Consider the following 144179-nt stretch of genomic DNA (forward strand, 5'->3'; position numbering starts at 1 on the left):
TATATATATTATATATATATAATATATATATATATATATATATATATATATATATTCATGTTAGGAAAAGAGATATATAAGTCACTGAGATATACATAGAAAGGTTTACCAGGTTTCCCTGGTAAATGGCTTACTCATCCTCGGAGCGGTTGCAATCAGCCGCCTGATCGCTCCACTATTAGTGATTCAAAGGATATTATCATCCAGGTAGCGGAAGCATTCATCAAACAGGAACCAATGCACTAGAACATTTCAGAAGTCGTCAACTCATAGAAACAGGGTGTTAATAAACGCCAGAATCTGTCAGAATGTTCGAAAGATCCTAGAGAGCATAAAATACTACAGATCACTACTGCAGGTGGTAGGATTTCCTAGAGCGTAGGAGGTTTAAGAAGTACCAATAGTGGTCGGAAAGTTCTACAGACTCAAAAAACCGGAATTTTATGTAGACCCTAGAATTCAAAGATGATTACTCACTTACTCCTGTTTGAAATGTGTAACTTCCTAACGTTAATGACACCAGATGTTCCCAGAGCACTCAGTCTTCTAAAGCTTAGACCTAGCGCTGTTGTAAAACAAAAGCCTGTAATTCCAATCATCTGCATTATTTTAAAATACTGACAAAATCATGATTCAAAATGCTTCAGTGGCCTAAGAACTGACTCTGAACCTCCTAAAGCTAAGTTACTGAGAAACCTATATATTCCGGTAACATATAGAGAAAAGAATGTTCTGTACGTTAGAGGCTTCCATAGTTCATCGTTCAAGATACAGTAGACTCATAGATCTCTGAAAGCTCCTGATATTGGAAAATGTAAGCGGTAAAAATGTTAGATTATGACAGCTACCACAAGAGAGATTCCATATGTCATAAAATAAAGAGTAATGGCTTTCAGGAGATCCGGTGGAGCTTATACTAATAATATTTGTAGCCAATATTTCTAGAAGTTGACATAAAATATGTTATGTATTCATTAATAAAAAAACTATCTAGAATGTGTGTTACTTTTAGCGAAATATGAGTAGCTAAATCAGTATAGGATTTTCACGCCATAGTTTTTTTCAGCAGTGGTTTAGTGAGCCCTATCAATTTTAGGAGATGAGCTACTTGCTGCTTGTACGTGTAAAACTACCACCTATTATAAACTGTTAAGAAAACATTCATGAACCTAATGGTCTGCATGTCAGATGGTCTTATTATTTTTTACTGCAAGCCTTTTTAATTTGCCGTTATCCAAAATATGTAAATTTTGGTGCTCCAACAACAATATTTTTTTATATCTAAATATGAATTTTGTTTACTTAATAAATAGTGACCATAAAGATAGCTGTACAATGATGAACATTAAACTGATAAATTTGTATTTCATTATGATAACCAAACGTAAAATCTTTACTACTACCGTCTATGTTACGAGTATATTTGTTATCCATGAAGTCTAGACAGGATGTGGGAAGTTCTAAGAAGCCGAACCCCAAGTACTATTCTTTGAATGTCATCAGCACATGTGGGATTGCCAACTCACTAATTCGGTACGTAATCTCTGACTATCAGAGTGCCATAGCTTAATGTGAGTAGCATACTCTTCTATCTGGCACTGTTACCTGGCTATCTATTTACTAAGTGTCGGACGAGTATGAAGTAATTATGTTAAATGATTTTAACTTAAATGATATTTACAAGGAAAATAATTAATTATATTTTTTTAGTTATTAAACATTTCCCGGTAGTTTGTGAGTATACAGGGGTGACACATTTCTCTATTCTACTTTTTTTTAAATACTAAAATTACTAAACGTAAAGATAGCTGACTAAAAGTTAGTTTTTTTTTTTCATTTCTTACAAATAAGACCTAAAATGTAACTATTGCTTAAATGCAATTAATCATCTATTTGATTCCCATTAATAAATTAGGGTGTAAGTAAATAAGAAAATGAACCAGCATCGTGCTGCTTTTAAAATGTATTTCATATCTGTATTTAGGCTTTTGTCTCATAAATATGTGTATGGATGGACTCACTTCTTTGTGGAAACATCCTCCGCGACACACCTTTCCCATCCTCCCATCTTCTCAGTCCTCACCCGTATCGTTCTTCCCACGGCCTCCGTCCATCATGCGTATGTCGCCTAGAGTGTTCTTGCACCCTATCCTCCGCGACACACCTTTCCCATTCTCCCAGTCCTCACCCGTCTCGTTCTTCCCACGGCCTCCGTCCATCATGCGTATGTGGCCTAGAGTGTTCTTGCACCCTATCCTCCGCGACACACCTTTCCATCCTCCCAGTCATCACCCGTATCGTTCTTCCCACGGCCTCCGTCCATCATGCGTATGTGGCCTAGAGTGTTCTTGCACCCTATTCTCCGCGACGCACCTTTCCATCCTCCCAGTCCACACCCGTCTCGTTCTCCCCACGGCCTGCGTCCAATGAAAGTGATAATAAAGAATGATACTACACGATAAATGGCATTTGAAATTGTTTGACTGGTTCTAGAAAAATTTAAAAAATTTTTAATTCTAGAGGTAATAAAAAGTACGGTGTAATTTTTTTTATTATTTTGGGTCGTCCATTCAAGCTTTACTGTGGGATTAGTTTTCCCGTCAACAATGAGTAACGGGATCCAGATAAAACAAGTTCGCCTCAGCTATCGTGCCACGACATGTTCGACGCTTGACGGGTTGCGGCATGAACGATAACTCGCGCATGTGCTCCAACGCAAACTCGTCAGACGGATCGGCCAGCAGAGGAGCAAGAGGTCAGTCTACAGTCTACACAATCCGATCACCACGATAAGACCCACGGTGCGCTGAGATCTTAACCTCACTCCTGCCGACTTGTTCGTGAGATACGGACATATCGAATACTTCTTACTATTGGTAATATATTACTTCAATTACTATACTTATCATAATTCACCTTTCGTTCATATTCTGTATCGTTTTTATATGTTTTGCCAAACAAAATTAACTTATAACGTATTATTCTTGGTATTCTTTTACATTACTTACTATCTTACTTAACGTGTGTTCGTGCAATACGGACCTAACCTTTAAATTTTGTATTAGTGGTTCTTTACTTTACTTACTATCTTACTTAATCTATGTCCATGCAATACGGACCTAACCTTTAAATTTGGTATTAGTGGTTCTTTACTTTACTTACTATCTTACTTAACCTATGTTCGTGCAATACGGACCTAACCTTTAAATTGTGTGCTAGTAGTTCTTTACTTTACTTACTATCTTACTTAACCTATGTTTGTGCAATACGGACCTAACCTTTAAATTGTGTGCTAGTAGTTCTTTACTTTACTTACTATCTTACTTAACCTATGTTCGTGCAATACGGAACTAACCTTTAAATTGTGTGCTAGAAGTTCTTTACTTTACTTACTATCTTACTTAACCTATGTTCTTTCAATACGGAACTAACCATTAAATTGTGTGCTAGTAGTTCTTTACTTTACTTACTATCTTACTTAATCTATGTTCATGCAATACGGACCTAACCTTTAAATTTGGTATTAGTGGTTCTTTACTTTACTTACTATCTTACTTAACCTGTGTACGTGCAATACGGACCTAACATTTAAATATTTGCTTTGCGTCTATTATTACTTTTCTTACTTAATCTTTGTTCATACTATTTTACATAACATATAGTGTGTTGCGGTTGAGATAGCTTTGATTTAGACAGAGATTAGGTAGTTACGCTTTTGTGTAAAATCCTTTTCTTTAATTGATGATAGTAAATATATTACACAACGGCACCATTTTATTTCAATTTCTCCATTTTTTTCAAGGTCAGTTGGGTAATTATGATTTACTAAATGCTTGAAATTTACCACCACCTTATGTGATAGCAACACATCTAAATCCCACTGACATACATAATCCATAAGAATAAAATTTAGACCCCGGGATCGAATCCCCGCTTGATTGGGCTCATCTAGGGTATGCGATACGTGTCATTCTTAACAGTAAATGGTTGTGTTGAGAAAAGACACGTCACAAACTTTATAAACAAGCAATACCGTTGTACGGGTGGATGTAATTTATTTTAGGGGTGAGGTGAAAATATGCCTGGCTCTGAATATATAGTGTAGGATTGACTCTAAAATTGTATTTGTCAATTCCAGAAGGAACTTTCTCAGATGTCAATACGAAATATTCCATTATTATATTACATAAAATTTTATTTGTCAGGTATTATAGGAAACCTTTCTCTACATGATAGTAAGATGTTTTTATTATTGCCCTTTATGATCATAAAAATAGAGAAATCAAATACAATTTGCATCTCATTTCATAAAAATCAACTGTCCTTTAATTGCATTGCCAAATTAAGTAGTTCTTATTAAAATATGCATTTTTTAATATTACCAATTTATGGAAAGTATAAAACATTTCTCCAGTAGTTAAATCATCAACAGAAATTGAAAGATTATAAGGACATAAGAACCTGTACATTTTATATGATCCAATGACAAAATCTAAAATCTATTGCAGAGTTTACAAATGAACTGTACTAATATAAATAACGTAAATTAGTTTTTTTTTGTATATTGTGCAGAACAACTGGTTTTCTTACTTTTTATACTGTTTGGTATTAGATATTATATCATAAAGAAATATAAATAGTATTTTTTTAATTTTTACAACCCATTACCCACTTGGTGTTTAATTATTCTATTACAAAAATACTATACTCAGTAACAATATTACTAAACACATGTAGGTTTTTCAAATAGGAGTTATAAGCCTAAACATTGTATTGAATCTATAATTTATTAATAATAATAATTTATTATAATTTAAATTACAATATCTAATGCTGACCATTATACTAATTGTGTAGAATTAAACATAGATATATGCGCTAGCCAACTACGCATAGCCGCATATTAAAAGAGAAACAGCTATGACAGTTACCGTTCACTTCTTGCAGTAAAACCTTAATCCTGTACAAGCTTACGTGTAGTACTAAGCTTCTTAACATAAAACTTCGGTATATTTCCTTGGTATCATTACAGTAGCTTAAATACTACACCTGGTTTATTTCAATGAAGAACTCGCACATGCTGTAGTTGGAGAGGTTGCATACGAAGTTTGTTTTAATATGTTTAGAATATGGCTAATTCATTGTAATAATATATATTGTAATGAGATATATATATATATATATATATATATATATATATTTATATATATATATATTGAATGAATAAATATACATAATATATTCCTTTTTCAATTATTGCTAGACGCATTTTTTGTTTAATTTTATGTAATTTTTAAATTGAACACAGTGAATTTATACCCGAAATTTTAATTGGAAGATGAATAAGGTCTCCAAACGACTACTTTATTTAGCTTTATTTTACATTCATCAGTGCTTTCCCTAAATGAAACCACATTTTTATTATATCGAAACTACAAATTAAAATGTGTTCCCAAAGTTTAAGTATGGCTTACTCAAAAAAAATGGCACCATAGTTGCTACACATCCTAATCTCAGATAAGGAACACACGTGAAAAGTGTTTTCTTTTTTTCCCCGGTCTCAATTGACAACTATGCACATAAACCTACATGAATCTGCACAAAACAATTCCAGACTAATCAAGACTCTTTGCTGCAAGGAAGATCTACTGCTATGCTCGTTTGACCATGAGATTTTATAGGGAATTATTCAGTACTAAAGAACTGAGTACCAATAAACCAAATTTAAACTGGTAGTAGTTAATGATACGGTCTATTATATAAGGTAGGTAACGAATGATATGCGAATCAAGCCATGTTTATAAGGGTAACCGATTACCAATCCTGTATTTGAAAGCAGTCTGGTTACAATGCAGCAGATGAAATAATTCATTTTCTATTTATTTATTTTTATTTATGTTAAGATAATTCTTCATTTAATCACAAACGGTTTCCTAAAATATTACACTTTTAAGACATTGCTTTATTGTAAAACAAAGTAAGACATTTTAAGAAGGACGACAGTTTAAATTTGTCCATTTTGACGAAAATAAACGCCCAATATTGCAATAAATATGTTCAGAGCATTTGTACACTGGTGTTGTGTAAGCAGAACGCCGTAGCGGCACCTACTAGACACTCCGTATTCGCAAAATAACTGAGTCAAGCAGCGTCAGTTTTTTACTGAGATTGGATCGCGAAGCAAATCCTACCTTGCGAGCAGTCTACTACGTATCATCGGTGGTTGTTCAGAGGTAAATTTTAGTGTTAGAAGAGGCTTATTCTTAACTTTCCTTAGTAGAATAAAACATTATTTCAACATTTTTGTACAATGATCTCTACGAATAGTTTACCAAGCAAATGTAGAAAAACAAAAGTTCATTTTTAGTTTTACATTTATGTGGTACATATACTACATTTCCTGCAAATTGATAAAGGATAAGTCTGAGCATAGTGGTAAAATTTTAGTTAAATAGGTATATTTTTGTTGGGTTTTTATGTAAAATCTTCTATTTTTCTAAATAAAAAAAAGATTTTCAAAACAAATTAAGGAAATGGATCAAAATTAGACAAATCAACAAGCTTATTATTACTATCACCTTGTAGTTGTAGAAAATTGTGATGTTTAAAATAGAAATTGTATAGCTCATTTATAATTCAATGCACAAAAATAAAGACTTGTTCCTTCGCGAATATGGTGAAGATTGTACAATTGCACACTTCACTCTCCTTCTTTTGCTCATCGAACTCATAAATAATATTTAGGCCTAACCTAATAATATTTATGTGTTTTCTGTAACCTACCGATTGCAATTTATTATAGTAACATGTCATTCAAATAAATATATGGATAAAAGGCTATTACATTAATTATAATGTACACCTAACGTAAGTAGATCAGAGGATGTTTTCAGTATATTTCCGAACCTTCATACAGTTGGCTGCATGCTCGATTGTCGCAGTTGTATAAAAAAAAAAGAAAAATATATATACCTCGTTTTTCGTAATCTTTGCAATAGCTAAATCGTAAGTCACTTGCATGTACTCTTGATTTAGCTCTTGCATGGCTGCCATGCATTGCTGCATAGTTGCCAAAACTACTGCATTGCTTGTTGTTGAGTGATTAATCGGTGTTAAATATGTAATAATTTGTCGTGGATTATTATCACTCTCTACGTTGCGGTTAAATCCAGTCCACGTAGGGGTATTTAACAATCCTAAAGCATGACTTAACATCCAAATTCTGTCGAATCGATTGTAAAAAACTCTTATGCATGATTATATGAATCTCTTCTTCGCTTTCAGTTTGAATGTTACTCATTTTTTTGAGTTTTTTAGCGCACTGTGGTAACTCGAAATCGATGGTCTCAAAAGATTGTCGTCTAGGCCTGTCACGTTTACATCCTTCATTATCTTCTTTTTCCTCTTCTTCTTCCTCTTCTACTTTATCGTCTTTGGGGTTAATATTTTGGTACATTATTCCAACATTATCATGATGAGTGTCTTTCCCAATCTTGGTATCAACAAATCGGTCATAATTGTCGACCTGCCGGTCATACCTGCCACAAGATTTTCTTCTTTATTAATTACCTCAGGACATATTTCGGTACGTGAAACTGATTAAAATGTTGCCTCTATTTCTAACTCCTCGACAGCGTTGTAACTTATACAATGACCGTAACGATTTATTATACAGGGTGAGGCAGACCACCCGTACAGTACGTATAGCGGCCAAACCAAACGAGGTAGATTATTCGTAACAACTTAAACCCCCCTATTTCCACCCCAAAGAATTTGGAGAAATTATTTTGAAATCTCTAAAACTCCCCAAAAGGGTAGTTTTTGGGGGGCAGGGGTGGTTTTTGGAAAATTTTCAAATGTAAAGGTATGTTGAGTTATACCTCATTTTAAAGGTATTTTTTTACTGATTATTTTGATGCAAAAAATTTTGAACCTATCTTGCCGCTTATGTACAGGGTACACCAAAACGTTAAAAAATCAGGGGTTTGTGGGTAAATTTATTGTAACTACCTGCACAAATGTCGAGAGACGATATTTTTATTTCAAAACTAACGATGAGACGGCTTATCGAAAAATATCATCAAATGCCACCCTACCCCAAAATTTACACATTTTAAAAATACATAGAATTTTGAAATAATTAACAGCCCCAATCTAAAAAAACTCAAATAGAAACCTAGGTTGTGTTGTACATCATTAGAAAGGGCTTTAAAAAATAAACATTTTCTACACTTAAAGTTTGTCTCTTTCTCCAATGGTTTCAAAACTGTGGTACAAAAATAGATTTTTTAATAACTTTACTCAATGTATTTATTATAAAAATTAGTGCAATGTGCAAGTAAAAAAAGTTCCAACAGTAAACTGGTCTCTTATGTTTATGATTGAAAAAAATACTGTACCCAATTTTTAAAAGTCTTTTAAAATTTAAAAAGGTATTGGAACACCGTAAACTACAATGTCTTATGATAAGTGCTGAGTTCTCTCATGAAACAGGAAAATTACCCAGTTATTAAATTAGTAAATTTTGAATTATAAAAAGTTTTACACTTAAATTACACAAAATGTATAGGAGAAAACCTGTTGTTATTTAATCATTGATGTGAGTGCCATGGAAGGAAAGAGTATCCTGTCATTATTAAAAAAGATAAACACTTCAAACTGGTTTTGAAAACAAATCTACCATGTTACAGCAGCATCATGGTAAATTATGAATATGACAATTATCAATTATCAAACTAAAACTAACAATAACCTAGTAACTGACCTCATGAAGAGTTAAAACCGGTGCTCAAACTGCAACCCATTGTTTTCCAGACAGAGTTCAATCCTTGAGGTGAAGCTATCTACAGCTCTCAATATCTCTTCTCTACTGATCGTGTTTATAGCCTCCCTTATCCACCACATCATGTCCTCTCTAGTTGTTGGTCTTGATTTATACAGTAGGTCTTTTAGTCTACCCCACAAGTAAAATTCCATACACGTTAAATCAGGAGATCTCGCTGGGTAGTTCACAGGGCCGCCTATTCCAATCCATCTGTCATGGTATTGCTCGTTTAGAATCAATCGAGAATCTTCGGCGTAGTGTGCTGGTGCCCCATCGTGCATAAACCACATACGTTGTAAGACTTTCTCAGGGATTTCAATTAGAAAGTTGATATAAACTACTCGGTCTAGGCGATCGTCAAAGAAGAATGGCCCTACAATTTTGTCACCGATAATACCGCACCAGGTATTTAGGGTCCAGTACCTTTGGTTGTCCACTTCTTGCATCCAGTGTGGGTTTTCAAACACCCAGTATCTCATATTGTGGCGGTTCACTTCTCGATTACTCCTAAACGTAACCCTCGTCACACCACAGAATGTTACGGTGAAAGTTTTGATTTTGTTGTAGTTTTTCTCGAGCCCACAAACAAAAGTTCATTCTATGAAGGTAGTCATCTCCATGGAGTACTTGATGTAATGACATCCTATATGGGTGCATTTTATGATCGTGAACAATTCTTAAAACAGATCTTTGACTCATACCAGAATCAAGAACTACTCTTCGTGTAGAATCATGCGGATTCAGTTTAAAGGCTGCCAAAACTTCGGGTGCCCTATCACTTCTCACGGGTCTAGCGAGTTCCTTTCCTTTGTTGTGGTCAGGTTGAACATGACCTGTTTCACGAACTCGACTAGCAAGTCTTTGAAAAACGTTCCTGGAGTGATGTTCGCGGTCTGGGTAACGTTGGACATAAAGAAGAGCGGCAGCTGAGTAAATTTGGAAACATCCCTCTAATACCATAAGCATCTGGAATCCCTCTTCATTTGAGAATGGCATATTAGAACAAACAAAACTTACACTACGTACTTAAAAAAAAAAAAAAACTAATATCTACCTCATACCACGTGGTCACAAGAACAACTGAATAGGGAGACAATAATAACAGAGATTAGATAAGAGACCAAGGAATTGGTTCCAAAATTCTTACAGGGGCAACTCGTGTATTTGGGATTATTAAAACATGAACACCACGATTAGATTGCTTTTGAAACATGTTACACTGATAGAAATCCTGTTTTTATTACGTTATTTAAAAACAAATTAAACTTAAAAGTCCAACTTTTTTTCCATTTTTTCATTGGGTTTTGATATTAAAATTCAAACTAACTTAGTAAAATTATTAAAAGATCTATTTTTGTACTACAGTTTTGAAACCATTGGAGATAGAGACAAACTTTAAATGTAGAAAATGTTTATTTTTTAAAGACCTTTCTAATGATGTACAACACAACCTAGGTTGCTATTTGAGTTTTTTTAGATTGGGGCTGTTAAGTATTTCAAAATACTATGTATTTTTAAAATGTGTAAATTTTGGGGTAGGGTGGCATTTGATGATATTTTTCGATAAGCCGTCTCATCGTTAGTTTTGAATAAAAATATCGTCTCTCTACATTTGTGCAGGTAGTTGCAATAAATTTACCCACAAACCCCTGATTTTTTAACGTTTTGGTGTACCCTGTACATAAGCGGCAAGATAGGTTCAAAATTTTTGCATCAAAATAATCAGTAAAACAATACCTTTAAAATGAGGTATAACTCAACATATCTTTACATTTGAAAATTTTCCAAAAACCACCCCTACCCCCCAAAAACTACACTTTTGGGGAGTTTTAGAGATTTCAAAATAATTTCTCCAAATTCTTTGGGGTGGAAATAGAGGGGTTTAAGTTGTTACGAATAATCTACCTAGTTTGGTTTGGCCGCTATACGTACTGTACGGGTGGTCTGCCTCACCCTGTATAGATAATCTTACGACTGCTTGTAAGAATTTTTAACGCCATGCCTAAGCAAATGTGTTTAGAGTTCTTCATGTTTCTATTGTGGGTCATATATATATAACGTCCTGTGACAGGGACTGTACGTGACGTTGAAAACTGTTGCAATTCCGCCGTTTACGTCTTGATCATCCAAGAATTTATAAAAAAATTCGGAAATCATAGGTGGTGTTAAACACTCACCTTTTGACACAAGCGTTGACTGGTTCAATTATTGGGTAATTTTTTTATGCCCATAGTTTCCTCTCGTAAAATGGCAGCAGCTTCTCTTAAAATATCTTGGTCTTTAAAGTGCGCAAATAATGAATAATCAATTATTGTTGAAATACCCATTGGAAATATCCAACAACTTTTTTTTGCTGTATATCAAAATTTGAATGTTATCGACAAATTTCTTGCGAAGTTTTTCTTCCAAATAAGATGCGTTAAATATTGATGCTGCGTCTGAACTTTCACTTAATTCTTTAAATATTTCATGATACTCTTTCATGATAACTCAGAAAATTACAACTTCCTCGATTTATCACATTTTCTTCAACTAAATGACATATTTCTTTGTAAATCATTTCATGAACTTCTCGGGAGATGTGCCATGCAGTACGAACAGGACTTTTCACGAGTGATCTTTTTTGATTCCTAAAACTTTGCAAACAAATTTCATGGTAATATACTTCAGATGAGAGACAATTTTCTATTTTTTTTTTAAAGATTCTTGGTAAATTGTAGTATCTGGCTTAAAGTTTAATAGGATAATCTTTTTTAATTGATTCTTCTCTGAAGACTGTAACGGGCCAATTTTATATCGAAATGATTTCTTTTTTGTTACAAAAAAACACAAATTTGAGTTTGCATAAGCTAAAGTATCGGAAGTTCAGTATCGGAAGCTACAGTATTAGAAAATTGAACAATCGATGATTTTGCTGAATCTGAAGATGACCCTTCCTCCAACGAAGGTTCAGCTTCAGCGTCGATTTCTTTTTCTGTTTCTTTTGTCTCACTAATGTTTGCATTGTTTTCAAGGGAATCATGTACACGTATATCCTCAATTATTGAACTACCAGCTGATGTAAATGGCTGTTCAATTGAAGACAAAGACTTTTTGGACTGTGATAGAACCTTTTTTCAACATCTGTCGTCAAATACTGCCTTTTTAATGCTGTAAATGTCATATAAAAACTACTATGGTATGCTGAATCATAAATTTCGTCCGGGAAAATAATGTCTTCATATTTTAGTTTGTGGAATTTTCTGAACCTCAAAATCCTTTTACATTTTCATATAGCATCTTCTGAAAACAGCAATAATTTGTCAATTTTTACTGAGTCATAAAAAACACACTTCTATTCTGGTTTTTCACTCGAAATTCTAACAGATATATTAAATAAATAATAAAGAAATCAACAAAAAAAGAAATCAACACTACGTATTGTTTTGTTTTCATTATATTTACGAAAAACTAGGTAACTTGTTTTTAATAAAACTGCCACAATCGAGCATGCAGCCAACTGTATGAAGGTTCGGGAATATACTGAAAACATAAGGGTGGGGATACAATTTGGCCCTCTCAGGTATAAAACCTGAATTATTCGAATGCTAGTAACAATACAAGACAATATTATAGGCTAGAATGAGTACAATAGTAATCCATAGGGGAAAAAAGGAAGATAGCTTTAAGCGGTCTATGCATACATCTGACCGGATAGTAGCTAAGATTTTCTTTTCTACTAAAATATGTCCGCTATATAGACGTCTTCCACGATCAATATAAGTTTTTACGACCCTAATAAATAAAATATATCAATGGCAGATCTCATCATTTACTTTCAAAATTTTATTTTTTTGAGCACTTTCAAAATCGTCTGCCGCAATGAAATCTGAGGGATAATGGTCTACCATTGTTATTTTCCGATAGTAATAATAATATATTTTTAAATTACAAAACGGCAGACGTCATAAAATACTTATGTAATTGGCCAAAAATTGATACCTGTCTTACCTGAGCGCCCGCCAAGTCGGCCACCTGGAGCTTAGTGGCTCCCCATCTCATGTACAGTGCGTATAGGGGCCTCACTGTACAAAAACCCAGGTCTCATCAAATACATACAGGTAGCCGACCACTAGCTCTTAGACTAGTTTTTTTAAAGAGTAAAAGAATATGAGGGAAAGCGTTTCTGTGGGTACTTAGATTGGCGGAGGTTAAGTCAGAATAAACTACCCGTCATTCCAAGATAAAGTGATTGAATCAGTGACTGCTACACCCACTTCTTACAGTGGCTATATTATAAGTTCTCAAAAATAAGTTTAAGCTTAGTAAATGGTGTGTTAAGTTTTTTGTAAATACGAGTGAGAAAATTACAGCATATATTTATCATTAATATTAGTTACGTATCAACTTTGAAATATGGTAAAATGTAATAGGTAAATTTGGAAAATTCTAAATACATATATTTATATATCGTTTAGGCAAGAATTATTTATGACTCAAAGAACGTCTATTTGATGTCTAGTATTAGTAACAAAATGTAATCAGAACAAATTATACTTTTTCCTGCGATAAAAAATTGCAAACATAAAAGTTATTTTAAAATGTGTAAACCATACCATGTATGTAGTTATAATGAATGTATTTTATTTAAATAATAATATTATGATGACACAACATAAATTTAAAATACAAAAATATAATTTAAAGTAAGAAAATAGTTCTTTCCTGAAATATTTGTTTAACCTTTTCTTAATAACCTTGTCCTACTCTTATTCTACACTAATATACTTAAGGAATGCAATTTTCACTAAGAAAGAAATGTGAGATAAACTTGTAGCATCTGATCCCAGAGGAAATCATTCACTGCCAGCTCCTTATGTTACAGCAATGATTTACACCTCTACTTGTTCCTTAATACCATCCATTATATTTACGTGTAGTTTAAGAAAAACCAACATATTAAAGGAAATATAAAGAGGTGTTTTTATATGTAACTATAAGAGTTTTAGTATTTATACAAACATATCATATTTTGATTTTATTAATATTGTTGGTAATTTTTTAACAAAGGGTAAAGAGTAGAAAGACATTATGTAACTAGATTTACTTTCCCTAAGTACGTGAAGAGGATATGGTTTTATTCTTTTATTATATACTATAATTTCTAGACTAATAACGGTTTGAATTAGTTTTGCCTTCAACATTGTTTAATAACGGACTTAATAATATAATCTTTTATTTTAGTTGTTTTATATTATAGTGCAAATTTAAACATACAGTTTAGAATATTTAAGATTACAAATCATGGTTTCAAGACAAGCATGAATGGTTACGGTAAGCAGGTAGGCGTGATTAATGTTCGTGACAACAGAGTTGCAAGGGGACTGACGTTCGGTCTGATGTTTGGGACACAAATCAATTCGTCACTTACTATAGTCAAGGAACAAATAGTCAATTGCCATTGTTTAGCACTCATCGTGGTTTTTATTGAAATTGACATATAAATGTATTCTAAGAAAGAAAATTGATCATCAGCCGTTCTAGTTTTGGTGGCGCTTGAAATGGAGAGTGTTAAAAGACCTAGTTACCAAACAAAAATTCTTTCCTGTTTTAAACTTTTTCTCAGCCCGATACACTTATAAATGAAGGAAAGAAATATAAATAATAGTGTTGTGACCGACATACAACATAAAGATATTTAAGTAGCCACTTTAAATTTCTGTATTTGGTAGCTGTTTTATACATTTTCTTGCGAGTCCGATGGATTATAGTAAATTGATCAAGTTAAATAAAGTACTAGCTGAGAAATATATTTATGTAATATTTTTAACCCTTTTAAATACCGTTTCATTAATATTTTTACATTACAGTTACCTCCGTCAAAACTCCCTGGTTCTCTTAAGGCTATTTCTGTTTATATAGAGCTTGGACACATTTCATACCTGTTAGCACAACTAACTTGAACATAGAACAAAATAGCATCAGTAAATACATTTTATATGGATTAGTACTACCGGCTAACACGGTTGTTGTAAAGGATTATGCATCTATGAAATAAAAAATATTATTTTTTAGGATGTAATGGAATACCCTCAGCTTTGCAGCTTTCGAAGGCTTAGCAAATGTAAGGACACTTCTAGTTCGAAGGAAAGTAATTACAACGTCTATGTTGAATTTGCCTTGTTGCTGAAATCAAGTAAATATGACAAAAAGTGTTTATGTATGGGCAATTTTAATGTACTGAAGATAGATATTTTTGTGATCTAGTTCATATTGTCTTGTTTCCTTGATGGAGAATATGTATATATACACAGATCTCAAAATAAAACTTTGGTCATAAAGTATCTAAATTAAACCATTGTAGTTTAATTCCGGTCTAAGATATTTCTGGTGACATACTAAAGTTTGCTTTGTTGTTCTGATCAAGAATAAATATAAATAAGACGAGACTTAACGCCTACTTTGGTATAAAGTAACAACTATTTAAAGTGGTATAACCGATTTGAAATGTACAGTAAAAGGTAGATAGTAGCTTTCTGATATCTGCATAACAGTGCTGACCAACCACTGCATAATTAAATGCGCTAAAACGTGCAGTTAAAATTAAATTTATACAAAAACCTTTAACCTCCTTATCTGTATATTTTCTTAATCTGAGCACAACAGTGGTTTTAGACAAGGTTGAAATAAGTAGTGCTGTTACCATCAAGTTTACTCAATGCTTACAAAACTATAAATTTAAAACACACACACACACACACACACACACACACACACACACACAAAACACACAGATGTCATTACATTAAGATTAACCGACATTATACTATGGTAAACATAAAAACATATCTAAGGATCAGTGGCGTTTGGTCAATAATTTTAGAAGTACGGAGCCCATTAAAACCATGGAGACAATAATTTTTTAGAACTTGTCTGAAATTTTAAGAGTCCAAAGCTATAGACAATACAACATGTGTTACTGTGAATCTTTCCTCTAACCTTCTTGAATACAATAATCTTAACATTAATCAAGTTGCGAGTCTATTAGAGATTGAAGAAGTAGAAAACGGCATATCACTAATCTTATTTTTAAGCTCTTGAAAGAAATATGGTAGTTAATACCTAAAAACTAACATTAATAATTAAAATAGTCTTAGAAAAAGCTATATTTTCATTTTTATTAATTCTAGCGAACGGTAATTGTACCAATATATAAAAATTTGAATCTCAAATATATGGAGCAGTACGAGATCCATACGCGTAATATAGGCTATAGGTGGCTCTACATTTAGCACAAATTTTTGAAAAGGCTACAAGATCTTAATTTATTTAAAATATAAATCATAATAATTTGTTTTTTGCAAACAACAGTTTAGATTCCGACAGGGCACTAACACCGAATATGTGATAGCGGAGCTCTTTAGTGAGCTTATTTAAATACGAAAGGAAATAAAAAAGTATCTGGTTTGTCATACCTTTAGTACAACTGATTTTTTGTATCTAATACAACAATTTACAATAACCTTCCTTCTTCTTCGTCAATTCGGGTGTGACGTTTTTGTGTTCTTAGCTTTTGTTAGGTTACATCGCTTGGACTCATTCTCTCTAGTAGTTCACCAGGTATTACTCATTTAGTGGCAGCCCCTTATCATCTTTATACTATATTCCCATTATTAGAATAATGTAATAACATCATATCCATTATCTTTACTATCAGTTCTACATACGTAAAATGCCACTCTGGTTTTTATAAATAAAAGCAAGTGTTTAAATATTATAATAATTACTAATCAATTGAGCAGTGTAATAGATTCCTGTTATTTTATCTCAACATTATTATGTTATTTTATCCTGTTAATTTCTTTCTTTGTGTGTTAATATTTCCTTATCATATTTGGACACGTTATAGTACATTGTTGAAGGAGGAGACGTTTAAGAAGTCATAATGATTATAACTACACTGCCGACCCCACTTTAAAATACTAGACGCCTCCCTTAATTGAGGAAATTGTATCTCTGCTGGTACTAAACATTAATTTATTAAGATAATAGTACTAAGTGGATGGGGATGTATTGTACCAGTTAAACGTAAATGTCTAATTTCCCAGTTATAACTGTTAAAAAATGCTTCAACTCTCATGCATTTAAAATAAATATGGCAGCTATGTTATCGAGTGCATTGAAAATTTACGCATATAATAATTTGACGAGTATCAACAATTTAGTTTGTTTGGGTTATTGTAATATTTTTTTGAGCAAGACATTTTTATAAATAGTTTATAATTTAACTTACGGATATTGCTTCATTAACCAAGAGAAGCTAAAGCATACATTTACTATAACTGTTCGTTTCCCGCCTGTATGTATTTATTTGTTTTATATTTTTTATATTTGCGCCAAACGACGCACAATTATTTCTCTCGTAATCCCAAAGCAAGATAAAAATTTATATCATTATTATATTGCGTTTAAGTAATGTGGACTGTTGAAGTCTTTAATGCTTAAGTGTTTATGGCCTAACCTTTAGAAAGAAGATAATACACTTGTTTTAATATATTATTATTTTATGAGTTCTAACACTTATAACTCGTTATTTTTATGCATCACTAGACCAAGTGCCATTTCTTAATTTGAGATAGAGGCGCATTCTGGTGGGTAATAATGTACTCTACTGTACAAAAAATACTCACTCACTTCCTAGCAACAGTGATCATAATAAATAACAATAGACCATAGGCCAAACCTTAAATACAGCATTACGCAATTTGCATAAGTAGACCAAAAGTAAAACAAATCAATAGATAATTTTGCATCAGTAGACCAAGCGCTATTAGCTGGAGTTTGGTCTTGTTATGCAAAACTCAGCTGGGTCTTAGTTGTCGCTTGGTCTGTTAGATGCTTGTGGTTGTTGGTAACAAAAGCAAACGGCTGTTTTTCCTTAAGCTAGTTATTTCTCCTATTATTTGTTTTACTGAAGTTTCTAAGTGAAATTATACATTGATTCAGGAGGGACCGTAGTTATTTTAAATCCAGAACAAGAAGTATTGTACAACTAGCAAGGGGGAATGCTAAACTTTCCAAGGTAGGCATGTCTCAAACCTTGAAAGTTATGTTTAGATTTTAGCATTTTGGCTGGTCGTAAAATTTTTTTTAATTTAAACGATTACACTGAATTTTACCTTGTAAATAAACGAACCAATGCGTGTAAAGTTCTTCATTCAGTCCAAATAAATGCATAACGATCTTATTGTCTGTACCTTTTGCCCTGAGATGTAGTATTTTCATCTTTAGCCTAGGGCTAAATCAGGGGCAACATAAACAGTCCGAATTAATTAGAATCTTCATTAATAATAAAATCACTGTAAACTTTAAATCAGTCCAGAAATTAACCTTTCCCAATCATTAGTTTTAAATAGAGTAATTTGTAAAACTTTTCTACTCTATTCTGTCACTTCAAACCTTCTAGTCGCTTTAATACGCTTGTTATTAATCAGGTACAGAGAGAAACCATCTAATCGGCTACCTTGTTGTTAAATATTTAAGTATTATCATTAATCCTCACCTGTTCACCCTAACATAAACATTGGCAAAGGCCTAAACTAACGCACTATTTTGTATTGCAGGAGGACAAATTAATTCAGAAAGACAATGCGGTCCATAAAACTAGCTCTACCACAAATAAAAGTCCACCTGCAGATACAAGCTTAACTGAAAAGGAAAGTTTCCCTAAAGAAGCGAGCCTATCTAAAAGTCAAAGTCCTTCTGAAATTGTGAGCCTACCTGAAAACGAAAGTCCACGTAGCCTACATGAAAATGAAAATACGTCTGAAGATGTAAGCCTATATTAAAATGAACGTCCAGTTTCAAATGCAAGTTCGCCTAAAGATGGTAGTCCAACTGAAAATGCTGGTGCGCCTGCTAATACAAGCCTATTTGAAAATGTGTGTGATAGTAATCCAAGAGTTATTATCCCTGTATCCGTAGACATCAGTGCTCAGGCTCTGTGGAGATTTTATCGGCAGATATCTTTATGGTCAATTGTATTTGTGATAACCTGAATAGCAGCAATGAGTATTGCACAGAGTTAGTTCCTGTTCATATTCAGTCACATCCATCTAACTGTACATCTTCTTTGTCATGGTCAACGCCACTGTTTCAGTCGCCTACAGAAGAATCTAGTTAATTTTCTCCTACATTAAATTTTTACATCACAACACCAAACGTTTCTGTGAATCAAGAGCAAGATAATGGCGTTACTAATCTGTCATCTGTAAAAGAAAATAATGTATCCCACTCATTAGCTATTGACAATGAAGAGCCTGTTGAAATTTCGGCTGATGACCAAACTGATGATTCTGAAGATCGGACATGGCCATGATATCGATCTCGATGCTTATCTGGCCAGTACAAATATTTGACGACCTAAAAAAGTTCGGAAAAGAAAGTATCCAGACCAAAATTGTCAAAAAAGAATGAAAAACTGTATAAGAAACAAAGAATATGTTGTCTAACGTGGAAAATTGTATGGAGAGAAAGTATTTCGCCAATATTTATGCAAGTGTAATTGTTTTGCTAGATTTGGTGAAGAAAATCTAAAACAAGAATTTAAGAAGTTTTATTCTGGTGATCCTCATGATGTCCAACGAGCATTAATAGGTGCTATGGTTAAAGAAGTTGATATTAAAAGAAAAAGCGTGAAAGACCCAAGTTACAAGAAGAATAGTGGAATTTATTTAGTGTGTAATGTGGTAGTTTCCAAAAGTTTCTTCATGCAATCTTTTAGAATGTCAAGCTGAAAAATAAACACGGCTTTAAAGACACTTAAACGACCCGAGGGGGTAAGAGATTTTCGTGGCATTACAGGAGGACACAACAAAATTTTAGTATGTCGAGTTTAGCAAGTCATTGAACGTATAATGAAATTTCCCAAGTAAAAATCTCACTATAGCAGAAGTTGTACAGAACGAGAGTTTTTAAATCCAGGCACGACGCTTCTAAAAATTTACGAGATTTATAAGGCAGAAGAGGTAGAAAATCCAGTATCACTTTCTTTTTACAAACATATTTTTCTTACTAAATTTAATTTAAAGCGTAAAACGCTGAAAAAGGATACGTGCAGTGGATGTGATCGCCTGGATGTTCTTACAAACAACTGTGTTGATGAGAGTGACCGTAATAATTTAAAAAAGAAAAAAATGCTCATTTAGAATCATCAGAAGGTGCCCAAACAGCAAGAAAAACAGATATGGAAGCTGCATCAAAAAACCCGGACCTTGAAACGATATGTTTTGGTCTGCAAACAACGCTTCCAAGGTTACCTACAAATGTTGTTTATTACAAACGACAGTTCTGCGTTTACAATTTAGTTATACGTAGTAGCAAACAAACAAATTACACTATTTTGTTTAAGTAGAAGGTGAGGCTGGTCGTGGATCACAGGAGGTTGGAAGTGGTCTTCGAAAATACATCTTGGAATCGGTATGTAGAGGAGTAAAACATTTGATACTCTGGTCTGATTCATGTGATGGCCGAAATATGAATATTAAAATTGCTTTGATCTTAAAATCTTTCTAGGATCAACACCCCACACTGGAAATGGTAACAATGAAGTACCTCTATCCAGGACACAGCTTTTTACCAAATGTCAGTGACTTTGGGGATATAGAGTCTGCCCTTAAATTCCAACAACGGCTGTATACTCCAGAAGACTACATGAGAGTAATGGAAAAATGTAAAAAGGAGAAACCTTTGATTGTCCATCGAATTAATTCTTCTAACTTTTTTGGAACCTCAATGATGGAAGACAGGATAACTAACCGCAAAAAAGATGTGAACATATTACCAGTGAGCTGGCTCAAAACTTCAGTTATACTGATTGAAAAAAACTAAGCCTTACAGCATTTTTATGAAAACCTCATTGGAAGGAGAGGCTGTAGACGTTAACATACAGAAAAAAACCAACAGTACAGCGTGGGCGTCCTACTAATAATAACAGTTTTAAAGAGCTTTGTTTCCCGCTTGGCCTAATGGAAAACTCTCTAGAAACACTAAATGATTTAAAGTCCCTAATGAAGTTCATTCCTAATGATGCAAGAGCTGTTTACCGAATCCTCTTTGCAAACTCTGCAGTTGAAGATGACATCGAAGGCTTCAACGGTCCTTTAGACTTCGAAATAGAAGAACAATAATGGACATCTTTCGTGGTTACTGTTACATTGTTCTACTATTTTTTATTCAAATTATAAAAAACTGAAAATAACGTTTCAGGGTGATTTAATTTAACTAAAAACATACAGCATTTTGTGTTTTGGTCTAAAATATATAATATAAAGCTAAAACACTTATTTTATTTACCTTTCCATAAAGGAATTGTTGGTTGGTTTAGTTTTGTAAAACTGCATTAAGACAGAAATCAGTTAAGCAAAACTAGACCAAGCGACGTTTTTATTTATTTGCTTGATTATTAATATAATAAACGGATTAATACCTGTACCTAATAAAACCAAACATTTACACGTTAGAAAAAACTACAAATCATGTAAGTGGCAGCCTTGATTTATGAGAATAGTTTAAACTTTAACATTGATTTCTGAAATTTTGGATTTTGGCGCTTGGTCTAGTGATGCATAACACCGTCCGAACTCATATTTTCATATATAAATACTTGCTCCACATATATATGGAGGACGTACTTTTTTGGTTCAATCTATACTTATTTAAATAAAGTTAAGCCAAGTATGCAAATTTAATAAATACAAAAAAAAGTCTCTTGATAGCTATTTGGCTTTTGGATGATATGCTAATTTGGTTATTTAAACGCATATATGACAAAAGTTGCCAAACACAAAAAATTTTATTGTAAAAAATAATTGCCCTGTGATGTACTGGTGCAAAGCTCACCCGGCAAGTGATAGATCTAGGTTCGAGTCACGGCGGAGCAAGTACTTTTTATGATTCAATATTTGTTAAAAATTACATAATATAAATATACACACATAAACCACTATTCTGTCTTTTGGTACTATGACAATTATGTCTGCTTTGACATTTTTCACCTTAATTTCTTTTTGTTTTCTAACTATTGTCTATTTGGTAAGATTACTCAGTAGTTAAAAATCCCACATTTACATCCAATTTTAATTTTTCTACTATCTCATTGATAAATCAATGATTACACACCATTTTAACTATTTAAAAACAGCAAAAACCCAAATTTACATTTGAGATTAAAGCTAAAATATCCTTTTATTATTTTTTTCATGTAAAGAGAATTTACCAAAAATATACTCCAATTTGTACGTTACGGAATGTGTTAAACATCAATTGTTTAAATATTGGCTAATTATACATTTTTGGTATTCACAAACAAAATTAATATTCATTGAATGATTTGAAGTAGACTAACTTCCCCTCAATTAACATACATATTTTCATTTTAGTATAGCAGAATAATTAATAACAATTACAGTATAACGAAATTTTCAGACTCAATAAGAATTTACATTTTATAAAATAAGTGAAATGTGACCACTTAGTCCTGTAAGCTTGTAGGTGAGTTGGATCAATAGGCATTTTGTTTAATGAATAGTTTTCACTTAATATTAGCGCACATTATAATGCAAAATGCAGTATATAACATATTTCTGATACTTCAGTTCTGAAGTAAAATTTCATTTATAATACTCTTTCTAACTGGGTTCTGTAAAAAGATAACACTATAAAATCATATAAGTCATCTTGAAATTATACTTAAACACTTAATTACTTTGCAGCTTAACTACTCTCGCTCACTTGTTTAGTCATTGAATTTAACACTAAAGTTTCAACAGCAAACTTGTATCCGGAAATTCCGCTATTCAAAGTAATGTTATTGTAGTTACGAGGATCACCAGGGATGCTGTTGTTGACATTATCAGCTTCAAGACCCCCTTTGATTTGCGATAATTGTCTCTTTGATCAACTAAATAGGTCAAACTAATCACTAATACTGTCATATAATAAAATAATATGATGTAACAGATTTGTATGTCTTTAATTTTATTATTGCTTCATATTCTTTATAATTATCAAACTGAATAGAAACGGTTACTTAGATATTTGTTCAGTCATATATTATGAGAAGCTCGTAAGACATATTTAGCAGGAGATTTAAGTAACATAAGTTTAAATAAAATTTCCGATATATTTGATTAATATTGAAATAGATTTTGTATGAAATGAAACGTTCAATAACTTTCTGTTATAAACTCTTTTGTATTTATGCACAAGGAAACTTTTTGTTAAAACAGTACAAATTCTGTCTCTAACTTCAATATTCAGTTTAAGAAATAACAAGTTTATGTTCTTAATACGAAGCAGGAAGTAAAACAAAAACGTCTTTTAACTAAGTAAATTGAAGGGTATAAAATAACATTCAGTTTTTAATTTTTTAAACAATGGCACTTAAAATTATTTTAATACCGAACTGCTCAAAATGTAAAAGGAATCCACGGTGTTAAAATAGATATAATTAAACAAAAAGCATTAAAAATGTTTAATTTTGTAACAAATTTCAAAACATATTAGAATGAAAAAACAATACCTATTTTATTTCAAAAATAAGTAGGTATTCTTTAATTTTTTTTCAACATTATTCATCTTAATATATGCTTTGTTCTTATTTATTTTAAACTGCCGAGAAAAAATGTATATACTTTGTTCTACGATGAAATAAAATCTAACCTAATATAAACTATTTCGTGTCCAATTTGTTACAACAAAAATATCCTACAAAGAGAGCCAATGATGATTTCAATGTTTTTTCATGTTAGGATATATGATATACAATGATACTCCCTTCATGTTATTTCATTATATATACTGAGACTTTAAATTATTGACCCATTACTAAATATACGGTTGACCAAAAACATTTAAATCAAGATGTGGCTACCCAGTATTACTCGTGAAATTTCGTCATGTTTTCCTTTGTAATTTAAAAATGCTTTGAGTAAAGTGCTTTAGTAAATTGGTTATAACGAAGATGTAACAAGTGCAACATTGGTTTACAAAAATGTGTTTAATCTAAACAAAATTTTACAGAGTTATTACGTAAACAATATTTAAAATTGTGAATTGTACCTCCAGCATTACAATTTAGATTAAAAAAGATGGTACTCCTATACCTATGTAATTTAGAATTATGTCTCAAGCGGTGAATGGGTGAATCCTTGTAAGAAAGTCTATACATAGTTCTACTTAGCTGGATCTATAAACAGTAGCCAAATTAAATAAACATACAGTTATAATAATTGAACAAAATTTATTATTTTTGTCGTTGAAACTTTCTGAACAATAAAGTTACTTGACTGTAAAATTAAATTTAAATTATTGCTAAGCAACCTTTTTTGAAATTGACATAGGTTAAGTTAATAGTTAATTTATTACGCTTACACCTTTCTCTCTTAATAAATAGTGGTAACTTAAAGTTTTTGTTTTCCTTCAATCTGTATATTTAAATTGATAAGCTTATTTATATAGCATTTGATTTTCAATTAGTACCTTAAATTTATATGTATCGTAACATTTGTTTCATGATTGCAAATGCCGAAAGATTTAAATATAAATTGAACCTGAATGAACAACTACCTTACTGAAAAACAAGTCTATATTATTTTAACACATATACATTTTCTACACTAATGAAAATTTTTACACCTTTGATGTATTTTATATGGCATATTATAATAAAATTATAACTCTTCCTTATTTCTTATTTGAATACCATATGGGGAGATATTAAAGCCTCATCATGCTCTGACAATGATTGCAATAATGATATTATTTGTTAAACTGCCGAGAACAAATGTTTATACTTTGTTCTACGATGAAATAACTAAAACCAAAACTACAGAATATTTATATTCAAAACTTTAAAAATGTTGTACATTTATTATAACTTCGTTCTGAATTATTAAATTTTTATTTAGATCTACATATATAAGTAATATGTTTAACAAAACCACCTATAGAATTGAAAATCACTCTTTGATATTGATATATATTTATATAGCCTAAAAAACAAATTTAATTTTGGGCTATTACAGCATTATATATTCTAAAGTTCTAATAGTATATGTATACTATTGTTGTAAAAGCCTAAAAATATTCATATATGTACAGACATACATAATATTTTTATTTACAAACAAATTAACAAGTAACATGACAATACATTTATAATTCAAATAGCACAACAAATATGTTAGAAGCAATATATTGACTGATACAGTTAATACTAAATCAAGAAATAATATGGAATCTGTGTGAAATAATATCTCATACGTAAATACGAGGCTTAATTTCATAACATTCAATAATCACGACAACATTTAACTATAAAAATAAGGTCAAGATTATTGTTACAGTGCCTACTTTTCGGTAACATCTTTACGAGACTTTTTATATTTATTGCAATTTTTCTAAAAATGTGTTTTATACCGCCCACTCTTGAATGGAAAATTTACAATAAATTTAGCTAGACTTTCTTAGAAAGCTGATTACTAAAAAGAGCACAATCTTATATAACTGAAGAAATTGTAGAATATAAAATGTACAGATCACATTGTGCGCAATTTTGTTTTGGTATTTTTTTAATGTTTTTCTCAACATTGTTATTTATATAATTTGAACACGTTTACTATTGAAAAATAATACTTTTCACACTCAATCTAAAAAAATATCCAACTTAAAAAGTGTGACAGAAGTATACGTATGTATGTAAAGGGTGGAGCGCGGTAATTTGCTTTTTTGCACTGCAGGCTGTGGCGGCACTGTTGGTCGAAGAGAGGGGAGAGTGGGCGTGGCTTAAAGTGGCTGACGGGAGATTTGTATTCCTCCGCGTTCCAGTTGCCATCATGCAGTGGACACGAGAGGAGAGGTCGTTTTGTGTTGAAGCGTATTTTTCAAATGCCCACTCGATCATTGCAGTGCAGCGTGCTTTTCGGTTACGATTCGCTGTTCCCCCACGCGGACGTGTTCCTGGTCGGCAATCAATTGTAAATTGGGTAACTGCATTCAGAACAGCAGGGAATGTGTCATGTGTAAGAAGGGGACCTCAGAGAAGGATTAAAACACCGGAAAACATCGATAGAGTTAGAGCAGCAGTACTGCAATCTCAAAAACGCTCTGCTCGGAAGCAATCACTTGCTCTTGGCATTTCAAGACGTTCTCTCCACCGGATTCTTCATGATGAACTGAGATTTCACCCGTATAAAATGTGCGTGGTCCATCAATTGTCAGCACGGGACTATTTGACACGGCGTACTTCTTGTGAAGACATGCTTGCAACTATACCGCGTGACGCAATTGTGTTCTTTTCTGATGAGGCACATTTTCACCTCAGTGGGTGTGTCAACAAGCTAAACATGCGCTACTGGAGTGAAACAAACCCCAGAGAAGTCCACCAGATACCTCTGCATTCGGACCGCGTCACTGTGTGGTGCGCCGTATCAAGAGTAGGCATCATTGGCCCTTACTTTTTTCAGAATAACCGTCGTGCCATAACTGTGAACTCCGAACGGTACTTGACTATGATACAGGATTTTTTCAGCCGGCTCTTGAGGCAATGCAATTAGAGGACACATGGTTCCAACAGGATGGTGCCACTGCACACACAGCTAGGGTTACCATGAATTGTTTGAGGCAAATGTTTCCTGGACGGCTTATCTCTTTGAGGGGTGATGTGAACTGGCCGGCAGGCTCACCAGACTTAGCCCCATGCGATTTTTTCCTTTGGGGTTACCTGAAGTCGAAGGTGTATATCAACCGTCCCAACACCTTGGAAGACCTAAGGAACAATATTGAGGCTGAAATTGGCAGAATACCAGTCGACATGCTTTTAGAGTTAATGAAAACTTGCAAACGTATGCAGCAGTGTGTGGATGCCGAAGGTCGACATTTGCCAGATACATTATTTAAAACCATGTAATTTAAAAATTCCCTTACTGTTCAATATAATTAAAATAAAAAATAATTTTTTCTAAGGTTCATAATTTTTTTATTTCATTTCCAAATCAGCATATTACCACGCTCCACCCTGTATATATGTATGTATGTATGTATATGTATGTAAGTATATGTATGATTTATAGAAAATTAATACATTTTGTATATTTAGGTAGTTTTCGAAGTTTAAGCCGTGTTAGTGGCAAAGCATAACATACAGTATAAGCCGTGTTAGTGGCAAAGCATAACATACAGTATCAGTAATGATATATCTTTTTGACTGGACATTGTTGTATTAGGTCTGCAATATGTATGTAACCAGAACAGTGCTGAAAAGGCAAAACCACACTCTGGATCATGAAAAGTCATTTTAACTTATTGCTTTGTCCTATTGTATTTAAGTGCAGTTTTAGTTGTCCTAAGACGGTAATACTTCTCTTTGCTATTGTATTCTTCTTGTTTGTGACAATTTATATGTTTGAATCAGTTTTGGAGGCACATTAAGTGAATAGAAATTATTTTGGTGTCATAAACAGATTATGGTCCTATTATTTTGATGTATTTTCAATAATTTAATTATTTGTGAAAAATGTTATACATGACTCTGACATGCCATCTGATAAATGATTTTTAATTTGAAGGTGTTTTTTAAGTAGCAATAAAAAGCTTAAGCGGAACAATAAATGTATTACACGAATTTGTAACCAGAATCAATGATAGGCTTAGTACTAGCATAGTAGCATTTTGTGTATTTAGATATTTAGGCTTTCAACCTACAATATTATTGTAGAAACAAGGGTACAGAAGTGGGAGACTACTTACTGAATGATGAAAAGTTAATTTTCACTTGTTAACCGGGCCCATTTGAGTGCGGTGTTAATATATAATGGTGCAAATGGGGCGAGACAACTTTGCTGGGGACTCCGACTTGTTTGTGACAACGTTACGCTACCCAGTAATTGTTGGTCGTATTTTAAGTAGCTTAATGAAGTACAAATTTGTATTGAACAATTTCATTGAGCCATTACTAACTTCACAGTAAAGTAGTTTTTGTATATATTGTATATTGTATCATTATTAAGTACACCAAATAAGTATTTCATAAATGATTTTAATCTTTAAGTGAGATATTGCGTATTTTTAACACACTACTGAGTCACTTGCGTGGTGAAAAAACTGACTAACTTTAAGCCTAGAGACTTTTATTCACAGGGTCCTTATCTCACACTAGAGACATTTATTTTGTAATCCAATTTTTCTATCTGAGAAATAATTTATAATTATAAAATTTGTATCCAAATTCATAAAATTGCATTTCACTAAACAAGATAAAAGGTAAGAAAAAAACATCAGTAGAGAAAACCCTTAACCTTTACAAGCATATTGTAGGGTCTGAATAGTACTAAACTTACCACGATCCATATATTGAAGGGTCACATCCTGTAAGACTGATCTTCTTCCTTAAGGGGAACCAGACCTTCTTTTCAATAAAGTTCCTGTCTAATAATGGCCACAAGTCTCAAGGCGAATTCCTGTGCTTTAAAACGAGATATGTATGGAGTGTCTTTCTGAAGAAACTAGTAAGCTTTGGTACACTATCTTGGACTAAGGGAATCGCTTATGCTTACAATTACTACAGGAGCTGCGTAAGTTGTTTTATTGAATTCTACAGTTTCCAAAAATGATTCAGATTTTACATTGAATAAATATTGCCAGCATATGCTTGTTATACATTCAAAAATAAAGACATTCACTTAAAATTAGGTTGATTACTGATAAGCTTTGGTATACTGTCTTAGACTAAAAGAATAAGACTTAAGCATACTATTACTATAGAATTTGCATGAGTTTTAGCTGCCACCCCATCCGATAAAAATAAATTTTAAAATCCGTATTATAAATAACATCACCTTCTAAGCTTTTATTTCCTCACCAAAGTGTACTTCTTTGTCCTTTTTGTCTCCTGTTTAATTGCTAGAAACGTAAAAAGTTGGTAAGCAATAAATATCTGACACAACATTTTCTTACAATAGGAATTTATTGTTTTGGTTATTGTTCATATCGGTAATATGTACAGTCAACAAGGTAACACGAAAATATCAAACCAAATTGGCGTCTATACAGTAAAAATGTCATGTAGGAAAAATATACATTTGTCGGGTACGACGTGACAGCAACATTGTGTTGTATTTACATGGTGTGAGTGAGCAAGGCGTTACCGCGACACTAGCGCCGCCACCGGTAACATCAACAAGCAGCTGGACCACGTGTTCAGCGACCCTGAAACAATCAATATGCACATAATGGACTGATATACTGGGAGCTGGTAGTTGGATCGAATTTAAGAGTTAAGGGAGAGATATAGTAGGAAGTAAGTCTGTTAAAAATATAAACATATGCTATTATAAAAATGTTTTAACTTTATAAGCTAAAAATTATAAAATTATTAGGAATTATGCTAGTATTTACAACATCTGCCGTTTTTGTATAATGTATATAGTGGAAATAACGCGTTCACATATTTCAAATATCTCTTTCCATCCAAAAGTGTTAACTGTCAATGTCGACAAAATCTTAATATAAAATAAATATAAGGCACGTTTTATATATCTTAATATAAATCAGAGTTCAATATAGTATTATTATAAATGTTTAACAAAGAAATAAAAAATACGTCCTTCCCTGCTCAATCAGACATGTTATAGTATTACTTAGATCGTGTTAACTACCATTGCGTCTAATAAATAATATATTGAATTTTAAAGGAATTAAAACAAAAAGTTACTACAACTTATAATATTTATTAATTTATATATATATATATATATATATATATATATATATATATATATATATATATATATATATATATATTATATGCAATAATAGTACTGGAATTATTAGTAAGTTTTCTATCAAAATTCAGCTGGATTAAAAATATTTGAAAATGATAACCACATTAAAGATTGGTTTAATTTGATGAGCAATTAACTGCATGAGTGCTGCAGTATTTTGTATCCTTTGTCAATAAATTAGAATATTAGCAGTACTTTTAATAAAATGAGTTATAGGCCTAATGTATATTATGCATAATTTAACTCAGTTCATTTGGTAATAAAAACTGCAACATCTGAAGCTACGCTGGGAAACCATATAAACTCATGTTTGAACATTTTTCAATCTCTGGAATCATAAACTACTGGGAACTAAACAATTTTATTCAGCGAAACATGTCCAAGGCAAGTGATGGGAACAGTTTTCAAAAGGCCTTTTTTGTTAAATGAATGTATTGTAGGGAAGTTATAGCATGACCGGTGGGATGCGCGTGAGGAGTGGAGGAGGTGAGCGCGTGGGGGCACAATCTAGAGTAGGGGAGTGAATACGGTGCTACTACCCCTACTGAGGGTTTTCGGCTCCCGGCTCATAGTGGTGGCGGGAGCCGAATATTGTAGTGTTTGCCAACATTTCTAGACCCTTATGTTCTTACCACGGTGGTCTTTTATGATGAGCAATTTAGTATAGGAGACCTTGAGAATATTTGAACATTTCTAGACTATTTTGTAGTTACGGCGACGGACTTTTATGATGGGGAATTCAATACAGGAAATCATGGAAATATAGGGACCGGATGTACGTGATCTTAACAATGACTATGTTCTGCCGAAATTGTGTTCATAGCTCACCCTTCTTAATGAGTTCGCAGTAGAGATACCTGGTGGTAAGAAAGGGTTCTCATAAATTAGGAAGGGGTAGGAATTTATATTATTCTTGATCTCCAACGACGACAACAGTTCAGAATTGTAATTGTTACGCTTTGTTAGCCATTAAAATTCAATTTATCATATACTAACCGTGTAAGCTTCAGGATTTACGATAGTAGATACAATTATACACTACAAAATTTTCAACTGACATAGCCTAGCTGCTAAATTAAAAATTAATATAAAACTGATTAAACTAATTTGTCAATATACACAGTAGAATAAGAAAAAACTCAGTTTTATCTACCAACTTGTATCAAGTTAATTTAATGATGTATACTTAAAATAACAATAACGCCAACGATCCACACGCAATAGTTAACATAACAAAAACCCCGTTGTCGATGAAAATTATTTATTGTTCTTCGAACTACACCCAAATCAAAATTGTTCAGATCACTTTTAGTATGTTTGCGTTTTCTTACTTTGTTGGGCGTACTAAAATAATTGCCAATTGGACTTATTTTTTTTTCTCCTTCAAAATTCGTCTCAGCGTACGTTCAGAAATTCCAGTTGCCTCTACGACACGCTGTTGAACTTTCTTCAAATTTATAAGTGTGTTGGTTTCTGCTTCCCGTTTCATAAAATGGTAAACATTTGCAATCACTTCTCTTGTTTGGCCGTGTATAACCTTTCTACCTCCAATTTTACTTTTTACATTACGATCCATCACAAACTCTTTACTTAAAACGTAATGAGCACAACGCAATTAATTCACTAATTGTATTACAACTCGTGAATTGGCACAAGCGAATGTTTTTTGGGCGGCACGTATAGAAGACTGGTGACCGAAGTTCACAAGGCTAAATACGGCAACAGACTGAGCCGCTCCACCCCCCACCACTTTAGTTCCGTCTTTGCCTACGGCGCATCTCGAAGTCACCGGTCATGCTATAACTTCTCTACAATATTAATAAATAAAAATGTTTACATATAGGGCTAAAGTATACACCATTTCTGTAGTGGGATGTAGTGAAGCTAAGGAAGAAATGTTAAAAATTATAAAAGAGACGAAAATTATATATATATATATATATATATAGTCTTATTCAAAATCTTTTTTAAATAAAAACGTTATAGATTCTTTGATCAAAGTTAGTGTTTTTTAAAATAGAAGGATTGTAAAGGAAATAAATTTTGTAACTTCACAGGTTCCGAAGAAGTCACCTCTAAGTCAATCACAAAGTCAACTGCCCTGCCAGATTTATTAGTAAAAATCATTGGATATTCATTTACAATTTTTAACAATTCTTCCTTGGCTTTACTTAATCCCACTACATATATGGTGTATACTTTTTTCCTCTATGTAAATATTTTTATTTACTTAAATTAATTTGTTTAACAAAAAAGGCCTTTAAAAAACTTTTCCTATCACTTACTTAGGACACGTGACACCTGAACCATATCGTTTAGTTCCCAGATTTGTTCAAATATGAGTTTATATATTTACCCTGCGTTGCTTCAGATATTGCAATATTTATTACCTATTGGAACTCAGTTAAATTCTTGTCCTACTTAGTTTGATCATTTGCAAATAAAACTATAACATTATTTTTAAAGTTTGATGCTATCTTCCACTACTTATAGGCACAAACGGGGTGGTAAACTGGTGTTTTAAGGTTGTCAAACAGAAAATTTTTACGTTCCACACTACGAAAATACTGCGGATTGTTACTTACAAATGTTTGACAATATCAAATGCTCTTAAATAAAATCTTGTTTTTGCTGTTATCAACAATAGAAGAAAAAGTTCTTACTACAGCAATATTATTATTAATACATTTCTGATTCCTTTGCATGACCTTTACAAGGGCCTAAACAAGTCAACATAAAGTTTGTCCATAAGCCTGTATGGCAATCCAGGTACTAGCTTACCTAATATGCGCATCCTGTTTTTTGCTAATGCACACGCTTCACAATTTTCTACTCTCATTTTTATTTCTGTCGCCGGACTAGGATGATAAAATAATTCAACTCAGTTAGCTTGTAAATAATTATTTAAGGACCATAGAACGTATTATACATTTTTGCTTGTATTCTTTGATTTTTGGGAAATATTTACTATATCGAGAATTTTTATACATCTTGCAAAATAACAACGTAAAACAGACAATCAGAATCAGATAAATCAGAACATTATAGTGGCGCCTTGTAATGTAATCTTAATTATAAAGCATTTATAATTATTGTATTAAACCTTTTTAATGTTCAATGAAATATTAAGTACTCTAGTAAGGTATATAAAATTTGTATGTAGTTTTTTGTGTGCATAAATTATATTTTCATATCCATTATAATTGGAAAACCATTGGGAACTATATTTTTACTTCTAAAACGTGCGGATATACATTAAATGCACTTTATATCAAGACGTTTTCATTGTTTTTAAAATTTTAATTATTGAAATTATTCTTTAGCTAAATCCTAATTCAAATATGTCGTAATTAATTTAAATTATGGTAGAAGATAAAAACGGTTTATTTTAATAAGCAAATTTTGAAATTTATGCCCATATTTTATTATAACACTTGTAAGACACACTAATATTTGCTGACCTAATGAGGAATCTCGACTGCCGAGGACGGATGCCAGCCTCGGCCTCTCCTCGGACAGTACGACCTTGGTCTCGGTGGCGTAGGCTTGGTAGACATCAGCGATACAGCGCACTTCCAGCTTTCCACCACTCCCCGGCACCACGTTCACATCTACCTCGAACTCCAGGTCTGCGATTGTCATTGATTTTGAGTCTTCGTCAAATCCATTCCTCCAGATTATGTGTCGTATACTTTTGGGAAGCGCCTGGAAAAATGTACTGTTATTACAAATCTAGTTAGTATATTCTATTCAATTCTTTAACATGTACATTTTTCAGTACAATTCAATCTTCAGTAGTATCAGCAGTTCACATGAATAAATAATAAGGACGTAGTATGTCTTATTTATACCTCAGCAAAGTTTAATATATTATAGCGTATTATAAAAAAGACAATTACATGATTAATAATTTTTAGGGATACAGTTTAACTTTGATTTCCATATGATTAGATTTAGACAGATGTGGGGTGTTTTTGAATTGTGCTCTAAACTTTATTTAGTTACTTTGATGATAGTATAAAAACATTCAGTTAATTATTATTGTTCCTAAAATGTTTTTCTATTATTGTCACTAAATGAAGTACTACTAGGGAACTGGAATAAACTCTGAATCCAAAATAAATTGGTATCATCAGTTTTTAAAAGAAAAAAAAAAAATAATACAGCAAAATACTAAACTCAATTGTTCTGAGGAAGAACAATAATTCACCCAATGGGTTCACTTATACCTCTACAGTATTGCTAATTGCAGGATAATGTGGGGTAAGACAATAACATTCGACTAAAGTTTAGTATATAAACTTGTGCATGAGACAGAAGAAGTCTCTTTCAAACGGACTGTAATGTACGGTGAATGCATTTCTTTCCTTGCTATTATATCTCTGCGATTCCTTATTTCGATTGATTATAACTCGATTACGCTTTAAATGTCTTGTCCTACTCTCCAATGTTTGAGTAAGATTTGGGCTATATCATTTACGTCGTCACCACCACACTCAAACTTCTCTTTCGTTATAGTTGTTTGCATTGGCCCTACCTCCAATAAATACATCGATCCTTAATACTTCCTAAATTGCTAATGTCATTCTACGATTACAACGTAAAGGAAAGACTATTCTACCTAATGCGTTTCCGTTTCATTTTCCACGTTGTCTCACACACAATGAAACTACTTTGCCGTTATATTTGGCGTTGCTTTGTTCCCACTTCATAACAAATGATTACTCTTTAGGCATTTTACAGATCTCACGTCTTTTATTCACACCAATGTAGAGCAGATTGCTAGATCCGTCATAACATATTTGATTTAAACAATCTTTCATGTGATTAAATAATAATTTAATAAAGTGTAACTGTTATTAAAATATATGAACTTCCATGTTTGTTTTAATAATAAATAAATTGGTACTAGACGTAGGTAACGAATATAAATTTATTACAGTTAATTGCAATAGGAATCATTAATATTGAAATAATTTAAATGTTAGCACTGAACCCTCTGTATTTTTATTTAGAATAAAGTATAAATAAAGTGAATATGTGAATATGGGTAACGTATGATTTAAATTGTCATTACAGTTTCCAGATATGGTTCCACAGGTACACTGTTCCGAACTAACCTGTTATCCACACCATGATGTCTCTATCGTTCCTAAGTTTAGTGTAAAGTTCCAAATGTTGCATGTAAGCCCTCTTTGGTGTGTTCAGTAGTGTTTCCTAGCGAAAATTATATTAAAATCCATTAATGAAAGCTTAAAATAAGGTAAAATTAAGTATTATATATAATTAACAGCCCCAAGAATATTTTATTCCTTGAATGATTTTTCCTTACAGTTAAACCTTCACAGGTACAGAAAAAGCTGATAGCCGGGTGGCCAACACTCTTGCATATCCAGAAGCGGTACATCACTAATCACAAATTTCGGGAAATTTGTTTAAAACCGATACACGATAGGTATAGTTTATCGAGAAAATGAGTGAAAGTTACCTTTTTCATGGTGATAGGACTAAGATAATAAGCCTATCTAGCTATATCCACTCTATCTCGACACAAGCCAGCCTCTACCTCTTAACCTTACTCATTATTAATATCCTATCTGGAAATAACCGCAGCGGTATTGTTAAAATTAAATATAAACATATTTTTAAGAAGCAACTCTAAAATGTTTTGTAAACTGATTATTATATGGATGAATAAATAACTAAAAAGTAAATACTCGAAATGCTGTTATTACAAAGCAGATGAAAACTATATATTGTGTTAAAATAAAAGATAATGAAAATAAAAATAAAGGATGATAAATAATTCCAAGTCATTATTAAATTTCCTCGCTCATTGAACATTGAACTATACTGTTGGAATGAACATTACTGAATGTAACTTGAAATGATTAGTAGTAAAATCTAAGTGTACCTTGTGGCCGTTGACTACCCAGGTAATGTTGGCGGGAGGACTGCTAGGGGGGGCTGTACAGTTACCCTTGAGAGTGTCTCCCACCGAGTATCTCAACTTCTCTAGCAATATGCGTGGTTCTCCCTCCAGGTTATCTGAAAATTGTTGAGAAAAAAATTAACATGGATATTCTACACGTTTTTACTTTTATCTTTGTTGATATAACAACCGGTGAAAAGAATAGTTTATTTCTTATATTTTTTTGCTTGAACTATTGTGACTTACCTCTTTATTTTTAATTAATACGATTAAAATAGTACATTCCTAGAAAGATTTATTAGATACTTGTCTGGTAAACAAGCTTGACTTAAAGAATAAAGGGTATTAGAGACACTAACTATTATGATCCCTAATGAACTGCAGCAAACAATATGTAGTTTATGCTTCCACATTTAGACCATTAAAAATGTACTAAAGTGAATGCATTTAAGTGTCCTGCAGATTATAATATACCGTTTCTGCTGAAACTATAGTGAAACTTTAGTAATAGTTGTCCAGGATTCTAGACAACAATCCAATATACCTGTGTAAAATTTGTTTGATAATATTTGACGTTGATTTTGAACAGTGTTATAGTAGTCACTAATTGGTTGTTTTAACCTTTTATTGTGTCCATGGAACATTATTAACACAGAGGACATTAAATTTATCCCGTTATTTTTGTACGTTAGAGTACAATTGGACCAACGTCTTAATGGTTTTGCTCACAACTTAACAGTTTCATGACCTCCAGGCTAATTATTATTTTCCTTTACTAAAGACCTGTTATGATGTTCAGATGATGTTATCGTTCATAAGAAAACATGTTGTTAACAATATTCTCTCCCCGGATGGGCTTGAAGGTTAAAGTTGACCTATGAATTATACGAGAAAGGTTTAAGTAGCATTCTTGCTAAATGATTACTGTCTTGTTATGCAATAATCATAGAAATACGGTACTATTTTACTTGCAGCAATACAGTACGTAATATTGTATTCATCTCTAACCAATGTAATCGAATATTTACCTTTGCTATTATATAAAATGTTATATTAACCAATTTGAATAATGAGAATCAAAACATTATGTTTAGCGAGAGCCATGAAATTAGTGATAATGAGATAAATAAAATAAATCAACTAGACTTTGTCATTAGTTTAATTCATGTTATGCACTGATTACAATTGAGAGTAATTAATTTAATTGACTCTCTTAATTAATTGTTTATTCATTAATATATATTTCCATACCACATAATTTAGGTTTATTATTATGATAATTTTTTATACAACCATATGCAACCAGACGAAATGTGTGTGTGTATTCGAAGTACATTTATTTTGTGACAAAAGCATACTATTTTCTATTCCCGATTGTGAGTGGTTAATGTCATGACTTAAAGTTAAAGTACGTAAATCAATTATGTCACTGTCAATTTCAAACTCTCAAACGATTCGTTGGCGTTTTCGATTCTATAATAACATTAGAATAACCTATGAAACCATGATATGACGTTTCATTTAAAATACAAACTGTGGATAGGGCAGTTTTAATCAATATGTGGAGACTCAATTAGATATTGTTGGTAAATTAACAATCTTTTAGTTGCATTATACTACTTTGTTGTCATTTACACCTTCTTGTAAACAGGCCCAACACACATACTCGTATATGACAATATAGCTCAATGTGAATGTTTTGTATTGAATATTATCATGCATAAGTATGCATTAGTAGGTATACCACATATTGCAATATTGAGAGCAGAAAACGTACGTTTCCAGAAAAAGTGTGAAGTTTATCATGTAACGGAATTTTCACTACTTGTCTATTTTTCATTATCACCTGTTTTCGTTTCTAAACGTTGTATAGTGGATTTTTAATACATTGAGAATCGAAATATATCTTTATATTTAAATGTCCGCTGTAGTGAATCGACCTTGAGGTTTCACATTATAACGGCAAATATAACCGATTTGCGTTTATAACAACAAACGCTTCTATGTTAATTTTTCCTCAAAGCATGAGATATGTCTTTGTTTTTTTTTAGTAGTGTTTGCTTTACAAGATATGTCTACCTATTTTGACTGAAGTTTTGTATTAAACAATCCATTTCTGTTTTACTGCTCAGATAAATATGATGTGTCTGGAATTTGATCAGGATCTGCTTTTCTGAAATATGTGTGGTACGCGTTTATTTATAACGCTAATTGTAAAAGTAATTCTATTTTTACGTATTAGTCTGTAGATTTTGACACGGTACCACTGTCACAATATAGTATCTAAATTTAGATACGTAGATAATAAATGAAAATTGACTTTTGACGTAAATTAAGAATGTATGTTTATTTGTTGTGTTCAGTTTTTACATATAAAATATGTACCAGTATTATTTTTGTATTTAAAATTTGTTTAGCAATATTTTAAATACGTTAAATGTAAATAACTTTAAAAACTAATATAGCACGTCACACGCATTCACGTATGAACCATTCCCCGTTTCAAATCGTATACTTCAAATCGGTTTACTTGTACGTTTGGTATACAATCCACTATATCTTGGGAGTATTTGGGAGTATTTCCTGAAGAGATGAAATTTCCTCTGTTGATGTCCTATTGTAAGATGTGATTTCCCAAAAATTATCGATTTTCTCCATTGTAACTTCCACAACCCCCTTTTAAAATTTCTTTTACGAAGTCTGCATTGCTACGATGATAATAGAATAAATGTTTAAAACTTCCAACATAATAGTTCCAACATAATTTGTATGTTGTACTCTTATTAAGGATTTTTATCCTCGGTATTTTATAATTTGTGTATATACCATACAATAGTGTGAACATAGTAATTAAAGGATAACTGTATATTTATTACGTATAACAAAATCTCTGTGCTAGTTTAAAAATGGCATAATTCTTTGTTAAGAAAACAACGAACACAACTTTAATTTTAACAATTAATTAATTTTTTACAGATTATGGTAAATTTATTTCCCAGAAGTCCTTAAAGGGGATTAATTAACCAGATAATGGACCCTATAGGATGCAGAAGAGTAAATGATAGGTAAGACTAATTAAGTAAGAGATTCTGAAACAGATCATAGCGGCGCCAAGCTAATTAGACTGCAGTCTAATTGGCACTGTGCAAACAAGTAAGGAAGGTTTATTGGTATATTATTCTAACAATTCTATTCTTTTAGTTAATACTTTTCACAGTCAATCGTATGATTCCATGTGTTTATAAAATTTATTTTAACATAAACTAAATGCATTTATTTTAACAAGTCTTAAGGAATCCGTCGCAGGTAATCAATAGGGTCAAATCATTTATAAACCAGTACCTACCTTGGTTTTTTAAAGTTAATTTTGAGGAGACATAATGTTTGCCTGAGCGTTACCGAAGCCTATCACTCTGAGCAACTGTCTAGCTGTCTGTCTGCATGGGAAAAAACCGAACTTGAGATTTGAACATTTTTATGAAGCTACATTTTTATTTAAGCAACATAAAGTTCAATGAGAGTGCATACCACTCCATATGATTTGGCTGAGTGTTAGCTGAACATTTTTAATTGGTCTTATAAATCGTTCATGGCAACTTTAACATAGTTGTCTACTAAATGCTTTAAATAAACTGAGTATGAACATCGAATAAATATAATAACTATGCATATAACTTCTGTGAAGCCTTTTACATGTTCATATTCCTTGTTTAAGAGAAACACAAATGGAACTAACCCACTACAAAAACATAAAAGTGGTTGGTACGCTAATCTTATTTTATTTACAGTGTTTATTCTCAACATAGCAAGACTTTACACATTATATATATATATATATATATATATATATATATATGTGTGTGTGTGTGTGTGTGTGTGTGTGTGTGTGTGTGTGTGTGTGTGTGTGTGTGTGTGTGTGTGTGTGTGTGTGTGTGTGTGTGTGTGTGTTTATTATTCACACAGGTTTCACAAAAGTTTTATACACCAACTATGTTATAATGATTTAAGCACTAGACACTAAGTTATTCACTATTGACAAATGAAATTGTCCCTTATTCTTAACGTGACGAGAGGGATACAGTATTTCAAACTGATAGGTGAGCTATTGATTCTTGTAAGTACATAAAAGCGAAGTGCTTAAAATATTTTTAGTTAAGATATGTTTTTGAAATATTTTTACGCTACATATTTAAACTTAAAGGCTATTTGGTCCGTAAAAATACGTGTAAAAACTCACAAAAGAATTATAAATAATATTAAAATGTTAAAAAGCATATGTATACAAAAAGAATCCCACGTGATGTTATTAAATGAAACCTAATTGTAAATTACATTACGGTAAATTTGTTTTCATACTGTTCTAATTATCAAATTAAATTAATTATCTACCAACGAAATAAAACAGCATACTCATCATTAAATAGAATTACCGAAAATACTTTCCCGATGGCATTTGTTCAGCTAATTTACTAACACAAACTACTTTGCATTACGGAATTGTAATGCAATGCATTTAATTATACAAGTGGAATGTATTTAATTAAACTAAATGAGGACAAATTCACCATCTGTGTAACTTGATTGTGCATGCAGTGATTTACACGTTTAATTGTCAACAAATATTTTGTTATTAATAAACATTTCAGAACTTTAATTAAAAATTTTTGTTTCAGCAGTTTATAAAATATTATTTGACATTTTATAAATATTTATTAATCTAAAAATATTAAATATTTACTAATGTGTATATTCCAGTCGTAAAAAATTACAATTTTCATATATTTTAATATTACTTTCATGGTTTATCTACATTTCATAATTGGGTGAGCGTTAGTGAAACTTGTCACTCGAGGCGTTGGAAAGTTTCAATTTCTACCTGTAAATCTGTCTGTCAGTCCTCACGATATTTCGAAAACGAAAACAAACTGTAGACTAATTTTAGATAGTGCTTTTATAGACTCAATACGGGTTTGATTATGGTGTATGTCATTTCGTTGGATTAGGGTAAAAGTTAGCGTATACATTTACATTGATGTTATGGATAACTATGATAGCAACGATAAATTTGGATAATAAATAAATTTTTGTACACATGTGTTCAAATATAATATATTTTATCGTGTGACATTTTTATTCACAGCGTAAATAATATATAAGTGGAAACTTATGTAAAAGGCTTGAGTCAAAAATTGCTTTCAGCACAATTTTTCGTTATAGTGCCCTTATTTATCACAGTAAAATGGAATATTTAATTATCGTTATTATTTATTATTTGAACTTGGTTATTGAACAAAGTTTCGTCTGCAGACATAAAATTGTGCATAAGATAATATTTCTAGTAGATAAGAATAAGTTCAATGATGGGGAATGTATGTTCGTGGGAGTCAGAAATCAGTAGGTAGACACAACTCTGCTATTATCTGTTATTGAAACGTTGAGTTTTTTTCTGTAGGATTGTCTTTAATCTATCTGTAGACCATAACTCTGACTTTTTTCATCTAATTTATACACGTGGGCCGGATTAAATTCATGTTCTCGCAAAGTACTTGTACGTCTAGCAGTCATTACCTACTATACATGTCATAGAGTTGGAAATTTATATTGTACTTTATTAAATAACATAAATCATATATGTAATTAATATGTGATAAAAAGAGCTTCGAGAAATTTTTAGAGAGAGCCTACCAATTTCCTTTCGTCCCACATCAAACTATAAAAAATAAAGCATATTTAAAGTCTCACGATGTTGAAAATGTTGAAATGTAATCATAGACTTCAATTGAGCCCACTTAATCCAAAGCTGCGCTGCTCCACTGCTGTGATCTAATATCAGGATCAGTATCAACTTCTACATATCATAGAACAGTTAATAATATGAAGGATTCAAATCTAGATAGCAGACTGATATTGAATAAGTAACCTAATATCCATCAGTGTTATCCCCACAAATTCGGAGAAAAGAGGGGGAACGTTGACATTATTGTACAAACCTTGCTGTAGGCCAGCTGTAAACGGTTTCAGAAATAAAAGCAGTTCTAATAAATTTATTTGTTTAATGAAAAGTTTTTGCCTGTTTTGATGCAATAATCCCCTTTCACTTACGATATTAGTTCAACATACTATGAATTCTTTCATAGGGACGATTCTAGCGATAACTGTTTTAAGTAAATTCACACTTCTACCATCCATAATCAGATCATATATTTGAACAATTATATATAATTATACATTAGTAATAACGAAGAAAGTACCGGGAGATTTTTAATTTAAAGTTTATACCGTTTTCTGTGCTATATTTATCATATTTTTACTTGTTAAAATATCAATTGATAATTAATTTATGAATGGATTTTATACCGATTTTTATCGTTAAGAAAATAGGTACCCATAAGAGCTGTCTCTTTAGAGCTCAACCACATTAATATATTGATATGAAGCATCATCAAGGTCGATATTGGCTATATAAAAATAAATTTCATGCAAGTCTATAGGTCAGTTTGTCTTAGAAGTATTGGGCAGACAGGCAAGTCCCTCAAGTAAGCTTCTCTAAAGGTCAGACAACTATATTTAATATAACCTTAACTGTGGTATACTCACGTATGACGTGCATGTTCGTAGATACGACTCTAGTGTGGAAGTTGGGAGCGTCAGCTGACACCTCGCAGCGGTACCTGCCTGAAAGAGCCTTCTGAACATCCCTTAGTACCACTTTCGTAGGGCCTGACGCACTTATCTGGACATATTCATCGATTGTTACAAATCACTTCATGTGTACTTCAAACTTTATTAGACATAGTCATTTCCTATATTAATGCCTCTATAAGGCAGTTATTTTTAATAATAACATCATTTATATTTGTGAAATAACTAAGTAATTTATTACACATTCCAGTGGTAATTTATTTATAGAACAATTAATGGAAATAATACACATTATTTCTTCAAAACGTTTATAGTAAAGAATATATTCCAGAATTTTAAGTAAACAGCAATAATTCTGAGGTAACTTATAGCGATTTTGGAAGTGTCAATCTTAATATTCAATCCTGTTTTATTACTCCAGGAACGGCTTTCTGTATTTTTTTTTATTGGTGAAAGCCATTAAATTTAGCAAAGATATGTTCCTTATCATCTGAATGGTACGTTATGGTCACCAAAAGGTTAAAGATAACACATTTTGTTAAGATATTGTTAGTTATTAAATTACAAAATTAAATCAAATAAAGAACAGAGTTCTTAAAGCTAACTGAGTAATTGCTGGAGCAAGTTATTTTTACCTAAAATCCGAAATGGGCAATTATAACGAAGGATCATTAAACCAGGAAAATAACGAGATCAGTAGGTGTACCAGCAGATCGTCTTTCTATAACAGAGTGAGTGTTCCGAACAAATTAAAAGACTATTTTTGTGGTTTTATTGTATCCAAAGATTTACTTATATGTTTATTATTTTTGAATTCCCTTAATCTTTTCTTTTAAATAAACGTGCCACTAGTAGTGCATCTGCGACTTTCTCAAAGACATCTAACATATTAAACTATTATTGATCAATGACAAACATAATTAGTTAAATTTCTTATCAGCTTAATAAATCGAGACATAAATTATTGTTTACGAAATTCGCCTCGGCTCTGACTGTGGTTACCTTTAGAACTGTTAATTTGTAATAGGGCTGTTCAAATCTATTTGAAATCATCTCACTGTGGCATCCTGTCATTAATGAATCTTTTTGTTATTAACGAAATGTTAGTGACCTCACAGAAGACGATATATAAATGATACTGTTCCAAGGATAAATAAGTCCATAACAAAGGATATTATTATACTTATGAATATCAAACCTGACTAAAAGCCTGGCGGATAAATCGGATAAGATGATTGCTCTTTAAATTTCCCATCGTAGTATTTTATAAAAACTGAAACATTATGTTGCCACAATAACTGTCTGTTGTTTTCCATTTAATACTTTTTTAATGTATCAGTTTATCATCTTTAACATTAGTTTTAAAGGTAAACTTCAATTTATCTTAAATTTTCTTTGTTCTATTTTAAACAAATGTTTTGTTGATTTTATTAACTGATGATGCCCTAACCGGTGAAAGCGTTTTTTGAATAAAAAGTTTATGGAAGTATATACAATGTGTCCACTATTATTACCTGTATGTGTTCTTATGGTATACAATTCAATTCTGTATACACAATTAAGCGTTTACTAAAATTAAATAAAAATTAATGATATCGTTATAAACATGGAAATTACGCGATAATGGAGTAAGAAGAACAATTATTTCACTGTATTTGATTAATTAGCTGTTAGTGCCCACTTACATGTTACGTGAAAACTTGTACTTAATATTTACTGAAATCACCAGAGATTCATTAATATTCAAAAATGGTTACCGGGAAGGTCTTATTATACGTGTAAGTAGTACATTGCTTGGTAAACCCAGGCAGGTTTTTGAGTTGTTTAAATCATTTAAGTTCTATGATCATTCATTAATATGTTATTAACGGTGACTAAATAGTACTAGAATAATGAGTGCAACATCTTATTACTCCTAAACAATCCAATTCAATTAAACTTTCGTTATATCTAAGTAACTGTATTGTCATACTTGTCATGTCACAAATCTAGAAAAAAGGTAAATAGTCTTGTTACTCAGGAACTTTAATTTAGATTACGATGTGAAAACCATAACTTTATTTTATTTTCGTAGCGCAATTTTAATAACTGAACAATATTTTTAGATGTTTTGTTTAAAATATTACTCTATCTGATAATATCTGGAGTGGTACAGTGCCATAAGGTGGGTAGTTTCAATATGCAACTGCAAGATAACATAATTACACAGAAGATTACTGTTCGTTTTAAACTATCTAAAGAAAAAAAAATGATTTTACTAGATTTCATGATCAGTGGAGTAATCGAGCCGTCCCCTATTATAATATTAACATAATAAGATGTAATTGTCATGAAACAAAAATATGATATCAATTCCAAAAGTTAATTTTCCATTGTTTTTAAACTTCCAAACCATGAAGTGGTTTAATAAATTTTAATATAATACTTTCTAGCCGATGTGTAAAATATTAATTTGGTTTTTGTTCATAATTTAGTAATAATATAAATAATACAAATATAATTCAGAATATGTTAGGTTCTTATATTTTGTAAGTTCTTAGTTTCATTTTGTACGTAAATTTTGGCTTTGATAACACGAATATTATTATTTTTGTGCTGTGTGTGTGTGTGTGTGTGTGTGTGTGTGTGTGTGTGTGTGTGTGTGTGTGTGTGTGTGTGTGTGTGTGTGTGTGTGTGTGTGTGTGTGTGTGTGTGTGTGTGTGTGTGTGTGTGTGTGTGTGTGTGTGTGTGTGTGTGTGTGTGTGTGGTCTGACTACATAGTTATTGCCTCGGATATCGCTGGCCGCTCTCTGCCTGCACTGTCTCGGTTCTGCTCGACGCCACTCGGATGTCTGACTGTCCCGCCCGGACCAGAGCGTTTCTCAGCCTCCCTACTCACACTTCTATACCGCTTTCTATCTCCCCACAGTAATTTTCGTAAGGCAGCGCACGTTATTACACATTCTCTGTATTGCCATACTGATTAATTTTGTTTAATAGTCGATTCCTTTCTTATCGACACGTCTAGTGGGAAGTATCCCCTATGTTTCTGTACATAAGTGTCGATGAAGTTCATATTCTTTTAATATGCTTTTATATAATATGTGTTTTATAATGCCCCTAATATCCCTTTTTTCCTTACTCACACTTATCTGTCCTGTGGCTCGTTACAGTCATGTCATTGTCATGGGCGACCTGAGCTCGGACTTGACTGGACCTCCTACTTATGCCCTAAAATTATTGACTGCTATACTGTAATATTGTAACCTACCTCTACTGCCACTTCAATCTACTCACCAAACCACTACAACCGACACTTAGCTGGATGTTATTGCTGTCTCTGACCTGGCCTATATTGTTCTCCATGGACAATTTTCTGTCCCTGGACTTTCAAAACATGATCTCATATTTACGCCTATATTCAGCAAACATCTAAATTTTATCCAAAACTCATCACTTATGGAAAATTCAGGGCCTTAAATTATGCTTTTTTTCGCTGATGCTGCTGGTCTGTGCCCTGACATGATGTTCCCAATGATGTGAATGAAATGGTAATCAAATTTAACTCTTTTTAAATAAATGTATTCGATATACATGCCCCAATCGTCACAAAACTAATCCATAAATCCCCTACCACAACACTGGACAAATAATAACATTGCAAATAATATACCATTACATATGTCTCAAGAATTATATTTAACAGGAGATCAGAAATGTTAAAATTGGGTTTAATCCTTGCAATTTGTCCTGGCAACAGTCCATGATGTCTCATGATGTCTTTGTGGAACGGAGTTGAGAATATAGGTATTGGGAAATCAGATGTCAACAGCCTTGTGTCCATTGATCTTAATATGATAAATGATAATTTTTAAACATTTCAGGAGATCAATCTGCAGGTAAAGATTACGCAGGTGAGCTTAGAGTTGCTCCTCGGGAAGCACTGTACTGCGAGACTGAGGCAGACGTACTGGATGCTTTTTCGAGGATGACCAGCAATGGCGCGTGGGCTGATAATATGGCTTTACGCTTCCTGTAAAATACGTTGCCAATCACACTGCCTAATAAAGTACGAATTCGAAATTCCTTATTGAATTCTTCTCTTTCCATATGTTTAGAAAGTTGCTGTAGTTCGCTCATTTAATAAAACCTATAATCCTTAAACTGCTTCTGATCTACGCCTAATAAGTATTCTATAATGTATGTAAAAATACCGCGAATCATTATTTCACCAAATGTTTTCTTCTTTATTGAAACTCATGGATGATAACCGATTGACAATGGATAATAATACACAATTTTAATACGCTTTAACGTTTCCAATGCCTTTGACGGCGTACACCATTTCCTTCTCCTCATAAAAAAAGTTTTGTTTTCCGATGTTTGTATTACCTGGGTCGAGTCTCACCTCACTGAACGTTGGAAATGTTGGATGGAAGGTTATTAAATGATTGACTGAAAGAATTTACGATAGGAGTTCCAAAAAGCTCTTTTTTGACTCCTTCTATTCTCACTTTACAGAAACGATAACACATCAATCTAAAGTCGTTGAAATATTAATCTTTACGCTTATGATTAAAAAGATACGTTCACTGTTTAATTGACAAACGTTACATTTCTGTATCACTATTAAACTAGGATGAAGATGTGATTACCTTTTGTGATAAACAATATGGACTGAAATTGACTGAAAATAAGACACAAGCAATGGTAATAGGCAACTCGAGACTAATTAACTGTATTAACATTCTTACCACACTGAAACTAAAACTTAATAATCGTGAACTAAATTAAATAAATAAAGTTAAGAATCAAGGACTGACCAAGAATACAAGCTTAAATGGGCTGTAAATATTATGTAACAAAGTACATGCTGGCAGTTTAAAGAAGTTTGATTTGTATTCGCAAGTGCTGGTTATGACAAATCTTAATTACTGTGAAGGTGTGATCGGTGGTTTAACTACTAAGAAGTCGGACAGACTGCAACGTGCTCAGAATTATTGCAATATATATATACAGGGTGAGTTTTAAGTCTCTTCCCTCCCTATATTTTTTTTTTAAACCGTATAAGTTAGGAGGTTTTAAACTCCGTACATATTCGTTAGACCTAAACATCTTGTTTTTCATGAGTTCATTGACTCTCAACCTCCAATGGGGGACGGTCCACGAGGAGTAAGCCGAGATTCTTAAATGTAAGCATAGGTTGATATGCACATCAAATTAAAGGTCTTTGTAAGTAGAAATACAATGCCGCAAACCGGACCTCAAAAGGTTCATCTAATGAAAATTACAGGGTTTTAAAATGTACAAAATATTAATGTGCTATTATCTGCGTTTTATCGCGCAACTTTTTAAAAGTTTCATTTCAAAACAATTTTTCTATTGCTGTTTATTCTTCAAAAAGAAACTTTATTTTGTTTTGTTTAATGATTTTAAGGGATCACTGGAAGTCCGAGATCTAGGTGTTAACTAAAGGATTTAATAAGAAGTCGATCATGTGTTGTGTCGCCTTGTAAGTATTTTATTTAAAGAATTGTTGTCTTACAAAAGGTTTTAGACCCATTTATTTTTTATTTCAACAGCGATTCCGGTTCTAATATTTGTACGATTCCGATACTAGTAGGTTGTTACTTACCCATTTTTATTGTAGTAGATGCTCAAACTGATTGCCTGATTACTTCCTGACAGTAGTATAGTCTGTTAACAAATTCACTCCTTACACACGGGTTAGGATTACCTTCCTGCAGGCCTCAGTAATTCTGTTCCGAAGATCTTCCACACATGCGACTCGTGTACAATAAATCACAGACTTCAAGTGTCCCCACAAAAAAAATCCAGTGTGTTCAATTCAGGGGACCGTGCCGGCCATTCTATTGCCCCGCGTCGTCCTATCCACTTCTCACGAACATGTACATTAAGGTAACCACGAACATTAACATCGTAGTGTGGAGGAGCACCGTCCTGCTGGAACCTTACTTCTTCTCGATTAAAAACTCCCCACCATTAGTGCGAATTGTATTTTCTATTAATGGAATGAATATTATTTTGGAGCATATGTAAATAAACTTTCTCCATTTAAATTTCCGTCAATAAACAGTGGTCCAATCAACGTGGTTACCAAAGAGATCTGCCCAAACATTTACTTTCTGGGGATACTGGGTATGATGTTCTCTGTGAAAATGGGGATTAGAGTTATCCCAGTATCGGCAGTTGTGCCTATTCACTAAAACCATTTACGTAAAATGTACTCTCATCACTAAAGCATATATTATTTACGGTTGTTGGATTTGCTATAATTAGTCTATCCATAGTTTCACAGAACTGCAATCTTCTGTCCGGGTCATCTTCATTTAATGCGTGATGTAGCATAATTTTTGTAGGGATGAAATTTGTGCTTCTTCAGGGTAGTTAATGCTTTGCGTTGTGATACCCCGATATTGTCTGCTATTTTGTCTCGAAGAGGTTTGAGGATTTTCCACAACTGTACAAAGAAACCTCAAAAATCAACTTCTTCTGACAAAGGAGGACGGCCTGAAACGTTTTCCATCAGTAACGCTACCAGTCTCTCTAAATTTTGTTATTAACTGCCTTAAATTAGGTTCTGCTAACAGGTCTTTCTGGATGGTTTTCATTAAATCGTCTCATTGTTTCGTGGTAATTATTTCCCAGAAGCGGCAAAAATAAACACCATGTCAACTTTTTGTTGAAGAGTGCGAGACATGTTTCTAACTTTAACAGCACTAAAAACTAACAAGGTCAGTAGCACACTGCAACTAACAAGGTCAGATACTTAATGGCCCAAGTAACTGAAACCAAACATAACAAGTCTCTGGGAATACCCAGATAACAAACAACTTTCACTTTTACAACGACACAGGGACTATGTCAAAAGATTACATTTAAAAATTCAGACCACAAGATTCTGTACAAAATTATTATTAAACAAAATTACGAATTATCCTTTTTTAATTCAGATTGTAGCACACCGTTTCCAGCGTTAAAACGACACAATCACATGACCGACTTCTTATTAAATCCTTTAGTTTAACTCCTAGATCTCGGACTTCCAGTGATCCCTTAAAATCATTAAACACAAACAAAATAAAGTTTCTTTTGAACAATAAACAGCAATAGGAAAAATTGTTTTGAAATGAACTTTTAAAAAGTTGCGCGATAAAACGCAGATAAAAGCACATTACTATTTTGTACATTTTAACACCCTGTAATTTTTATTAGGATGAACCTTTTGAGGTCCGGTTTGCGGCATTGTATTCTACTTACAGATACCTTTAATTTGATGTGCATATCAACCTATGCTCACATTTAAGAATCTCGGCTTACTCCTCGTGGACCGTCCCCCATAGGAGGTGGAGAGTCAATGAACCCATGAAAAACAAGATATTTAGGTCTAACGAATATGTACGGAGTTTAAAACCTCCTAACTTATACGGTTTAAAAAAAAATAGGGGGGAAGGGACTTAAAAACTCCACCCTGTTTAAATATATATATATATATATATATATATATATATATATTAAATCTAAGTCGTTATGAGCACGATTTACAATGTTTTAGCAGTAATCTTAAAGAAATATCACTCCGTAATCTTAAATAACTATACCAATTTCATATGCTTCTACATGCAATATTATAAAAACTAAAACTAGTATTTATCTGTCTGATCACTTCAATGTTATCTGTAGTATTAGTGAACAACCCACAAGAATGTGAGCCACGTACAATCAAACCAAATTCATAGATCACACATTTTAATAGACCATTTACTGTTCAGGTTTTCCGCCTTTGAAACGCTTTCCCTTACGATAATATAAGTATTGAGAGGCGTGCATGCTTCGGGACAAATGTCAGGGATTTGCTACTGGGAGGAATGTGGGGGTGAAGGGTGGTGTTGCTTGCGGCGTGTGTGAGAAGGAAAGTATGTAAGAGGGCTTCAATATGTTTTTGTTCTTTATTTTCTCTTTTAAATTGTTACGTTTATTTCTTAATTTTTATTAATAATTACATTTTGAAATTCAAAAGTTAATTTGTGAGCAGTTTCGTTTACATGTTATTATAAATTATGGTACATTAACGGTATTCAATTAATGTTAATTTTCTGTATGTTTATAAAGTTGATTCGTAGAGAGAGTTTGACTTCGCCTCTTTATTAAAGTTATTTTTTATTTTATTATAACTATAGCATTTGATACCAATATTTCACTATATTTGAATATATATTTTATATTCGATAACTGCTATAAGTAAAAAAATACAATATATCAGTAATAAAATAACATTATTTACTAAAGAAGTCCTCCAAAAACTGATTTTTGTATAAGTTTCCATGTTTTGCTTCATTTTGTTTGTGCATATTAAATATTAGCATTGTATGTGTGGGTAATGAATACGTACATCTACATTGACTCCTGGGAGAGGAAACACTCGAGTGTGTGGCAGCTCCTTGGGAACATATCGGAAGAACTCCTGTCTACCCTTGTACCACTTGACCGTATAGAGCGGGTCGCCCTCTAGGTCGTACTTGCAGGTTAGGGTGGCCGAGGAGCCGGGTGGCACAGCGAGGGGCGCTCTGATCTCCACATCCCGCAGACCTCCAACCCCTGTAATGGAGAGTGCTTAATTATTATATTGCATTATATTAAATTTACCCTGACTTTAATTATTTCTTCTTATACATTTAATTATTCATTATGTCAGTATACTAGAATTTTAAAAGTTTTCATCGTTATAAATGTTACAGAAATTTACCAAAATAATAAAGGCAATTTATACGAAATGTACTGTGTTTTCAAATCATCCATCGTCGATAAAAACCTTAACTAAGGGATAACTATTATGTTATATATAAATCTTATTCATTTTATTCCATGTAAACGTTTTAAAATTTAGGTTTGATGTAAGTACATACATTAAACTAAATTTAAGAACGTACAAAATCTCCAATACTTATTTAACGTAGAATCCGTTTTGGATGAGAGTAAATTTTTAGTGTGAAGTTTACTAAAATTGTAAGTAATATTTAGAACTTTAGCAGTCTATAAGTTAGGAATATGCCACACCACGTTTCGCGTAAGAGGCGTTGTTGAGACCTTATGCAAACCGTCAGGGCTTTAACTCATTTTATTAGGCAAAAAGCGTTGTTATATAACATTTTAAATGTCATATGATTGTACTTGGGTTACTTCATCGAACGTTGTATGTATAGAAATGAAGCTTCATGAAAGTTTCAAGATTATCAGTTCATTCTCGTGATTATCGTGCGGACAGACACACAAATTGAGAGATAGGAATAAAAGTTATCCAACCCCATGAATGATAACATTGACTCTTCGAGGGGTATCCATATTATGCCATTAACGTAGGCTACATATACATTTGAATCATTTTTATATACGTTTTAAAATAATCTACTATTTCAGTTTAACAAGTTCACTAATCTTTGAAATGTAAATATTAGTTTTATAGTAGTTACATATCCCATTATATATTAATATCTCATGGATTTATATGTCCATCCGAATGCTTCATACATCACAAATCGCTGTGTATCTTCACAACTGCCATTTTACATGTAATATCCCAAGTTATAAAATGACATATTGTAGATACAATTTAATACAAATATGTTTTTAATCCCTTAAAATATCGGACTTTACAATAAAAAAATAAATTTAGTGATCACTATAATTATACTCTACTTATATAAGGAAGAGTTCCCATCAAAAGTGTATTACAATTTCCCGAGTGTATATGTGATGTAATGAAATATGATTATAGATAAAACCTATGAGGGATGTATTGTAGGTGTATAAAATTATGCATAGAAGAAATTAAATTTTTACCTCTAAAGCTATCCCTGAAATAGGAAATTGGGATTGAGTGATCACTTTAGTATCATTGAAATACAACAGGACATGTAAGAATATGTACTCGTATATTATTTCAACGTGTTAAAGTTGAATAACGAATAGCAATCTTTAGGAAAAATGGAACTCTTTACAGCAACGAGTCACGTTTTACTGCTGTTTCTATATAAGCTCCCATCAGAGGATTGTAGGACGAGGAGAACAACGGTAATGGCGCGATCAGCCATCTCAGATTGTAACGGCCCCAAGCACAATAAAAGCCATTTATAACGGATTCCCGGTGGAAATACTTGTGAATACAACTCCAACCTAGAACTCTCTTCTTCTTTAAGGAGCTGAAATCATTCTCCCACGCAATAGAGCAGTTATGTTAATAGAAGTCCTTAAAATAAGTTATAGCATCTGTTGAGAATGGAACACTTGTGATTTTCAAGACTCAAATATTGTACATGAAAAGTTAATTATATTTGTCTAGGATTATATTTTAATGTATTCGCACATACAGTATCAAATAATATATTATATCACATGAGGTAATAAGGTATGCCTTTAAAAATAATGTGTACCTAAATACCACTTATGCAATTATGATACTAAAATTTAATGTGCTTTTATACACATAGCACTAATAATCATCAACAAGAGGTTGGCATGGTTACTTTATATTTAATAATTAAATTAATAATTTATTATATTTGTATACAAAATCCTTAATTTGCATTGTATTCAAATACATTTATCGATTTTAAAGTCAATTTAATAGTTTAAATCCACGGTTACCAATATTGAGCCAGGTCTGAGACTAATATCGTAAAAGGATAGAGTGGGAAGAGCAACAGTATAGGAAATAACTGCCAGTCATTCATGTCAGTGATGCTATTAATAGCTTTGGACGTAACCCAGGACCCCTGACAGAACGCGTTCTAAATATGGAATAGATCATAACGAATTAATGTGAGAGAGAATCTTTACATTTCGACATAATATTTTCTAGATAGAACCTAATCAAATAATTTTTGTCGAATAACTATATTTTAGATATTTTTGATAATTGGTAAACAATAATCATCAATTTAAAACTACACGTCTTTAAGAAATTATAATGAACTGAGGCCTAATAAAATAAAATTATACTTTATCTGAGGTGATAAAAATTTTAATTCAATCAACTATTTCCTTTTATACATCCTTATATTAGTCAGTTACTTCAAGGTACTTGGAAGAGCGTAGACATTTGATTTATGCTATTAAGTGCATTGATATAATATGTCACACCTATTAGTTAACTCTGTATGTTACATGAAGAGTAAAACAGATACAACTTTTACAATTCCAAGTCAATTTAAATTGTACGGGCTGAGTTTGCGCGATATTTCAATAACTTTTGCTAATCAAAGTGTTTTCTCATATTTATAAATAAAATACTTAGTGGGAAGTAACTTAATTACAAGTGGCTATATCCAAATTATATTTCAACTAATTTAAGTCTGGTGCAAAAACACTATTCTGTCACACTACCATGCAGCTTTAGGATTTCATCGAGGTTTGTTTTACATTTTCCTTTCATTGTCTTAAAATGCGCTTTTCGTACCATCCTCATCGTTTTATTTAAATTATAGCTGTTATAATTGCTTGAATATAACTTATTTTTGTGAATCTTTGTCTTTAGCAAGCAAACTAATAAATGCAGTAACTGACTATGTAACTAACTCTCAGGGAAATTGTCAAAAGCCATCAATACAAATTAAACTTACTACATAATGCAATGATAACAAGACATAATTACAATGAATAAAACCTTTTGAAATATTTATGAATCTTAACCTCAAGTGGTATTAACCAAAGTAGACCATTAATCTATAAAAATATTGACATATATCACAAAATAAAAGTTCGATAACTGCCTACTATTAAGAATACATTAATAGTTTTTCATCTCAATAAAATATAAATTATAATATATAGCACAATACACACATGAGACGTCTAGTATCAGTTCAAAACCATGAGCGTAATATGAAATAAAACAACATTGAGTTTGAGGCCTTTAATTTAGTACCAATGCAATAAAATTTGTCGCATTTTGAAAAACACCGTGTTTGTTATGTTTAATTTGCAATCCTTTATTTCTTAGGACTTTTATAAATGCATAAAAGTAGATATACTCAAGTTCTTCTAGCTTTGAAGATGATGACAGATTATTATGGCACTAAAAGTGAACACTTCCTTAAAAGTGTTGGTCATATGACAGTATCCCCACAATCACTAACATAGACTAAAACATTGTTATGAATAAATCAAAACATTTGTTTCTTTTCTTATTTCATGAAAGGCAGACAAAGCTATATTACTTAGATAGTTGTTATGGCCCAAAGGTGACAATGCAATTATGCATTATTTTGACAATCCCTAACTGCTACGACGTAAATACTAAACAGTGATAATTGCAGGACTAAAAGCGCGAGCTGCAAAATCTGTTCATACAATTTTATAAAATTACTTTACTTCAGTACTTTAAACCGTTTTAAAGTTGGCTTAAAAAAGTAAAATATGCAATGTATTTGTTAAAACAGTCCCCGCAAAATATATTACACTACCAATTCAAAATTAAACCAATCTGACTCTGTGTTACACCAAACCTCTCTCACAGCTGGTCCAATATATAAATTCCTGTGCTCGATATCATTGTCCACGTGTTAGCGACTAAAATATTTAAATTGTAAAAAAGTATTACCACGGTTTTTTTTCCAAAAGGTATATATAGTGTCCTCGTTTTATTTAACACTTATTATAAACTAATATTTACCTATGGCTTAAAAGTTTACTATTAAATGTCAGAGACGTCATAGGCATATTCTTTTTAATAAGCATTACAGTACATATAACTGGAAGACACACCCAATCTCTTGACCTATTTTAGAATAATTTGATTTAAACTAAAAAAAGCTGTGTTTGTGTGTCTTGAATTCGGTGAGTGAAAGAGTTTTTATCAATCAAATAACTAAAATTTATGTGCAATATTCCATCATATTTAATTAAATATCTCCTCAAATTTATAATTTATAGGTATCTCTGATGTCAAAAACATGGAAAGGTACGTTTAAAGCTTTTTCGTCGCCAAATTTCTTTTGATTTCTTCAGAAGAACATGGCTCCAGATACCAGGAGTAAAGTGTGAGCCAGTGTCAGATACCGGTCGCTGCAATATTCCAATTGAATCAACTCATTCTAATATACCTACGTTATGTGTAGACAAATCCCTTGCTCCACCGTGCTTAAAGATCGTGTCAGAAACACTGTAGTGCACTCATTTGTGCACCTAGTGAGATAAGGTGTCATAATGCCAATTCATCTACTTTAGATGTCTCTGATGTCTAAATTATATAGTTCGTTTAGAGTTTTTTCGCCACCGACTTTCTTTATTTCTGTTCAGACGAAAATGACTGAAAACACCAGACGCTGCAATTAAATGAACGTGAACAGCAGCTAAATATAGCGTTCAAAATAGAATAATCGTAATTCATTATTTCGGAAAAAAATCCTAGTTCCTAGTAAAATTTAGTTTTTCAAGGCGTAGAGAACATAAAACTAACATTTTGCATTCTTTTACCCCGATAGCAGGTTTATCAAGAAAACCCTTTTTCTACTAAGAACTTGTCTAATTTTATCAAGCTATGAAGATGTAAATTTTGAGAAAAATCCCAAGTATAGTTATTTTAGGGCTTACACCTATACTGATGTTTTACTTCATGCAATTTCTTTTATTCTTATTTATGTTAGGCACAATGTGGGTGGTAAATTTTAATGTCGGAATTATCATTGCTTTTTATCAAATTTATAACATTGCTAGTGAGTGATGCCAATCTGTTCGTATATAGAAATATAGTAATAATCACAATTCCTATTCAGTATTAATGTGTAAATTTAAAATGTATTAATACTTTATTGTTGAAGCTCCATTGCATATAGGATAAATGTTTGTAAACGATAGCTGTAAACTTCGTAAAATGACAACTAACACTGTACGCACACTCACAAAAAATCTGAAATAACTGAGAACTGACAATGTGATTTCCCGTAACAGGAATTAAGTCCCGATTTAGGACTTTGTCTGTTGTTGATAACAACCTGAAATGATAAGGAGGGAAAACCCAGGTCATTTTGTCTAACATTAGAAAGTGACAGCATCCATGAATGTTTTACAATAGTAAACATCCAAGTTCCTCTTAAATAAATTAGTTGAAACATTTAAAAATTTTAAACTGGATAATATCAATACTTAAGTTCTACCATTGTTCTTTGTTGGTGAAATAGTTAACTTACCACTTAATCTTTGAATTAAAATTTTTTTGTTCTTTTTTGTAAATACTAAATCAGTGAAACCATTGTTTAGTAGAGTGAAACGCCGCCTACCGCAACAGAATACGACGATCCAGTCAGAAATGGCAGCGCATAATGTACTTCACAATGTGTACCTAAAGGAACCCGCTATTTTTGATTGGATAAACCTTTTGAGATGCGGTTTGCGGCATTCAACTCTACTAAGTGAGCTCTTTCAAATGAGGTATCACTCGACCCATGCTTTAATTTAAGATTTCCATGTTTTCCTCTGTGGGCCGTCCCCCCATGGTAGGCATGTCATGGTAATAGCAAGGAAAAATAGTTTACAAAGCCATATGACACTGTGCAAAGTTTATAGATGTTATCTGCTATGGTTTGTAAAATATTAAGCCGTACCCAGACTTTTCAAACACCTTGTATTCATCATATATAGTTAATATTATACATACATTATACATAGTCATAGGCAATGGGCAGACACTGTTAGGTAATGTTTGTTTGTTTCATAAGGCAGAAACGGATAACTTAATTTCGTTACCGTGGTTTTGGTAGATCATATTGCATGCGTGATTTGTGAAATTAAAATGTTAAAAAATTATACAGAAATGGTTTAAACGACAGAGATTGAGTCTATAGGTGACCTGTTGTGCTCATGTACTAAGAACCATACTGATGGGCCGATCTTCTGAGGAATGAAGGTTCCCGTTGAATTTCTAGCAAACGTTGGTTATCGATTACGTCAGTGGGTCTGAACGGACTACTATTGTTGAATCAAGACTAAAGCCAACACACAAAAATGGACCCATTCTCTCTCTGATTGGTTCTTTAAAACCAGACGACGTATACAATAAATTTGTGAATGAGTATATAGTGGGTTCCAGGAAATAAGTGTACCTATATTATTAGTCAAAGAATATATTGGTAATATCGATTATATGTAAACTGCTTCATTGTGTAATCGTTATTGTATTAAAAGTTATAAATGAGTTATTCTTCAATGAACTTTATAAATTATCGTATAATTAATTTAGTGATAAACAACCCATATTTCTTACAATATTTGAGTACTAACAAAAAATAGACTCTGGAAAAAAACTAGAAAATATATATTACAAAGTTATTTTATATTTTTATGAAAGTATTATAAATATAGTTTAGTGTTTCATGATTTTATGGTATTTTACAAATAGTTTAATATATTGTTGTAGGATATCTTGTTTTTAAATACCAGTTTTTAATGCTTTTGTATTTAAGTCTTTAGAATCATTTTATAGGATATACTCAACTCATGAACCGCCCGAAGTAAATCTCACAGTAATATATAATGAAACACTTTGTATGTGAAATAAGTTATCTAAAAGGTATTGCATAGCTCATGGATATTCTTTGCGCTATGAATTGAATAGCTGTTTTACATGTTACTATTAAATAGATCAGATTATTTTCATGTGATAGAATTTGGCTCTAACTAGAACTCAAATGTATAACTAGAGACAAATTTGGGCTTCACTGCAGTGTCTAAGAATGAAAATAATGATTACGGTATCAATTTGTGATATTTTGTTTAATATATTATACTTTAATTTAATTTTTTCGCTTTATGAATGTTAAGACAAAATATAATTATATATATATATTCGATATATGTATTAGCATTAAAATTTTAGCTGTTTTTAATATTTTCATCTATCCATTTTGGACTTTATAGAAATTAAAAAAGACCTATTGAAATTACATTAAAAATAATTAATATTACAAAATCAAACTCTATATTTCTCTAAAATGGTGTTGCATTTTGCATGATTGTATTAAAATATATTTATAAAATAAACAACTAGTTTAGCAATTTTAAACTCCAATGTCAATGCTTTTCCATTAAGTGTCACCTCGGGAATGGCTGTGAGCTAATCAAATCTCTAAAATTAGTTCCGGTTGGCTGTTTTTGCATCCCGCGTCAAATTTAGTAGCGTGGCCAGTTTTGGATCTGAGCCGGAGAGAAGTCGGACGGAAGTCTTCCTTCATGCTGCAAATACTTGGAACTGTTCCATAGTTTTTACCACACAAACAAGCTCAACATGGCTACCGTATTTCATGTAGTCCAGAGTAACTAACTATCTAGAATGCAAAAAATTGGTGATGTGTATTTGGGGTTTTCTTGACATTCACATTTCATTAAAAGATGGAAGAATGGAAAATATGTTTTATCCTATTGTGTTTACTTAATATGCTTCTTATAAAATTAAAATTTAGTAAGTTAGTGGTTATGGATATCAATTATATGCTGCAAAAATAACCACAAATGAAGTAATTACTAAAACCCGTATTTTTCAAGTAAGGGACCTCGGTGATGTATGAATTTGTAATTTACAGTTATTTTTACAAACTTCATTGTTTACATGTTTTTATGGTTTAATACATTCAAATAATAATTGCGTAATAGTGTATATGTTACATCATAAACTATTGCAAAAACGAGTAACATATTTTAAACATCTTTTATGCAATGACATTTTAAATTTTAATAAAATAAAAAAGGTTACTTCCGATTTACTAAGAATAATTAAATCTCGTATTGCAAAATATTGAACAGCTAAAACATACTAATAAAAACCGCTTTTGATGAATATTTGTTTAAAGAAAATTTCAAGAAGGCATATAGCTTAATCAAAAAAAATTCGGAAATGCCCGACTATATTTTATGTATAAAAATTAAATACGCTTTTTCATGTAAATAGATTGCATTTCTTCCTGCAATAAACTTGTAAATACGTGAAAAAAAATTGCGTACATAAGACAAGAGTGCTTTTTGGTTTTTTTTTTGTCATCCGACATATTTTTGAAACATGCAATATGAAAATACAATTACATACTGACTCTTAAACTGGCTATAATACTCACATGTAAATAAATTCATCTAGTATTTCAGATGTTACGAGAGATATTGTAAAACGTTCAATTATTGTACAGTTAAATCCTTCTAATTACAAACATTTTAGTTTTGATTCCCCTGGTTTTTCTATAGAATATTTAATGTTACACACTATAAAGGTCTTTATATGTTCAATGCATTGGTGAACTACAAACTTAATTATCTTTCCTAATTTAAAATAGTTGAAACATTTTATTGTCATGATATATAAATATACAGTATGTGTGCGTGCGTGCGTTGCGTGTGTGTGTGTGTGTTTGTGGTGTTAACCCTTTGAGTGCCACAGCGTTTTGCTATATGGTATGCATAAAATGCCGAGCGAAAATGCCTGATTCTGCCAGGGTCTGGTTAAAAATTCATAACAAATGTATTTTATTGGTAAAATGTCTTGGGTTTTTGTTATTGTTTAGATAAATATATTTTCTTTATACATATAATACATTGATCACTTATTTAAACGTTTTTATATAAATAAAAAAAGTCATTAACAAAAACTTTATGAGCAAAAAACATTTAGTTTTTTATTTTGGACATAACTTGGTGTTATTGAAATATTTTATTTTTTCACTTTTAGTTATTCTATCTTATACTCCATTTAATTCTGTACAAAAATACATATAAAACATTTTTTTATACTTATATATGAATAAATATGAAAATATTAAACCACTACAAAAAACTAGAAATTTTCTAACACTAACCTAAACACTCTGTGTATTGTCTACACTGATAATGCTTAAATCTAATGCCTGTAATACTAGGTCTTCATTGTCAGCAATGTTTTTACGACTCATTTTTTATATAATATCACTGAACAAACAAAAAAAAACATTAAAAACTATACAAACGTATTTAGTAAAGTACTAGATGCTTACGATCGCCGTAACTCGCGGCCGTCATTGTTCTACTTACACACAGACAAGAAACAACATACACAAACGAAATAATTTGAAGATACTAACACTACAACCCATTTACACTTAAAATTTTTCAATATCATTTGTGAAATAAACAGCAGCAAACAAAACTCATGACGGCTCGTCCGCGTAGCGGCCGATTTTAAACGCGACTGACGCGCTCACTTTACAACCTCCGTAAAAATCTGAATCTAACCAAAATTAAACAAAACCTACATAAAAAGTTACGTTGAAGCCTTTGGAATGCGTATGTATAGTCATTGAGCCAATTTAGGTAAATACTATATAAAAATATAAGCGTTATTGCAGAAGTCGCTAACAGCGATTCTGGCATTTCTTGCATATAATGCGGGATTCGCTGACAGCGATGCTCCGGCACTCAAAGGGTTAAATATGATTATATAATGTACATAATTTTAGTTCGTCGAAAGCTACACAGCTTTTGTATAAATTATTTTCATGCCAAACAACTACTGCTTGGTTATTCTAATAAAATATGTACACTTTTGAGGTTTTTATTCTTATTTTATAGATGACTTTAAACTTTTTACAAGTAGGTCTGCCACGTGTATCGTAACAGGCTACACTGAGATTCAATGCAAAATTTCAAATATACAAGTGATTTCATTATTTTAAGGTAGATTGAGAGAGATCGTTTATAAGGTATAACATAATTGAAGTGCGTTGCGATAGTTATTTCTGTTTTATATATATATTTATGTATATATATATACATGTTACATGTTATATATGTTATAACATGTTATATATATGTAACATGTTATGACTTCGTAGAGTGTATTGAGTTTGTTAGTAAAGGTATTTGTTCTGCTATATTCTCGTTGCCATTACGTTAAATCATAATACCAATTGCAATTACATTTCCTAAGGCTCAGCCAAATAACTTGTATCATCATCGAATTTATTGTTGCTTATACAAACATGAAGCTATATAAACAATTTTAACTCTATAGGTACATATATAGAGTATGCTCGTTTGCAAAATATCATGCAGGAACAGACATACAGATAGCAGATGCACAAGAATTGAAATTCATCCCGCTCCTCAAGTTAAAGGTTTTGAAAACCCCCACTTTTATTTACATAAATTAGTATCAATGGCAATAACCTTATTTAATTTCAATAAACATTTAATCACAAAAAGTACTTGCTCTGACGGAACTGGAACCCGGATCTCTCACCCGGGTGAATGTTACTACCTTTACACCACAGAGCCCTTACTTTTTACGATTCAATTTTTTCATATTTGGCCGTATTCTGCCCTTGCCGGATGAGAGATCCGGGTTCGAGTCTGGCGGGAGCAAGTACTTTTTGTGATTCAATGTTTATTGAAATTATAATAAGGCTATTGCCATTTATACACGTTTAATGTAAATAAAGTCATTTGACAGGTTAATGGTCTTCCGATATATGTTAGTTTGGTTTATTTAAACGCTAATGTGACAGATATGGTCAAATACCAAATAGTTAAATGTAAAAAGTGAGGGCTCTGTAGTGTAATGGTAGCACTTTCACCCGGCAAGTGAGAGATCCAGGTTCGAGTCCCGGCGGAGTATGTACATTTCGCGATTCAATGTTTATTGAGATTATATATATATATATAAACAATAGGAGAAAATGACTTCATTAAAAATGCTTTCATATTTTAACTATACTGTCGTTTTCAAAAAAGGTACAAACAATTTTGTTTTTATATACACTTTTTGTACCTTTTTGAAAACGACAATATGGTCGAAATATTAAAGGATTTATATGAAGTCTTTTTCTGCTATTGTTTAAAGAAGCCACTGAGCATTTTATTTTCTGCATATATATATTATATATATATATATATATATATATATATATATATATATATATATATATCCAGATTAAACAATTTACAATATTATTAGCACAAATATATGAACCTAAAATTTGTTTCTAATATATAGTCTAAGTTTTTCTTAGAATATATATTTAATAGTATTTCAATTAAGCCTACTTTTAATATTTTTATTTCCAGTGGTCAATGAAGCTTATTTCAGCATATATTTAATTATGACTACCAATATTGCATATAGATTAGAGTTTATTAGTACGCTAAATCTGTAATGTTATTTTGAAACAAAACTTATCACACAGATATATTTAATTTTGTTATAGTAGGCCTATTTTTAGTATTAAGTATAATTAATTTATATATAATATTAATTATATAAATATAATTATAGTATTATTTATTAATTAATTGTCCTTGAAATACTTCATTTATTATATACTCCTTTCTTAAATTCGAAACCGCCATTTGGAGGCCTTATTACAATATAGATAAATGTATAAATATGATCATTATTTTAAACTGATCCAGATATATACTGAAGCATTCGATATTGTATATGTATTTATTATATTCGATGAGATTAAAATTTCAAACCTGTAAGAAGGCCAGCCATTTGGTGCTTATGTATTGACACTACACAAAGATAGTTTTTAACACACCTACCAACATTTGAACTGTTGTGTCACTAGAGCCACTTTATACTAATACTTCAGCTAACAAGAGGACGGTGATGCACAGTGAGAAATAATAAATGTAACTCCGGGTTTGCGTATTCATTTTGGTATTAATAACTCTGGAGTGTGTCCAAAGTCCATTCAGTGAAAGCGCGGACATTTCCGGGAGAAGCAGAACCGTGTCGGATAGGCTCTATATCCGTCAGGAGAGTAGAACCGTGAGCGGGTCGACCACCGCCTTAGTTATTAGCCTGTATATCAGTCTGATATATACGTTCTTTCAGAACTGTAATTGGATATAATTGGACCTCATGTTGGAATTTTCGGAATTATTTTCCTAGAATTTAAAACGTTTTACTATTCATAACCAAACAGGTAAGATATAAAAAATGGTAATTGATGGCGATAGTTATCATTCACACATATATCATATCTAATTTGTAATTTCCTTTTTTTAACGATAATGTTGTGCCAAATTTATGATAAAAACTCCAAGTTGGAAGTAAGGTATAACGATGGAGAACATATCAGAAGCGTACAGAGTAATGCATACCGAATCCGAATTTGAAACGTATGATTGTACAGTATGTATAGTACACATCGGAACACATATTTTGGCTATAGATTTAGAACACCAAGAAATTTCTAGAAGACACCAAATTATTTTACTGACAAGATGGATTGCAATAAAAATGAATTATCTTTTGTAATTTTACCCTTAACACGTATAGAAAAAAATAGTCTACAACCGAAGGAATTCTTTTTAAACAGCCTATACTGCACCTGTGTGAAATAATCAAGTTAAATTTGTTACGAGGGATGGGATAATTCCTTATAGAGGTCGTTCTTTGTTGATAAAAAAATCAAGCGATCAATAAAAAAATAGCTAAGACTTGTTTTATTTCAAAATAACTTACCATACAGGAAAAGGTTGATTTTGTAAGTCCATGGTATGTGACTCATTGCTGTAAATTTACGCAAGCAAAAAATAAATGCACATTTAAGTGATTTGCGATTCTAGCGTTAAGCATGAATTTAATACAAGGTAGGAGAACGCCATACCACGTGTAATATAACAGCCTTTGGCTCATTTTATTCTTGAGATGTAATGCGCACAGACAAAACGTTGCAGAAAAAGTTTATAATCGTTAGAACAAAGTAAACCACCAATTGTAGTCTTAAATAGCGCATAATCCAATCTCTTGGATTTAAGTTAGGAAGTCATAACTCTCTTTCTAATATTTAAAAAGAGTGTTTAAAATATATATATATATATATATATATATATATATATATATATATATATATATATAATTAGTTACGGAAAGGCTAGAAAGCTCTTAATTTAAGTTCACAAATCCAATTCATATAACAATTAAAACTCTACTATGATCCTAGGAACATTTTCAGTATTACAATACTATCATATTTTAAATGAAATGAAATTAATAACATATGCATAATACCCTTGGGGGTACGAATATTGAAATGAAAAAAAATTACAGCCTTTTCTTTTTATGAGAGAATTGTATTTTATCAGCTAATGCAAATTATATATTGATATTAAGCTGATAATTAAAAGAAATATGAACAACTTTTTTATCATGTAGTCAGAGGTATCCTTGAAATAAACTTTATGCAGATCCAATTAGTTTAAATTTATGTATTTTTAACGAACAGGGTATGTCATCACGCCAATCAATTTACGAGACCAATGTTGTTAACTGTGGAACAATATGATAAAAATGTTTCATAATGAAAATATACTTACATACTTATTAAAAATACAGGATTTGTCATTAAATTACTTTTGTTTTGTATTCGTACGAACTCTTTGAAAATTTATATCTCTCATTTTTGTAGAAGGGGGATTTCGCTTGAGATGTGGACAAATCATGGAATTCAATCTCCCGCCGATACCCGATTGTGTTGAGCACTTTGGACTGTGTGGGGCATGAAACACAATGTCAGTCTATTACCTGCAATGTCTCGGAGAGATTGAGAACTGCGGTCAAGAAGGGCAGGTCCTTTCTATACGTATCTCAGTCTAGCTTGAAGCATTTTGTGATTTGTAGATATAACGCAAAACAAGATCATGATGATGAATAATAGCTAGAAACAAGATTTATTGCAACCTTATAGTGTTATAAGTTCTAAATCATAATAAAAGCAATTAACTTTATGTTATTCCGTCAAAAAAACATTTTTCTATTAATATAAAAGGAATGTAGGAATGTATGTAAAGTAATCTCGGACCAGTAGAAAAATCTATCCAACAATTTCTTACTTGTTTAAAATTATCATACATGTGTTATGAACTATAAAATGTAGGTAGTTAACTTTTTATTAGCTCGTCAAAGTAATAGTTTTCATATGAATATAAATTCATCACTTTAATCTTTTTATACACACGTCAAACATCATAAAAATAAGATATGCACAGATGTATGTTAAGTTTCTATCAAACATTTAAATGTTCATAAGGTAATAAAACATCATTAAAACTAGTATTATTTCTTCCCTTCGAAAATCTGTGGTCTATAATTAAGTATAAAACTGATACTGGATTTTCCTTTCCAATGCAATTAGACAAATATTCAAGATCAGTAAGGGCGGTAAGAAAGTCACAGATAAAATCACAGTTTCCACTCTTTCTAGAAAAACCAAAAAGTACTTCGGAACCACAACTGCTTTGTTCTGTAGTGGTGTCATTCTTGTATCTTTTTTATGACAACCCAGGTTCGGTTAACGTGAAATATATGTCCTAGATAAAGTACTGTACTGAATACAAAAAAAACTTGAAAAAAAACGTCTTATCCTTAAAGATGGGTGAATACGTTTATCCCTTCATGATAGCGTTGAAGGTGACAGTATGATGTGCAATATCTGGAAAACTTCATCAAAAAGTAGTTTTTTTTTCTAATGATTAATAATTAAAGTAGGGGCAAGAGGTAATATTCTCTAAAATTGTAATTATTGACAAGTGGTTTGTTTCTTTTATAAAATATGAATATTTTCAAATTTGGAATTGTGTGTTAGCAGAGTATTTACATTTACCTCTTCTAATAAAGAATATATATATTTGAGGAATTATTATTATCTTGAAATTTGCAGTTCGTGTTACATGGAGTGATTATGTAAAGCACAACACAAATTATCTGCCAGTGTTTGTAATGAAGTAAAAACAAGCAAGCACAGGAAACAGGTGTTTGTGTCTTAAAGCAGGCAGAAAGTTCCTTTTATCTATAATTATTTTTGTAAAACATAATAATGAAATATACAAATAGTTAAATATTTCCAAAATAGAAGGGTAAAGTGAGGTGACAGGGAGTCATGATTGGAATAGTACATGTGCTATCTGAGGGCAACAGAAGCTACTATCGCGCGAACAAACGATGCGCGGTTAACGTTAGTTTGATGTTTCCAGCGTGTCGCTTATCACGCAATGTAGCGCTCTCGTTTACTGTACATTGGTTTGAAACCAGCACCTGCTATTTCAGTTGAATGGTTGAACGCGTTTGCAATGCTTTGTTAGTTACTCTCTACTTCTAACTGCTGTGTCAGTAATATTGGATTATATCTTAAATAAATTGTTTTTATGTACATGCACAAGTTATTTTGTAACTTTTTTAGACAATTCTGAATAATGTAAGGATGAAATGAAGTATGGTATACATTACCTGAAAGACATTTTACACTTCTATTAAAATATGTTAACAATCCAAAAGTTTGGATTATACTGTACCCTGTTTTCTTGTTTTTAACCACGGAAAACTCATTGGTTACGATTTTAATGTTAGAGAGCATTATCTGAAGGAATTAAACTAAAATTTATCCTACAATACATTAAGTCTTAAATGTGAGAATTAAGAAGCATATAAAATCACGCAGCAACTTTTGCTTTTAAAGTTTTAAATGATTTCAATTGATGCAAAAACGAATGACTACACATTATTCAAGAACATTAATGTAACGATATGTTTAAGCGTAAGTTGTGTTGTTGATGTTAATACTCAGCGAAAAGATGCGATAAATGGTAACAACTATTAGGTCGTCTCGATAGAACACTTTAATAACTGTAACGAATTTGTATTTCAGCTATTGAAGGAGTTATTAAAAATAGTTCAACATAAAGCGCTGTAGACTAATATCTGCTTTAGGGCCTTATACTTGTTTATAAACTCTGAATAATATTAGCCAACATGAAAGCTTCAGTAAAATTCATTGTTATATTTAGAAATAACTTCAGAACATTATGAACTCAGTTATGCAAGCCAACGGTTTGTGTTTATTACTGGTTATTTTACTCTAATCATAACCTAACACATTCTGTTACAGTTTGTATGTGTTTCATTACACTAATGTTCCCTTTGACGCATATTAATAAATTGATTTCTTAATACTCAATATTATTATAAACATGTTTGTGAGATTTACCGAGTAAGCTTACTCTGTGTGTATCGGTACGGAATTCTCAAATCTGCAATGCGTCAGCTCAAACTTTGTATGATTTGCAAACACGTTTTTATACGTTTTCCTGTTGTTCAGAAAAGGTTTTATCGGAAACCCTTTTGGCGCTTGCATTTAATTTTTCAAAGAAAAAAAAACAAAGGCATATTCTGTTCTCCATATTAATGGAATGGGAATTTGTCAAACCTTCTACAAGAAATACCTTTAAAAAAGTTTTTTGAAATGATACCTGAATGTGTATTTTCTTCTGTTAAATTAGGTTTACAACTTAAGATCAACCCTAAATTTTTTTTTACAATTTTTCAACCCAATTTTTATTTATGTAAGTAGTCTCAAATTTGGATTAGATAACTTTAGGTTTTAAGATTTAGCTATGTATTCAATGCAGCTCTGAAGAAATGCAAAAGCAACTAGAGATTTAAACCTTCGTCTTGCAAAAATAGAGCCATAATCACACTGTCTTGAGACTCCAGATTACCATTGCAAATCACTAGTGTTAAATATATAATATAATATAAAAATATTAATCGAATATTTATTGTTTTTTGTAATAGTAATAACAAATCTCTTATCGATAGTGAAAACTCAGAAAACAGATTTTCAATTTTAATCTAAAAATAAAGGAAGCATTATATTTAAGTTATAATGAGTGCAAACTATACCTCAAAATAAAGTTTAACTAAATCATTTATTAAAACTGTCGAAATAAATTAATAATAATATTTTAATAACTAGATAATTTAACGTTAATAAAAATATTTGCAATACGAAGCAAAACATGTTATACTATAGGTACTATTTGTAATTCTTGAATGCTATATTGATGAGCAAACCGCTTACCCGAGATATTGTAATACTAAACACTTTTTTGTATGTCACGCATTTTTATGAAAGAGTTAGCTCTATCTTTTTAATATCCTGAAATTATAAATGATCAGAATTTGCATTAGACCAATCTCAAAATGAAAACTGTGCCAATTAACCTAATGATTTGACACTCAAGAGACACCAAACCGTATTTCTGTTATTTATTATGATTTAATAAGTAGATGATAATTATTATAACAATAATATAATAATTGTAAGTAATGTATTAATAAATCAATTAGGTGAATAATTATGTTATTTTCCCGCATTTTGTCTTTGTGTTGGATTATATTTTTAATTTGATATAACAGTAATAAATAAACCAAGCTTTATTTCTTCAAAACAGATTTAGTATTTTGTTCAGATAAACTTTAATAGTGATTATTCCACCTCAGCAATTTACATATTACCCCTTCAGTGATACGCATTATAGTGAGCGAGTACGTTACCATGAAATGGTTGAAGTTGACTTCGTGTTATCTCTGTTCGGCAGATTGTGCTATCGCACAAACAACCTTCAATTTGTGTCAGTTTGTGTTTCAGCGGTGTACATTACTGGTACAGAGCACTCCCGCCGTACGTAAGGGTTGTTTGATATCATCAACACAAAGGTTAATGGAAACCTGTTCCACTAACTGGCTCATTATATTTTGAGCACGTCTAGTTATTTCTAAACCGCTTTAAGAAAAGTTGTGTTTTTAACCACGCAACTAAGGAGGGTAAACACCCTAACACTGCAGTCATCCTAAATCTCTTACATGGAGTCCGGTCTTTGTTCATATTGGAAGCTTTTTTTGACAATGAGTAAAAAATACTAAACTTATATATACATTCTAGCTCATAAGTTTTACTCGTCGAATTTAGTTTTAGAAACAATGAATATAATTTATAAATGTTATATTTTATTGCATGTTGTCATGAAAAGAATGAGAACCGCGAAAACATTTTTTACCATGATGTTTACTTTAATCACGTTTTAGCAGTAAAAAATGTAAGACAATTAACAATATAAATTATTTTTCTTAATTTTATGCAAAAAAATGATATATATATATATATATATATATATATATATATATATATATATATATATAGGTACTCAATATTTCATTCGGAATATAAATTTATATATCTCCAATATATTTCGTAAAAAACGCACAAGTTACAACATTTTCAAAATTTAAGCGAAGTATTTCTTTTATCTATCTTGGTTTAAGTATAAAATAATTAAAAAACTACATTTTAAAATGTACCTTACAAAAAATTTACAATCTATGTAACTAAAGTTATAAGGATTAAATTCTTTAGAGGAAAATAGGAAATTAAAGAACTACATAAACGCAAGTTTTTAGTAAAAATCTGAAAACTTGTCATTCATTTTTGAAAGTCATTAATTTTAGAACGGTAAGTTTATTTGTGAAATGCTATAAGAAAATGTCATGTCTACAAACAAGCAAGGAGGATAAAACTTATTTAAATCATACGCTAGATACTAGCTAGATACGATTGTTTCGTTGTGTATGAAATGTGCCGAATATGTATTTCTGAGTCTATGTACAATATTAATTTCTTAAAATTGCAAAGCTTTTTATTAAATATGGTTGTTTTAAGTTTGTTCTGAACTATGGATGGTTTAGGATACTTTGAGAATAGTGAGTGGTTTGTAAAATATGTATATTTTACATAAATACAACACTACAATGCAAGGATTCAAATCTACCACCTTTCATGTCTGTAGGATCCCTGGTATATAAGGATAAGTTTGCACAAGCATTTTAAATTTAAAACGTAGCTACTAACTTTCCTCGCACTAAACCGAATTTACAACATAGTACGTTACATGTCAAAAAGTAATATAAGGAGTACGTCACTAATCACACCAGGACCTGACAGGTACGTATAAGAACCGTGTAGTTGTCAGTCTGCCTATGCGATAACCCTTGTTGGGCTTGGATTTCGGTACATGGGTTCTTCTTGTTCCAAGAAAGACCTTTATTGAGTTTTGGTCAAATAGTCAAAATTAAAGTTAAAAATTAAATTCTCATATTAGCATGTTAGGTTATGGGTAACCATAAGCGTAAAGAGAAATTTAGAAATCAAATAATTTGTAAACTTTTAATAAAAATGTGATGGATTTAACTTTTGAATTTGTTGGAAAGACTTCGATGGATTCTTTTATACTCCACTGTGTCCGTTATCTTCCTTTTTTGTCATATTATTACTAAAAATTATATGTTATTAACATAGCCTTAAAACATTAAATATTCCCTAAGACCTATATGAATCTATTTTACACACTCGTAACTATTTTAGTATGATACACTTTGCATTCCCATTCTAACGCGGGGCTATTATGGGTGGCGGAAGGTTCTCTCTCTATCAAGTTAGAGGTTTACGACCATATTGTTCCTCAGCTCGGAGGCCCCGTCAAAATGGCTTTCGCCGTTTTCCCGGTCAGCTCGTCAGGCCTCTACGTGTGCCTACTGTATAGTGCAGTTATAAAATTTAATCCTTATCCAGGCATGACTAGAAATTCCTGCAAACTTTCATCCAAATCAAAGACTAAATAAAACTTTATTTATATGCGAAGTTATTACATCACATATCGTTTGGCTCTTAACAAAGAGATAAGGAGGTTTCGTCTTTCTATACATAATTCATTATTTACAAAGGTGCTCTATTAATCCTGATTTTACAATTGCGTTACTATATAAAATTACCCTTTCAATAAAAATGATAAGTCCAATATTTTGGTTTGGTTTTAAAACTTAAGGAAAATATTACGTAAAACTCGTGTATAAATAATAATGATGTAATTCTTAATCGATACATAAAATACAACTTGAATAAAAATTAAGACAAACCCCTAATGAAACAAACTATTCAAAGGCACTCTACCGCATGTAAAGTTAAAAGGTCAAATATTAAGTAAAACAACTTTAAACTTAACTAATACCACTGTGTCATAGATAGCACTAAATAATAGTATTAATAAGCACTCACGGATTTTTCTAAATGTCACGAACATTCATAAGTTTAAAATAAATGTTTTTAAGGATTTTTTGAAGTTTATTTAACTATGATTGTATAATATTTAATTATTATCTTAAACATAACCAGACCTGTTTTTAATAAAGAAATAATTAGGCCTAAATTCATACAATCAAACTAAATATAAAAAATAAAAATATAAAATAGTTCTGATCTGATATGGACTGGTATATGGTATGTAATCTGGTTCATTGTAAATCTATTTTATAATTAAATACCTGCAGTCACAAAATGTACAAAAATGTCTGTTTCTCTATTAATATACTATTGGCATACATTTACATTTAATTGTTATAAATTAATATAAATCAATCTTATGATTTTTCCTTGGATAATGGTAAAATGTACAGCAATATTACCTCCATTAGCTTGATTACTAACAAATTTAATATAGTTCTGTAAACCATAAATTTTGCAAACAAACAAAAGTTCCGAATGTGTAGATGGTAGGAAGTGAATGGGAGGAAATGAATGGGGTACTTTACCGCTGAAAAGAGAAATGTGGGCTGTTCTTGCATACGGTTCAATATATTAACGTGTGCTCTAAATTTTGACCTAATCCTCAAATTGTGCTATAGCCCTCTTAATTTTAATATTTAAAAACCCGTTAATATAATGCAGGAACAACTAGGTAAATCAACAGAAAATTCCGTCTTCAAACAATATTATTTTTGTATAATAATCCTTAAACTTTGGAGGAAAAATCTAGATTAAAAATTATAGTATTATTTGCTGAGCTTAGGCGAAGCATATCTGTCGTGTGAGAGGACGGGTAATTTAAATCTGCCTTTATATCAGTCTACATATCCGTCCACACAACATCTTGAAAACGAACTGACATGTGTTTGAAATTTGCAAGAAAATTTTATATAATGAATACTGAGTTACACGATGTCTCGAATGGTTCCATGTGAATTGGCTAAGCTTTAACTAAAGTTTTTACATGGGCCTTCTCGTATGATTGATACAAGATAATAGCGGAATAAAAAGGGTTGTACACATGATGTATACAATCATATGACATTTTACCAATTAGAAAAGTTTATTCGTAGAATACAAAGAAAATATTATAGACAGGAGTCATTATTGAAATTCTGTGATCGTATTAATTTGTATTCAGCGCACTCCGACAATGTAGTAACTTTAATTTCTTACCGGAACTTTGTGTTGAACACTACATAAAATCTAAGTTGTAGAAGAAAACTTTTAATGATTCGTGTGGCAAAATATATCTAGACAAATTTAATATTTACACTTAAGTTTGCATGAAAATTGATTTTTGGAAACGCAATATAATGGTGCATGTCCAGCCATGGCACTTGGCTGATCGTCAATGATGCCTATTATTTACTAGTCTGACACAAATTCTCGTTTTCTGTATGATTGCATGCATGCATATTTATCCGCATGACATCTATTAAATTAAATAAGCTATATAGACACTTAGCAAAGCCTATTACGGCATACGGGGACTTGGCGTATTCTTACTTTGTAACATAAATCGTAAAAAGTTTGAAAACAGTTTCTTTGCACACCTATTAATATTTATTGAGAACCTTGCAGTATTAAGTGTTATAAAGTGTTTTACGAGTTATATTAAACTAGTTCCTAAAATTGTGTTTAAATTTTAACATTGATGTTAACTTGCGTTTTAGTTAGAAATGGCATTTACATTAAAAGAAATTTTATTCATAATTATACCTTCAGCTGGCTGCGGTTTTACTTTCAGTCTCTAATATATTGTGTACAAGAAAAACATACACTCCCACCCAAACATTCATGTGAATTACAGGACGGTAATATACCCATACCTCTATTAAGTATAATAACTAACATAACAACATATAAATAAATTACTAACAATAAATAAATAACTAATTAACGTATATAATCCAACATGATAATAAATAACTATAAAGACATAACATAACAATAACGTAACAATAACTAAATGAATTTATGATATAATTTTTGTAATAGTCAATAAAATAAATAATTACATAAATATCCAACAAACATAAGTAACTAATGACCAATACATATCTAAAATCAAAACCTGCCAACAAACTCCAAAAATCCAATAAATAAATATCAACAATTATACCTCATATATACGTACAATAACCACCAGAATAACATATAAATAAGTTACTAACAAAAAATAAATAACTAATTAATGTATATAATCCAACATGATAATAAATGACTATAAAGACAACACAACAATAATGTAACAATTAATTACATGAATTTATGATATAGTTTTTGTAATAGTCAATAAAATAAATAATTAAATAAATATCCAACAAACATAAGTAACTAATGACCAATACATATCTAAAATCAAAACCTGCCAACAAACTCCAAAAATCCAATAAATAAGCATCACCAATTATACCTCATATCCATTATCAACTATTAATGTATGAACCGCAATTCTTGCAATAAATTTATCTGTCTCTATTGGTGTCATCACATCAAACCTAAGCTAACTATATATTCCAAGGCCTTCATTTTAAATTTAGGTTTCCTCTCATACAATATGTTGTCGCCACACTCAAGTACGAAACAACAGTATGTTTATATAGTTAAGTTTAAGTATATTTATAGCCAAGACAAAGTATATAGTGTTGCTTTATACAAGAAATGTCTTTTGGTCTTCGAAATTGCTTCATTCTTTGCAAACTTTAATGACTAATAATGTTGATTTGTTCGATTTAAATTTAATCCTGACTGCTTCTGAATCTTTTACGTTTATTATATGAGTGAAAAATAAGAAAATCAAGATTTTGCCTCACAACAATTGCCAATTCTCCTCTTTCGGGTAGTTGTTGGAAATTCGTATTGGCCAGAATAGAATTTGTTTAAAAACCCTCACACAACAGTTGTAACTCCTCCAATTTTGTATTGGTGAAATTAATCAATTGGTTTGTTAATCACCACCTCCGAGCAGCTGCAGTGCTGGTGCGTGATGTGCGCTGGTGATTTCCGAGTGGGCAGAAGTGGTGCTAGCAGTTTCCACGCGGCAACACAGTCAGCAGACATTGGCGAGGATGTATCTCCAGCCGAAGATGGCTTATAGGACGTAGCTGATTCAGTTGATATTTCACTTGCCTCTAAATATATTTCTCGGCCCTTATCAGACGCCCAACCACCAGCTAGGCTAGTATCATCTTACCATGTATACGGTGATGCATACTATGACGGGTGAACCAGCGTCTAACGATGGAATTGAAATCTAGAAGTTGAACTCTCTTGTATCTGATGCACAGCTCTTTAAAGAACGATTCCACGAGGGCAGCTTCTGGTTCACCGGATGGTCTGTGTACAGGTAGTGGCTAAGAGGCACGGTCGAGACAACAACACGATCCAAGCTGAGGCGGGCGGTGATGCGCTGCTCCAAGAGCCTTAAATGTTGTCACCAGCCGCACTGTCGTTCGCCCTCTCAACCAAGACGCTGCAGCTCTCTGTATTAGGTGGGTCGCTATAACCGATTTCGCAACTTTAGTGATCAATATTGGAATTATTCCTACTTTAGAAACCAACTGGGCATAGCCCGTAGACGTTTTCGAAATATGAATAGGCCTATATTTATACCAGGAACTCTAAGTATATTCATTTAAAATTTAATAGCAATCAGTGGAATAGGTCACGCGTGAAAGTAGAAACAAAGTCCATTTAGCATATACGATGACATCATTAAGATAAATTACTCAATGATTGACGATCCTCGATGTAACTTTCATTTACCTAACAATTACTTCTAGCTACATTAGATTCGTTGTGCATATACTGGTATACTGTAGTGCTATAGTAGTAACATACGATATATTTTATTGAAATGATTAAAAACACCAACATTTCATTCGGAAAACTACTAAAAAATACTACCAGTGTGGCTGGTAAATATAACAAAATTCATCAAGTTAGTTAGTTTAAAAGTTGAAAATTACAAATTAATAATATAATTAAGAAAGAATGCTACAGTACATGCGATGAATAAAAGAAGGTACATATTATTAATTTAACAAATCAAATTTGGTTTTACGTCATAATCTGTAAAAAAGTATTATTAAAAAACTAAAAAATCAATACAATAATTATTGTATAAAAGTACATGTATAACTCATACGTGTTACGTTTGTGGGCTCAAATGCTTCCTGGACTGTTAATAGAAAAAGGATTGTTATCCAAGAGTTAGAAAATTATAGTATGGTCTATCTAGTTTATATTTGCATGTATCCAATAGTGGTATGACATATAGATTTTATTCGTGATGTAATGTGTTCATTTTAATAAGGTAAAAACTTATAAATAGAAAGTAAGCAACATTGCAATGAAAAACGTTTTAGCGGTGGATATTCTATGAGAAGAAACGTGGCAAGAAACGTTGCTGTTGGCCAAATAAAGGGTAACACGTACGCGTTAATCATGTTATCATTTTATGATGTTCAATTTATCCTCGTTAATTAAGAAACCAGAAAAGATAATATACATATTATGTTCATATACTTTTTATTTTATCACTGAGTTTATTTCAATCATTAGTAATAATGTTGTAACAATTGTTATGGCTAGACAGTGTTTGTGTGCTAATACTAAACCATTCCAACTCATAAAAAATTAAAGCAAATAAAAATTTTGTATGTGAGTTTAAATTATTAATCCTAACGAAAATAAAAATTAAGTTGATAAACTATTTATTTAGATAAACATTAGCGTAGCCTATCACTGGAAAAAAACATTTGTGTCCGTTTGTCAGCATTGTACATCTCAAAATTCTATAGCCAACATCGAGCTAGCTTACATAGATATTATGGGCGATGATGGAGACGAGAAAATCAGAAGTTATATGTCATTTTACATGTTACATAATAACATGCATAGCTTAGTATAATGAGCTTTAAACTTGAAATTGTGTTTGCAATCTCAGGAGAACCTGTTACACGACACATGACATGCGGTACTCCTATCTGTAAAACTAGTGACTGTGTTAAAATAATTGCAATACAGAGTAGAATATATAAAGTGAAATGTTTTTTTAAATAATCTTTTTGTGGAAGTATTATTTTTGATTGATGGTGGGACAAGAATTATAAATAAGAAAAATATCCTCATTTTATAGAATTTTGGTTACCATAAGTTATAATTTGTTTCTTGTCAAAAAAGTAACTTTAATACAAACTTTCATAACTGTCATAACATTTCTGAGTATTTTATCTGCTCATATTTTAGTAGAAATTATTAAAAAGTACAAAAATCGTCTTATTTCATATTAATGGAATTAGTAATATCAGATCAAAATTTGACACAATTTCCTGCCTTTTTCTTCAATATTTCGTGTATGTCGTAAAATGTTTAAAATATTTTCCGCTTACTAGGTACCTAAAACGTAACTCGCGAGGTCACGTAATTACAGAATTTGTATCCGTATTTATAAAATACTTATTAATAATTTCCTATTTATAAATAGTTAGGATAACATATCTTACTGTATATTTTCATAAAGCATATGTTATTAAAGTGATTTAAAAAATTGTATAATTAATTATAATTAAATATCATAAACGATTATTTATCAAATACGTCTACAAAATATTTTTAAAAATTTAATTTTTTTAAGATCAAACATATTTTTCGTTTCTAATGTGAAACCTGAATTGAAATAATTATTCTAACAGATTTATAACGTTTAAAATATAATTTGTTTTTCTTTTATAACATAGTTTTAAAATTTTTGTAATAGTACTAATAATAATAATTATAATAAAATTCTTGAGCAATAAAACATAAAAGCAAGAGTCTTTAGTTAGTTTAGACGTATATGTAATCTATACATTTTATGTATGTGATAGGGTTCCAAGATAGTGGATTAATAACATCTTTAACAGCATTAAACAGAAAATCAGTTTATATGAACAAATAAGATATCATGATTTATGTGTACGTTCTCCTATCATAATGACGTAATAATGTATGACAGTACTTAATTACCTGTAGATATATTCGTAAAAATGGTAACAGATTACGTTTTAAAAAGTGTTAAAGATGGGATATTGTTATAATTGAGCTTTTCTATTACAATTTGTCTCTAAAATTAAGAATCAGCGACTAATGTTTTCCGTATATCTTGCTATTTATTGAGCCAAATCACTTACTTGAAAACATAAAATTAGTTGTTTTAATTTATATTTGTAATTTATAATAATACTAAGTAACTATTAATTGTTTTGCCTCTTGTTTGATTTAGTTTAAAACTAAGAGGTTATCCATATTTTACAGCCTTCAAAAACATTAAATAATTTTCTCTATCAAAATATTAATCAGTGAAGAATTCTACGCTCTTAAAGACAACTAATTTAGCCACTCCCTTCCATATATTGCGGCCTTTCTATTAAGACACTTTAATTGTATCCAAGCAATGATTCTGATGATAACGCATATGAGATAAAATATAAATTTTATTTTTTACTCCCTCGCAAAAAACAATCAATGTAATGAGTATTTAACTCTGTTGATTTCAACTAGGAATCTGCCTAATATTTAGCCTAGAAAAATTATTAGGAAGAGATTTTTTCAAGTAATGTCACTGATGAGTTAGCAATGGAAAAAGTTGTCTTCAAAATGTATAAATTTAGGCGACTGTTGAGATAAACTTCTTTAAGTGTCACCGAACTTAGGGCTGTAATTATTTTTGTATTAACTAAGGTAGGAGATAAATTCTTACCATGAGTCTATTATTTTATCTATAGTATCGGTTACTACCAGAATTTTATGTACGTATAAATTATAACGCTAATATATCTCGTTGCAAACGAAAATTTGATTATTGCCTTTTAATACTATCACTATTAATAATTATTTGAATAGTATTACTGTACTATTCATTACATGTACTTAACAGTATTACATAAGTATACCCACAATATTTGTACGTATATATTGTATATGTTTGGACACAACATTGTAAAAGTATCACGGAATAAATGCACGAAGTTCAATTGGCAACAAAATAACATCAATTGATACAAGCAATATTGGATGTTTATGTAAAACAATATTTCATATGGATACATAAAATTTCGCCTATTCAATCATATTTTCTGGTAAGACCGAAATTTAATCCAGCTTTTACAGAAACAGAGTCAAAAGCATCGTCCTCGTGAATAGAAACTGTCTATGTAGTACTTTACTGGTTCAAAGGGCGATTACATTAATACTAGAAACTAACCTACCTCTTGCACCGTTTTTCAAGAAAATATGTTTTTAACTTCAAAAGCAACTAAAACATGACTATATAATATCATTTTTAAATCTTCCCGTTTGATGAGTTTAAAAGTGTATATTAGTATTTTTGAAGAGAATGTCCTTTTTGTTAATGTTCTATAAAGAAAACAGGAAATTGAAAGTCTCTGTTGGTCTTTTCAGTAATAAAGATAATAACAAAAATCATAATCACAACATTACAAATCATAATCAATAGATAACAATCACTACGTATCAAAACGTATAACTTGGTACAATTCTCAGGTTTAAATTATTAGGCCACCGATGTTATAGCAAAGAGGTTTTTTGAACGAATTGCAATGTTTTAACTATACAAGGAGAGAAGAGTAATGTTGTGAATAAAAAATATATTTAACATAAAGACATACATAAACTGCGAAAAATACAAAGAATATTAGGATAGAAGTAAATTACTCGTGGCAAAGCAATAATAGCAGAATTATGCAATTTATTTGGAATTAAAAAGGGACATAGTTTTAATTTTACACCATAAACCTATTCCTAGTTTTTAAAAATGTGATGATAAGATTTTCTGAAACTTTGTGCAGATATCTTTTTATTAAATGTTATATTTATCACTGTCTACCTGTTTAATATTTTTAGATGTTTAATTTGTTTTTAGACTCTTACATGTATAAAATTTGATTAATTCTCTCTGGCGTTTCATTATAAAAACAAAATTAGGAAAGAAAAGTAATTGTTATGTTAATTTATGTATTTTGCATAACTACTCAAATAAACTTTTAATAATATTGCAAAGAGGTTAGACAACTCATTAACGTCTTCAGTATATGCAACATGAAAATCATTATATACTGATGTTACGATAATAAGTATATGGTACAGCTTATTAGCAAACCGTATTGCGTCTAATAAAGACACTTTTCCACCCATTTTCTTTACTTTTGGAATACATTTTTCACCTAATTTCTCGTAAAAATTTAGTAACTTAATATAGTTAATACAGTACTGTCGACTTATATATTTAAAGAAAGATGATTTTAAAACTGAATCCATCTCAGTAAAAATCGACAGGTTTCTGGAAATTTGCATGGACTAAATTAACTTCTGCCCATGCAGACCCTGTTAAACAATGTCATTCGACTGCTATACCGAATGACTTTAATGCCGGAGTAGTTAATATAGCACACATTAAAGCAATGAGTTTGGATGCTTTATAGAAAAGATACAATTTATATTGGTCCATTGTCTTATACACAAGTGTGACATCATGAAACCACCACGATGTATAACGTCACAACAAACATTCCAACAGCGAAGGTATCTTTCATTGTTACACCCATCCCTCATCATAACGCTTAGCTGATAACTTTTGCTGACTGTTCGCTCCCATCCTATCCCGCCAAGGATAATTTTCAGCTGAGCCACCCGAGTGGAAAATATTGACGCTATAACTTACTGAAACAACAACTTAGGCCTGCCTAGGTAACTGGTTGGTAGCGGACACAATGTTTCAGACTTTTGTTATGGGTTTGATTTAATACCTGGATATTACATACCCTTGGGTAAAAACTTCAAAAAGAAAATAAAATAAAAAAAGATTGTTTTACGAATATTACCAACAAAGGTAAGTTTAAATAATATTATAATCAGTTATTAAATATCGCTAAGCCTAGAATTTCCAACAGTTTTATCACCTCAAAGGAAGTCTACAGATAAGTAATTAAGGCTGCAAAGCGTAAGACGTTAATAAACAACTAAAACTCTAAAATATTAATTCCAAAACTTTTATTCATTATAAAGGACAGAGTAAAAATAAGAATCCAATGTTAATCCACACACACCATCTCTTTTTGAAAATATTATCACATTTTTTGTAGGAGAAAAAGTACATATTTTTATTTATAACGGTATCTATCTATATATTGGTATTTTCTATGTAGATGTGGCTGTTGGATTGACAGCGCACCTTTGTTAAATCCCAAAAAGGACAGTATAATGCGACGCAGTGGCTTCAATGATATTAGTTCCTGGCAACGAGGTGAAAGTGCATCTGCGATCCAAAACTTGACTAGAAAATATTCCATTGATCTTTGTCTGTATGGTTTCTTTAACAATGTTGCAACCCTATTTTAAAAACTCGGAAATGTTAATTTTTCGTTTGAAAGTGGATAATATTCAAATGCCAAAAGACACGCCAAGATAATTATATGTTAGAAGAGAGGTGATACAATAATTTGATTCCAAGGCATGTGTGCTTAAGAATACAATTTTTGAGACATACATATTCATGCTTATAATTCTTTATAATCAATCTGCAATCAAATTATTCCTAAATAAGCTCCATTTATTTTACAGGGCGCAGACTGCATCAGGATACCAATGTTGTATGTCACCAACTCTAAGATATCAGAAAACATTCAATTCCTAAGAATTAACATTTAAAGGTTCAGACCTTGGAGACATGTGGACATAGTCGTCGGAGATCTATAACTAGAACTTGCAGATTCTTATGAATTACCAGTATTAGTGGTTGCTTATTACAACCTAATGTACCTTAACATGTCATAATTCAAAGTTTCTGGGAGGATGTTTAAATTTTAATTTCCAAATATGCTTTGTTCTGCAGAAGAATAGCACAAGACCTTTTAATAAAAAAGTACAGATATTTTTACCAAATTTGACCTTCTGACATTTCCTTCCCTTTACATGTACGAAACTATCCTGTGCTGTTGGTAACTGTGATTTGACACGGTGCAGGACATCCATGAATACAACACTACAAGGCGGATATGTATACAAGCGTTGATATTCGTGACGCACAAGCTTTTGAGCTTTCCGAGCTAAACGTATAAACAAGCGACCATTGCAGCTACGTTTTTAAAAAAAGGAACTATTTTTTAGTAAAAACTAAGGCACCTATGATAACTAGGTATGAGTCATGACGATTCCTTTCCATGGGATTCTGAGCCTTGCAAGTTGTTGGCTTGATGAATCATTAAATGTTTTAATTAACTTTTTAACTTATATCACTATTTGTAAAACAATACTTTGAAGCATCCTATACACTATTATATTGTTATGTGACAATACAGAATTTATTACTATTTGTATATGTTTTTCAAATGGCTTTCAAAAGTATTAAAATTTTTGAATAATTGTTATTTACATGTTTTTAAAATTATCAATTTACTTAGTTTTACTATTAGCGTCTTTGTTAATAAGTAACAATATATAGGCTAGCGTACTGAATATCGGAAACCTTTCATTTACAAGGTCATGTGGGTGGCTGTTAACGAGATACGATAATGGATTTCTCTATTAATAAATACTCGATATAGGTGTAGTGAAACAACAGCTCATTTTCCACGGCAGGTGTCACGATGATGTGTGAAAATAAGCATTTCACGTCATATTTGTATGGACATGTTACGTTTTCCAACAATTTTGTTGTTAATCCAACAAAATATGTTGAATATTTGCTCTGTGTTTATTACATTGATAGCATATAAATAGATATAATGTAAGATTCCCCTGTATTGAAAAAGATAAATATAAAAATAAAGAGTTTACTGTATACAAAATGCATTTTATCTATGAACCGAAGTAAAAGAAATGTTATTTTAACCTCTGATAATAGAGACACTTCCTAAAATATAAATTTCGAAATTAAATGCTAATCCCAATATTTTACTGTACTAAATGGAAAAATCAAGCATTCACGTTTAACAAGTTGTGACAGCTTTTTTTCAAAATGCCACTATTATAAATTTTGTGTATTCATATTTTAGTTTGCTTAATTACTGCTCTTTCGAACAATACAAGTCCCACGTTATATAAAAAAATAGTAAATTACTACTTCTGTCTGTATAGTTACTGGCTTTTCTGCACCGTAAATCTATTTGTGTAAACGAATACGTGTGGCTTTTATTTCTTAGTTAACTTACTGGTATAAAAAAATTGATACAAACTTACATTTTAGTGTAAGTTGCGTAGATAAAACTACTGAAACATTCTATGATTCCCTGAATAGTAAATACTCATCAGCTGGTGGTGTAAAAACATACGTGCAAATATTTAAATGGTTTACATTTACTGGGTGATTTTTTTCCATGTATCTTGTCATAAGCGATGATGTTACGTTAAAGTTTCTTCTGTAAAATGATCATTTCAATGTTTAATTAATATGCATGTCATTATTAAAAAAATGGATGCTGCATGGAAATCTGTAAAATCTGGATGTCAACTAGATATTCAATATTTAATGAGGGTTAGGACACGTTTATTAGAATCGCTAAGGTCATATTGCTTAAATCGATACAACAGTGAATAACTTGGTAAATATTTCAAATATTGCTTTAGTTCTGAATCTCTTACGTTTTAAATCTATAGGTATTAAAAACTAACGTCGGAATACCCTGAGAAACGTTAATTTAACTTCATTAATTTTACCCGTAGATCATCTTCGGTATTGGTGAAAAATACATTGTCCTAAAACCTGTCCTTATCAGGTAAAATTACCTTCTATTATTACTCACTGTTATTATTCAAAACATTACAAATAACAAGAACAATACTTTAAATATTGTAACCATACTTAAAATGTATGGGGGAATAGCAGTGCAATTGATTTAAATTGTGTTATAAGATATTAGAGTCAGAAACAAATGAACATGTCATATAAATGAGAATATATATAAACACTGCAACTTCTTAAGTTTAGAGATAATATATAAAACCTAACCTTTAATTATATTTTTACGAAATAATTACCTTTAGTGTTTCACTGGTAATGTAATAAGCCGCCAAAGGAGTTTTTTTAATATTAAGTATTAAACTTAAGTTATAAAAAAGGTATTATAACCCATCGTGGTATATGAGTCATCACTGATAAACCTTTAATAACCGGTTCTATAGTATTTTAATGTACATAATAAAACATCGAATTCTTATACAAATTAACTCTTTAAACATTAACATATAATATTATAATAAAGCATGGTTAAAAACCATTTAATTATCAGTAATCAGAGAAATAACTTGAAGTTGAATCGTCGTTAATATACATAATGTTTAAATTGAAAACGGTAAATGCTGCCAGAAGATTAATTTGCACAGATGTCTATTTGCGGCTACATGAAGCATGTTATAAAGTACTTACCTCTAATAAGTACTATAGTTAATTAAAACTAAATCCACAACACAATATTATGTTTAATTTGCTGTCAGAGTTATTACATTTCAAAAATGAAGTAGTTTATTATGTTTGCATTTACATATATTACTTACCTGTACTCATACAATTCCTTCCTTCAACTGAGAATATTTTGACATTAAATTCACGATCTCATAAGAGAACAATAGTATAACCTCAACATACTATAACAAGCTATATAATTATATAATTATTATACTGAATACCCTTTAGACAGATTTGGACTTAACAATAGGAAGGCATGCAAAATTAAATAATATAGTGTTCATATTCTATAGATCATAAGTTATTCAGTGTATTCTGAAGCCATTAAAACAGTTTAATGTGGCTAGGAAACCAGGCAGAACAAAAACTTAATTAAGATATTTATAGATACACAGATTGCTCTATAATATCTGGATGAAATAGATAATATGTTACGAAAATAAGGAGCGTTGTAGATGACAGTGTTATACCGCTAGGAAATCATTCAGTACCCAAACACAATAAAAAAACCAAATAAAAACTATGCTTTGAGACAGCAATCACTCAACCTGAAATAGTAACAGCTAACCATAACAAGATCGTTATCTTTGACAAAAATAGAATAATGATAGTGAAAAATAAGTCAGAACATCCAGTAATCGAGAATTGTCCAATTTGTTTTAAGTTAGCAAAGTCTCATACTAAATTAAGTGATTAAATCATATGCTGTCCACACTCTGTTATAGAATACGAAGTAATTGTATAATGATAGTAGAAAGAGTTCGGTGCTACTTCAAAACCAGGCAGAACAAATACACTAGCCAAGAAATCTCCATGTGGGTTCAGAAAACAAATGATCAGACGAGAAATAATCTTAAGCATTTGATATAAAAGAGTTTAAGTTGACGGAGCAGTTTGACGACTCTGTGATATTACTCGGAATACACCATTAGTTCCCACAAATTTTGAAAATAAATGCTCAATAAACCTAATACGAGTACAAATGACTAGCCATAAATTGTCAATAACAAGAGCGTTGTAGTCCATAACGAATATATTAATATGCTGTTAAGATTTGAGTAAAAGCCAAAAAGTAACCAAGAAACATAAATGAGGTTTTGAGAAAAGAAATACTGTCTAAACTGAAGACGAATAATCATAAATTCGCCGTAGCAAGACCTTTGTAGTTAAGAAAGCAAACTGTTTGATGCTGCTGAGATATCAGTCAGAACACATGAACAATATCAAAGAAAAATAAATGTAGTTTCGAGAAAATAAATGCTCAGTCTGAGCTGGAGACGACTAATCATAAATTGTCAATAACAAGAGCGTTGTAGTTGACAGCATAAACTGTTTGTTGCTGTTAAGATATAAGCATTTCACTTTCAAACTAGTCACTGTCCTCTGAAAATATTAACAAATCGTATGATAGCTTCAAATTTGGTTGAGGAATAAACAATACTAATAATGGGTAATAAACATTATAACATATTTTGACGTCATAGAATGCTCAATTTTTTTCAAACAACATGATTTACAATATCTGCCATTCTATTGTGCGATAATGAACATAATATATAAATTATAAATAATAAATTAAAGTGACTCCTCATCGTCAAAACAAACCTTCTACTTATGTTCTTGCAATATATTAAATTAAATATTATATTATCATTTTCCAAATATTCTAATTTTCCATATATACGTAAAACGTAAAATTCATTTTTAAATTGAAAATTCTCAGACTAAACTCTAAAGTTAACCATAAGTTGTCAATAAGAATAAATGTTATCTATGGCGGCACGAAGATTGTAGTATTACTGAGATATCAGTCGAATGACGCAAAAATCTCCGAAAAATATGCTGATTTTTATAACCCTGCTTACTGTATTGTTTAGAGAACACCAATTTTGTTGTAGAAGCATGATCTCTGACCATTTTTTATCCGGGTTTTAATTCTGTATCCCCTTTTTATTTAAACTTCAATCAATTTTTTTTATATTTTGTAGCCAGTCCCCACAATTAAAATCCAAAGATAAAGAATTTTTTAACATGAACCCATTTTAAATCTATTTCTTTCGGCATTTTAAACGTGCGTAATAACGTTTGCAAAAATACTTATTATAAATTATTACGCAATATTTTAAAGACCATCAAATTGCATATTAAATATCCTTTCACATCATCTCTAAATATCCATACAGATACGTACAACATACAGAATCAAGAGTTGACATTTACATTTTACATACATAACCCTAAGAATATGTTATCGGAATATATGAAAAGACCTTCGAATAATATTAGAGTATATTAGCGAGACTAACTATTCGATTCATGATTTTAACTAAAAACTTCACAAATAGGATGCGAAAATTTTTAGCAATATGAAAGTTATTATAAAATCCATAATATTCTTATATCTAAATTTTTTTTAGGTTCTGTCTCTAGTCATGTGAATTATTTAATAAAGACTATCTGAAGAGATTGGCTGAAATTTCCACTTAAACTTAATTGGAAGGTCAGTTTTTTAAAGTTATAATTCATTTAATTTTCCTGTTTAGTTAAAATTTAAATATCAGCCTATTTTAGTTTTATTTATGTTCTCAATAGCCGTCAATTTGACTTTTAAAACTTATTAAAGCAAATTTACTCTCTGATTATTACCGCAAACTTTACATTAGGTTATGGCATACTTGTGAATTAGAATAACACTTTCACGCTTATCGTATTTGAGCTATTGATGTTAACGTTGTAGCAAATATTGTATAGCGTGAGTTTATGGACTTCCATGAATATTAAATGGCCGTGTAAGTTTAGATTATTTGAATTTACAGGTAAGATATATTTAAACATTATTACTGCTGACATTTTAAAACAAATGTTAAAGAAGGTTGAACTTGTTTCGATCTGACCTACTTAATTAAGCCACCAACAGTCTGCGCAACCACTTAAAGAAGTTATTCATAATTTATGTTTGATCAAGCATTAAAAAAAATATTTAAAGTTACATTGGAAGGGTTTTTACGTGATCTAGTTAAGCAGTATCGAACACTAAATATGTGACAGTAACAACTAGTCATTCAATAATTAGATACTATTTTAGGTTTTTTAATTTTGTGATACTAACTTACCACTTCCTATCTGAAATTATGTTTAGTGAGTTTTAATATAATAATATTTTAATGTGGTTTCAGAACATATCATTATCAAAGTTAACATCTCTGTGGTTAACTAATTAAACCAATTAGCGTGTACTAATGAGGTGATGCGGAATACCAAACACATATACTAAATTGTAGTAATTGCAGTATTTACTGGGTAAGAAACTATTATATCTTCAACATATTAGTCAATACAGTTATTTAAATAATTCATAATTTAAATAAGGAAAGAAAAGGTTATAACTAGGTATATGTTCGTTACTCGTAAATTTAGTGAACAATGGTGGGCCTTATTTAAGATTCAGAACAAGATAATTTAGTTTACATTTCTTCTGTTAAATATTAAGGACAACTTTACTTTGAACGCGTATACATACAATTTTGAATAGAACTCTTATAAACATTTAAATAAACGTAACACATAGTATTATTTATCAATTCTAATCTCTTCTCGTGCAGATCTTTAGGGTTTGTAACATGTAAATATATAACAAGCAGTGTTTGATTTTACATTCCATACCCGATATTTGATGAAGTGATAATAAAACAGATAATGTAAGTCGTTAAGTTATGTGAATTTTGATGTTTACACGTTCAACTACTAGATTTGTTCAAAACTGTAATATTAGGGACTATGTATTATTATTTAAATGGTGTTACATAAATAAATAAATAAATATGCACAGTTAATACGTATTCAGTAAATGAAATATTCCTTTATGTACAAGAATATATGCATTCGCAACTTTTATTTTAAACTATATACAGTGTTTTAGTAGCACGTGTTTATATATACCTCTTATCAATGTCTCATGTTATTACCAACATTTAATAATGTATAAAAACACGTAGTTAACATTTGGACTACAACGAAGATATTTAAGATAATGAAGATACCTGCGAAGACAGTAGCAACCATCAACAGTATCCTGGGGAAGATTATTCTTATCTCCATTGCTCACCAAGGTGATGACCCAAAGCACGTGCTTTAACTATCACATTCAATATATCTGTGTATCGGCTGAGGACTGCGGGAGAGGAAGGCATGAAAGGATCGCATTACAGCCAAGTAGGTTCACAAGAGTGAAATGAATCACATATTCGCTGTCGGGACCACGGGGAACTTGTCGTGAGCCCGAGTGAGGGTAAATCTGCGGCAGAGGTGACGACGTGGCGGACGCACGCAGACTGACTGTCGCGGTACGGGATGTACCGTCATGCGCACTCATCGCCCACGGCCCCCGCGCCTCCTGCTCATTATTTATATCAACCCCGGAAGTGGTCATTATCATTAGAGAACCGCTGCCTACAGCTTATCCTCTCCACTCACACGTGCGCTTGTTTAAGTAGTGTACACCCGAGAGCTTATTTTACAGCCTTTGTCGCTGTGATGAAATATTCTAGCACAATTTACTGCTAGAGACTCGCTCACAAACAGACATACTTGTGTTATATGAATGAAATCGCTTAGACAGTCCTTTAAAGGTTAGAGCTGTTACATCCAATGGCAAGAACATGCTTTTGCTAGTTAATACGAATAAATTAATTAGAAGGATATTTCACAAAGATATTTGATAAGACATCCGATACCTAAGACCAGTTAAATAATTTACAAGATGCTCATATTTGTGTTGATAATCTCGGTTGCTCGAAAATTGTGCCCATGTACATATGTGTATGTTCCTGGCTGTCCTTCTGCTCGCAGTATAAATTAGAGATCTTTTATCTGTTGAAGTAATTTTAATTTTTCAATTTCATAGAACTGATGGAAGTAGAACTATGATAAAATAACATGGAATGCATACAGGTCCTGTAAACACGTTCAGCTATTGAATGGTAATAACTAGTTAAGATCTCAAATTTTAATTTTAGCTTTTGATTACATGGAGCCTATTTCAAATCGCACATTTATGCGCTGTGCATTGACGAAGACTATCACTTGAGAGACTGGAAAAATCCATTTACTTCTGCCTCTTTCTATGTGTCTGCCCGTAGGTCCACACGATGTCTCTAAAACGAAATGACCTATATACTTGATATTGTAAACGAAATTGTACTTATATACTAGCAATACTGAATTTGATGATTATGCATGTCTCTCCATGGATTTGACTGAGCTTTAACAAATATTGTGAAATTTAGCTTATGCTAACAATGTTTGCGAACGAGAAAATTGCTAAATAAATAAAATTATAGTCATTGCAATTCAACAGACAACAATAAGTTCTGTTGTAGTGCATGTCCACCCTTGAAGTTTGTGTGAGGTTTTGGAAAATGAATGAAACATTTAATATACCGATTCTTTTTCTAGTTTTTTGTTGAGTGAATGTAAAAATGTCTCTTCTGTATGATGTATGTCTGGCTCTAATACTGTAGGACATCTATAAAATTAAATGTTGCTAAATGTTGTTGTTAAATGTTGCTTGAAATATTGCATGCAAACTCAAAAAATCCTGTTACGTAAAATACGCAAATATAATGTTGTAAATATCGTTAAAATAAACTTTTATGGATTTGTGTTAGTATATATGTTAACGATTTATGTGATAAAACATATGATAAAAATGTTTGCAAAATGCTGCATTTGTAAGATGTTAATAAATTCTAAATATTTTAAAAGTAGTACAACTAAAAAAGAATAGATATCCTATTAAAGGTAAAGTTGATTTCGCTACAACAAACGTCATTTATCAACTAACCTGTAGATTCTGTCCCAAAGATTATAATGAAAAACCCCCACTCCATTGAGAATGACCAATCATCGGTTTGATCACAATGGCCAATTATGGTGTTTCGGCCTATAAGGAATTTACCATTTAGAGCCATATCCAACAAAAATACTAATCTGATAATTTTAAGAAATTTTGAAATCGTAAATCAATTAGTTGTAATATCAAGGCAACCAGATGGGTTGAACCTAAGGTGGTTCTCTTTATCTTCTTATAAACATTTTTAGTTCTATGTAAACATTTACAAATATTCTACATACAGCTAATTGGATTCATTTGTTTATGGTATTTAATTGTTAAAATTATTTTGTTTGAATGTTTTGTTTGGGTTTGGTTAGATTGTTACTTTAAATCAGTGCGTTTCTGACGAAGGATTCTGGGAACTTAATAATTAACACGAAAACAGGTTTTTTTGTTTTATTTTAAGTTTGAACACTTGGAAAAGTATATATATATATATATATATATATATATATATATCTCGATATATGTGCATATATAAAAACGTATTCATTATAGTATAAGAACTGTTATTAGTATAGTATAAGACTGGAGACCTGTATGAGAGGAAAATGTAAAAAATGTCATATTTAAGGATATAATTCTAAATGAGTGTTTAGCCTTTAAAGAGTGGCGCTGTTAAAGTTTTGTTCTCAAGCCACTAAACAGTGCTGATCAGAATGTCAAAAGACATTCTCAAACATCGCCTTCTCCTTCGTGTACTAACTAGACCTATGGATTGAATAAATCTTTCCTACCTTAGCTACGTTATACGTATAGACAATATGGGCTAATAAGTATAGGTTATATGTAATATAGTTTAGAATTAAGAGAATTATAACATTTCAATATGTGTCTGTGGATATAAAACCAATTAAAATGTAAATCAAGTTCTATTCTAAAATGGAAATCTCAATAACGAACGAAGTTTATATAAAAAATAGGACGGATCGGAAATTATGAGACTTTAAAAAACAGTACAGTACTATACAGCAGTCCAATTATTCACAGTTCACATTCCCTTGAAGATTTTACAGCGCTTTTTCTACATTAAAGGAGTATAATGAGGGCTGTACGGCCTAGGAGGCCGACTAACAAACACGAGAGTAATAGCGGCGGCGTCAGCAGTAAGCAATAACAGCTGTGAGGGGGAGTTATTGCTGCGTTGTCGTTTAATATCTTCTTGTAGCGCTGCTCTGCTGGAAACTCAATTTTGTAAGTGACTCAAGAAAACCTGTTGCTTCGGTTTAGCTTCCTTTTATATTTTTGGCTGCTAAAACTTTCTTAACTGTAATATTTGTAAGTGGGAAAAAATGTATTGTGCACATTTTATTACAACTATTTTCCTAATAGACTACACAGTTTTTTGTAGGTTATTGCTTCATCTAAAAAATAAAAATGGTTCTACTTATTTCTTTATAATTTAATATATATATATATATATATATATATATATATATATATATATATATATTATATATTTATATTATATATTTTATATTTATATGTGTGCGTGTGTAAAATACAATCCTCCTTCACTTCTATATATAATACATATAACTAAATACAAATTTAGTTTATTGTAGTTTATTTGAAATACTTAGTATAGGACACTGAAAATTGAAAAAAGTATTTGATAATATTCATTTAATCAGCTATTATTTCATCATATTTTATAACATTTCATATGTACACAGAGTTAGATCATTCAAAAGTTCATAACTATGATTTCATAAATATTTTTGTCAATTCCTAAATAAGAAACTATATATTTTAGGTTAAATATTAATATAGGCTAAATCTTGTCTAAATCTTTAAGGTATATTTATAGATTGTGAATCTCTAAACCTCAACTATTTAACGATGTAAAACTAAACAATGAACAAACATTAAATTATCAAACAAACCTAGTACACATTAAAAAGTAATTCAGAATTTAAGTATTAATAAATATTTTAGTTGTATGCACGATTTCAAGGCTATAGATAGTTTCATTATCAAGATGTCTTCTAAGCAGATAAATAACAATCGTATGACTTTTTAATTCTGGCAGAAGATAGTGGAATTGTGCCAGCCTACTGAATAATAGACTTCCACGACGCGGAATAAAACCTAATGGATGGAACTATTCTTGACAATTATGTTCTTGAAAAAATACATAACTACACAGAAAAGAAACGTTTATACCCTCCGGTATTAATCATAGTCTTTAATGACAAAAGTTAAATTCCTAGTTGAACATGGAGTTAAGGGTAGTTAGGGTAGTTCTTTAAGTTCTGTATGTATAAAATACGAAACTCCATGGAATATTACAAGTATAATAGAGTTCTTTTTAAATATATGGTAATGTTAGACAGACAGACATATATTAAATTTGGCCAGTCCCATCAAGTGATAGGCTTCGCTAAAAATTAGGAAATATTGACAAAAGTTTAACAAGCTATGTTTATAAAAAATGGTCAATGGATAAATCTGTAGCCAATTAACAAATGCTCTTCAAATACATAACATGCGCATAAGTATATAAAAATTTACTATTTCCAATAAACAGGGATTGTAGTGAACGCTGGTGTAATACCGATGTTCCTTGAGGCTAACCAAATAGTGATTCGGTCAAAGCTGTTTTATTCCCACTTGTATTACAAGTTAAGTTTACGCCAAACCACGCGTCGCTTAACAGGCTTCGCTGAGGTTTGCGATTTTCAAATCTACAGCTCATTACATTCTTGAGATGTCTTGCAGACATATAGACAGACATATAAGAGTGAAAAGAAGCTTAAATTCTGTGTATACCAGAGTATTCTGTTAGCCTGCTGAGTGATATACTTTGAAAATTAAGTTGCATTTAGAATTTAAATTCCAAGAATAAAATTTATCTCAAGATAGACAGACAGACAGAGAGACATGTATGCAGAAAGACTGAAACTAGTTTTTCCCAATCATTTAAGAAATGGGCTTCATTCATTTCAGCTAATGTATCTGGTACTAAATGCTTTCCGGTAAAGTTGGTATTTTCACAATACAGCACTGAGCTTGTTAATAATGGGTGGCAAGTAAATTAGACTTTTGTATCACTCTCATATAATATTTCCACTCATGTTAAAGGCTATTAATATGTTGATAAGATAATAATAAATTATGATACTTTGCGTTGTTTAAGAAAGCGTATGAAGAAATGCAGCTGCATTTTACACATTGTCATTCCAATCGTTACTAAATATGTGTCTATATTTGTTCCAGATCATATGCGACGCTGCCTCATGAAGTGTGAATTTGGAATATTGATCTGTATTTCGTCTTCTCTGACGAGTGTGTATGTGTTGTTCATTACGTTATTCTTTACAGTAATACTATTAGCAAGAATCAAATCTCTTTATTGCAAAATTTATAAATAAATGGCATTACATTTTATGAAGGACTTGTACCGATCACCTGAGACTATTAAATAAATTATTGAGTAATGATTTTGTACATATGAAAGGAACGAGATCGTTACCACACATTGAATACTTTTTAATGCATTTGGTATAATCTCAATTTTTTTTACTTTGAATCGATGTATATATACTGGCTATTATGTGCGGATTTGTTCGCAAATATTTAAATACATATCCGTATCACTTACGGTGTATTACCATGATCCCTATTATACTTTTCACCCTTAAGTAGACATACGATCAGGCACATATCGTTTCAGTTTTCATGGTTAGGCGAGTAGAGGTTGAGGGCCTAACTTAAATCATGTTTGACATGTATAGGATCATGTCTTGTTTAAATGATATGTATGTTTTAAAGTTTTTCTTGTTTCCTCAAAAACCTGCTTTTGTAAACAACTACTAATTTCCAGTTTTAGTGATATACATTCGGTCTAATATATTTTCAGAGCCATAGTTGTTTCCATCTTTTTTCCTACGAAGGAAATATATTGACGTATGTACTTACGAAAAATAAGTATATGTAGATCAAAAAGTGTCTACCTTGGGGCGTTTAAATTAACTTTATAATCTAATGTATTTACGGTGCTACATTTGAGTTTGTCATATTGACTCAATCAAGAAAATATATACTTGTGTAGGTCTCAGAAAACTATTTCTGTCATAAAGGGTTCTATTTACGTCTCTTACAAACTTCTTTTTGTATAATATATTTCCAGTGCCATAGTTGAATCGCTTTATTGTCACGATGAAGAATAGAATATACATTCATACTTAGGACTGAGAAGTCTACTGTGGTCGCAAAATGTCTATTACCGGTATAAATGCGAAATCCTTGGGAAGTTTATGGAACATTTGAGTAATAATTTTTAATAGGTTTTGAGTTGTATGATTCATGTTTTTCGGACTGTTGTCTACGAAATAATGGGGTAGACGCACGTTAGTGTACAATAGCCAATCAAAACGCCAAGAAAGACAAACAATCTTGAGTATATAGATATTATTGTATATAAAAAATCATAGATTTCTTCATTATGGTGTGTCTTAAGCAAAGTTTTAATAGTATTTCTAAGGACAAAATGTAATTCAAGTATTTTCAATCCACTAAATGTTTTTAATTCGTCACTTGTTCAACTAGTATAAAGGAGATAGGGCCTCTTTGTAATAAATAAATAAATTACTCTACTATTCAACTATTTATGAAAATTTTTCAACCTCTTTGACGTACTTCATATGAAACATCAAATAAAGTTTAAGTGTTTCAGTTGTGTAGTGTCAATAAAATTTTGATTATGAAATACGAGTAAATTAAATATAATAATAAACTAGCGGAAGAAATTATAAATATGGTTGGGACGTCATAAAACAATGTTTACACTAAACATGTAATTACATCTAACACGTAGTTTCAGTTAATATGTCACAAATTAGGGAAAAAGTTTGATTATGTCCCTACTTTAGAATATTTTAGGAATATTTTAGAAAAATATTTTGAAAAAGAATAGGCGTTATCCATACCAGATACCCTAAGAATGCCTATGCAAAGTTTCAGTGTCATAAGTTGAATAGTCTAAGCTTGAAAGTAAAAAAAAAAACAAGCAAACGCACTGTTACTTTTAAAGTATACATAATACCACAAATAGTTGATGCCTCTCTGATACGGTAATCTTTACAAGGGTAAATATTCTCATCAGGCAAATTCAGATTATTTATATCGAATAAAAGTATAGAACAATTTTACTGATTAAAACATTTTTAGGTTGAAGTTGTATGCGGAATTTCAGGCCTGTTGCTCTTTCATACGGTTACAAGTGTGGGTTTCAATTGTTACATGATTATATCCATTTTATATACATATAAAATTCCATAAGTTTTCCTATAAAAATAATGCTAAAATATATGGAGTGACATGTGCCATCATGTAACAGCCTATAAAGAAATGGAGCATTAAGCAAACCTACAAATCTACTGTTTCGTTTATCCTCAGCATATCGTACAGACAGACAGACAGACTGACTGATATACAGATATATATATATATATATATATATATATATATATATATATATATATATATATATATATTATAGGTACATTCCATCAACTAAAATATATACTTTGTTGGGCCACCCGGTTTACCTGATGAAACAAATATCTTCGCTTGCGCAAGCGTGCCCATAGCGAAAATAATTTTATGTAATTTGAGTTAACTAAACTAAAGGTAGTTAATTGAATCTTGCCTCAGATTTCTAAAACGTTTTTACCTTTTATGTTGTTTAACAAACCCAATTTTAGATCATTTAAATACAAGATTAATACAATAAAGAAAATGTTGAGAATAGTAGAGATTAAAATGTACAAAAGTTTCTATTGCTCCCAAACAACCCAGGGTCCAAACACACCCGATACATTTCTTACCACGTAACAGAGACGATGCCTGTGGTAATGGGTGTGACACTCAGATGAAGACTGATGATGCTCTAATCCAATTCAAGTAGGATCGTAAAATGATTTTATTGCTATAGATTAACTATCCGGTGTTAGAATAAATGAAATGCCATGTTCTTTTGAAGGCCAAATATAACGATAGAGAGATAACTGTTAACAGTATATTGCATAACAAGAGTTTTCAATAGAGGAATATTACAAAACAGATATTGGACTGTTCATTTATATATATAATGAAATGATGTTGCTACAAATATTATTTAATGACTGGTATATCAGGATAATCGGTATTAAGGCTCATTTCCTGGTGGTTTATGTTGCTGTCATTTCCTTAAGACTTTCTGAGCATTAGAGCAGATATTTCGCAGCTAAAAACAACTTACACTATAGTATATAGTTCTTTAAATATTTAAAAATTACCACAATATACTAAATTTCAAACAAATTTCTGCGAAAATTAATAGCATAAATATACTTAAAATGTTTTGTAGAAATTGTTAACGAAACTATTTACGTGGAGAAGTAATGAAGTTGTGCCATGACGTATCTCTTGTACCCTAGCTGCCACTACACTGATATCACTGCTCAAGTCAAATACTTGGATAAATTGTCGGCACTCGTCCCTACTCCACATTCTTATTGTAGCTGGTTGAATATTAATAATTTATTTAAGAACTCTCTCTAGCTATTCTCTAGAGTAAATATAGTACACTTAGCGTTACGTGGTTTGTTCGTGCCTTTTATATGTGTCAAAATAAAAGTGTTGAGTAAAATAATTTTAATTCTTAATGTTAAAAAAAGCTTAAGAAAAGCAAACTCAATTACATTGACTTAAATTAAGCAACTTTGTATGAAAATAAATAGTATACTTATATATATTCATTTATAATATATAGCGTGAAATGAAAAATGTTTATATCAAGTACACTTTTTTTTAAATATACAGAATATATATAAATCGTCGTTGAATATGCACCAGTGCTGGTAATGGGACAACCATCGCACCCTGATCCCGTCTGCGGTCTACCACTCCCCTTCAACCCACCCTCACTCCACCCACTTCAATTGTCAAATCCACACCCTACTCGTTTACTCCAACAGATTTATATTCCGATTTCACAGGTAAAATTGCTTTTTCTAATATTTTCTGACATGTACCTTATGACTTTCTGTTTCATATTATATTACTATGAAGCCAAGTGGCATACTTTAAACTGTTCCTTTCTTATCTGTTTTATAATATCTGAAAACTTTCTCAGGCATGTGGTTAACTAGTATAATATAGGAGTAGGCCATGATGGAACAACATCAATTATTTGAGTACACAACTCAAATTTCTACGTTTAAAAAGTTTGTTATTTGCGATGCATGGTTTGAAATATTAGAAGAATTTATTTAGCAGCGAACGGTTTAAACCGTAATATGTTAAAATAAGGGTAATATTACGTGTCCGTGATTGCACATTCCTTTCACACACACTAGAGCAGGTGAAAAAATTACGAGGAAATAAATATCGGCATTTTATGTTATATCATGGCACGTCATTTAGTACAAAATGCATAATGAATGGGGAAGTTATGGGTGTGACCGGTGTAGGAGTAATTGCTTTGTCTGTTACTCCTACTATAACATACGTTTCATGAATTGAAAATTTTAATTGACCTGTGTGTTTTCTTAGAATAAACTGTTTTCATACGGGGATCCCTATGTCTCACACACACTCACACACACACACACACACACACACACACACACACACACACACACACACACACACACACACACACACACACACACACAAAAACCGTGCACGCGCGCGCGCGAAAGTAGAAGTGTTTCTTTTCTTCTTCTTTGTTCATGGATTGGCCAATATGGGACAAAGGCTAATTGATAATGGCAAAAAATCATTTAGATTAACGTCTTCATAACTAAAGACGTCGTCGAAGTGTGGAGAACTATTGTTCTTACAAAAGTGATTTCTTTTGTCAGTCAAATTTTGATGTATAGGATTACCTTAGGCGTAACTATTTTGTTTTTGAGAATATTCGGAAAAATAAACTTCCTTGATTTGCATTACTATTACTGAGGCATGATTCTTTTTTCCAGCATTCAGACCACGTAAAGATCTTAACATATCATGGAAATTCACCATGTATGATCCCTCATCAGGGGTTGTTTGCTGTTTCTTTAATCTGTATAATCCATTTCTCTATAGATTGCATTCCAGGTTTGAGACTTTCACACTCAAGGAATGTTCCCTGATTCTAGCCATAGTTAAAAAGTATTTTTTCTCTTAGAACTAAATAATGTGCTAATCTAGAAAACGATACAGGTATATTAAGGAAAAATTTAGATAATAGCAACAGAATACAACTATACGTTAACTGATTGGATGGAATAAGCAACAACAGGGATGCTAAACTGACACATCTGCCAACGCTCAGATTTCAATGGTTATAAAATCGAAAGCGAAACTGTTAGTTCAAAGTAGACCTCCATGAAAGCAATGTAATAAGCTTTCTAAAAGGCAGAGTTGTTTGGTTTCTATTTTGGAAGTCTCCAAACTATAAACATAAATCAATTTTGATTTTGAAAGAACTGTATCATGATTGGTTTCGAACTATTTCTAACTATGAACGTGTAAATAACACAACCTTAAATCCACTATATATTAATTTTTTAAGTCAAGTGTAGTGTCATCACATTATAGATATATTTATTAGTTTGCATATGTTAGATACAAAATAATTAAATAGTTATAAGTAAGATCTGTGGTGTACTGGTAAAATGCTCGCCTGGCAGGGGAGGCGTCCAGTGCCGGAGCAATTTCTTTTTGTATGTTTGTATGAGCATTTTAATTACATTGTGCTATTCCATTTATAGACATTTAATGATTGTTATAAGTTGTTTTTGAGGTACTTAGTCTTCCATTAGTTGGTTAGTTTGGTTATTTAAAACATTTATAAAATTGTCAAATATAATATAATTGGTTTGTATAGGGTATTTGGTGTGGTAGTAGCAAGCTCGCCCGCCAATTAAGAGATCCAGGTTTGCATCCCAATGGAGCAAATTCTATATGTAAATAAATTTGGATAGAAAAATGTTTATATCAAGATAAAAAACATACGTCGCAAAAGGTAAGGGCTCTGTGGTGTGGTGGTAGCACAATCGCTCGGCAAGTAAGAGATCCGGGTCTCAGTTCCGGCGGAAGACTTTATTTTTGTGATTCGAAGTTAAAAAATATATTTATATATATTCTAAATTATATACAGAGTACTCACTATAAGTGTTCTAAAACTTTGGGATAAATGTTGTGCACATAAAAACTTGCAAAGCAGTTCGTAAAAAGGTCTTTCCTAAAATATTTGGATTTCCGTTATCAGTTTCATAACGGCGGAGGTTATGCGGTTATATTTCTGGAATAATTTAAACGTCAGCCATTTTGAAACAGGTAATATTATTTCCTTAATATCTTATTTTCAAAAGGTTCTACCAAAGTTTAATGCGCACTATGGGTTGGCCTGCAGTATATTTACTACATACTAGCAAAGTATACAAATATTCTCTGTTCAAACATTGAATGTAAAACAAGAGCTTTTAGCATACCAAATATACGTATATATTATTCTGTAGTTTGCAGTTTCTGGAATCTCCCAACTTCTAAAACTTACTGTAAATAAAATGTGATATTCAAATTTACATTGGTTCCATGAGAAAAAATTTACTCAGTTCGAAATACTATGTCAGTTGTATAGCAAACTTGGTATGAAATTATTTATATTAATGTTAACGATCGCAAGGTAATCGTAGAGTTCAGCTTTGAGATTTGGAACCAATAGCGGGATTACTATATTGAAAGAATAATAAGGCAAATTCATTATATCCATAATTTATCAGTTAATACAACTGTACTATAAATAAATATCACGACGTATCATCAGGTATAAATTTAATTTAATTTTAAAAGAATTCGACATAGTTTAATAAAATCATTATTTACTTTTCAATCTCATTTAATATAGCTACTGCATGTGTCTATTTTAATAAAAACCACCCTTTTTAGTTGTAGTAGTAAAAGGATTATATAAAAACTAACATTGGGATGTGTTGAAGATGGAGCTTGTATTGTATACATGTTAACTTTTTTACATTCAAACACATAAAACCAATATTTAAAACTGTTATTTTTGTGACGTGTGATTGTGTGATGTTATTTTTGTTACTTAAAAGTACTTTTGTGATGTGTCTGAACAAGACAGCCTTGCTATCGAATGGCCTCACAAAAACAAAAGTTTAAAATATTGTTTTATTTGTTTGAATGTAAATAAGTTATTCGGATATGTATAAACGAAATAATGTTCCCAATATTTCTAAAGAAGAAATATTGTACATATTGTTTAATACAGCTTAGACAAAAACCAGTTATGATTGACACAACCATGTTGTATCTGTCCGTCACGATTTTACATATCATGCTTCAGATCACTATAACAACCTCTTGAATTGGATGTTATTTGTGTTTCTTTACCTTTTTTGGCCATCTTAATACTGCTGTATGACTTCTTGTAAGTACTTTTAGTTTTTTAATTTTATTTGTACAAAAATACGTTATGTTTTAATTTCTGCATTAGATACATGGTACACTAAACCTTGCATATACTTTAACGTTTTCATTTGTTTGGATTAAAAATTAATCTTTGAACACAAAAAAGTAAATGTTGATTGTTCTGTCGCATCCCCACAGAATTAATCTAGATAATTCAATACCAGAGACTGCATCGATCGCAGGGGAAATTAAGGTCGACTTGATGAATGGTGAATAACTTTTTTGCTTTCTGATAAATAGGCACCAGGATCTTAGAGGTGATTGATTTATAACCAATAATGTCACGTAGTTTGTATATAATAATTTAAATGAATAAAGATAATTGTAAGTATGACGTAACAATATCTTACTGTTAATTATAAATAATACAGTAATATCTATACAAACTAATTGTAATATAGGTTTGTTATAATTCTTATTAAAAAAAATCTTGGAATCATACTCCAAAAGCATTTCAAGTGTTCTTGGTGTATGTATGGAGATACGCTGTAAATAAATCGTGTTACCTAGTCATGTTTTCACCTAATCATGTTAAAATGGGTACCATCATATATTCAAGATACCACATCCATATTTGTATTTACATATGTAGATGCAGGTTTAACATAACAAAACATCTAATGTCCTAGCATTGTCTGAAAAAATAGTGATCATGTTCATTTACTTATTACTTTAAAGCAAACTGTGTCTCCACAGCCTAAGGTGTTAATGATGGTGACATAATATGATACGCTTAATACTCGTCAGCCTCAGTAATTCATGATTTGTAAAGATTGTGACTTCCTTTAAACTAAATTCCCAGAACTCAACTAAGTAGATTCTGTCCTGAGATCAGTTTCACTCAATTAATTGACTAATACTGAATGACACCTTACGATGCTTTGATTGCCGGTTTCTTCAGAATGTAGAAAGCACCAAATCCAAAATTTAACTTCGACTCGTAAATTTACGTCCTATTTAACTGAACTATTTGTATATATTTCAAATTTTGTATCTTACTATTTTCTTTACAAATACATCCTCATCATATAATACATTTCAGATCTTCATAGCCCCAACCTAACTTATGCCTTCCAATTATTCCTGACCACATTATGTCAATAGTTTCTTGCAAACCCACCAGAAGCGCCTTTAACTGTTCACATACTTATTAAAGTCTAAGTAATATTTTCATTACTATAATAAACTTTTTTTAAAGTTAATTACATTGCGAGTGTTTTTAGTCAGCCTCGCTTCAGGGAAAGGGTGCACCCTCTGTCACTTCCAGTCTCAAGGAAAGTTAGTACTTACAACACGCAAAAATATTCGTTATAACAATTTTTAAATTTCTATAATACATTCGATTGCTCTCAATATTTCTCAACGTAAATGAAATATTCCATCGTTTTCATGATATATTGTTATAATTATTACAGAATAATACTTTAATTTCAAGAATATCTATCATAAATAAATTATACTTTGACCATTAAATATGTTTTAGAGACAAATTTTTCATAGCAGAAGAAAAAGAGATACATTTTATAAATTTGTTACATTATTACCTGTTTTAACGTGTCTTCATGAGTTACCTAGGTTAGGCAAAATCTTACAGAAGCATTGCTAATTTAATCTCAGATTTCGAACTTATCTAGACCAGGGACAGGTATAGTACACTTTGTATTGCGTAACAGACTTAGATGAGGTGACAAAAAGTTTCAAGTCTATAAGTAATTATTGAGGTCCCTTGCAGAAAGACAACAATACAGAATATAAGCTTTTACATCCATCGGAAGATAAGAGATTGATTGTGCTAGTTTACTAAGTAATTGGCTTCAATAACGCTAAACAAAATCCTATGCACCATCAAGAATATTTCTATGTAGAAATAAATTTCATACAAAATTTTAGATTTTAACACCTTTCTGCGGGTCTATACTAAGTGATCTTGTCTTGTGCTAAAAGCCTACTTCGCATTAGTGCATCTGCAGCAGTCAACGTGTAAAGATAAAAATTTTCTTGAGATATCCTGCAAATAGTTACACTTTAAATAGGCCAAATATAAAACACGAAATTATGTGATGTGATGTCAAAAAACCAGGTTACATATCCATACGACAGTTAATTCTTCATAAATCCAGTTAAAAACGGAGCCATTTGGACATAGACTGTTAAGCTTTTAGAAAAGGAATTTTTTAAGAACCCATAGAATAGGTGAGCAATATATGCAGTATTTCAAATTTATTTGTCAAATTTTCATTTGAGTTCAGGTTTCACTCTGCTAAATTTGAGCAATTATGATCCGCAACGGGTTAAAATGTGCTAGAAGAATTTAATAAAATCTGCGGCATCTTAAATAGTATGGTATATTTTGCAAAAAAAAAAAATTCGGTGCTATAATAATCTAAACATATATCGGATATTTAATTTTTTTCAACAAACGCCTGGAATTTGAAATATTCCTCTTTCTAAACTGCCTAGCCTCGTAAGAGTTTTGAAATTATGATTTCATCGCAAAATATTTAGAAATAGAGAACGGAAAATACAATATAATATATATGTTTGTGACGGGAGGCTTCAACAAACAATTATAAGTTTGATTTTACAGTACTAAACCACTCGGTTTTATCATATTTATTGCAATTAATGTTTTCAGCATTTAATGCCATATTGAATTATGTCATTGTATTTCTGTATATAAGCACATTTAAAATACGCTTTTATACATAAATGACTAGCAGGCCCTTTAATTTAATAACTATATAAACATGGCCTTGTTTCAACTGTTATATGAATATATAATTATATTTGACCAAATGACTCTTTGCTATCACACTGCACAAAGCATAAATATTCCTTAACAGTTTGTGCAAATGTTTATTTTACCTGCTACAATTTAAGGCCTGGTACAGACAAAACATTTCTTGTGACGTCACAGACAGGGATGTTGTGGTAATGGATGTGACACTCAGACGAAGACTGATGACAACATCTTCTACTTTTACTGATCAGTTGCCAAGAAAAGGGTTATTTCCTTACAAGTTATACAGTTTTATGCTTTGTTACAGGCTAGTTTCATTATTAAAATACATTGAATATTTCCAACGATTAACACTTATTAATGTCCATGTGAACTGTGGCCATAACCAAAGTAAAATTTCGTAACATAACATATAAAAATCTAACAATATTTCTTGATTCTCTATTAACCAACATTTACCAGAGTTGCATGCTGCTATAATATCAAAATAAATATGGATGATTAAATATTTTATTTTACTATTGATTATGTTACCAATGGGCATTGATATAGTAAGTATTATATGCCTAATTCTGAAAACTATAATAGGGCTCTATCGTATTACCTCATGCTTGCTTTTTCTAAGAAGACCTCGTCCTTGTATTTTAAACACAGCTTGTGAAGCACCGAGTAACGGCTAAGGTATAGTTATATAAACAAATAACACGACGCATCATTACATAAAACATTCTTTTAGATACAAAACAATTCATCAGGATTTTCAAGAGGTTTGAAGACATTTTCAAGAGATGTAGGTAAATAGGTAAACATTAACAAAAATAATATACAAAATCATATGTTAATAAAACTCATTTTGAATTAGGTACAAAGTGTAAATAATTTTGCTTCATACAAGGAATATATAGTTATAAATTTAATGTTTAGTTCAATGTGTAATTTTATAAAATAAAACAAATTACAATTGTAAAGCGTAATTTATATCTACAAATATCCATATCATAGTTTTAGACCATCTGGATGTTTAGTTTGTAGCACCCTCTAATAAGTTATTTCTAAATAAACAATTTTAAGTTTATAGGGGTTTTGAATTTTTTTAATACTTTTTAAAGACAAGCATTCAGCGAATTTTTGGTTATGCTCCATTGGTTGGGCCGAAATAGGATTGGATTAAATTATAAAATTATTATCGCTGCGATTTTTTTTCATTCAAATGTGCAATGGAGTTATGGTCTGACCAATGTAGTCATTATTTAATGACAGTTGGTAAATGACATTGGTGGTTTCACAAGTCATTTCACCAATTATCGTATAATTTCTTTTTGTTGTGCTGCTATAGAAATGCGGCACTGTGTAATGTCAAATGCAAATCTGGACTCTAGCTTTTTCATTGTTATGTTTTGTTAATATGGCCACAATACTTGTAAACGTGGCCAGTTTTTATTCCATAGAAAGAGTTTTTGTTCTTTTTATTGTAAAAAAATGCTGGCATAACTCATTATTTCATTTTGTTTTGAATTTATTATTAAACTACACGTTTTTCAGCGAGGCTTACAACAGGGTTCACAGTCAAAAGGCTTGTTTAAATTTTGAGTTAGGTCATCAGAGGGTAGTTTGGGTCTTAGTGTTTTTCAAATTTTGAGGCTTTTTAAAAACTACTGTATGTGGATTACTAAATACATTTTTTGTTTACAGGTGAAGTTTGTAGAATATTGTGTGATGTTTTTTACTATACCATTATTTTGCATGTCCCTGGAAAGTAAGTGGTCATACATTTACCTTGGTTGTTGTAGTTCCTAGGAGGAGTTCCTGTTGTAATTATTTTTGCTCTCATAGTTGGACTTTTAGAAATGGATTTCTTAACGTACCTAGGATGGCAGCTTGAATAATGTAAATATTACATTAAATTTGTATCTTTGACATGGATTTTCCTTTTTAGGTGTCCCTGGTCTAAAAACACACCCACATCTAAAAATGTAACAAGAATTTTAGAAATATAGAAAGTGAACTTTAAAACTGAAAAGGAATTTAATTGTTGAATTAAAATGTGTTAAAATATCCATGCCATGTTACCAAAAAATAAAAATATCGTCTTTATATGTATATGTATACAGGTTTAGCCAGTGAAACGGGAAGATTTAAATAAGTAACTAATGCTTTAAGAAAATGAATTTTAATATTTAATGGTTATAAATATAAAGAAAAAAGGAAGCCATTTACTGTACAATAAGTGAAAAAATTATTTTTCGAATATAACACTTGTCATATGTCCTCCATTGGAATCTATGCACTACTGCAGCCTTTCCTGGAAGTATCTCATGACATTTTGCAGCATATTGACTGGTATTCCTTCGATTTCGTCCCGAATTCGTTTTTTAGCGCAGGAATAGTTCTAGGTGGACCTTTCTGAAAAACTCTTGTTATTAAATAACCCCATACAAAAAAGTCACAGGCTGTTAAATCTGGAGAGCGAGGGGGCCAAGGGATATCCCCGTTTCGGGAAATGACGCCACCTGGAAACAAAGCATTCACAGCATTCATAGCAACTCTTGCAGTGTGGCCTGTTGCCCCATCTTGTTGGAACATTGTGTGTTCATTTACTGGAAAACGGGAAAGTTGTGGCGTAAGAAAGTTCTGGATCATTGCAACGTAACGCACAGAGTTAACAGTCACAGCCGGCATAAAGAAGACCGGCTTGATGAGGTTCCATTGCTATCCTTAAAGAAAAATGGGGCTATGACTCCTCTTGCTGACATTGCGCACCAAACCGTCACTTTTTCAGAATGAAGAGGCATTTCATGAATTGCGCCAGGGTTTTCCTCAGACCAGTATCTGAAGTTTTGTTTATTTACAAAACCAGAGAGTTGGAAATGCGCCTCATCGCTCATCCACAAGTTGTTTACTTGGTCGACCTTTTCCTCAAGTCTTCTTTCCATTTCCTTACAAAACTGTAATCGTTTCTGATGGTCAGTTGGTTTGAGAGATTGCACAATCTGTATTTTGTATGGGTGAAAATTTTAAATCTTGATGAAGAATCCTTCTCACCGAAGTGTTACTTATTCCAAGGCGTAGAGCATGTTGTTTGGCAGATCGGCGTGGACTTCTGATCATTGCCTGTTGAACAGTAGCGATATTTTGAGGGGTTCAACCGGTTTTTGCACTCCCACCTCGTTTTTTAAACGTTGATCCAGTTTGTTCAAGGTTGTTTATCCACGAACGAATTGCATTATCCGAAGGAACAGGCCTTTTGCGCGGTATGTTGAAATGGCGTCGAAAAGCACGTCGCGTTTTCACCAAACTCTCACCATTCGTATAATACCCTTTAACCGCGTAGCCGCGATGTTCACCCGTCCAACGATCCATCTCAACTAAATGGCGGGATACGCAGGTAGAAATGAGCTGGCCACTATTACCCCCACCACTCACATTCCAACTGTCAAGGCCATCTCCAATCTTCCCGTTTCACTGGCTAACCCTGTATATATGTACGAGTATATATTTAATTATATATATAATATACGACAGCCAATGAAATTGGAATAACTTGAAATTATCTCAGTTGCGTTTAGTGTGTCATTGAATAAGGAAATGCTTATGATAAGTATTTGAAGCCCAATGGGTAACCGCTATTAGTGGCAAAAACTTCTTAAACTGCGTAAATAATAGTTGCCATGAAATTGTTTTGATGCAGTAATGCAAACGTTGCATTCTCTTTATCGTATCAGAAAGGCTTTTTGCTAGAATTTTTATATTGAAAAATGGCAAATACTATAATTGTACGCATTAAATAATCAAATGTTGTATTGAAATATAAAATAGTAATTTTGTATATACAAAAACGTATATACAAACGCGTAGGGGTTTTAGGTAAACTTGTTAGACTTTTTCATTACCTACAAACTTATTTTAAATTGTATATTTTACAAAAGTTTGTTTTATAATACAAATTTAAAAATACATATTTAACTTATTGGCAATACCTTTAGCCGTATTTTAAAAAAATTTTAAAATGAAATGTGAAATATAAATAATGCGATTAAAACATTCTACAAAACAAAAACTATGCTTTAGATTTGTTGGAAATAAATGTAAAGTACTTTTATAGATTTTGTAATAATTTATCTTTTAGTATGTTTTACTTACAAATTCATTTTTATTAAAATAGATACAGAGTAATGTAAAAATACAGCATAAAAACAGATGTTTAGAGTTTACATAAATACGGATTTAATGAATTGTGTAGATAAGTTGAATTAACAGCGCCGATGCAGCTGTAGCAGTGGTTCCACACCTGACTGTGCATCTGGGTCACTGGTTTTTAGTTGTATAGGCGCTATTAATATTTATACAAAGTTTTAATACTGTAATAATCATTATTTAAAAACATAGAATTTTAGTAAATATGGATGTTTAGAAAGAGAATGGAAATAAACCATAATTAATCATTTAAAACTATCAAGCGATATCAGAAAAAAATATAAAACACAATTTTTATGAACTATATGCTTAATTTCGAAGTATAGTGCATGGAGCTTTTTTTTAACTGGAATTGTGTATCTAAAAAGTAAGAGTATTAAATATTTTAATTGTTTTGATTTGTATAATTTTGTATAACTTGAATTATATTCAATATAATGCTGTAATATCTTTTATAAAGAGCAGTATTCTTATACCTTAATTTGCTTGTTGATTATTGTTCTAAATGGAAACATGCGTATTGTAATGAGTGCACAAAACTTTATTAAATCATTCTGGGTTTCATATATGACGTAGAACCCACATCTGGTTTGGTTTGATACACGTGTGTAGCACCACACTTCTGTGTAAACGATATTGTACTCAGGGCAGTCCACTACGCTACGTCGGGAGTCTACGAAATCCCGTGTAGCTGTGACTCAGTCTACAGTGTTGAAAGTTTAGTATATACGAAAATACCACTAATAGCATAAAACAGTTTCCAGACCAAAAGTAAAGTAGAATTTAACAAAACTTTGAAAGTAATATTGAAGGAAAACAACTTCTATAACAATCTACGTAAAATTGTTTAAAATTTTTGCAGGTTGTGACAAGAAATGCTTATTAATCATTTGCTTCAGTGATTAGCGCCAATTATATCAAAGTTCAAACAATTCCACTCATAAAAACCTATGCAGGCGGATGCTTATAATTGGCAGATTTTTAATACTGTTGACTGAATATAGTCCTCCACAGCAATGCTAAAATATTACATAAGGTACATATAATATATAATACAATACATATAATATAACTTTGGATTCTAAAAAGTGAGAACCGTAAGACTTTGATGGATTCGGCAAATTCATAGCAAAGGGGATCGCCTAGCGACCCCGTCCTTGCGAGCTAGCATCTCTCTTATTCCGAACAAAGGTAGTGCTTTGAAATTCGTGCTTAATCTAGTGGTATGCAGGCAAAATATTAGAAAGGACCTCATACCCCTAAACCTTACTCACTAATATAATAACCTCTTTATATTGTACCACTGGCTAGCGTTATTACGCAATAACGCATATCTTGTTTAGGGGAACAACAGTACTCAATAACTCGTTATTTATAAGGACTTAAAGGAAATACAGTGATATGTATAATTAGTTATTATGTACTCAGTATGCAAATATAGCTAGGTCACTTCAATAAAGTTTTCGTGACTTCTTAAGCAAAGTGGAAAAAACAAAACCAATGTAATGCTCGACCAAATAAGGCCGGTTACAGGTCACTAAGCACTTGAAGTTAAATGTTAAAGTACGCGTATGTTTCTGGATCACCGCCAGTTTATATTTTACTAAGTCACAGTTGGCTTAGATTAAAATTGTAGCACCATCCAATGTTGTAATCTCTACAATTCTAAACTAATTGTGAAACAAATTTATTTGCCTTCATATATTGTACGAAAAATCAATGAACATGTTATTATCCTATCTGATATGTTTATTTGAAGTATATATTTCATAATCATACCATAATTGTAAAATTTCTTAAAATCTTAAAATTTTTGGAACGTATTACTGGAGTAAATATACAAATTGTTAAAAGTAAATTTTGATCTGATATTTACTACCGTAAAAAATGTTTTAGTTGTGGACAAATCCGTAAAGATGTACGTATCTGGAATTTAAATTCTTAACACACATACATAATAATTGGTCGAAGTATATTATATATAGCTGTGTTACGTGGTGAAAAAACAGCGTAAATCTCGATACTGTAAGTACAAGATCAATTATATTCTGTGAGCTTACTGTATTAAGTGATTTACATGCTGCAAAAGTAGTTCTCTTAATGAACAAATTTTAGACTTAGTTCTGCCCTTTAATTAATTAAGTATAGTTTATAGGTACATATTCGCTAAGAAACTATAACTAAACACCTCAAACTCTTCTATTTAAAACGTCTTATTTCAATAGCTTCAATTCCCTAGGATTTGAATTCATAAATAATGCCAATTGTGAATAATAGATTCTTTCCTAAAATGGTATAAAATACATTGTGGTATTAGAAATAAACACATGGAGAAGTAGTGATAGATATAACATATTTCAAGACCCCTTTCTGTTTTATCGAGATAAATACAACGGTTATTCTGGATAACATTTTGATGGCAGAAAAGTTTGAATAGCAGTCTATGCTTAAGCATAAATAAAATTTTAGAGACAAGATAAAATACAAACCCGGTTCCCCACTTTCTTAGTTGTTTGGACAAGAATTTCTCTGTAAAACAAAGTTTGAATATGTGGATATATGTATATGCATTCAAAAGTATTTACCAAATTAAATTATCTGTTTACTTTAAATACGCTCAATCATACTATTCCTGTAAGTTTAAAATACACAAATAAAGGTGGCAATATACGCGATTTTAGGATTTAATTTTTGTAATTTTATAATCATTACATTTTATCTTTGCAGAAATTACATATACATTTACGACTTTGAGAGGATGTATGTTTTCTTGAGTACATTTTAATTTAAACTACGTAAGGCGTTCTAAGCTTAATCTGATCTGTAAGAAGCGAAAGGTTTGTAGCTCTTCAATGTTTTACGTGACAACCTGTTTTAAAACTTTGGAAAATGTTTCAACCAATCTTCTAAACTTAATCATGGAAATTCTTGACAAATATAAGCTACGGAAATCGACGTCATTCCCGTCATTTTCAGTTCTCTAGAGTAGTGTTTTGTAATGAAGTGACTCCTTTTGTTACTTTAGCACTAAGGACGCAGGAGAATACAGTATATTATAGAGCTAAAATTTAAACCATAATCATGATTTTTAAATGTAACGTATTGTATTGTAACAAAATAATAATTTATATATTTATTCCTCTACATCATTAAATATAATTAATTATATTTAAAAGGCATATTAAAAGCGCTTTAAATATAAATGCATATTATATTAGAGTATAAAGTACATTAATAAACGAAAGTGTTAAACAGAGAATCTTTCACCCATAGTTAAATGGACAATGTTGTATACATTTTTCTCAGCTAAAAGTTTGGTGGCTTATATTTTACGTTGTTATGGAAATAGTATAAATTTAGGTTATTAATAAAACTATATATCACTATAAAACTAATCATGTACGAATAATAAATCACAGGTTAATAATATTAACTTTTTAAAATGTTTACAGTGTTGTACTTTAAAACCACTATAGTGTAAGAGCTACATAATGATTTTTAACATTATTCTAAACTGCGACAATATTTTGTCAATCTGCAGTATGTTACTTCAAGGTTGTTATTAATACTGTTATATAATATGATTCTATTTGTTGTATTGTATAATATAGTTCTATACAATTTTCCTCATACAAATATCTTTCCTTTAAAAAATCATAAAAACTTTAAGGCTTTAGTCTAACAATAAACCTTTTATATACGTTAGCTTAAACTAACATTCGAATGAAACAACTACTTTCATCCTGGAAATAAGGTAATATTAAATTACTTACTGTAACTTATTAATACATAATAGTCTGAATTGTCACTTGGGTTAAACTATAAATAGGATTAGAAGATTTAAAGCAAAACTATAAAACAATAAAAATCTACTTATCACGAGGACACTTTTATAAAAACACATATAAATTACCTAATTAATGCTAAAAACAATCTGAAAATTTTAATAATTATTTCTTTGTTTCAAACGTAGAACTAACTATTCCTCTCCACATAGCTAATGTATAACTGAAGTTCACTCCTCACTCACAAGTTCTACCACATCCTTGTCACTCATGTTTCTATACACAGCTGCTGCAATTGTTTTAGTTCTAGTTCAAACTTTGCGGCTACAGGCAACAGTTTTAAATGCACACGGATTTTAATACAAAGTATATTAGAAGCAAGGATGGTTGTGTATCGACATAGAATTAATAATATTAACGGCCTGTGACGTTTTCCACGAGAAAAATATTTTCTTCGTCAATTATTCTTGCCTTTACAAATATTTGAATGTCCCTCTTACGATTGTTTTTTATTGATTCTCCTAATTAATAATAGTTATAAAAAGTATCAAATATTAAAGTTTGCCTTTAAATAGGTATATGGTTATCTATTAATGATATACAGCAACATAACAAATTTAAACTTAATTTAATCTTAAGGCCTAATAAATTTAAAGGGTTGTAATTGTAACAGTAACTTAGGTCCTGTACTTTTTTAAGTTAAAAACCTGTCAAATTTGTTACTCATCATAGAACAGGAGAACAATTAGGCATATAGACCAATTATCGACAATGTAGTGAAATATTCCTTAATAAAGGGATAAGGTCAACCAGGCATAAGTACTTTGGAAAAATCTTATTTTTGATATCCCTATCCATTCTCCCGGTATCAATTCAACATTACCCTAGAATAGGCACTTTACTGTAGCTATAACATAGATATAAACAATGCCTCTCTAGTACCGTGGTGGTTGGTCAAGGATATTTTAAGGAACCCAAATACGCAAGCCATGACATCAAATTGCTTTAAAAAGTTTGTAAAGGCTTTATGGGAACTGAGTATTCTCACGCAATAATAAAAATAAATTAAATTTGAATAATATTTCAAATGCATTCAACTTATAAATGAGTGTAAATATTTGTTAGGGCAGTAAATTGACCTTTGTTAAGTCGTAATGAACTTCGTTTATAAAATTTTCGGCTATTACAGCCTTTATTTTCAAAACCCATTAAGTTTAAATAAACGTAAAATTTCCTGTAAATGGTAAAAATAAATTCCTTGAACGATCGCTATTATTATATATATATATATATATATATATATACGTTAAATTGTATAAATGGCAATAGCCTTATTTAATTTAAATAAACATTGAATTAAATAAGGTGTAATGGTGTAATGGTAGCACATTCACCCGGCAAGTGAGAGATCCGGGTTCGACTCCCGGCGGAGCAAGTACTTTTTGTGATTCAATGTTTATTTAAATTAAATAAGGCTATTGCCATTTATACAATTTAACGTAAATAAAAGTCGTTTGACACGTGTTTGGTCTTCCGATCATATGTTAGTTTGCTTATTTAAACGCATATGTGACAGATACGGCCAAATACAAAATAATTGAATCGGAAAAAGTGAGCGCTCTGTGGTGTAATGGTAGCACATTCACCCGGCAAGTGAGAGATCCGGGTTCGACTCCCGGCGGAGCAAGTACTTTTTGTGATTCAATGTTTATTTAAATTAAATAAGGCTATTGCCATTTATACAATTTAACGTAAATAAAAGTCGTTTGACACGTGTTTGGTCTTCCGATCATATGTTAGTTTGCTTATTTAAACGCATATGTGACAGATACGGCCAAATACAAAATAATTGAATCGGAAAAAGTGAGCGCTCTGTGGTGTAATGGTAGCACATTCACCCGGCAAGTGAGAGATCCGGGTTCGACTCCCGGCGGAGCAAGTACTTTTTGTGATTCAATGTTTATTTAAATTAAATAAGGCTATTGCCATTTATACAATTTAACGTAAATAAAAGTCGTTTGACACGTGTTTGGTCTTCCGATCATATGTTAGTTTGCTTATTTAAACGCATATGTGACAGATACGGCCAAATACAAAATAATTGAATCGGAAAAAGTGAGCGCTCTGTGGTGTAATGGTAGCACATTCACCCGGCAAGTGAGAGATCCGGGTTCGACTCCCGGCGGAGCAAGTACTTTTTGTGATTCAATGTTTATTTAAATTAAATAAGGCTATTGCCATTTATACAATTTAACGTAAATAAAAGTCGTTTGACACGTGTTTGGTCTTCCGATCATATGTTAGTTTGCTTATTTAAACGCATATGTGACAGATACGGCCAAATACAAAATAATTGAATCGGAAAAAGTGAGCGCTCTGTGGTGTAATGGTAGCACATTCACCCGGCAAGTGAGAGATCCGGGTTCGACTCCCGGCGGAGCAAGTACTTTTTGTGATTCAATGTTTATTTAAATTAAATAAGGCTATTGCCATTTATACAATTTAACGTAAATAAAAGTCGTTTGACACGTGTTTGGTCTTCCGATCATATGTTAGTTTGCTTATTTAAACGCATATGTGACAGATACGGCCAAATACAAAATAATTGAATCGGAAAAAGTGAGCGCTCTGTGGTGTAATGGTAGCACATTCACCCGGCAAGTGAGAGATCCGGGTTCGACTCCCGGCGGAGCAAGTACTTTTTGTGATTCAATGTTTATTTAAATTAAATAAGGCTATTGCCATTTATACAATTTAACGTAAATAAAAGTCGTTTGACACGTGTTTGGTCTTCCGATCATATGTTAGTTTGCTTATTTAAACGCATATGTGACAGATACGGCCAAATACAAAATAATTGAATCGGAAAAAGTGAGCGCTCTGTGGTGTAATGGTAGCACATTCACCCGGCAAGTGAGAGATCCGGGTTCGACTCCCGGCGGAGCAAGTACTTTTTGTGATTCAATGTTTATTTAAATTAAATAAGGCTATTGCCATTTATACAATTTAACGTAAATAAAAGTCGTTTGACACGTGTTTGGTCTTCCGATCATATGTTAGTTTGCTTATTTAAACGCATATGTGACAGATACGGCCAAATACAAAATAATTGAATCGGAAAAAGTGAGCGCTCTGTGGTGTAATGGTAGCACATTCACCCGGCAAGTGAGAGATCCGGGTTCGACTCCCGGCGGAGCAAGTACTTTTTGTGATTCAATGTTTATTTAAATTAAATAAGGCTATTGCCATTTATACAATTTAACGTAAATAAAAGTCGTTTGACACGTGTTTGGTCTTCCGATCATATGTTAGTTTGCTTATTTAAACGCATATGTGACAGATACGGCCAAATACAAAATAATTGAATCGGAAAAAGTGAGCGCTCTGTGGTGTAATGGTAGCACATTCACCCGGCAAGTGAGAGATCCGGGTTCGACTCCCGGCGGAGCAAGTACTTTTTGTGATTCAATGTTTATTTAAATTAAATAAGGCTATTGCCATTTATACAATTTAACGTAAATAAAAGTCGTTTGACACGTGTTTGGTCTTCCGATCATATGTTAGTTTGCTTATTTAAACGCATATGTGACAGATACGGCCAAATACAAAATAATTGAATCGGAAAAAGTGAGCGCTCTGTGGTGTAATGGTAGCACATTCACCCGGCAAGTGAGAGATCCGGGTTCGACTCCCGGCGGAGCAAGTACTTTTTGTGATTCAATGTTTATTTAAATTAAATAAGGCTATTGCCATTTATACAATTTAACGTAAATAAAAGTCGTTTGACACGTGTTTGGTCTTCCGATCATATGTTAGTTTGCTTATTTAAACGCATATGTGACAGATACGGCCAAATACAAAATAATTGAATCGGAAAAAGTGAGCGCTCTGTGGTGTAATGGTAGCACATTCACCCGGCAAGTGAGAGATCCGGGTTCGACTCCCGGCGGAGCAAGTACTTTTTGTGATTCAATGTTTATTTAAATTAAATAAGGCTATTGCCATTTATACAATTTAACGTAAATAAAAGTCGTTTGACACGTGTTTGGTCTTCCGATCATATGTTAGTTTGCTTATTTAAACGCATATGTGACAGATACGGCCAAATACAAAATAATTGAATCGGAAAAAGTGAGCGCTCTGTGGTGTAATGGTAGCACATTCACCCGGCAAGTGAGAGATCCGGGTTCGACTCCCGGCGGAGCAAGTACTTTTTGTGATTCAATGTTTATTTAAATTAAATAAGGCTATTGCCATTTATACAATTTAACGTAAATAAAAGTCGTTTGACACGTGTTTGGTCTTCCGATCATATGTTAGTTTGCTTATTTAAACGCATATGTGACAGATACGGCCAAATACAAAATAATTGAATCGGAAAAAGTGAGCGCTCTGTGGTGTAATGGTAGCACATTCACCCGGCAAGTGAGAGATCCGGGTTCGACTCCCGGCGGAGCAAGTACTTTTTGTGATTCAATGTTTATTTAAATTAAATAAGGCTATTGCCATTTATACAATTTAACGTAAATAAAAGTCGTTTGACACGTGTTTGGTCTTCCGATCATATGTTAGTTTGCTTATTTAAACGCATATGTGACAGATACGGCCAAATACAAAATAATTGAATCGGAAAAAGTGAGCGCTCTGTGGTGTAATGGTAGCACATTCACCCGGCAAGTGAGAGATCCGGGTTCGACTCCCGGCGGAGCAAGTACTTTTTGTGATTCAATGTTTATTTAAATTAAATAAGGCTATTGCCATTTATACAATTTAACGTAAATAAAAGTCGTTTGACACGTGTTTGGTCTTCCGATCATATGTTAGTTTGCTTATTTAAACGCATATGTGACAGATACGGCCAAATACAAAATAATTGAATCGGAAAAAGTGAGCGCTCTGTGGTGTAATGGTAGCACATTCACCCGGCAAGTGAGAGATCCGGGTTCGACTCCCGGCGGAGCAAGTACTTTTTGTGATTCAATGTTTATTTAAATTAAATAAGGCTATTGCCATTTATACAATTTAACGTAAATAAAAGTCGTTTGACACGTGTTTGGTCTTCCGATCATATGTTAGTTTGCTTATTTAAACGCATATGTGACAGATACGGCCAAATACAAAATAATTGAATCGGAAAAAGTGAGCGCTCTGTGGTGTAATGGTAGCACATTCACCCGGCAAGTGAGAGATCCGGGTTCGACTCCCGGCGGAGCAAGTACTTTTTGTGATTCAATGTTTATTTAAATTAAATAAGGCTATTGCCATTTATACAATTTAACGTAAATAAAAGTCGTTTGACACGTGTTTGGTCTTCCGATCATATGTTAGTTTGCTTATTTAAACGCATATGTGACAGATACGGCCAAATACAAAATAATTGAATCGGAAAAAGTGAGCGCTCTGTGGTGTAATGGTAGCACATTCACCCGGCAAGTGAGAGATCCGGGTTCGACTCCCGGCGGAGCAAGTACTTTTTGTGATTCAATGTTTATTTAAATTAAATAAGGCTATTGCCATTTATACAATTTAACGTAAATAAAAGTCGTTTGACACGTGTTTGGTCTTCCGATCATATGTTAGTTTGCTTATTTAAACGCATATGTGACAGATACGGCCAAATACAAAATAATTGAATCGGAAAAAGTGAGCGCTCTGTGGTGTAATGGTAGCACATTCACCCGGCAAGTGAGAGATCCGGGTTCGACTCCCGGCGGAGCAAGTACTTTTTGTGATTCAATGTTTATTTAAATTAAATAAGGCTATTGCCATTTATACAATTTAACGTAAATAAAAGTCGTTTGACACGTGTTTGGTCTTCCGATCATATGTTAGTTTGCTTATTTAAACGCATATGTGACAGATACGGCCAAATACAAAATAATTGAATCGGAAAAAGTGAGCGCTCTGTGGTGTAATGGTAGCACATTCACCCGGCAAGTGAGAGATCCGGGTTCGACTCCCGGCGGAGCAAGTACTTTTTGTGATTCAATGTTTATTTAAATTATATATATATATATATATATATATATATATATATATATATATATATTATAAGGAATCCGCAATTGTAGCTCACTATCATATTTACTTCCTGTAAAATATATTCTAAATTCACGGAGGACGTCATTTTTTATCTCAGCGCTGACAATATTTTCCATATATGCAGGGAAATAAGTATTGATCAACCAGAAGAAAAGTAGATCCTGCCAGTGTATGAGATTCATAATTTCATATAAAAATATTTGTAAAAGTTTAATAATACAGTTTTGCTTATTTTTACATTTATACTTTGTCTCGTTATTCTAAAAGTATCTAGTTTCGGTGATGTTATAACCACGATGTAAACGTTTTGTGAGGACCATGAATAAACTACAAATAAACAAATATTTATTACGATAAATTATAATACAATTCAATTTAAGTATCAATATAAAATACATTACTATCGTAGTTTATAATTAATTATCATATAAGTACTGATCAGAATAAAGTCTTTGAAAAAATGGGTGTGTGTCATATTCAGAAATTCATTTTACTTTTCAGTTGAAGGTTTGACTTCCTAAAGTGTCAGATTATAGTTATAGGTGGAATATAGGAATTTAGAAATGTAGAATGTACCGGATTAATTTAATGTAGGATACGAGCACAGTTATTGTCTCAATATATCAAACTTTATCGGAAATGGTATTAAAGTTGTAATGGGGGAACGCTTTACAAAGCTAGCTTTGTCTGTTGTTATTTGTTGATAAGTAAAGTATCCATGAACAACTGTACAAAAAGAAATAAATAATGTTAATGAGGTACATTTTAATTTATTAAGACAACTGTTTTTTATGTGTCTTTTTTTAATAAATAATGCTTTAGCTAACGTTGAATATGTAGCAGTGCATTGTGCTGGTAATGGGACGATCATCGCACTCTGATCCCGTCTGCGGTCTACAACTCCTCTTCAACCCACCCTCCCACCACCCACTTCAATTGTCATATCCACACCCTACTCGTTTACTCCAACAGATTTGATTTGGATTGTGTAGGTAAAATGCTTTAGTGATGTTTCTTCAACTGTTAAAAAAAATCAGATTCCTATCGTTTGAAGAAGTCAACTGACGCCTTTTCAACATTCCTTTCCAACTCATACAAATACGAACAAATATAATATGGGAGTGAGTGGGTACATCAAATATGTAGGTACTAACTCCACTTTATTTGTTTCAAAAGATTTTTTAATATGCAGTTTCTAAAAGATATGCCAGACATTCGCAATCGATATATATTTAAAATTGAATATAAATAACTCAAAATTTAAACGAACCTTTTGGCTGAGAACCCTGTTGTAAGCCTCGTTGCAAAACGTCCAATTAAATAATAAATTCAAACCATTTCTGTAGTATCATAACAATATGATATTATCCAATGATTGGTGAAACGACTTGTGAATCCAGCAATGTAATTGACCAATTGGCATGTAAAGACTGTTCGAAAGACTACATTGGTCAGACCATAACTACATTGCACATTATAATGAACAAAAATCGCAGCGATACAAACCTTAAAATTAAATCCAATACAATTTCGGCCCATGCAATGAAACATAACAAAACATTCGATGATTGCTTTACTATAAAAAGTATTAACAAAATTCAGAACCCCAATAAACTTAAACTGAGTGATTTAGAAATAGCTCATCAGAGGGTGTTACAAACAAAACATCCGGATGGTCTAAATTTAAGGTATATGGATAGTTGTAGATATACATGATCCTTTGTATTAAAATCCTTTGTATAAAATTTGTTGTAAATAAATAGTCAGAGGATTAATAATCAAGTTAATGTTTATTAATTAGCAAATATATACACATTAAGTACACCGACAATGTAACACGTGGAAGATGTACGGAAAAGAATAATAATATTTATCTATAACAGCTGTTGTAAAAGTTGGCGCATGCGCACGTTGATTTCTTTGCTGTCGTAGTGTGTGTCTGTGTGAACCATCAATACACGCGGGTATTGTCAATTATTTATAACACTCCTCCTCAATATCTGCGTGGATCGGTTACTTCAGACCCAAGGTCCCACAATGTTGCCAGTGTTTGATTGATGGTAGTGATTTCGTGAAAATATCGGCTACCATTTCGTCCGTCGGTATATGTTCCACCTTGATCTGGCCTTCTTGCACTTTCTCTCGGATGAAGTGATGACGAATGTCTATATGTTTTGTCCGGGGGTGAAACATAGCATTTTCTGACATCATTTTGGCACTCTGATTGTCGCAAAGAATTGTGCCGTCAATTGACTCCGTTGCTCCCAATTCAACCAGTAGACGATTCAGGAATATTGATTCCTTTGCAGCCTCGCCCAGAGCCATGTATTCGGCTTCGGCAGTTGATTGTGCCACTGTTTTTTGCTTTCTGGCTTGCCAGCTTATGGCTGCGCCGCCCAACAAGAAGGTGTATCCTGTGTATGACCTTCTGTCCAGTGTACATGCACCCCAATTTGCATCAGCGTAGCCTGTCAATTTTCCGATATTTCCATCAAAATGCAGGGAATGATTGGCTGTCCCTTTGAGGTATCTCAAAACCTTTTTAGCCGAACCCCAGTGATGATCGGATGATTTGTCGTTGAATTGTGCGAGCACACTCACGGTGTATGCTATATCCGGCCTCGTACATACCGCCAAGTACATCAATGAGCCTACCAGCTCTTTGTACGGATGATTATTCGAAGATGTTCCTCGGTCTTCTGCTGTTCCCTCGATTTTTGTACTTGGACTCGCTGGTATTTCCACCGGGTTACAGGAATCCATTCCAAATTTCTTCAAAATTTCCAGAACGTATCCTCTTTGTCCCATTTTGATCCCGTTTTGTTGATCAATTTCGATGCCTAAGAAATATTTGGCTTCTCCAAGGTCTTTGATGCCTATTTCTTTATTTATTTCATGTTTTACGTGATCCAGCAGCGCCTCATTGTCCGAAAATACCAACATATCATCTATCCAGACAGCAATTACGATGATATTATTTTCGCGCTTCGCAGTGAATAAACACGGGTCTGATACCGTCGGTTGCAATCCAATTTTTCTTAAAATTTTGGTTAAATGGTCGTACCACATTTTCCCTGATTGCTTTAACCCGTAGATAGCCTTCTTCAAACTGCATACTTGGTTCCTTTTTCTTCAATGCTTTCTGCATCTCCATAGCTGCTTTGTATGTCTTCGAATCACGTCTTTCAGTTCGTACGATGTCATTCACGGCCTCAGCTAGCCCCTCAGGCAGTTCCATGTACAGCTCTTCCTTGAGCTCACTGTTCAAATATGCCGTCTTGACATCCCAATGCTGAACTTTGGTATTCAACCCTGCTGCTAATGCCATCGCAGTTCTAATCGACTCGAATCTTGCCACCGGAGCAAATGTATCGTCGTAATCAAATCCTGGTCGTTGAGTAAACCCTCGTGCGACGATGCGCGCCTTTCTGCGCTCGATTGTACCGTCTGGATTTAATTTATTCTTGAGTACAGTTCGTGTACCGATGACGTTCTTGTTTTCCGGCCTTGGCACTACTTTCCAAGTCCCATATTCGAGATGTGACTTCACCTCGTCCATGATAGCACGCTTCCACAGCTCAGCGTCATCTCCAGTTAATGCTTTATCTGTTTGCACGTCGGCATTGAACACTAACTCCTCGAAGATGTGCTTATCTTCGTTGTTGCATTCATCAGAATCGCAGGAGTCTTTTTGCTCGCGGTGTCTCTTTCCAACTTGCACAAAGGATGATTCTAACGGCCTTTTAAAAACACGACCTTGCTCGTCGTCAATGAATACGTCGTCGTCACCAGTATCCATATCTTTTCCGCGGCCTGATCCAATGCTAGAGACACTTTCGGGTCTACGATACTTTCGTGGACGGCCTCGGCTGCCGGTCCGTATCTTAGGCGGTCTGCCGACTCTTTTTCTACTGATGATGAAGATCTCCCCGTTTTCCTGCTCGTTGACGATTTCTTTTTCTTCTTCTTCTTCGAATTCAAGTGGATCCAATTCGACCTTCGCGTAGATTATCTCTGGCTTGTCCTGAATTTTCGATTGTTGATTCTCAAAATTTTTATTTTTTATCGACTCTTCCAGTGGATCAACGTTGGCTCTCGATGACCCCATATTCTCGTCAAAACGTACATCTCGGGTCACGACCGTTTTTCCAGTATCCAGCCGCACTCTGTACGCTTTTGATTCCAGGTCGTATCCTATGAATCTACCTGCAGCAGCTCTCGGGTCCATTTTTCCAAGTCCGACTGTTTTATCTAACACGTACGCTCTCGAACCAAATATACGCATGTGTTTGAGGTCCGGCAACTTGCCGTGCCAAATCTCGTACGGGGTTTTTTCCACCAATACATGTACTTGGACAGCGATTCCTGATATAATTCGCCGTCGCAATGGCTTCAGCCTAAAATGATTCTGGCATCCCGGTCTCGATCAGCATGCATCTGGCTGTATCCAGTAGCGTTCGGTTCTTCCTCTCCGCTACACCGTTCTGCTCAGGTGTGTATGGCGCTGACAGTCTTCTCTGGATCCCCTCCTGCTTCAGATACTCGTCGAAATCTCCATTTCGGTATTCCCGACCGTTGTCCGACTGTAAAAATTTAATTTTTCGGCCAGTAAATGTCTCAACAAAATTTTTATATTCTTTGAACTTACCGAGTACTTCGGATTTCTTCTTCAAGAAATACACCTCGCACCACGTACTGTAGTCATCGGCAAACGTCACCATGTACTTCGATCCGCCGTTGGAATTTGCCCTCATTGGCCCGCAAACGTCGGTATGTACAATCTCTAGTGGCACTCTACTCCTGTCAACCCTTTCTGTGAACGGTCTGGCAGCCTGCTTACCGCGACAGCAAACGTCGCATACTGTTGCTTTGCCCTTGAACGACAAATTTATCCCGGTTGCCAGCTGCTCATCAAATAATTTATTGACTGCATCCATGTGTATATGCCCAAGTCTCCTGTGCCAAATTTTCGGTGAAATTTTTGCCCCTTTTCTAAAAGGTTTTTGACTTGACGTGTCCTCAGAATTTGCTTGCGCTCGCGTAACCACCTGCGCATGTTCAGTATTTTCTTCTCTTACAAAGTACAGGTCTCCCAGTCTATCGGCGATAATCACGGTTTTGCCATCTGTATTACGTACCTCAGCTAATTTGTCATTGAAGATTACTGTATTACCTTTGTCAGTAATCTTCGATACCGACATCAGATTAGTTCTTAATTCCGGTACATACAGTGTGCCATGCAAGTTCGCGGTTGAAATAACTCCACCACTTACATTTATCTTGGCTACGCCCTTTATATTTGCATTTGTCGATGCTTCTGTTGCTAACTTGAGCACCGAATCGCACGTCACCGTATCTTCAAGAATATCCTCGTCGCCGCACATGTGAGTTGTGCATCCACTATCCAAACACCACTTGGATTGGCTACGACCTTGAACATTGTTGACCTCTTCTCGGTTCAGTTTCGAGATGTAAAAATCCTGTGCTACCCTAGCACTTCCTTGTGTTGATCTTCCATCCTCCTTTTCGGGACAATTTTTGGCAAAATGGCCAACCTTGCCGCATTTGAAGCATTTTCCCTTGAAATTACCTTTTTCGCCGCCGCTGCTACGTCTACCAAAATTGCGTGTTCTGGATCTGGCCATGAATGCTTTGTCTTCGGCATCTTGTGAATCGCCTACCCTGGCCAAACATTCATTTAAGATTTTTATCTTGAGCTCTTCCGGCTTTGGCAATTGATCACGACTCTCGATTACGCATCTAAAATTCTCAAAACTTGGTGGCAAACCGTGCAGTATCATAGTAGTTAACAGATCTTCATGAATCTCGATATCCATTTCCGCCAATTTGTCAACTACGTCGAAGAAGTTGTCCAGGTACTGGTGTATACTTTCCCCCTCCTTCACCTTGTGCACGAACAGTGACTTCAATAACGTGGCTTTCCTTGCCGGCCCTTTTGATGCGTAGATCGTTTCAAGTTTCAGCCACAGCTCACGAGTTGTCTTACAATTTTTAATATTTTTCAACTCTGATGGCGCCATCGCCAAAATGATGCTTGCCTGAGCTGATTGATCTCCATCTTCCCACTTGACTACAGCGCTTCCATTTTCAACACTTTCTGCCGGTTTCTGGAGACTTCCATCGGCATACGGCCATAATTTCTTCTGAATCAGCAATGCCCGAATCTGAATTTTCCATGTGTCGTAATTGTCCTTCGACATTGCTTGTATATTGCTACTTGTACCAGCCATCCCTTTTAGGTTATACAAACCACTTTTTAACACAACGTGATACACACACTTAATTTCACTTTTACTGACTTTTATTAACTTTTAATGCCCAACGCTATCACACAAACGTTACTGGGCCCATAACCTGTTGTAAATAAATAGTCAGAGGATTAATAATCAAGTTAATGTTTATTAATTAGCAAATATATACACATTAAGTACACCGACAATGTAACACGTGGAAGATGTACGGAAAAGAATAATAATATTTATCTATAACAGCTGTTGTAAAAGTTGGCGCATGCGCACGTTGATTTCTTTGCTGTCGTAGTGTGTGTCTGTGTGAACCACCAATACACGCGGGTATTGTCAATTATTTATAACAAAATTGATATACAATTTTAATTTGTATTATTTTATAAAATTACACATGTAACTACAAATTGAATTTATAACTTTACACTCTTTGTATTATGCACAATTATTTACTCTTTGTAACTAATGCAAAATTAGTTTTATTAACATATGACGGTTCTTTTGATTATTATATTTTGTTAATACTTTGACCTATTTCTCTTGAAAATGTCTTGTTAAGACGAAATATAGAGGATGTTTATGTTTTATTTTCCTGTTATTATTTAATATATATATTTAATTTATATCGGAATGGTAAAAGTAAGGAATAATGTATTTGCAGGAGATAACGAAGTGAAGCAATGGCACTGCACAGGATCCAAGACCAAAAGAAACACGTCACATCCAGAAAACGGATGTGGAAAACTGACGTAGACATCAAATTTGTAATTCTAGTGATATCGCAGTGCTTAACCTGGAAAAACTAAAAACGCTATTGTTTTCGGTGAATAATAATCTAGTTTAAAACCTAATTTAAAACCGACGAAGATATAATCCTCCTATCTCCACTTGAAGATGGATTTGAACTAAATTAAAGTCTTATTTTTACTCAAAAATGTTCCATAAAAGACTTAAAATGTGCTTTAAGGAATACCATAATGTCATTGATCATATTAATAGTATGACAGTATTAACAGATTTCACTCTCTGGTTCAAAATAGTTATAATGAGTACTTCTATCTAGTAGTTCTTTAATACTTTAATGTTATTAGTTTATTATTTGAAGCAACATATTTTGTCTCATAAGGTTGCATGAAGTTGCTGCTTGATGGGCTGTTACACGTTATAACTCATCCTCACAAGTCTCCATATCACGCTTATCCTCTCTTTCATATATTATCTGGTAGAATGTAACGTACCCATTTATTATCCTCCACTAAAAATACTAATAACCAATAAGATATAATGGTATTTTAAGCTTATATTCACAATCCCTTAGAAATATTGCATTAATTGACTTAAAACCAAAATGTGGTGATTATTTTACAAAAGTCTAGTACATTTATAATGCTTGTTGGGAGTAAAAGGTGGAAATGGTAATGCACACATTAATATTAAAAATATATACTCGTACAGATAGATTTTTATAGTCAGGAAAATTTTGGCAAATGTCATTGAAAGGAAATTATTTCCAATTTTAACTAATAGCATAACTACGGTACTTGTAACGAACTACAGAAGGCCGAGTTTAAAATTAAACCCTGAATTTGATGAGCTTTGCAATTTTCAGACGCTAAAAGTAGAAAAAAACATAATTAAAATGTTTATTAAATGTTTAAAGATGTCTTGTACCTTTGCCACAGTTTGAGTTTTAACAATTCATAACCTAACAAAGAACCACTTTTTTGTCACATTCTGCAAATAAAATCTGATGAAAAAGTTTTCAATACATTTTATGTGTGTATTTTAGGGGAATTGAACAGATTGATTATGTCTGTTTTGTTACATCTAAAAAGTCGTTCTTCTGATATATCAGTCTTTAAAACAACTCATCAAACTAACTTTACATAAACTTTAGCTAGTAGAACTATTGTTGTTGGCAGTGGGTATATCATTATTGGTAGTCTGTTTCCTTCAGAATTTAATACGTAGCCTATTGCAAATTAAATATACTTGATTCTGTTAGGTGCAAGTGGTATTTTGCTAAAGTTAGATCTCATCTTAAATCATTTACTCTCTATAAATTCTTCAGTTTGGGTGATTGACTTTTCTGGAAAGTATACAATTCATATTTATAGAATTTTCTAGATTTTGGTTCATATTTCACAGTAATAAATTTGGGTTAATAAGATATCTGGTTCTATATTTGTTGTATTTTTTCAGAAACACTTAGAATCTGATGGTTTCTTCTTCCTAAATCCATATATTGTAATAAGTTTTAACATCAGAGAGGTGTAACCGTCTTGTAGAGTAAACTTAACTGCTCAGATTCAATTCAAAGTAGGTAATTTTAACCTAATTCAAATCTTAATTAAATTACACTAACATCTGTTTAAGAAATAAATGATGTACTAATCCAGCTAATGATATAGATATATTAAGTTCACCATAATACACCTTCCTATGAACGTTTGACAAGGACTGGGCAAGAAAATAAAAAAAAACGGAGGTGCTAAAATGAAACTTTGAGAAATTGCCAGTTGAGAAAAATTCAGCAAAGTTTTTGTTTTCTAGTAGTTTTATAAGGGTTTTTTATAATATAGGTTTTTAATAGGAAGCCTCCAGAAAAATGTACTAAATCTGATTTTGTATTAATGAATCACTCGGATTTCCAAGTAAAAACTATAATTAATTTTTATAATGTATTACTCTGTCGTATAATCTGCTTATATAAACGTAAGAAAAATTGCTTTTTACAAAAAAACTTCAATTGATCCATTCGTATGTTAATTTTATAAGCCTGTATTGTTTCAACCAGCATGAAAATAACAGATTTTGTTAAATGAGATTAACCTTTCATATCAAACTGAACAATGTATAAAAATACTTAAAACAATTTGTGTGAATGTTTCTTTTACTTTGTCACTCAAGATCACAACAGACGCAATACATCTCTTGTCGTGTTAAGGAGAAGGATGCCGTGGTAATGGATGTGACACGCAGACGAAGACTGATTACAACATCTTCTACTTTTACTGATCATTTGCCTATAGAATGGTACTATTTATCTAATGAATAAACATGTATTATAGTCTTTTTTCAGCATTAAAATACATTGATAGTTTCCAGACACATAAATGCTTGTAGCTCAGTCTCGTTGTACTGTACCACGAGAAAAGAAGTTACAAATTTCAATATTGTTCATATATTTATATAACAATTTTACTTTTTATATTATAAATTAACATAATCTTATTTACTACTATACTTTCAAATGAACTGAATATTCTTATACATAGCTTTTATAAGAATTTATTACTAAAACAAATGAAATAATACATAGCATTATTTTTGTTGACAAGAAAGCCGGTTAAAATTTATAAGAAACTAAAATCGTTAAAAACTAAATTCAATTTAAACTATGGCATTAGCTTTTTTATGTAACCTTTTGATCTATTTCAAGTTATATTTAAAAATATAATTTCGTAATAGATTATACTAAATAATAGTTTTTTAATCATTTAACGTTGGAATTAGCCTCTAAAGTAATCCGATTATGAATTTCTGTAAATTTTACAAACACCTAGAAGCTCCATGATATGTACAAGCTTCCAGACCTCAGAAGCTCCCATCTTCTGGTCACATGCTGCCACTTAACACGTCGTGGCTCTGAAAACGTTTACTGTAACAATCCCAGTTTCACTCAGCCAAGGGGGGGGGGTTAGATTGCTAAAAAATCATAAGTTGCTTTACGTACAATGGACCTTAAGTATTCATATAAACAACATATTACAGGGCGCCACCTTGTTTTGTCATAGTTTAAATCCAGGCCTGAACAAGGAAAAGGCCTAAGGGAATAAGTAATGGTAGCCAAAATCAGCTGAGGTCCAGTGTGCCAGAGAGTCCTTAAATTGGTTTTCTTGGTTTAAACCCACACAAAAAATACTAATACTAAAAAGACAAAAATCCTAAATTGTTAAAGAATTCTTTAAGTTGACTTTGACTGTATAAGTTACAAACTAAGTATACAAGTTCCCAAACTAATTCTCCCAATTTAATTTAAACTGAAAAAAGGCATGGTCGGAATACAAAAACCTACATAGAAATACAGGTTTTTAATTAATCAAGTCAAAGATTGTCTACTACCATTTATTCCAAGGTCCTCAGATTAAGTGAATTCACAAGTACTCCGAAACCATGAAATAGGCCATATTAAATGCCTACAACCATTAATGGTGGACCAAAGATTTGATTCCAATTTATACCAGTGTCACCATTATTAATCCAAGAAAATATGTTTAACATGAGATAAATCAAGTTATAATCTGAGATAAAACTCAATACTAAATACAATAGCTTAATATTTGTACAAATACCTTGGGTGGCCACCACATACTGAAATAAACAATTTAACCATATAGATTAATATAACTAACATAATATACAAATCTTACACACTATACACATAACTAAATACACAATAAACAGTTAATAATATGTAGTATAAGAGATATCCCAGTAATAATTGTAGACAGTTCCAATATTGACGTCCATTGACTGCTACAATAGGCCCACAGGTTCTCACAGTTGTAGGGGGTCAGGCTCACAAAAAGTCCCAAAAATATTATTAATTTACATCCTCAGGTGGGAGGTAAGATTTGAAAGCCCCACCATTATCCCTTCAATGTGGAAACTAAAACTAACAATCATAAGTTCCCCATACTATTTCAAATTATTTGGCATTGGCCGGCAAAGTGAAAATAATGAATATTCCTTCAGAATAAAAGTATTTCCACTTATGGTTACGATGAGCCCCGCCAATAGTCTATGAGTAGGCCTAGGTAGATAGTGGGTAAGGGCAGGCAACCAGGCAGCTGCGCTAAAGGCCAGTAGGTAGGCCAGTGGGTAGTGGGTCTCACAAGCCGGAATCAGCTCCCAAAATATCCCTGAGCATACCAAGAGGGAATAGAAATTTGCTAGACTACACATTTCAACATAATGATGACTAGCATAAAATAATAAAATAACACCAATCAGTAGAATAATATTTTTGGGAAAACAACATTAGCATGGTAGCATGGTACAATCCATCTACTACATTAAAATGTTCCTTTTTATTAATAACAATAGTTTATTTTAAATAAAGACTTTTCTGTATTTAAACATTGAAAAATAATTTCTAAGCAATAAGATTTAATGTAAATTACCATTATTTGAATTTAATAATAATTGAGTTCAAACATTAAATAGATGGATTAAAATAATCAAAGTTCAAGAATTAATCATTATTGAAATTTTTCATTACAGGAATATTTAAATATTTTCATCCTCTAAATTCACTCTGTACAATTAAACAAAATGTGATGACATTAAAATTGTACAGCATTAAAGGTAAGTAAACCAATTCTTAAAGCTTAAGGCTGAAGTGTAAAAATTACATTGCAAAAATTCATCAAACTGTTACAACATTACACAATGGACAATATAACAGGTTACATGATTCCATTATCTACGGAATTTTGTCTGTTAGGTTTTCTAATAAATTTATCTTTTAAATAAAACAAAACACAAAACCCTGAATATAATAATTACAAACATATAGATACATATTTTCATTAACACAATATTTTATCTTAAAAAGCAAATCAATGAATAATCAATTGACATTTTATTTCATGTAAATTTCAGGAATAAACCTTCCTTGTCTCTGTCCATATTTAAATTCATTTATGACATTAAATTATTTTAAAGTTATTTTTATACCAAGCTATTGTCCATAACATAAGTTATTTTTGTCCATGAGCCTTTATTAACAAATTACATTTATCAGAATTAACTCTCACCTTAGCTTAATAAAATCCTATAAGAGCAAGGAGGGAGCACAGGCATGAGAAGCTTTCTGGTCCAATCTTCTGAAACTACTACTGTAGACGGCAGTGATGCAGAGTCATCCAAGAGCAGGAATAATCAAGACAAGAGTAGTTGAATTTTAGTTTGGCCAACTGGTGCTGCAGCAATGTTTACTAACCCAGCTGATAAGAACTAACACAGGTTGATCCGGCCTGTGACCTACTTGCAGACAAATAACTACCTTGATAACTTGATTTTGTCCATCAGCGAACAATAATTGCATTCTTGAGGTTGAATATTATTATTTTGAAAATAAACACTACATTACTAAATATACAATGGAAAGGAAACAGGATTTTTCCGGACATTTGCCATCGTTCAGTGAAACAAGAAATCAGTAACACCACGTTTCGAGATCGGCAATCTGATCTCTTCTTCAGGTAAAGAACTAACCTAATACATAATTACACACTAGGTTAAAATAAACAAATCTTACCAAAGCGTTGTGGCACGACTAAGTCAGGAATCACAACCTACATGTTGTTTGTCCACTTCACTAAATCTATAAGTTAGTTCTTTACATGAAGAAGAGATCAGATTGCAGATCTCGAAACGTAGTGTTACTGATTTCTTGTTTCACTAAACGATGGCAAATGTCCGGGAAAATCCTGTTTCCTTCACAATCCTTCCATCGTCAAAAATAACCTTCAAACAAAGAAGTACAATGGAAACTTCCCGCATTTGAGATTTTTTCTAAAAGCTCACGAATTCTGAATGCTCTTAGCAGAAGAAGAATTACCACTTATGGGGTATGTGGCTTAAGTAAGCTATTGATGCCCTTTTCATTTGCGTTTTAAACTTTACTGTGAAGATATTTTAGCATTCAAGAGGAGGAATTGATATCCCGTCAACAAAGATCATAAAGAGAAATTAATTTCCATAAATTTTAACCACATTAAGAAGTTTTCATATTACCATGAGTATGTAATGTCATAACTAAAAAGGTTTTACTATCTATTGTGAAATATTTGTATTAGCGATTTCACTGTAATTAATAAATTGATACACCAGGTGCTACTAGTTAAGAAAACTAAAGAAAGATTCCATAAATTTCAGAGTAAATCATTTAATCTCTATTTTCACAAACTTTTACTTTCAAGCTTTATTATATATCTTATATTGAAAAATTGTTGACGATACCTTACCTATTGGTATCTTTTGCAATAATTACCCCTAAAGACACAATATTCCAATGTCTATTAATAAAAATTATTATTTCTTTTTGGTTAATTAAACCTTCTTAAATTAATCAATAGATTATCTATGCATGACTTTTGGGATTTACTTTTATTTGGCATTAAAATAGTTGGAATTTATTCATAATAACGAAAGGATATGCTATTTGATAGTAATAGGCAGTCCTACGTATGCTATAATTAATTTCTTTGTTGAGACAAGACAAACTCAATTAATGCACTGATAATATATTAAACCGAAAGTGGATTGCAAGGTTTAGGTTTTAAAGAGCTATATACGTATATTTACGTAAGTCTGTACATAATAATAGTATATTGGATTTTTTAAGACAGCAATGCATGTGTTCATATGTTATATAAAAATCACGTATGTGTAAACTTAATTTGTTTAAGTTTACTTTTTCTGTTATTTTCTCACTAAAATTTCGGTGACATATAAGACGTAAATATAAACACTAAAGATTAGCCAAGTCTATTGAGTGACTATAATCGAACTCTGTGTTCCTCATATAGAAGTGAAGCTTCATGTACAATTTTAAGTCAATTCCAGATTTCAATAATTTCTGGTTTATTTTAAAGATATCGTAAAAACATACATATAAAATAAAAATATTGCTAGCCTTATGAGTGATAGTTATTTTTAGCACTCAGCCAGTAACACGACGCAATATTACATATGAATTTAATTTTAATTAATATAAATTCCATGAAATTCAACCAGATCTTGATTTGGCCGTTAATTTCATTCAATAAAAACACTGTATATACAATGTATATATATAAAATACCACAACAATCACTGTTCTTAGTTTGCCTAATAAAAAGCACTGATATTCGTATAAAATTTAATGTAAAAAAATTTCTATATGGAAAATTTGACATCGATAGTTTTACACCCTGGAGAATAAAAGTACAATAGAGGCGAACAGTAACATGTAGTATCCGTCCGTCAAATTTCTACTTATTATGCTTCAGATCGCTATAAATCCTCTTGCAATAGATAATATTTTCGCGTTCTCATCTTTTTTCATCCTCTTACTGTTGCACTACTACTTCTTGTAAGTAATAAGTAATCTTGTCTTAATCTAAATTTTTTTATAACTCCATTTATAACTCTTTTTTACGTACGGAATAGTTATTTGGTTCCGTAATACTAATACATACTCTGGATTATTTAATTTGGTAGTATAAAAAAATCTTAGGTCAACAAAAAGTTATAAGGTAATTGCTCTGTCGGTTTTCCACAGGTTTATGCGAGATAATCCATTACTGGAGACAGGATCGATCGAGAAGCAGATTAAGGGCGACTTGATTAATTGTGAATAACTTTTTATCCTTGCTGATTAAAAGATACCAGTGACTTTGAGACAATTGTTTTAATAACAATAACATGTCGTATTTAATGTATATATAACATAAATACAGTGAAACTCCTATACTAAAAAATATAATGCATCACTAAAAAATATTATTTCGGTACTTAAAGTAACATAGTAAAACTCTAATGAATCAGACATTGTAGTTTGGCATATTAAACCAAAATTTCTGCATGCTATACCATAGTCTAAATAAACGTTATGCTAATCTATATGTCAAAATCATATAGTGATCTTTTTGATGTATAGTGATTCTCTGTTATAAATCATAGCCTTTTGTAATTATCATATAAACATGGATACTAACAATAATCAAACCAAAGATTACCATGAAATTACCAAATGATTTTTGAATATGAATAATAATACCAATAAATTGAATGATATCGCTTCACATCAAGTCTGCAACTTTGTTTTACGAATTCGTCAAACTGGAAAAATACATATTCAATTAGTCAAACTCAACTGTTAGTTCATTTTGATACAAGAAACACTCTTACGAAATATTCCATCGATTTTGAAGACCTGTCCCGACTGATATTATATGTCACACCAGATACATCGTTTTCACTACTCAATCGTTTTTACGAAAACTATGTTCCTGATATTCAATTATATGTATTTTCACTAAGAAAGATCTGGATCTTTACATTACGTTTCCTTAGTGATTATTGATAAAGGCGGAGCCATTCAATCAAATAAATAGAATGCTTGTAAAAAAGTTGTTTGAGAAGACAAGAATAATTGAAAATATATTTTCTTCTAAAATATTACTTCGTTCATTTAAAATAAATAATAAATTTCGTTGATTAATTTACTCAACATACACACACAAAAATAATATAAAACTGATAATGTATAGTAATGTATAATTGATGTGCTACATGGAACAAATCATTGCTTGCCTAAGATGAACAAATAAGAATACAATACTAATGTAACAAAACATATATTACGTGTATATTCTAATGTATATAATAAACTATGAATAAGAATAAAGAAAGTTTTATAAACAATATTAATTATCACGAATTAACAATCTGATATTAAGTGGTTTAACGGATATCATCACCACTCATGTGATTTTAAATTGTTTAGTGAATAGAAAATAAAAGCCTTTGTATTACCTGTGTTTGAGTAATCCACAGTTTTATACTAAACAAAACAGCACTCATAAGATTTACTTTGGAATTTAGAAGCTCATATTTCCTGTGAGAGCGCTTCCAATTGATACCAAGTACTGGCTCGTATGAAAATAAAATATTAGTTTTAAATTCTTAAATCACAGTAAAATTTGCAAGAAACTACTTTAATTACACATATAACACTTACAAGATTGCAGTCATTATAAGATTAGAACGTAAAAATATTTAAGTATATTTATAAAATTATTTAGAAACTTTGACAATAAACCGCTTATTGTGTGCTTTACTATGCGCTTACTATGAAATAGACAGACGCATGCACGGCTGTACAGCATAATAGGAGCGAAAATAGCAGTTTACTCTCCCTATTGAAGAAGAAACGTGATATGGCAGGACCACTAAGCAAGCAGAGTCATCCACTCCACCACGCACCACTTCAAACAGGACCATCAGTCCCATTAGTTTAATGCTCGGGGCTAATCTTAGGACCCCAAGTCTCTAATGGCACCACAATAAATCTCAAATATATACGCTTTGAAAAATAAAAATCCTTAAGGGTTCGTTCAAATTATTATTCAATATATATATATATATATATATATATATATATATATATATATATATATATATATATATATATTCAAATTATCCATAGAATATCTAGAAAATGATATGGGCTCTAGATCAGATCAAAGATTGTTACAAAACTCTGGTTGTGGAATACCCACTACTTTTTTAACCTGAATTTTAGTTATTATTTGTAATGGCTATCCATCTGTAAATAGATCAAATTATATATTTGAAAACACAGTGTTACAGATATTTTTGTTTCAATGAAAATTTAAAAACGGCAGAAGTCTGAAACTTCTTGTTATTTTTCAACAGGAAGTTGTAGTGAAAAGTAGAATAACGGAGGCTCAGAGCTCCATAAACTCATGTATACCTATAGAGGCTGAGATATTAAATTAACAATACCACACTTTTGGTAGATATTACATGCTCTAATGAGGTTTATGATTACAGAGCCTAATAATAGGTTACATACAATACATTGGCAAATATTTTTTAAAATCAGTGTAATAAACTCATGTTCAACTCATTACCCTGTTATGTTAACTATTAGGTGTGCGTAATAACTAATTTTAACGTATATTTGAAAATTAAGTTTACGTATTTAAGATAAATTAATAAGAAGCAATATTTTTAGGATTATATAAAACTAAAATATATTACATTTTTAACTTTTCAATTACTAAAATTTATTTTAAAAATATAAAAAGAGACGATTTATATAGAGCATTCCAATTCAAAATAAGTATTGTGTTGTAGAAAGTTCTGTAGGAAGTAGCAAGTTTTAGTTCTTCAGTTTGTTACGTGACAACTTGTATAATTCTTTAGAATTTACCTATAGTTATGCTATAAACGTATTCAACGAAGGTTTCGACAAATTATGTCTAAAAATATCCAAATTAATATTCCAGTCATGTTAAGTCCTCCAGAGTTGTGCTTTGTCATGACTTTACCGGGTTTACGAAGTTTGAATGATGTTTCCTACATATGAAGTAAATATGGAGTTTAATACAAATATCTAGTTTTAAATACAAGCTGTTACTGATTTATTAGTTAATTTATTTTAAATATTTTGTAATTTTAACTTTGGTTATAACATAATTGATTTTATGCCATATGTTCCGTCCGTATTGTGTAAAATCTGAAATAAAGTAAAATATTCTATACATGGAAGGTCAAGCACTGAATCGTTCATTAATAATCCTCCAACTTTCCAATATCTAATAAATCTAAAATATAACCCACAGATATTATACGGCTAAAATGGAAAATTTTTTATTTTCATCCACATCAATCATGAATAATGATGAATTGACTTGCAACCACTATTTTTAACTTACATTGTTATAACTTATCGATGTCACTGAAAAAGAAATTCCATACACTTACGTGATGTTCACAAGAGTTAAATAAAGATTTTTAATGAAGATCAACATTCCATAGGATTTCAATCACTAGAATACTATATTTCTATTTTTCCGAATTCACAATGCCGTAAAAAGATAAAGTTTTAACTTTAATCTCGTCCTCCTCTCAAAATAAAAAAATTTATTAAAATCAACTACCCAGAGGGCTTGAAACAAATTTGTACTAAATTTAGAACAATATTTTTATTTCTAAGATTTCCGATGTCCTAAAAATGTGAAACTTGACACATTTATTATGCTCTTAATCGACTACCAGTACTAAAGAGATATAATTTAGACCGGAACTAGAAGCCGATTGACAAAAATTTTATTTTCAGACCAGTTTGTGTATGTACTTTCATGATCAGGCAATTAAATACATCAGACCAGAAGTACAATACAACTGCCAGAAGTAGCCCCTTTTACCGTATATTATGTATATGCCTTCTTGATTAGACAAACAGACAAATATATAGTCTTGGAAATATAGCTTTAGACCGGAAAAAGATGATTTATTGAAATATTCGCTTTTTTATGGAAGTAAATTGTTTCGAATTATTTATGAGTATTGTATTCAGGGAGTCCAGAAATGGTGTCAGTAACCTTATTTAACTGATAGTACTAATGATTATTTTAATGTCCTGTAAACATAAGTAGATAAACGTGTCATTTAGCTACTAGCTACCATTTTACTGTTTGTAAAATATGTTCTCTGAACCTTAGCCACTAGCAACAACCACTATTGTCAGTTAAGAAGCATTTTCACATGTTTTTTGTCACCGAATTGTGAAAGCGTACTTTTAAAGTGGCTGTGCTTGCTTTTACGCTGACTTGTTTTGTTGTAAAGAGTACCTTGAAATTGGAATGAACATTACACAATATTTAGTGTCTTTTATTTTTTGTAGTAGCTAAACTGTTTTTTTAACTGGCACTATTTTAAAAATTTTAAAGTAAATTACACAATTATTTAGTTAATTTTTCCTCTTATTTGTCTAAACCTACTCTAAAAAACTAAAATTTTGATTTGTTGCTTTACGAGATCGAAGGATAATAAATGTTTTATGAAAAATACAAAATGGCGTCAAGTGGTTAAGTTTCACATTTTTCAACTTATGTTCACAGGATACACTTCGTTCGAAATCATGAGCACACTCAGACACAGAAATGTACTGTATGCTTTTCTTCACATACTGTATATATTCTTTGTTGGAGGAATAATACAAACGTTTCTACAACATCAAAGTTACTTATACAAGTAGATTATTTTTAACCAATAAATTATTAGTTATGTTATCGATGCTGGTTTTTTACATGTACATATTTTGTACATGTTTCCTACAACGGGCGACATAGTTTTTCTGGGTTTGTGTGATAATTTTAGGTGATTTGCAGAGGTTTTCCTTCCACTGCTATGTGACATATTATTATTCAAATGTATTATCAGCACACACACACACACACACACACACACTCATTTGGATCTAATTAGATACGGAATATTGTACAAACCTCAGCATATGCTTCGAGTAACATTTGCGCATCAATGTTGTTTAACTGCAATAAAACATTATGTGATAAGTTGAATTGGGAGCACTGTCTCTGCTTCAGCTGTTGCAGTGGTGTCACACCTGACTGTGTAACTGGGTCACTATGGTTTGGCTAGATATTAATGTTTAGGCTATGTTTATTACCTAAGGTAATGTAAGCCTCTTGCAGTGCACGTAATTCTAGTGTATTCTACATTTTTATTTACATACCGTATGGAAATTCAATATAATAACTAAACTACAAGCTACATTTAGAAATATGTAGTTATTGTAAAATAATACTAATGTACTTTATAATCTCTCAGTCCAGTGCTTAGAGCTATTTACCAAACAAAAGTGTAATTATGTTGTATAATATTTACAATGACTTTTTATTAGAATAAGGTTATATTGTAAAATATAACTTTATGTCATGTTTAAACCTATTATGAAAAACTATTTGGTTTGAATTTTTCTGTATTAGCTAATGAATAAACTGTTTTTAGTTGCACTATGGACGTTAAATCAATAGATTATACACATTAGCTGATTAACATCGCCTAAGGTCACGTGACATAGTGTGCTCGTCTAAGCGTCCTCGGTATGCTGGCCTGCCTAGCAGTGGGTCCGAGCCTTCCAGAAAATAATTTTTCCCTTAACAAGACCCGTTAGACATGTGTAATTTAATTTTGCAGATGAATTTTAATTAAGGAGTCCTTACGTATAAGATATTCATAAAAACTGTTTAATTTTGCAAATTTAATATTTATTAATTGATCTTCAAAATCCAAGTTGTGTTTCTTGCAACTTAGTTTTCGTGCAAATTATAAATTAAGTTACTATGGCGCGTTTACCCTTATGAGAGCAACTAAGACAGGAATAATGGGTATATGTGGAATAATATGTTCAGGTATCTTACTAGGAAAGTATTTTTATTTTATAATTAAGTGAGTATATATTATATTCTTTATTTTTATGAATAATTCCTGTGATGTTCTTTATGGAAACATTACTGTTTATCGCAAAACATCGTAGGCCATCAATATTCCTAAACTTGGTTGAATGTTTCTTTACCTGAGACACTCAAGGATCCAACACAGACAGTACATTTCTTGTTCTGTCACAGAGAGGGATGAAGTAATGGATGTGACACTCAAACGAAGACTGATGACAACATCTTCTACTTTTACTGATCAGTTGCTAAGAAATGCTTTTCCAGTAGGACAATATTAACATAAATGGAAAATTTTTTGTCATAAATTAAATAATAAAATAATTCACATAAAAACGAGTATTTTACTTTGCCAGCTTAACAGACCACTCAATTTGTGATTTCAGGAAAATTCATTTATAAAGTACTTTTCTCCTTTTGCAATGTTTGGTCATAAGTCTCCCCCAACCCCTCTTTTCATTTCCTCCATCAATCCTTAAATGTCACCTTTTCAAACTTTTGGTTTACAGCTCATATTTTCATAAATGTATTTTTTTAAGCATACAATCATTTGTGATTTATCACTCTCCTTAAATTCTTTACATTTAAGTTATGTTTAAATCTTATAATCTTGGTAGTTTTTTTATATATAATAACCAAAATAGTTACATTTTTTAATTTACAACTTTTTTTATTTCTTTCAATTTGTAAATTGAACCTGTTAAGTCTCCAAGAACCGAGAATCTATCTCAATTACACTATCATGTCACAGGTATTTGCCTCTGCAATTAACTGGCATATATTGTACGTTAACCTTGAAATTGTTAAATAAAAGTATTCTATTTGACTAGTAAATGATCTTTCACTTGATGAAAACTGTTAGACCACATGTTCGGTAATTGTGTGGTTCCGATGGCACTTTTAAGTCGGTTGTTCCCGGATTAAAGAGGGATTCATGGCCTTAATTTCGACTAGAAAAATAAATAGCGTTTACCTGTAAAAACTAACAGTAATATAAAAGTAACGGGTTTAGGTTTATATAGAATGTTATATAACATACGATCTTATTTATATTCTGGAAAACATTTATTAAGTGCACAACGTTCTCGACAAGCATGGTTTAGTTGAACAATGTTTTCGTGACAGTTTTATTGAGCAAGGTTTCCAGCAACAAAACCAATGTAATGCTTGACCAAGTAAGGCAAGTTACAGGCCATTGAGCGCTAGAAGTTAAATGTTTATGTAAGTTTCTGGCTCGCCACCAGTTTCTCCTTTACTAAGTAACATTGGGATCGGATTAAATTTGCAGCACCTTTGTATTCTGTAATCACTGAAAGTATAATTGAGTTTTTAAACTAATTACTTTTACTTCAAAAGTTGTAAAATCTGCTATAAATAATGCCTCTACTATGTTAACTTATCGTCAACGCAAATAACTTTTAAGATATTTTTGTAGTATTACTATTCTTCTATTATAAAATAAATATCATGCCTTTTACAATATTCAACAAAGCTCTGAATTGTTATTGTTTAACTCAAGAGCAAAATAAACTAAACGTAATACAAACTGTTTAATGTGTAAAAAATCTATGTACATTTATATTTTGTTTTTGTAGTAACAAAATACAGTATAATACTTAAAATATAGATTAAATAATTATATAGCTTTAAACTAAAACCTGAGCTATAGATGTGTGATCTTCTGAAGGAGTTGAATATGTGGCAATTAATGGAGTTTTATTCGTCAAGCGATTTATAAGCTGCTTGACTTAGTAAAAAAATAACCAGTAATGAAAGCAGAATCTTTCTTATAAGTAAACTTTTGATTCCAAAAAATTATATTTTCTTTCTCAACATCACTTAATATGAGATAGTGTTAAAATGACGAGGTCACATTGATTCCCGGTAACTATATTGGCTAGATTTACTCTGTCTGTTTCGTTTTGGAGTCAATACGGCCGCAAACCCTTACATTGTATATCATCCCTCTAGCTTTTCGTACCAATTTTGATACTAGTTCTATACTTAAGAATATTTCCTTTTACGATTAAGTGTAACATTTGGTTGTATGCCTATAAAGCGAAAATTTCCTCCCATCTCCTTGAAAATTAAGAAAATTGGGATTTTAAAAAGGTAGTATTGAATATACCTATGCAAAAACTAATAATATTTTCCTCCTACTAAATGCAACGGGGTTGCTGGATCAGCTTTTATGCCAATAAAGAAAGTTAATGCAAAATATTTTCAATCAATATGTCCTGGAAATGTCAAGATAATTTACATTAGCCGCGCCCTACTTCCATCCGTGTACGAATTCAAAATAAGTACTGTGCACCCAAACTTAGTCCGATCAGTAAGAAGTGAAAAGTTGGTAGTTGTTCAATGTTTTACGTGACAACCTGCTTTAACACTTTACAATTTGCTTCTATGAATTTTCCAAACTTACTCAGGGAAATAGTTTTTAAATATGTTACTAACATTAAGTTATTATTCTCATCGAGTTCATACTGGTGTTCCATTATTTTTTTCTTTGTCGTTAAGAAATATGAAATGCACATAGAGCTAGATTTTAAACCTTACCAATGAATTTAAACTAAAATTAAATAAGAAATGGTTTTTACATACGTATAAATGTCTCAAAACGTTTCGACAGTACTATATTTATAACTAAGTGAAATTAATAAGGCCTGAAATTAAAATGTAATAATAGTAGCCTATATTCATAAACCTAAAGAGGCTATCAGAATTATTTTCATCTCTGTTTTAGAAGATAACCGGATATATTTTTTACAAAGTTATTCTCATTTTGATATTCAGGTTAAACGCTAGCGAGTTAGTGACTGAGATTACTCTCTATATTAATAGACAACTCATCATAAAGGCATTATTATTGAATTTGTAATACTGTATTTTCAAATTTTAATGACGTTTACGCAATTGTAATATTCATTACACACGTTATTTGGTCAGTGTAAGGAATATACACTGTTATTTTACGTTATTCTACACCGCCCCGATATTTGTCTTAATATTTCTAAAGTGTTTTTGGAGTTTTTATGTATTAGCTATATACAGTTTTCCACCTACATACATGTTTTGAGTTATATATTATCTTGCCCTATTTATACATTCATCTGTAGGCCCTCTAGTATAGCTATAAAACTTTTAATTCTTTCAAACTTGTCACTCCTCTCCGCATGCCTAATGTATAACTGAAGTGCACACCTCACTTAAAAGTCCTCCACATTCTCTATGGTCTTGTTTATACCAACAGGTGCAATATTTTCAATCTTAGTTCAAACTTTCCGCATACAGGAAACTGTATCCAATACGTTTGAGTCATAATTTACAGCATATTGAATTAAAGAATGATTATGTTTTAGTAGTATATTTTCTTATTTTTATGATGTTCCATGATAGAGAAGCAACATCATTATCAGGTAACACGATCATATCTTAGATTGTTTTTAAAATGTTACAGCTGAGATTTCCACTATCAATTATTTTTTAGCAATCCTCTTATTAACCAATGGATTATTTCTTTATTTTCTTTTGTAACTCACTAAAAACCATCCATCAACAACCAAAATAGACCTGCTATGTATATAATTATGCTTATTCAATAACGATTATCAGTATTATCAATAATGAACTATTTATCTTAATACATGTAGACTAGATGTTAATTGCTTTACACATCACTACATTTTTTTTATAAAAATAAAATATATGATAAAATTATTAACTCGTAGATAATGACATCGAAAATGCATATATACAATTTATCATTTAGAGTTCTATCATATGCCATGAAATATTTCTTAGTAAACTTAAGATAATCCAGTCATAATTATTTTGCTGTAAGTTACAAGTGCAATTCATGTCCTTTTCACTGTATCACTGAACATGCACCTTAAGTAGAGATATTACTGCAGCTATAACATAAATATGTACATTACCTCTTTAAAATCGTGGTGGTAAATCTATGGTATTTTAAATAATCACATATCGCAAGCAAAGACGTCTTATTGTTTCAAACAGTTTTTGAAGGATATAAAGAGATCTGTGTAATTTCCTGCTTTAATAAAGTACTTTATAAAATAGTTGAGAAAAAGTAACAGTGAAAAAGTAGGATTGATTGGTTTTACTACCTTTGCCGATAAAAATAATATAAGGTATACATATTACATAAACTACAGCATTATATTAGGAGGTTTAAAATAGCTAGTACTATAATTGGATAACTTTACCTAGTATGTAGCAACTTTAAATAAAATTATCTTGATTGTCTGTAATCTTAATTGTGTGACACACTCGCTAATTGCAAATATCCATAAAAATATATATAATTATCTAAAATATCCAATTGTAATATTTTAAAATGGAAGGATCGTTTACTCGCGCAAGATATACCACTAACAACTACCAACAACCTAAGTTTACTAATATATAACTGAGTTTAAGCCTCAATTACAAGTTCGACCACATCCTTGTTGGTCTCGTTTCTAACAGCAGCTGCAACAATTCCAGTTCTTGTAGAAACTCTGTATCCAAAAGCAGCATGTTTGTGTCATAATCAACGCTTTTCAACCAATTATAATATCTTTTTTATATTTTTATATACATGTAACATAGATCATCAATCCAACGGAAACATTTTTAAATAGTTGTAAATTTGTCACATGTTTAGTAGGCTTTGTTTTCATTGGCTGAACGTTAGCGAAGCAAGGTATATTAAGTGCAAGAAAAGATTTATTCTTTCTGACGGTGTGATTGTGTGACTGTCCACATGATAGGCCTATATCAAAACAAACAAACCTATAACGATGGCAAATTTTCGAAATTCTGTTATTCTTTTAAAGCTGTAGAGTTACAATTTTCTAAAATTTTCGAGTCTAAGCAACAGCTCTCATAATATACAACATCTCCTATTTCCATGGGATTTAACTAAGCGTTAATGAACAATTTATACTCGTTTAATGGTTACCAATAATGTTGAAATGAAAATCGCAAACTATTTAAATATGTAAGCAACCTGATTAAAAGAACAAACTGCATTTATACATCGCTACAATGTAACACAATATTTAGCCTAATGAAATTTGTTCAAAACCCTAAGATTTGCATGCCAAATTTCAGTTCAGTCCTTTGCTCATTTCATTATGCTTTATTGTTACTAAGTCTCTTTAAATATCTTTCGGCACTCAATTTGTTTACGCTGAGTTTGTTTCTTTAATATATACATATATTTTTGTATATATATATATATATATATATATATTTTAGCTAAATAAATCTTTTTACCTAGAATTTAATTTTGGGTAATATATTATCTTTGCAATTTTTATATATTCATCTGCAGGACCTCCAGTATAGCTATAAACCTTTTAATTGTTTCAAACTTGCCACTCCTCTCCGCATGTCTAATGTATAACAGAAGTGCACTCCTCACTTAAAAGTTCCTCCACATTCTCTATGGTCTTGTGTATACCCACAGGTGCAATATTTTCAGTGTTAGTTCAAACTTTGATCCCACAGAAAACTGTTATCAATACGTTTGAATCACGATTTAAAGCATATTGGATTAAAGAATTATTATGTTCTAATAGTGTCTTTTATCATGTTTATGATGTTGCATGATGTTATCAGGTAACACGATCATACCTCTGAAAAGCTATAGGCTTACAATTTTCTTAAACTTTCGTATCTAAGCAACAGCTCTCATAATAACCAACATCGCGTCTTTCCCTGGGATTTAACTAAGCGTTAATGAACAATTTATACTAGTATAATGGGTAACAATTATGTCAAAATGAAAACCGCAAACTGTGTAAACTTGTAAGCAACCTGAGTAAAAAACAAATGGCACTTTATATTGCTACATTTTAACACAATATTTACCTAAATGAAATGTGTTGAAGACGGTGTGAACTCTATGGAAAGTCTGTTTCCTGACCCTAAGATTACATGCAAAATTTTCAGTCATTTGATAAATTTATTACCATTTATTTGTTACTTTACATGTCATATTGCATTCAATTTATATACTCTGTGATTTTTTCGTTGGCATCCTGATTACTCACTAGTACAATGCCAAATGATTGTTAATTTATAGGTGAAGCTCTTATAACTATAAATTATATTTATAAACTAGTTGAAACAAAAACATATTGTTAAAATAAAATGAATAACTTCTTACGCTTTGCAAAATTTAAAAAAGAGAGATAGAAACAACTGAAGTCTCACTTAGAGATGTTATCTTCCTAATGAGATTCCAATGCGAAATATGTAGAGTTGTGACTGGAGAGTGCTCTTATCAGCTCTGGGAGCAACATTGTACTAGTCACTAAATACTCCGCTCCATTATTTTGTCATTATATACGTATATCATATATTTATTTGATTACAATTTATTCGGATTACATAAATTATTACCCATATTATTGAGCACCCATTCATTTCTTTATTACGGCATAAATATTTTAAATCACGTTTATAAAAAAATAACTTCAAACTTTTAAACAGGGCAAAGCGTTACTAAACTGTTTTTGTCATCACGGGCATCCGAATTCAAATTTTAATTTATTTACGTTGTTCTGAACTATTGGTGTTAATTTGTTGAAATGAAATTAATGTTGCAATATTTTAATGATTACAAAACATTTACGAAAATATATTATGTTGGTTGATATATCCTCAAAATGCAGAGTTATATTCAGAGTATTTTTTTACATTTGTCTGGTTGTACTTAACGTACGTTTTAATATAAATAAAATAGATTATTGGTACCTGTGATTAGATTACTTCAATTTAGGTATCGGTGTAATTTAGTTGCGGTTGCCCCTATACTTTTTATTTTTTTTTTATTTTCAAGTTAAACCTGACAGAGAGGAAATTGGCTTATGATTCAGCATACTAGTGTTGATACTGAAGAACAATTTGAGAAAGCTGAACAGTCTTCAGACCAACTGTCTCAAATATATAACAGCTAATAACAAAATTAGTTTAGTTGGATATCCTACTGTATCAACTGTAAAAAACTTGTGTAACAATAGGTTTCTTAATGATAAATGTAGTTCCAATACCAGAGCGTTTTGGAAACTTGGAACCTTACAATTCAAACAGACAGTATG

The 144179-nt window shown here is 31.6% G+C and overlaps 1 protein-coding gene across 1 annotated transcript; it reads right to left on the reverse strand.

The window, feature by feature from the left end:
• Window positions 1–28807: 28807 nt before the first annotated feature.
• Window positions 28808–87940, reverse strand: LOC124363861. The gene is made up of 6 exons (XM_046819124.1): window positions 87661–87940; window positions 50610–50815; window positions 42173–42308; window positions 35558–35691; window positions 33105–33348; window positions 28808–29068 (listed from the first exon to the last, which is right to left on the reverse strand). Exons 1-6 carry the CDS (start codon window positions 87716–87718, stop codon window positions 29004–29006), a joined length of 843 nt encoding a protein of 280 aa, XP_046675080.1. The 5' UTR covers window positions 87719–87940; the 3' UTR covers window positions 28808–29003.
• Window positions 87941–144179: the final 56239 nt, after the last annotated feature.

Source organism: Homalodisca vitripennis, chromosome 5 (assembly GCF_021130785.1).
Source record: "Homalodisca vitripennis isolate AUS2020 chromosome 5, UT_GWSS_2.1, whole genome shotgun sequence".
Lineage (NCBI taxonomy): Eukaryota > Metazoa > Arthropoda > Insecta > Hemiptera > Cicadellidae > Homalodisca > Homalodisca vitripennis.

Coding starts and splice junctions, on each gene's coding strand:
- LOC124363861 (XM_046819124.1), bottom strand. CDS start 87,718: ATGGAGATAAGAATAATCTTCCCCAGGATACTGTTGATGGTTGCTACT. Junction 50,816..87,660: donor GGTTGCTACTGTCTTCGCAG/GTATCTTCATTA, acceptor TCTCCATTACAG/GGGTTGGAGGTCTGCGGGAT. Junction 29,069..33,104: donor CAGTCGAGATTCCTCATTAG/GTCAGCAAATAT, acceptor TGATTGTTTCAG/GGTCGCTGAACACGTGGTCC.